This window comes from Malus domestica, chromosome 02 (genome assembly GCF_042453785.1).
Source record: "Malus domestica chromosome 02, GDT2T_hap1".
Lineage (NCBI taxonomy): Eukaryota > Viridiplantae > Streptophyta > Magnoliopsida > Rosales > Rosaceae > Malus > Malus domestica.
The window spans coordinates 34,141,561-34,244,388 of record NC_091662.1 but is presented as its reverse complement, the minus strand read 5'-3'; the positions used below and the strand labels follow the sequence as shown (position 1 = coordinate 34,244,388).

The 102,828-nt window shown below is 38.5% G+C and overlaps 8 protein-coding genes across 15 annotated transcripts; 5 read left to right on the top strand and 3 right to left on the bottom strand.

Annotated features, from left to right (window-relative positions):
* Nucleotides 1-6,573: 6,573 nt before the first annotated feature.
* On the top strand, nucleotides 6,574-7,786 carry LOC139192039 (alcohol dehydrogenase class-3-like). Its single transcript, XM_070813145.1, has 2 exons — nucleotides 6,574-6,717; nucleotides 7,253-7,786. The coding sequence occupies exons 1-2, from the start codon at nucleotides 6,574-6,576 to the stop codon at nucleotides 7,784-7,786; spliced, it is 678 nt and encodes a 225-aa protein (XP_070669246.1).
* Nucleotides 7,787-21,043: 13,257 nt separating this feature from the next.
* Nucleotides 21,044-23,381, top strand: LOC103412049 (cation/H(+) antiporter 15-like). The gene is made up of 2 exons (XM_029099157.1): nucleotides 21,044-22,075; nucleotides 22,170-23,381. Exons 1-2 carry the CDS (start codon nucleotides 21,044-21,046, stop codon nucleotides 23,379-23,381), a joined length of 2,244 nt encoding a protein of 747 aa, XP_028954990.1.
* A 5,172-nt stretch (nucleotides 23,382-28,553) lies between these two features.
* On the bottom strand, nucleotides 28,554-30,322 carry LOC103411247 (NADPH:quinone oxidoreductase-like). The gene is made up of 3 exons (XM_008349896.4): nucleotides 30,156-30,322; nucleotides 29,857-30,048; nucleotides 28,554-28,986 (listed from the first exon to the last, which is right to left on the bottom strand). The coding sequence occupies exons 1-3, from the start codon at nucleotides 30,256-30,258 to the stop codon at nucleotides 28,685-28,687; spliced, it is 597 nt and encodes a 198-aa protein (XP_008348118.2). The 5' UTR covers nucleotides 30,259-30,322; the 3' UTR covers nucleotides 28,554-28,684.
* An 8,356-nt stretch (nucleotides 30,323-38,678) lies between these two features.
* On the bottom strand, nucleotides 38,679-42,959 carry LOC103407421 (hydroxyproline O-arabinosyltransferase RDN2). 5 transcript variants are annotated; one of them, XR_524770.4, is made up of 9 exons: nucleotides 42,815-42,959; nucleotides 41,653-42,243; nucleotides 40,815-40,882; nucleotides 40,526-40,727; nucleotides 40,143-40,240; nucleotides 39,970-39,999; nucleotides 39,767-39,838; nucleotides 39,564-39,677; nucleotides 38,679-38,949 (listed from the first exon to the last, which is right to left on the bottom strand). XR_524770.4 is itself a non-coding variant. In XM_008346358.4 (9 exons), the coding sequence occupies exons 2-9, from the start codon at nucleotides 42,070-42,072 to the stop codon at nucleotides 38,887-38,889; spliced, it is 1,107 nt and encodes a 368-aa protein (XP_008344580.2). In that variant the 5' UTR covers nucleotides 42,073-42,243; nucleotides 42,815-42,959; the 3' UTR covers nucleotides 38,679-38,886. The 5 variants fall into 5 exon arrangements, 3 of the variants coding, with proteins under 3 accessions (XP_008344580.2, XP_070666115.1, XP_028951718.1); XM_008346358.4 differs by having other exon boundaries at nucleotides 39,970-40,039; XM_070810014.1 differs by lacking the exon at nucleotides 42,815-42,959 and adding an exon at nucleotides 42,606-42,729 and having other exon boundaries at nucleotides 39,970-40,039.
* A 2,560-nt stretch (nucleotides 42,960-45,519) lies between these two features.
* LOC103411212 (lon protease homolog, mitochondrial-like) lies at nucleotides 45,520-53,161 on the bottom strand. 4 transcript variants are annotated; one of them, XM_070809981.1, is made up of 20 exons: nucleotides 52,877-53,161; nucleotides 52,676-52,741; nucleotides 52,402-52,593; nucleotides 52,216-52,281; nucleotides 52,091-52,132; nucleotides 51,230-51,352; nucleotides 50,843-50,941; nucleotides 50,585-50,650; nucleotides 50,398-50,484; nucleotides 50,237-50,276; nucleotides 49,870-50,041; nucleotides 49,267-49,391; nucleotides 48,932-49,062; nucleotides 48,734-48,838; nucleotides 48,438-48,551; nucleotides 47,783-47,950; nucleotides 47,590-47,691; nucleotides 47,048-47,368; nucleotides 46,108-46,614; nucleotides 45,520-45,789 (listed from the first exon to the last, which is right to left on the bottom strand). In XM_070809981.1, the coding sequence occupies exons 1-20, from the start codon at nucleotides 53,159-53,161 to the stop codon at nucleotides 45,613-45,615; spliced, it is 2,988 nt and encodes a 995-aa protein (XP_070666082.1). In that variant the 3' UTR covers nucleotides 45,520-45,612. The 4 variants fall into 4 exon arrangements, with proteins under 4 accessions (XP_070666082.1, XP_070666084.1, XP_070666093.1 ...); XM_070809983.1 differs by having other exon boundaries at nucleotides 46,108-46,602; XM_070809992.1 differs by having other exon boundaries at nucleotides 52,842-52,980.
* Nucleotides 53,162-53,276: 115 nt separating this feature from the next.
* Nucleotides 53,277-57,297, top strand: LOC103411224 (protein ENHANCED DISEASE RESISTANCE 2-like). Its single transcript, XM_008349875.4, has 4 exons — nucleotides 53,277-53,446; nucleotides 53,796-56,064; nucleotides 56,663-56,728; nucleotides 56,979-57,297. Exon 2 carries the CDS (start codon nucleotides 53,796-53,798, stop codon nucleotides 56,061-56,063), a length of 2,268 nt encoding a protein of 755 aa, XP_008348097.1. The 5' UTR covers nucleotides 53,277-53,446; the 3' UTR covers nucleotide 56,064; nucleotides 56,663-56,728; nucleotides 56,979-57,297.
* A 24,091-nt stretch (nucleotides 57,298-81,388) lies between these two features.
* Nucleotides 81,389-83,924, top strand: LOC103411200 (aspartyl protease AED3-like). Its single transcript, XM_008349856.4, has 3 exons — nucleotides 81,389-81,907; nucleotides 82,296-82,770; nucleotides 83,191-83,924. Exons 1-3 carry the CDS (start codon nucleotides 81,431-81,433, stop codon nucleotides 83,547-83,549), a joined length of 1,311 nt encoding a protein of 436 aa, XP_008348078.1. The 5' UTR covers nucleotides 81,389-81,430; the 3' UTR covers nucleotides 83,550-83,924.
* Nucleotides 83,925-99,371: 15,447 nt separating this feature from the next.
* On the top strand, nucleotides 99,372-100,638 carry LOC103426974 (U-box domain-containing protein 4-like). Its single transcript, XM_008365054.4, has one exon. The coding sequence runs from the start codon at nucleotides 99,559-99,561 to the stop codon at nucleotides 100,516-100,518; it is 960 nt and encodes a 319-aa protein (XP_008363276.2). The 5' UTR covers nucleotides 99,372-99,558; the 3' UTR covers nucleotides 100,519-100,638.
* Nucleotides 100,639-102,828: the final 2,190 nt, after the last annotated feature.

Here is a 102,828-nt window from a genome sequence, read left to right as displayed (position 1 = left end):
AACATATGGCGCCCATCCTTCGTCTCCCCTACTGGTCCTCTTACCGTTGGGGATTCCGTGATGAAGAATGATATGACCGCTGCGGTGGTGGCCAGGAACCTTCTCACTCCCAAAGATAACAGACTACTTTCCAAACGGTCTGATGAGTTAGCTGTTAAGGATTCGCTGGCTCTCAGTGTTCAGTGTGCAGGTTCTGTGTCTAATATGGCCCAACGCCTATTTGCTCGAACCCGCCAAGTTGAATCATTGGCGGCTGAAGTGATGAGTCTCAAACAGGAGATTAGAGGGCTCAAGCATGAGAATAAACAGTTGCACCGGCTCGCACATGACTATGCTACAAACATGAAGAGGAAGCTTGACCAGATGAAGGAAACTGATGGTCAGGTTTTACTTGATCATCAGAGATTTGTGGGTTTGTTCCAAAGGCATTTATTGCCTTCGTCTTCTGGGGCTGTACCGCGTAATGAAGCTCCAAATGATCAACCTCTGATGCCTCCTCCTTCTAGGGTTCTGTCCAGTACTGAGGCTCCAAATGATCCCCTTCCGGTGCCTTCTCTTTCTGGGGCTCTACCGACTGCTGAGACTTCTCCTAAGCAACCTTTGTGAAGGCTCCCTCTTGTGTGTTTATTTTGACTCATGTATATGTACATATTTGTAGCTTATCAGGGATATCAATAAATAAGCTTTCCTTCATTTCAACGTATTGTGTTAAATACACCAAAGCCTTCTTCGCTAAGTTCTTTGAATTTTCTTTTGTTGAAGCTTGTATGTTGAAGCTTTCTGAGTGGAGCATGTAGGTTGGGGTAGTGTTCCCTTAATTTCCCGAGTGAGGAAAACTTCTCGGTTGGAGACTTGGAAAATCCAAGTCACTGAGTGGGATCGGCTATATGAATCTTAGAACGCCATTGTGCTCGATCCTGTGTCATGTCCTTCGTTAGATCCAAGTACTCTAAGTCTTTTCTTAGAGTCTCTTCCAAAGTTTTCCTAGGTCTTCCTCTACCCCTTCGGCCCTGAACCTCTGTCCCATAGTCGCATATTCTAATCGGAGCGTCAGTAGGCCTTCTTTGCACATGTCCAAACCACCGTAACCGATTTTCTCTCATCTTTCCTTCAATTTCGGCTACTCCTACTTTACCCCGGATATCCTCATTCCTAATCTTATCCTTTCTCGTGTGCCCACACATCCAACGAAGCATCCTCATCTCCGCTACACCCATTTTGTGTACGTGTTGATGTTTCACCGCCCAACATTCTGTGCCATACAGCATCGCCGGCCTTATTGCCGTCCTATAAAATTTTCCCTTGAGCTTCAGTGGCATACGGCGGTCACACAACACGCCGGATGCACTCTTCCACTTCATCCATCCAGCTTGTATTCTATGGTTGAGATCTCCATCTAATTCTCCGTTCTTTTGCAAGATAGATCCTAGGTAACGAAAACGGTCGCTCTTTGGCATTTCTTGATCTCCGATCCTCACCCCTAACTCGTTTTGGCCTCCATTTGCACTGAACTTGCACTCCATATATTCTGTCTTTGATCGGCTTAGGCGAAGACCTTTAGATTCCAACACTTCTCTCCAAAGGTTAAGCTTTGCATTTACCCCTTCCTGAGTTTCATCTATCAACACTATATCGTCTGCGAAAAGCATACACCAAGGAATATCATCTTGAATATGTCCTGTTAACTCATCCATTACCAACGCAAAAAGGTAAGGACTTAAGGATGAGCCTTGATGTAATCCTACAGTTATGGGAAAGCTTTCGGTTTGTCCTTCATGAGTTCTTACGGCAGTCTTTGCTCCTTCATACATATCCTTTATAGCTTGGATATATGCTACTCGTACTCCTTTCTTCTCTAAAATCCTCCAAAGAATGTCTCTTGGGACCCTATCATACGCTTTTTCCAAATCTATAAAGACCATGTGTAAATCCTTTTTCCCATCTCTATATCTTTCCACGGGTGACGCCCTAGCTTTAGCGCGATTTTGTTCTGGATTCATTTTCATAAGGATTCGACGTGATCATGGAGTGCCGGCTGTCGACTACCTGACGCCCTCCCCCTCCTCCTTTATCCGGGCTTGGGACCGGCCATGTAAGACATAGGCGGAGTTGATTGAGAGAACCAAGGTAACAAAAATGTCGGGACAAATATAAAAAATGGTGCAAGCAAGAAAAGACAGGTTAGTTGTATTTGTGGTGATTTTTATGCTTATATTCTTGGTTTTTTTTTTTTTGGTAAAATTTGGATGGTCATTTTGTTTGGTGTGTCCTTTGAATTCTTTTAGGTGCATTCGGAGCCAGAGGCCATAACGATCGGGATGCAAGAGAGCTGGCAACAAGTGGTTAGCCATGCTATGTTATTGTTTAAGCCTTTCCCATTTTATAGTATAAAAGGAATTTCTTTATGTGGGTCCACACTTGTTATCAGGGCACTTGAAGTTACGAATTCCAGCCCTTGATTGTCCTTAATCGAAAGAAAGCATGCAAGGGATGGTACAATATAGTTTAAGCGGCAATCATAATGTTTTGAAAAGCAAAACACTCTTCTTATTCACAATGCCGTGCATGGTTCACAATTTCCTAAAATTTTAGAGTGGCATTTTTATTCTTAGGAAGATCTCACCTCAAGAGCTCCAAACCTCGATGGTTATTGTGGCAAACTCTCCTTTCTCCTAAAATTTTAGAGTGGCATGTTTTGATTGTTCTTAATTACTGTAATGGAAGCCCCATGGAAAACTCTCCTCTCTCCTCGCTCGCTCTCTCTCTCTCTCTCACACACACACACAGAGGAAGACATCCACATTGATCTTTATATGCTTGACAAATACATGAGGTCTCTTTGTGTCTCTCCTTCTAGATTTTGACTAGTATTTTTCATGTCACAATACTCTTCTAGTAAGAAACTCAATCTATGACCTGGTGGTTTGAAATAAAAAAGGAAAGCCTTGAATTATAGCGATCAATTTTTTTTACAGGTCGATCTATGGGCCTTGTGTGATGAGTTCTGATTTCTAAGCTTTATATTTTTCCTTGTTTGTCTCATAGGTGGTTGGTGGTTCTAATTCATGAGGGTTTATAACTCAAATATCAACTACATTTACAGCCACCTGCAAATTTAAAGTGTGATTGGCTTGCAGAAGATGTGTGTCGTCTTGAAGAAACGATTGCAGAGAAGACGAATATCATTGGAGGACCAAGATTGGAACTAGGACTTGAGTTTTGTTTTAGAGTGTGAAGCAAAGTCTCTACATATTTTGGTGATTTGGTATATTTCTTAGTATAACTACTCATTTTGTTGTTAATTTTAGTGTAATATTTGAATATATGAATTTTAATAAAGTTAAATTTGCAATTTTGTATATTTACATATATATATATATATTATTTATTAAATAATTTTTAATTTTTATTTTTACTTTTGGAATTTTTTTTATAACGAGCATTAGCCGTGATCAATTTGTAATCCACAATGGCCGTAGCACGTGGTGTTAGATCCTAATCTACCACGGGCACAATCCGTGGTTACATTGCATTTGACAACGTGCATAGTGCGTGGTAGAAACAAAGACTTTCTATCACATCCAGAATATTAACAAGCACAATGCCCGTGGTAGATTGCAATTTATCAAGGACATCCACCGTGGTAGATGAGCTTTTTTCTTCTAGTGACATAAAAGAACTTAATCGAACCAACGTCTCACTTGTTAAACAATCATTTGGTTAAGAAATCAGATTGTAGCGCAACTTTCACACACACACACACACACATACATACACAATCAAATACAAGCATTGTATGTTGGCGGCCTCCAACAGTTGGCATACTTATTCTCTCTTTCTCTCGAGCCCATCCTGTGACAGAATGCGAATTTAACCAAATCTAGGCTCTGTCAGAGTTTTGACACCTACACCACGCGCTTCTTATATTAACTATGACAGTTCACATTGAATGCTAGGCCTCACTGTCTATGCCATGCCTTACCTTGCTTCCCTATCTTCCTCCCTAGGTTTATAGTGCAAGGCAATTAGTACGTCCGGGTTAGACGTTAGGTTTGTAATGGTCTTTTGGTGGTTCACAATTAATATAGAATGAAAATCAATCAATTATATATATAAAAAAAAAATCTATTTACCATTTTTCAGTTTAATGGTGAGAATCAGAGATCATGAAGTACCAAAAAGTGAACGCTTTTGTTATCTTAGATCTATCTTGCAAAAAAATCTTGGATCTATCTTGCAAAAGAACAAAAAATTGGATGGATATTAACATAGAATACAAGCTGAATGGATGAAATACAAAAGTGCATCGGGTGTGTAGTGTGACCATCCTATGTCACTAAATCTCAACGAAAAAATTTATAAGATGACAATAAGGTCAGCAATATTTTACTGTACGTAATGCAAAGATGGAAATACTTCATTGGATGTGTGGGCACACAAGAAAAGACATGATTAAGAACGAAGATATCGAAGGTAAAGCAAGAGTGACCGTAATCCAAGATAAGATGCGAAAAAATTGGTTAAAGTGGTTCAAACTTGTGAAACGAAGACTTATAGATGCTTCGGTTAGAAAAGGCGATTATGAAATAGAGGCTCAAGGCAAAAAGGGTAGAGAAAGATATAGGAAAACTTGAAAATAGACTTTAAGAAAAGACATGAAATTGTTTGAGCTAACAGAACGATTATGGCAAAATCGAGCACAATGATATTTTAGGATTCATACAACCTAATTTAATAGGATAAGATTTTTTTTTATTGTTTATTATTGTACTTACCTTTTTTCGGTTGGATGCTTTTTGTTTGTACCATACTTGACCTATCCCGAAACTACTAAGCACCAGTCAACGTTATACTGTCAAGGACCCATAAGAGTTTCCCTCCAACCAGGAGGCCAATCACAGTGCGACACGTGTCGACATCAGAAGCTAATCACAGCGCGACACGTGTCAACATCAGAAGTCAATCACAACACGACACGTGTCAATGTCAGAACAAAGCTAGAAACTATTCTATAAAAGGAGATCATTCTCCCACAATATTTCCTAATGTCATTTGTACTAAATCATTCACTAGTACTCACTAAAGGAGAGCTTGAACCTATGTACTTGTGTAAACCCTTCACAATTAATGAGAACTCCTCTACTCCGTGGACGTAGCCAATCTGGGTGAACCACGTACATCTTGTGTTTGCTTCCCTGTCTCTATCCATTTACATACTTATCCACACTAGTGACCGGAGCAATCTAGCGAAGGTTACAAACTTAACACTTTCTGTTGTACCAAAGTCCTCGCTGATTTTGTGCATCAACATTTGGCGCCGTATGTGGGAACGACACTTATTCCCACTATCTTCAGCTTTGTTAAATTGGTTTCCTCCATTTGTGCACTCTCTTTTGACCAGGCATCCCTTTCCAACATGGGGAGCGAAGGAAGCCACAGCACACAGAATGACAACCCTCTTGCACCTGGTGCGAAGCAACGAAAGAAGGAACAAAAGAAGTTTGCTCTTCAGGCTAAAGTCGATGAGTTGGAGGCTCAGAACAACAAGATAGCGATAAAGAATGAGATCCTCCAAGAGCAATATGTGAAGGTCTTCGAGATGCTCCACTAGGCTAGATATACTAAAACACATGAGCTTATCACCCATGTGGAAGTCAACCATTAACTGGGTGCCCCCCAACACGGAAGGTCATTTGCCCTCGACATGGGTATTCCTATTGAGGAGCGAGCTACTCATCGAAATGGTGACCAACATGAGACTTCTCTCAACCCAGCTGTTTCGACCCGAAGGAGTGGAAGAATCGAAAGCCGTCTTTCGTGACTGTCGAGACTTCCTAAAGCAACGTGGAGACAATCCCATCCATGTAAGCTCGAAGATCAATGACCCAAGGGTCTCTGAAAGACTCGATCCCCTCCTATGTCCCAGGCCGGCTACCAATTTGGGGAATGGGCAACAAGTCCTAGAGAAACACGAAGGTATAGGGGACTCAGAGATGTTCCGACAGACATACCTTGAAAGTCAGTACGGCGAGTCCAGGGAAAAATCACATGCTCTTGATCAAACCTTCCTACTTTCAAGAGGAGATGGAGATTTACGAAAGAAAGCTCCAGTGGTACATGACTCCACTCAGGACCCTCTTGTCCTACAGCTCCTTAAGGAAGTAAACAAGTTGAAGGCCGAACGACAAGTTGAGATACCTGATTGGAACCAACTTAGGCCTGACCCTATTACAAGGAGGATCCTCGACACCCCCTCCAAGCAAAGACAAAGCAGAAGCTTGGCTTGCAACTCTATACTGCTATACTGGAAAGGAGGACCCGATTGAACACCTTAACCTCTTTGAGTCCACCATGGCATACCAGATGCATACCGACGAAGAGCGATGTCTTCTCTTCCCCTCCACCCTCTCTGGCAGAGCTCTAAACTGGTATTGCCGTCTTCCACCTGAGACGGTAGACTCATTTGAGGAATTGAGAAAACTGTTTATTTCTCAACACATTTTCCAGACCGATCGCTTGCATTTTGCGGATGACTTGTACACTATTTGCCAGAAGCTAGACGAGTCATTACGTATGTATGCTGGCCGCTTCAGCCATGAGTATTCTCGTTGTGCCGAGGCAGACGACAAGACTGTCCTCAAAGCCTTCAAGGCAGGCCTACGTGATTGTTTCTTTAAGTACATGATCAATGCCAACACTTGGAAGACTTACTCTGAGGTGATGACGCATGCTTATAACCATGCCTCCACCGAGGCAAAGACATACCAAGGGAAACCCCCAACAACCATCCCCTATCAGCAAGTAGGGAGTAGAAGCCAGACCCACATAAATGAGAAGACCTCAACCTTCTAAACGGTAGCGGTGCCTCCCCCTGCCTTACTTAATACATCTTTGTGTTCTTGAGCGTTTGTGTGATTCACGGTCGAATTTACGTTGGTCCAAGATCCTCTAGATTTTATGTATCAACATTTGGCGCCATCTGTGGGAAATTGACACGAAAAGCTATGTCGTTTCTCTTTCATTTTTTTCATCTCACCACCGTGAAACCTTCACAACCTCACCACTGTCCACCGTGGATCTGCAAAACCCAAGAAATCATAAACCCCCACTATCTCTCTCTTTCTCTCTCTCTCTCTCCCTGTTTCGCTTTGTGGTTTCAGTCAAATCCATGGCTACCCAAGGTCAAGTCATCACCTGCAAAGCGGCGGTGGCCTGGGAACCCAATAAGCCGTTGGTGATCGAAGACGTGTAGGTGGCTCCGCCGCAGGCTGAAGAGGTCCGGGTCAAGATTTTGTACACCTCTCTCTGCCACACCGACGCTTATACCTGGGGCGGCAAGGATCCTGAAGGTTTCTTCCCTTGTATTCTTGGTCACGAGGCTGGAGGGATTGTTGAGAGCTTTGGTGAAGGTGTTACTGAAGTTCAGCCAGGAGACCATGTAATCCCTTGTTACCAGGCAGAATGCAGAGAATGCAAGTTATGCGAATCAAGGAAGACAAATCTCTGTGGAAAAGTACATGCTGCCACTAGATTTAGAGTCATGATGAGTGATCGCAAGAGCCGTTTCTCCATAAACGGAAAACCTATCTATCATTTTATGGGAACATCAGTGAAGATCTCGGTTGAGCCACAATCACTGACTTTCAGTCAAGCATACGAGAAGAAAACATATACAGTGACTTTTATTGCTGGTTCTTCGCCATCCGGTACAAGCAGCTTTGCTCGGTTGGTATGGTCCAATGGGAAACGCACAGTAGGCAGTCTAATTGCATTCACCTGGATATAATTTTGAACAGCAGCAGGCGAAGAAGAGCAGGAAAGGGCAAGGTCTCTCCTAAAAGAACCAAGGCTCGGACTAGCTAGTTACAGGCTCATCGTCTGCCTCTGAGTTATCTTCTGTTTGTTCCCCACCTTCTCAAGGCTAGAACGTGCATGAAGCTTTATCAAAAGCTACAGACCACCAAATTCAAAAGAAAGATAAGATGCCTTTGCTTTTGCTTTTGGTGTCAACCACTCTCACAAAGGAAAAAGAAAAAAACTCACAGATAAGAACATTTTCCCAACACTTTTATTATTAGCTTCCACTTTAAATATTTCTGCCACACCTTGTCTGCCGTGCTAATATATATATATATATATATATATAAGTACATCCAGAGAGTGATGGTGTGTGGTGTCACATGACATGCACAGTAACAGACGAATACAATATGTGATGATTATGGCACCTAATGAAACTACCTGCCATTTTATATCCCCATTGTGGCTAATATATATGTATATATATATTCTAATAACCTACATATTTAGGCAATACCTAATATATTATTGATTTATGCAGCATGTCATTTATCAAACAACTGAATAAATCATTTATTCATGACTATATATATATATACACACACATTTAGGCAATACCTAATATATTGTTGATTTATACAACATGTCATTTATCACACAACATAATAAATCATTTATTCACAGAAGGCACATAGTACAATATTTTACTTTGACAAACTTTGTCAATTTGATTTATACAGTCACACTTATGCTGCCATTTATTGTCAAGAATTATTGAGCAACTAGATCCACTGATCAACATTGTTGCTGATTAAAAGAACCCAATATGCGAACCCGACAAGCAGACCCAAATCATGTCGAGAATCAACTCATAATGAGTGCATGTCGACATAAAGTAGATATTGCAATGAGGAATACCACGAGCCGAGCCGCCTCGCAGCGAGCATAGCCTCTAGCTGAGTATTGCTTTATGTTGAGCATTGCCTTGTGTTGAGTACTGGTTCAAGACATCTAGCCACTTCGGCCCGTACATGGATTGGATTTGAAGTCTCCAGCCAAAAGACTCTCTTGATTGAAGACTTGGGGGACTACTGTTGGTACCATATTATATTGGGCCTCGTTACTTGGGCTTCCTGACATTGAGCCTATGATTTATGTAAAAGGGGATGAGCTCTTAGTCTATAAAAGAGCCTTCTTACCCTCACAATCCTCAGGTCTCATCCTCACATACATGAGCGACAAAGCTCACAAACAGAGAATCTCTCTCAAACTCTCTCTTTCTTTGGGGGATTCCCCCACACACTTGTAATACATACATTCATATAGAGAAATACAATTAACATCAGTGTGGACGTAGCCCAAACATTGGGGTGAACCACGATACATCTTTGTGTTCTTAAGCGTTTGTGTGATTCACGGCTGGATTTACGTTGGTCCGAGATCCACCGAATTTTGTGCATCAACAGATGGTAATGTCGAACGGCCTGTCTACTAGGCTAGCAAGGCCTTACAAGATGCGGAGACACGATACTCCAACATTGAGAAATTGTCTCTAGCATTGGTCATGTCTGCTCGAAAACTTCACCCTTACTTTCAAGCACACTCCATCATCGTGCTTACCAATCATCCTCTTCGACAGATACTCCAAAGTCTTGACACTTACGGACGAATGATCAAATGGGCGATAGCATTGGGTGAGTTTGACATCTCCTACCAACCAAAGCCAGCTGAGAAGGGCCAAGCAGTGGTAGACTTCATCGCCGACTTTATATATCCTGTTGACATTGTTTCTACGCCTAAAGAAGTGGTTTCATTACCCTCGGAAGCTCAGAAAACCAACAGCCCCAACATGGAGTCTATATGTTGATGGCTCGTCCAACCAACAGGGTTGTGGAGCAGGACTAGTCCTTACGACCCTTAAAAAAGTGGCGATGAAGTATGCTCTTCATTTCAAATTCAAGGCGTCGAACAATGAGGCCGAATATGAAGCCCTCCTAGCAGGCTTACGTTTGGCCACACACCTTGGGGTTAAACGAATTGATATCTTCAGTGACTCCCAATTGGTGGTTAACCAGGTCACCAACAACTTTGACGCTAAGGATAGCTCCATGGCAGCATATCTGGCACAAACACAATTGTTGCTCAAGCACTTCCACTACCAGATCACCCAAATTCCTCGAGCGGCAAACAGTCATGCAGATGCTTTGGCTCGCCTCGCCTCAGCGGTGGAAGACAAGATTGGGAGAAAAATTCAGGTCGAATTGTTGGCAGCACCAAGCACCATGGCTGCGGAAGTCTGCAACTTACAACATGGGGATAGTTAGATTACCCCGATTTATAAATTCCTTGCTCATGGAACCCTTCCAAATGACAAAGTCTAAGCTAAGCAGATTCGATACAAGGCTACCCGTTACTTGATCATTAATGACCAACTCTACAAGCGGGGTTTTAACCTACCATACCTAAGATGCCTTACGCCCGCAGAGGCAGAAACTGTCCTTCGGGAAATACATGAAGGAGTTTACGGAGATCATGCTGGATCTCGATCCCTAGCACACAAGGCCTTTCACCAAGGATATTACTGGCCAACACTCCACCAAGACGCCATCCGAATATCCCGTTCATGTGATAAGTGTCAACGCTACGCAACTATTCCTTACTCATTTCCCCGAGCCGCTCACTCCTATGATCAGCCCTTGGCCCTTCGCCCAATGGGGACTTGATTTGATCGGCTCAATGCCTGCAGGGAAAGGCAATGTCCGCTATGCAATCGTTATAGTTGACTATTTCACAAAGTGGGCCGAAGTAGAACCTTTGGCAACCATTACTGAGGCAAAAATAGAAGACTTCGTATGGAAGAACATCCTTTGCAGATTCGGCATTCCCAATGCGATAGTCACTGACAACAGGCGATAGTTCGACAACAATAAGTTCAGGATCTTCTGCTCTAAGTTCAACATCAACTTATGTTTTGCCTCCTCAGCTCATCCCCAGTCTAATGGACAAGTTGAAGCTATCAACAAAATGATCAAGCGAACTTTGAAAACCAGCTTGGACAAGGTTAAAGGTTGTTGGCCAGAATTTGTACCCCAAGTTCTTTGGTCATACCGCACTTCGTATCAGACATCAACATGAGAAACCCCATTCTCACTTGCCTTTGGTACAGAGGCAGTTGTCCCAGTTGAGCTTGAGCAAGCAACGTTCCGAGTCCAGAACTACGTGCAAAGCGAAAATGACAAACAACTTACCCTCAACTTAGATCTAGTTGAGGAACACATAAACTAGGCTCACTTGAGGAATGTCGCCTACAAGCAGCGCATCTCTGACTCAAGGGTCAAACCTCGTTCTTTCAAAGTGGGAGACTGGGTATTGAAGAAAAGATTACTCTGCGACAGTGTCCTGAGTGAAGGAACACTTAGTCCAAATTGGGATGGACCGTTTGAAGTTGTTGGCATCAGTCGCATTGGCTCCTACAAGCTTAGAAGCTCCAATGGCAAGACCCTTGGCCATCCATGGAACGATGATCACTTGAAGTACTATTACAAGTAAACTCACATCGTACAAGTGTTAAGCTTCAGTCGTTCGGCATCATATGTAACGAAGACTATTTGGCATCAATTTAATAAAGAGGTGATTTAGATAACTCGGTCCTAATCCACTTACATTCCTAGCAATGAAACACTAGGGTTCAAAGCTTCAACATGAATGCTTCCAACATGAAACAAAGTCTAAGTATATGTCAACAAGACTATGCAAATAAACGAACAACTTCACAGTATATTCGTTCAATCATACATTCCAACACATTCATACATAAACCAACTGTGCTTCGAAAGGGTTCAACATACTTTGTGTCATTTGACACTTGCTACAATGTGCCTCGACACCTTGCCCTTATTCTCACCAACCAGGTGATGAAATGTGAAGAAGGAACTCATCTTCATGCCACCAACCAGGTGATGAAATGTACAACCCGTACTCTCCATCATGCAACCAACCAGGTGATGAAACGTACAACCCGTACTCTCCTTCATGCCACCAACCAGGTGATGAAATGTACAACCCGTACTCTAATATCATTTGGCAACTTGCCACTCATGCCACCAACCAGGTGAAGAAGGAACTCATCTTCATGCCACCAACCAGGTGATGAAATGTACAACCTGTACTCTCTTTCATGCCACCAACCAGGTGATGAAATGTACAACCCGTACTCTAATATCATTTGGCAAATTGCCATTCATGCCACCAACCAGGTGAAGAAGGAACTCATCCTCGTGCCACCAACGAGTTGATGAAATGTGATGAAAGGTGATGAAGGAACTCACCTTCGTACCACCAACCAAGTGATGAAAGCAACTCACCATTCATTCCACCTACCAGAACACAAGTGGTACAACTTGTACATGTGAACTCCTAACATTCATAAATAATCAAAAACCCTCAAGCTTGACAACTCAACTAGGGGAGCACTTATGCCCAACAAGAGTTATAGTCACCAACAAAGTCTTATTGCAAGCCAACAACAACTTCAGTGCATGGCATACAAAGATCAAGCTATTCAGCCCTCTTGCATCTGCTTCAGACATTTCTCTTCTGTAACAATGCAAACACTACAACTCGTAGAAAGCTTCACGCACTCTTGATCAAGATAGTATGAAGCAAAACCAATTTATGGTGCCAACAAGAGCTTCATTAATGGAGGGTAACCACAATTCTCAAAAGCTTCACACACTCTTGATCAAGACAGTGTGAAGCAAAACCAATTTATGGTGCCAACAAGAGCTTCATCAAAAGAGTTCAACCACAATTCTCAAAAGCTTCACACACTCTTGATCAAGACAGTGTGAAGCAAAACCAATGTATGGTGCCAACAAGAGCTTCATCAATGGAGGGCAACCACAATTCTCAAAAGCTTCACACACTCTTGATCAAGACAGTGTGAAGCAAAACCAATTTATGGTGCCAACAAGAGCTTCATCAATGGAGGGCAACCACAATTCTCAAAAGCTTCACACTCTTGATCAAGACAGTGTGAAGCAAAACCAATTTATGGTGCCAACAAGAGCTTCATCAAAAGAGTTCAACCACAATTCTCAAAAGCTTCACACTCTTGATTAAGACAGTGTGAAGCAAAACCAATTTATGGTGCTAACAAAAGCTTCATCAATGAAGGGCAACTACAACCCGTAGAAAGCTTCACACACTCTTGATCAAGACTGTTCGAAGCAAATTCAATTTATATGGTTCATCCAAACCTTCGACTACTACAAGGTGTGGCTTTCATCCAAACTTTCGACTACTAGAAGGTGTGGCTTGCATCACAATCTCTTTCTCAAAAGCTTCACACTATCTTGATCAAGATAGTGTGAAGCAAAATCAATTCATGGTACCTAACAAAGCTTCACCACAAAAGCTTCACCAACAAAAGCTGCATTAATGGAGGACAACTACAAATTCTCAAAAGCTTCACACTATCTTGATCAAGATAATGTGAAGCAAAATCAATTCATGGTACCCAACAAAAGCTTCAACTCCAAAGCTTCACCTACAAAGCTTCAACTCCAAAGCTTTACCTACAAAAGCTTCAACACAAAAGCTTCAACTCCAAAGCTTCACCTACAAAGCTTCAACACAAAAGCTTCACCCATAAAAGCTTCACACACAATAGCTTCACCTACAAAAGCTTCACCACAAAAGCTTTATCAATGGAGGACAACTACAAATTCTCAAAAGCTTCACATTATCTTGATCAAGATAGTGTGAAGCAAAATCAATTCATGGTACCCAACAAAAACTTCAACTCCAAAGCTTCACCTACAAAGCTTCAACTCCAAAGCTTCACCTACAAAAGCTTCAACACAAAAGCTTCACCTACAAAGCTTCAACTCTAAAGCTTCACCTACAAAGCTTCAACACAAAAGCTTTACCCACAAAAGCTTCACCCACAAAAGCTTCACCTAGAAAAGCTTTACCTACAAAGCTTCAACACAAAAGCTTTACCTACAAAAGCTTCACACACTCTTGATCAAGATAGTGTGAAGTAAAATCAATTCATGGTACCCAACAAAGCTTCAACCTCAAAGCTTCACCTACAAAGCTTCAACACCAAAGCTTCACCTACAAAGCTTAAAAAAAAATATATATATATATATATATATTTTTTTTTTTTCCGGAAATTCGAAAATTCGAAAATTTTGAAAATTCAAAAATTCGGAAACTCAAAAATTCAAAAAAAAAAAAAAAAAAAAAAATTGCCTAGGCCTCATCTTCTTTGGGCCTAACAACTTTCATAACAAATACATATGAAGGAGGAGTTTTGGGCTACCACTTAGAAAGGAAATGCCTCATTTGTCAACTCCCTCAACCGGAGACTTGGGGGACTCCTACCATATGCTACTGCACCTTAATACTCAGAAGTCTCACGACCACTCAGTGACTTGGATTTTTCAAGTCTCCAACCGAGAAGTTTTCCTCACTCGGGAAATTAAGGGATTACTACCTCAACATACATGCTTCACTCACAAAGCTTCAACATACAAGCTTCAACAAAAGAAAAAAAATTCAAAGAACTTAGTGAAGAAGGCTTTGGTGTATTTAACACAATACGTTGAAATGAAGTAAAGCTTATTTATTGATATCTCCGATAAGTTACAAATATGTACATATACATGAATCAAAATAAACAAACAAGAGGGAGCCTTCACAAAGGTTGCTCAGGAGAAGTCTCAGCAGTCTGCAGAGCCCCAGAAAGAGAAGCCACCGGAGGGTGATCATTCGGAGCCTCAGTATTGGACAGAACCCCAGAAGGATGAGGCATCAGAGGTTGATCATTTGAAGCTTCATTACGCGGTACGGCCCCAGAAGACGAAGGCAATAAATGCCTTTGGAACAAACCCACAAACCTCTGATGATCAAGTAAAATCTGACCATCAGATTCCTGCATCTGGTCAAGCTTCCTCTTCACGTTTGTAGCATAGTCATGTGCGAGCCTGTGCAACTGTTTATTTTCATGCTTGAGCCCTCTAATCTCTTATTTGAGACTTATCACTTTAGCCGCCAATGATTCAACTTGGCGGGTTCGAGCAAATAGGCGTTGGGCCATTAGACACAGAACCTGCACACTGAACACTGAGAGCCAGAGAATCCTTAATTCCTTGTTTAAAAGAAATCTTTCTTTTTTGTTTGGGTTGGATCCACCCCTTCGATTGATTGTATAGTTTCTTAAAACACACAATATCTAAAAATTTACCTTACCCTTTTTCAATTGATTCTATTAAAAAACAAAATTTTGATTTTTCAGTCACAAAAGCAAAACAAACTGGAACCGTTAACTATTAATTAATGAATGATTCTTGAATTTGAATCAAAAATTGCGTTTCCTTAATGATATAAGAAAAGAAAAATCCTTAACAACCAACTCATCAGACCGTTTGGAAAGTAGTCTGTTATCTTTGGGAGTGAGAAGGTTCCTGGCCACCACCGCAGTGGTCATATCATTCTTCATCACAGAGTCCCCAACGGTAAGAGGACCAGTAAGGGATAAGAAAGATGGGCGCCATATGTTGTCTTGAGGAGGCATGGCTGCCTCTTCACCAAAGTTCAAGTCAAAACGATGGTCGGATGGGCCAGACATTTTCAGAAATGATGAAGGAGAAATGAGGTCCAATAAATCTCTGAAGTATGAAAATAAAGGGAAAATTCCTACAAGCAATAACTCTCTGAACGTACTTCTTGCACATAATTGGTGCCCTTATAAAAGAAAGGGCAGCAGAGCCGTTTGTTCAAAAATCGAAGAGGTACCACTCTCCAGATTTCGAGAAGCAGATTTTCCTGAGTAAAATATGTCGACAATCCCCAAACGCAACATCAGCTCCTCAGGTACCACAGATAACTTTGCCAAAGATCTTTGACAAAGTTTAGACACATAAATTTTGAAGGTCCTGCTACCCTACTATTACCCACAAGGGTAAAGGAACAACACCACTGCTTGATAACTGGAAAGTCCCTATGTGTGTCAACCTCCGTGCTCCGTGGCAAGGCAGACTGGCAAAAATGCCCAACCTTTACTCACATTCGAGAAAACATTCCTAACAAGATTGCTTGCTCAAAAATCGAAGAGGCACCGCTCTCCGAATCTCGAGAGCCAGACTCCCAACAGGATTACTTTCTCAAAAATTGAAGAGGCACCACTCTCCGAATCTCAAGAGCCAAACTCCTAACAGGATTGCTTTCTCAAAAATCGAAAAGGCACCGTTATCTGAATCTCGAGAGCCAGATCCCTGACAGGATTGCTTGTTCGAAAACCGAAGAGGCACCGCTCTCCGAACTTCGAGAGCCATATTTCCTTGGATAAAGCTTGTCTGCAATCTTCACACGCAACATCAACTTTCCAGATACCACAGACCACTTTTTCAAAGTGCTATGACAAAGTTAAAACACGTGAATTTTGCAGCTCCCACTACATTGCTATGACCGAGAAGGGTAAAGGAACAGCGTTACCATTCACTGTTGGGACTATTCCTATATATGTCGACCTTCATCCTCTACAGCCAGGCAGACCTGCAAATAAAAAAAATACTCAACTTTTCTTCACATCCGAGAAGGCACTCTCAGCAAAGTCTCTTGAAATACTCAGCTTCTTTTCCCCCCAATAATACCTCTGCAAACAAGCCACACTAGACCAAGAGTATCTCATATCATCAGGGTTAAAAGCAAAAGTATCCCATATCATGCTTTTTCCCTGTCTTTTCCTTTGGCCTTATTCTTACCTGTAAGACAAGGAGAAAGAAAGCAATCAGTCGAAACCTGAAATCAAACTTTCGATCTGGAACTAATTGCCCGGAACCTTTGCCTGGTTGCTCACCTAGCATTGCTCTCAAGTACTCATCCTCAACTGTTGTCAAGGTCACAAATCCTTTCGGCAAATACTTCAGAACAATTGATACGATATTGGCTATTTACACTGAAGCTGCCAAGCATGGATAAGTCACTGAGAAGTAGTGCTCTGAAGGACCATTCAAATACAAAGGTTGTGAACCACTTCTGCGATGCAAAAGATTGAAGCAGAAGGTTCAACGATGAGCTAGAACAGATCACTATAACACGACGCCCTCCCTGCAGAATCGCATAATCTAGACGGAGGAGTCTAAGTCAAATCTAAGCTCGGCATCGCTGCCCTATCCGAAGAGCTCAAGAAACTTCAACAACCTTTCGCTAGCAACGTCGCCAAAGAGCAAAGCCTTGCCATACCACATCCACTACTTTGTCAACAGCAAAAGTATCTCATATCATCAAGGTCGAACGAACTCTTGATTTGATAGACTTGTTTTGACCCTCAAATTCTTGAGTCGGCCTTATACTCTGGAGGAAACTAGAAAACCCTTCAGCCCAGTTCAAGAATAAGCCTGTGGAAAGTTACTTCTTCAAAAGCAAAAGTATCTCATATCATCTCTTCTCATTTTTCTTCTCTTTATTCTTCATGCTGCCTGCAAGATAGGGAGAATGAGAACAATCAGCCGGAACTCGAAATCAAACTTCTAATCTGGGACTGATTACTTGGAGCTCTGATTGCTTACCTTGTCTGTCACCTCTTTCGATAGATCTCCTAGCTTGGCGACTTGGGGGACTCCTACTACATGGTTTGTATCGCGCTTGACCAAGCCTGAAACTATAAGTAAGCTTCAAGTGAAATTGATACATTACCTTGTGCATCTCCACCGGTTAAAGATACCACCCCTGGATGGAGGAAGAGTACTTCCAGAGAAGATACCACATCTACTTATGAGACAGATAAGGCAAGTGAAGACGATACCACACTTCGATACTTAGAAGTTTCGTGATTACTCAGCGGCTTGGATCTTGCAAGTCCCCAACCGAGGAACTTCCCTCACTCGGGAACTTAGGGGAGCACTGTTTGTACCATACTTGACCAATCCCGAAACTACTAAGCACCAGTCAACGTTATACTGTCAATGACCCAGAAGAGTTTCCCTCCAACCAGGAGGCCAATCATAGTGCGACACGTGTCGACATCAGAAGTCAATCACAGCGCAACACGTGTCAACATCATAAGCCAATCACAATACGACACGTGTCAATGTCAGAACAAAGCTAGAAACTCTTCTATAAAAGGAGATCATTCTCCCACAATATTTCCTAATGTCATTTGTACTAAATCATTCACTAGTACTCACTAAAGGAGAGCTTGAACCTATGTAACCCTTCACAATTAATGAGAACTCCTCTACTCCGTGGACGTAGCCAATCTAGGTGAACCACGTACATCTTATGTTTGCTTCCCTGTCTCTATCCATTTACATACTTATCCACACTAGTGACCGGAGCAATCTAGCGAAGGTCACAAACTTAACACTTTCTGTTGTACCAAAGTCCTCGCTGATTTTGTGCATCAACACTTTTTTATTTTGTTTTTGAGTAAATTGGAGCAATGGTCCCTCAACTTTAAGCAAATTGGAGCAATGGTCCCTCAACTAAAAATCTATTGTCATTGGTCCCTTAACTTATCAAAATGTGTAGCTATAGTCCTTTTCATCAATTTCATCCAAATTTTGTCAAAATAAGTTATGTTGGAATGACTATTTATACAATTAGGGTCCCTCAACTCATCAAAGTGTGTAATTATGGTCATTTTCGTCAACTACGTCAAAATTTTTGTCAAAACGAGTTATGTTGGAAGGACCATTGCTACAATTGGGTTAAAGTTAAGGGACTATTTCTCTAGTTGAATTAAAGTTTAGGGACCAAAGGTAATGGATTTTTAGTTGAGGGACCATAGCTGTACGTTTTGATGAGTTGAGGGACCAATGGTAATGGATTTTTAGTCAAGGGACCATTGCTCCAATTGAGTTAAAATTAAGGGACCATATCTACAATTTATTCTTTGTTTTTCTAGTTAATTAAAACATAGAAAAATATATCGAACCGTTTATGGTTAGTTCGGTTACTTGGGTATATGAAGCCGTTGTACTGAATAAGACCAACGAACACCTCATTACTAATTATAGTTAAATGAAAAAAAAGAAAACAAAGAAAGAAAACTATGGAAGAGAGGAGCCAGGATGACCAATGATGTTTAACTATACTAGAAACGATCCAATAAAAATTAACTATACTAGAAACGACTACAAACTACAAAATAACCGAACAATTTTACGCCGTATATTACACCAAAAGTTTTGTTTTCTTTGGGAGCCTTACCTTTCCTCCATCCCTGCCATTGCGACTTGCAAGAAAGTTTGTATTGTGTACACACACACACACAGACACACACATACATATATAGATATATCACCGTTTCTCTCTGAGATGGGGTTTCTCCTTAGGTAAAGACCAGAAGGATTAGGGAAGTATATTATACATAATGTCTTATTTTAAGTTGACTGGGAGTGTTGGTGGGGAAGATTTTGTGATAACCAGTAACACAAAAGATTTAATTGTTGTATGCTTCAATAAAACGATATCCCCAACAGGACTATGGCGAGCACACAACCCCTTTATGTCAGCTCTTTCAGTTCTTGTTATAAGACTGAGCATCGCCGTCTTCAGCACTCGTATTTTTATGATCGCCTTAAAACCCTTGCATCAACCACGCATTGTTGCGGAGATTCTTGTAAGCAGTACCATCCTTCCTTATTCCTCTCTTGTTATATTTTTCTTACATCTGTCTTATATTACTGAAAATATGATTTTAGCCCTTCTAACTCAATTTTCGTCATATAAAACCCTACATAACTTTTTTACTCAAAGAAAACCCAATTACTAGGATTCACATAAGCAAATTCATTAATCTTTCATATTACTTCACACATTTTACATTTTTCACATGCCTAAAATACCCCTATTACATATTTGATGTAGACAATTAATTGTGAAGAGAGAGTAAATGATTTTGCAACAAGAAAAAAAAAGACATTAATGTTAAAAATTTATTGCATATTAATTTTTTAGAAAGGCTTTGAATTTTCATAAAACTATTCGATTCAGTTTTTTTTCACCCTACTCTTGAATACTTTTGAATTTATCCTTTTTTTATTAATATATTAGAACATTGTATTTCATTATCTACATGCACATTAATTTACCTACAACAATTATACCATGGGTGTAATATAATATCTCTTTTTTACAATGATGCAAAATAATGTTTATACCAACAACAAAACGTACTACTACATGGAAAATAATTTACCTATATTAAGAAGAAATGTAGTTCGATGCATAGTATTATAAATACTATGTTACACCCATGTTTATACAACAGTAAAACGTGCTTAACATATCTGACAATACATGGAAAATAATTTACCTACAAGTTAGATAAATGTTATTTGGTTGGGTGTAGTATAATTTTTTTTAATAATTGGAAAAATTAAATATAACTAGGTGTAGTGTAATTTTTTTATATAATTAGAACAAATTAATTTACCTACCTACTATTTGAAATGTTCATTTCTAATGATGCAAAATGTTCATTACCTAACTACAAATTAATTTCCAATAATTTACCTACAACAATTATACTATGGGTGTAATGTAATATTTTTCTTTACAATGATACAAAATATTGTATGTACCAACAACAAAACGTGCCTAACATAAGTACTTGTACATGGAAAATAATATACCTACAACAAAAGAAATGCAGATTGATGTATAAAATCAACAATATTATGTTCCACTATTGTTTATACAACAACAAAACGTGTCTAACATATATAACAATACATAGAAAATAATTTACCTACAAGTTAGAGGAATGTTATTTGATTCAAAATATATAATACAGGTGTAGTATTTAAAAAAAAAATGGAACAAACTAATTTACCTACCAATTAATATGGGTAAAATTGCTACAAAATATATCACGAAAAAAAAAACCTACTTTTCTAGTTTGGCATGGATACGGTTAATGCAAATATTTTTTACATTTTATTTCACTTTTTCTACTACTTTTAATTTGGCGTAAATTTAGGAATTTATAAAAGGGACCATAAAGTATGAGTGGCATGAGTGTAAATAAATTGTATTAATAGGTCAATAGTGTTCCCATATATTTGCAAATTTTAAATTTAGGCTTAAACTGGATCTTTAAAGATAGATGAGTTTTTATCTAGAAATAATGAGTTGTAAGGGCCAAAATCTAAAGCACCCTTGTTATTATTAAGGAAAATATGTAAGTAGTAAATACACCATTTTACACGTTACAAACTTTCAGGGTGGAATGTCGTCGAGTACGAGTACTTGGGGTAGAGTTGTACCAGCCGTATTTCCTTACAGTACCGTGAAGATTATCGAGACCATCGGAAACTTGGCCCTCGTTTACCACATGTTCCTGGTGGGTTTAGAGCTTGATTTAAAACCAGTGTTACGAGCTGGAAAGAAAGCTCTTAGCATTGCGCTCGCCGGCATTGTCTTTTCCGTCCTTGTTGGTTGGGCCTTATGTCGATATGTGCTCCTCAAAGATTTTGTCGAAGAAACAAAAGGCAAGGATGGACAAAAACTTCCCACTGTGAACGGCCCGTGGTTCTGGGGCGTTGCTCTTGCCACCACCAACTTCCCAGACCTTGCCCGAATCCTCACAGACCTCAAACTTCTCTACTCTGCTGTCGGAGGACTTGCGTTATCTGCCTCTGTTATCTCCGACTTATGCTCCTGGTTTCTTCTTTTGCTCGTAATGGCCATAGTCAACAACTTCCAGACAATTTCGGTGGGACTCACCTTGCTTTTTATAGGGCTATGCATTTTTATCGTACGTCCTCTTCTGTCACGGATTGTTGACCGAATTCGTGACAAAGTACAAGACGATGGCGACTACGGTCAACTTGAATGCTTTGTTCTAGCCGGGGTGGTGCTTTGTGGGTACATTACCGATGCATGTGGGTCTCATTCTATCGTAGGGTCTTTTATCCTTGGAGCTATCATGCCTAGAGGAGAGTTTTCAAACAATCTTAAAAAGAAGGTGGGAAGTTTTGTGCCTGGGATTCTGTTGCCTCTCTACTTCTGTATCAATGGGAGTAGAATCAACTATGTGGATATTCTCAGTTCCGTTTATCCATCGGAGAAAAAAACTGGGACGGACATATATCGTGTAGGGGGGGTTATCATCTTAGCTTTTGCAGCTAAGACACTGAGCACTTTGGTTGCCGGCTTAGTAAACAAAATGTCATTTCGGGATAGTTTGGCTCTTGGAGTGCTCATGAACACCAAAGGCTTATTGACACTTATTATACTCAACACCGGTCGGGAAGTAAAGGTACGTAACATATGACTTTATGCATGCGTAATGCCTTTGAATAATTCATGAAAGAATGACAAATAATATGTCGTATATACATGTATATGTCTAGGCGTTGAACAAACAAACCTTCGGAGTAATGGTGCTGGCAATTTGGGTAATGACATTTGTAGTTGGTCCGCTTCTAGCAATTTTTTACAAGTCTAGTGCTAGGCCTTTCGTGCAATACAAAGAGAGAAATGTAGTAAGCGTAGGATCTAACAACGAGCTTCGAATCCTTGCATGTGCTCACAACTCACGCAATGTGCCAGGCATTATCAACCTCCTCGAGGCTTCTAATCCAACCAATAAATCCCCTCTTCATGTTCTTGCTGTCCACCTTGTGGAACTAACGGGGCATACTTCGGCGATGTTGGTAGTGCACGATGCTTGTAAGACCAATGATGTATATTCTCCCGACAACTCGTCCCCCTCAAATGCTTTTGAAGCATATGCCCAACAAAGAGAATGTGTCACGATGCAAACACTCACGGCGGTGTCTCAATACTCCACGATGCACCAGGATATATGCAACCTGGCTGAGGAGAATCGCGTCGCCATAATAATCATCCCGTTCCACAATAAATCCACCACATTGGTTGGAGGAGTGGCACCAGATGCAAACAACTCACATCTAAAGAGCCTCAACAACAACTTGATCGCAAATGCTCGGTGCTCTGTGGGTGTTTTTGTGGATCGAGGCCTCGGTGCATCCAACGACTCTTACCGTCGATGCTGCTATTCCATGCTCTTCTTTGGAGGGGTAGATGACCGTGAGGCATTAGCGTATGCGGGTCGCATGGCTGGACATCCTAGGACTAGCCTAACAGTCATATCGTTTAACATCATGAGTAAAAATGCATCAAACTTGTGCTCTGAGGATGATCATGGTGATGATGATGACGAAGACGATGACGATGAAGATGGTACTGGTGGAATTCTGAAGGCAATGGCAAGCACTGGGAGGGAAAAAAAACTGGATGAGTTGTACTTGGATGAGTTTAGGCTGATGTCAATGAATGATGCCTCCGTAAAACTTTTAGAGAAATCGGTGACTAGGTGGGAACAAATTCTCTCACTAATAAGCTCAATGGAAGGTGAGTATGATATGTACATAGTAGGAAGAAGGCATGGAAATGTATCAGAGGTCACCACGACGTTACTCGATGGCATCGACTCCAATGACCTTGGATTTCTTGGAGATGCATTGGTATCTTCAAACCTTACAGCAAGTACATCCGTTCTAGTTGTGCAACAAGGTCGCCTTTTGGATTATTATTCTTGATTGAGAGAGAAAATGGGATGTATCTTGGAATAATTTGTGTTGGATAATTAGGTAATAAAAACCGCTAAAGAAAGTAACAGGTGACGTCCACATAGCCTGATGAATTAGGGAAAATAAGGCAGAAGCATGATTATTATTATTATTCAAACTAGCCTCTTGCCGCGCATGGGAGTTTTTATTATTTATTATTTAATTAAAATTTTTTGTTTTAATGAGGCTTAAGAAAACAAAAATTTTGATGAAAAACATTTAATTGTTGTAATATTATGATATTATAGTATATGTGTGGTTGTGTAAATTACTAGTAGATTGTATTTAAAATTGTTGATGCACAAAACCGGAGGGGTCTTGGAACAACGTAAATCCGACCGTGAATCTGCAAGAAAGTAAAGAACACAAGATGTATCGTGGTTCACCCCAATGTTTGGGCTACGTCCACACTGATATTGTATTTCTCTGTTTGTGAGAGGGTTGTGAGGGAGAGAGAGCTTCTGAGGGTGAGAGAGCTCTTTAGGGGATTAGAGGCTTTTTGTTTGTGAGGGTGAGGAGGCCCTTTTATAGAATAAGGGCTCCTCACTTATTACATATTTGCCCCTTCATTTATTACATAATTACATTTGAGTCCCCCGAGTATTTATAAGAGATCTAAATACGGAGGCCCTAAGTATGGTACAAACAGTAGTCCCCCAAGTCTTCAGTCAAGAGAGTCTTTTGGCTGGAGACTTGAAATTCAGTCCATGTGTGGGCCGAAGTAACTAGATGTCGTCTAGAATTGATACTCGATATGAGGCGGTGCCCAATCTGAAATGATGCTCAACTAGAAGTAGCACATGTTGCGAGGCTGCTCTGCTTGTGGCTTATGTTGCCTTGGTTGGCTCGGCTTGTGGCGTTGGAGGTGAGGGAGTCCCTTTTATAGAATAAGGGCTCGCTCCTCAATACATAAATGATGGGCTAGAGTTGATGCTCGCGGCGAGGCGGTTGCTCAGTAGGCGGCGATGCTCTCTAATGATGGTGAGGGAGTCCCTTTTATAAAATAAGGGATCGCTCCTCAATACATAAGTGATGGGTTATGAGTGATACTCGCGGCGAGGCGGTTGCTCAGCTGGCGGCAATGCTCTCTAATGATGGTGAGGGAGTCCCTTTTATAGAATAAGGGCTCGCTCCTTAATACATAAGTGATGGGTTAGGAGTGATACTCGCGACGAGGTGGTTGCTCAGCAGGCGGCGATGCTCTCTAATGTGGTGAGGGAGTCCCTTTTATAAAATAAGGGCTCGCTCCTTAGTACATGAATAATGGGTGTTCTCTAATGAAAGTGAGGGAGTCCCTTTCATAGAATAAGGGCTCGCTCCTCAATACATAAATAATGGGCTAAGTCCCCCAAGTATTTTTCATGAGGCCCAGTTACGGAAGCCCAATATATTGGTACATAGTGCAGTCCCCCAAGTCTTCAGTTAATAGAGGTTGTTGGTTGGAGACTTGAAATTCAATCCATGTATGGGCCGAAGTGGCTGTTGTTTGGAGGCGGTATTTGTATACCCTGCACTGAAGCTTTGTAGGTAAAGCTTTGCAAGTGAAGCTTTGAAGCTGGAGCTTTTGTAAATGAAGCTTTTGAAACTGGAGCTCTTGAAGCCGGAGCTCTGTAAATGAAGCTTTCGAAGCTGATTGACATGAGTGATGCTCATGAATGTTTATGTTGTTTGACATGAGTGATGCTCATGAATGTTGACATGAGTAATGGTCATGAATGTTGACATGAATGATGGTCATGAATGTTTATGTATGATTGACATGAGTGATGCTCATGAATGTTTATGTATGATTGACATGAGTGATGCTCATGTATAGTTTTGGAGTACTGGACGTACTTTTGATCGCCTGGTTGGTGATAATAGCGACAGGCTGCCGAATAATTTTGGAGTACTGGGCGTACTTTTGATCACCTGGTTGGTGATAATAGCGGCAGGGTGCCGAATAAATTTGGAGTACTGGACATACTTTTTTTTTTTTTATGATTACCCTCTGATGGGGTTATACAGATCTTTCCGAAAGATAAGAAAAATAAATTACATCATTCAAAAATAAATCCAACTCTCTGCTCAATGGGTCACACCCATAATTCCCTTTTTTGCATGCCATCACCATCGTAATTATGTCTGCTTCTTTTTATCTTATTTTGCTTTCTGCTTTTGCTTTCCGCTTTTCTTTCTGCTTTTCTGCTTTTGTTTCCCACTCTTCCTCTTTTTCTTTTTCTGAAACATTTTCTCAACAACATCATGATCTTTTTCTTTTTCTATTCTGCTCCTTTATCCAGCAAGCCCACTTGACAGCGGATTGCACGTTACTCTCCAGCTCTTTCTTCTTTCTTTTATTCCACTTTTGCTTTTTGCTTGGCAGGTTTACAGCATGGGTGAGCAGTGACTGTAAATCCACTTGCAAATGCTGACGAATGAGCACAAACAATCCTCCGCGCTATTCCCAGTATCCCCAACTTGTGTGGGGGACCACGAAGCCACCAAGGGGACTCTCCCGTCCGACCCAACCTCATTGACTGTACCTGCCAGATCATCCAACGATTGAACCCTACCCGGCGACCCACCATTCTCCTCCCCTTGAACCGGCGCCGTCGCAAAGAAAGATCTGGGCTTGGATAGTGGATCTACCCCCAACCGCTCAAACTCTCTCTGTTCGATTGAATTCGATGAGAGACAATAGAAACGGTAGCTCGATCGGCTTCGGCAAACAGCGGGTCCGAGGGTCCTTATCTTCCTCCAGAGAGTCCCTGAGAGTCCTGAGATCTGGGAAGTCGTGGGATGGAGTGTTGAGTTGGTGTGGTTTTCTGGGTTTTTGAGATCTGGGACGTCCGACCAACCTCAGCCTTCTTCTTCCCGCGCTCAGCTTTTGGAAGCTTCCAGATTCAAATTAGTTATTTTGAAGCATGAGTGAAGGTGAAATTCCATCGCTGCTATCCTTGTGCGTAGATTGAGCTGACGTTTAAAACCCTGAATTTCAAACCACTTTCCAGAAAGCCCAAGGATTGGATCATCGGGAGCGCGAAAGACGTGAGCGAAGATGGAATTGGCGTGGGCGGAAGCTAGCGAGGCAGAGATGGAGTTGTTGTGAGCATCCACGGCGGATGACGATTGATCTTCTTTGGCAGCGAGGTGTCGTACCAGAGCGCTCAGCCTCCGATCACTACTCGTAGAAACAGAAGAACTGTGGGCGTGGGGTTTGAAGGTGTGTGATGGTTCTTTGGTTTCTGCCTTCTGGGCTCGAGCCACTTCAGCTCGGCATGTATCATGTGCTTCCCTCTGGTATCGGCGGCTAACAAAGACTGCAGCCGTTGGGTTGTCGGGGTCAATGTTTCCGACCCATTTGATTGCATCGTATCACAGAACCCATTAAAGCTTCAAACTTTAGAGCAAATACCCAGTTGCAAAAACCAACATATATCACAAAGAAACAATCTGATCGTCGCAGAAACGCCATTGGAGCGGAAACCCACGACGACCCAGAAATCTTCATGGACCCCACAACCAATTTCTCACCAGAAACACACAAAGGAGCGGATCTAGCAGTGAAAGAGAAAGGGAATGAAATGGGAAAGCAAGAAAGTTTCTTTCTTCTTTGTATGTTTGGTTGTTTGGTTGTTTGGTAGTGGAGGGAGTGAGAGAGAAAGGGAGAGATGAGACTGGTTTCTTGGGTTTTTGTGATTTTGCAGTTTCACGGCGGAGGTGAAAAAATGAAAGAGAACCGACACAACTTTTCGTATCGATTCCCATAGACGGCACCAAATGTTGATGCACAAAATCGAAGGGGTCTTGGAACAACGTAAATCCGACCGTGAATCTGCAAGAAAGTAAATAACACAAGATGTATCGTGGTTCACCCCAATGTTTGGGCTACGTCCACACTGATATTGTATTTCTCTGTTTGTGAGAGGATTGTGAGGGAGAGAGAGCTTCTGAGGGTGAGATAGCTCTTTAGGGGATGAGAGGCTTTTTGTTTGTGAGGGTGAGGATGCCCTTTTATAGAATAAGGGCTCCTCACTTATTACATATTTTCCCCCTTCATTAATTACATAATTACATTTGAGTCCCCCGAGTATTTATACGAGATCTAAATACGGAAGCGCTAAGTATGGTACAAACAAAAATACTAGAATATCTTATTCTTTTATGATTATATTATTTGTAAGATAAGAAATCTTATCCAGTTTACAATACATAAATGCACTAAGCATGAAGAATATCACACACACAATTCTTCAAGCCCTTCTTCATCCCTCCATATCGCACATTCTCTATCCTTCAATAAAATATATTAACCCTCGAATCGTGTAAGCTGCGACTTGAAGTTGCGCCAAGTCGAGCCGCCCTGCACTACCCCAATGTCAATGTGCTCCATGAGCTGAGCCACCAAACCCCTGACACCATTCGATCGAAATGACGTCGTTCTGCGTCGTCCCTAACCTTAGATTCTCACAGCCTTACCGACCTCCGTATTCCTGTGATCTTCTTCGATGAACCGAAATCGTCCTTCGTCTTCCAGGGGAGGTTTCCGTGATAGAAACAAGAGATTCCAGATGAATCTCGAAAGGTTTTAAACTTCGAACACCGACCCGCAGTCGTGAACCCACGATTGGAAGTTTTGAGATTTATTTCATCGTCGTATGTCGTGATTGCAGACCTCAGACGATTAATTAGTCGTCCAATCAGAAGTTATCTTCGTCAAGTTTGACGACTTTGATGAATTTCCAGAAGAAATTGCATTGAGTTTTGGATGATATCATCGCGATTCGAGCTCGTCGGAGTTCGAGCGTCTCGAGGATACTTCCGCAGGTATCCCACTCGTATAGATATCCTTTCATTATGGGTAATGCGAGTGGGGACTGAATTCGTAAAAACAAATTTGTAAAGTAAATAATATGAAAATTAATAATTGAATTATTACCTAAGCGTTGATAAATATGTTCATTTTTGTATTAGTGAAATCATTTGATTTGCAAATTTAATCTACAAATTTAGTCTTCCTAACATTAATTTTTTTCATTATACATAATTTCTAGATACTGAATGGGTCCCTTTGTGTTTTGGGATGTGTAGACCGAACAATCAATCAAACATTTACATGCATGTAACGTGATCAGTTCCCAAGCGAAGATATCCAAAACAAAAGGAAAAACGGAATGAATGTCATTTAAATTTCTCTTCAAATAGTTGAAGGCATCTCACATTATTTTTCATCTCCATTTACTAACAACTTAAATAGTATGAGAAATGAATCTCACAGATGAGCTGATAAACTATCTTCCTTGGAGTCTCAAAGTAAAAGCCTGCAAGGAAAGAAGAACTTTCTTTAAATTCTCCTTGGTCTGTGCATCAATTAAGTTGCTGTTCTCGTCGAACTTTGCAGGGGGCTGAAATGCATTCAGGAAGAACTCTGGCTTGTTGATGAAATGAAGGTCAAGGCAGACTCCAATTTGGCGAAGATGGTATTGGGATCGTGAACCGCCAGAGCCTCCTGAAGCGCTTATAATTGCAGCAGCCTTGTCAGCCCAAACATTTGGGGGTCTTGATGCCCAGTCAAGTGCATTCTTTAGCGGTGCTGCATTGTGCATATATGTGAGGGTAAATTGGTCAATAAACTACAAAAAATAAGATATAAATACATTTAAAATAGCGTTACTACGTTCACAACGTGTTCTATTTTTCCATCTACCTTCTATTAATTTGTCAACCTTTCCTATTTCCCATCATTTATATTTTAGTTATAAAATAAGTGAGAAAATAAGACAAGTGAATAGATACAAGTACAACAACACTCAATACAAACTGTGGATTTCATATACAACATCTCTTTATTTTATCGACGGTTCTACCAATTGATATGTTCCCGCAAATAGTTGAAAACATCTAGCAATATGCAACTTATGATCCTTTAAGCTGCAAGTACATCTAGTTAATCATAAATTCTCTTTTTAAACATGACAAAATACATATGTTTCTTGATATATGGTTACTGTACTGTACTATGCCAACCGAAACAATAATACTAGAACCGCAGGAACTTAGAAATCGATCACTGATCCAATTTGAGTACCTCTACATGATAGACCTCAACAGAAAATTGAAGAGTGATGACAGCAAGTGATTGATTTCAGTAGTTCCTCGTATAAAATTATTGACTCTAGAGATATAGTAATATGGCCAAATTTGTTTATCAAAACTTTACCATACAAATCCTTGTATCAACTAGGTGTTAATATACATGCCAATCCTTACTTATTCGTGACATTAAAATTTGAGTTGAAATTAAATTTAAATCAATTAGACAGTGTCACATCATTGTCCAAATAGTTAATCACCTTCCAGAACCAGAAAATATCATCTAACACAACAATATTAACCTAAAAATTCAAGTATAATTTATATTTTTCCTCCACAAATAGAAAAAACTTAAGAAATAAATATATACCCGAGACGGAGTAATTGTATTCAGGTGAGGCAAAGAGAATGCTATCAGCTTCTCGGATCTTCTGACGAAATGCTTCGACGACAGGTGGAAAAGTTCCCTTTCCCTCCAGATCTGTGTTCAGCAATGGCAGCTTCGATATGTCCACGTTCTCTATTTCCACGCCGCTCATTGACGACTTGCTTATCTCAATCGCTGCAATCGGCAACACACGATCCAAGCTCATTAATTTTCAGTCCCCAAAAAAAATTTTAAATAAAAAAAAATGAAAACCAATAGGAGGGCGCCAGATGGCAACTAACCAGAACGAATGAGTCCGCGGTTGTAGGAACCTTCACGGACGGACCCACAGATAGCCACCACTTTGATCAACGGTTTGGTCGCTGCAACTGCCGCCGCCTCCATTTTTGCTTTTTGTTGAAAGTTTTATAGCTCCTGTCCACGCAACAACAGAAACAGAATAAGCATATTTATAGGGTTTGGAAGTGAGCGTCGTTTAAGTACGATGCTGCAAGAAATTGTGGGGTCTGGATCGGACGGTAGAGCTTGGTCTTGGGGCGATCAATGATTTTGAGGTGGAGATATGGGTTTTTGACCGTTGGATGTGTGGAACGTGTGTGTACAGTGTTTTAGTTTGCGTATGCAGTGACGTGGGTCGTATCTGTCCAATGCGATAGCAGGTCAAAACAATTACGGAAAGACTTTTTAATTGTCGAAGGGTGATAAATTTTTCATTTTGGTTCAGAAACATAAATGTTATATCACGTATTTTAATAGAAGTGGTGAAAATTTTTATTTTTTAAGTTATTAATTTTTTAGCACACATATCCCACAATTTGTATAATAACATGTGATGTATCATCCCGTGTACCGATCACATTGAAAAATTTCTCGTCGAAAGGCTGCTAATTGTAATCCCAATATCTTGGGAACCGTCTGTACTCGTTGACTTTGAAAGAAGAGAAATGCTAACAAGATTTTTTTTTCAAAATCAGACTTTTTATGAATTCTCTACTACCTTATAATTTAACGTCAATACTCATGCTAATGTTATAAAACATTGTACAAAATATAGAGAGTCCCACTTTTTGAAGAGTCTCCTTAGAATTCTCTCTGGAAGAAATTGTAGCATCGGAAATAATTTTGTTATACGCACCATAACCTCTTATTGTTATTATAATAATAATAATAATTTATTTGCTTAAGATAATCTGAAAGAGCTATTCTCAATGCGAGTCTGGCTCTCTTCTTGAATGGGAAGCGGGATCTTATGGAGGAGACCTGCTTGATATGGTGGATTGTGTGGCTGAAGCTTCTTTTGAGAAAGGTGATGGAGTGTACGAACATTTGGGCAGCTGAATCATTCTTTTTATGTTCAGCACTGTTTGATCACATCTGTTAGAGCTTGATTCAAGAAGAGGGACTTCGTCATCAAAGATCGACTGGATATAAGGAGTTCATTTCTGTTAGATCACTTTTCATGGTGCGAAACCGAATTTGGAAAATTTTACACTGGCCTCACATTTGAAGGATTGCATCTGGAAGTTCTTGTTAGCTAGTTAAACATTTTTCAACCACTAATTCGTAGCAGGATACTCAATTGCGCTGCTTGTTTTCCTATTATCGTCGCATTAGTTTCATCACTTGTGTCTTCAAGAACCAAACGTATTTTGAACCTACATTTAAGATTTATGCAATGGTTTAATACTGAGGTATAGCTGTGTTTTAACTTTATAAAACAGTAGGTGGAAGGGATTATGAGTTTTTGTACTACAAAAGAAGATCAGGAGTTTGATTCTTAGGGGGATGGTTTGGACAAACCAGTTGATCACTATGGGGAGTGGTTCTCGGTTATTTGTGGCAAGATGGGCATGCTTTGTAGAAAAGAAAAACATATGCTTTACCGATTTCAGAGATTAGGTAGGATGATGGTCAATATGGCGAAGGTGGTATGTCCCAAGTGTTTTTGTCATCTTCAAGATATCAATTTAATTAATGTGTGTTCGAGAGGTTTAAAGTCAGTTCTAAAGATACAAGCAAATATGGAATTATAACATAAGAACAAGTGTGATTGATGCATAGTGGTTCAATCATCACTCATATAATCAGCTCAAAACTCACAATAATTACATAAAAACACTAAATTCACATATTAATATTTGAATCATGTTTTAGTTTCATATCAAGATGGCTGTGTTCATTTACTTTTTCAAGAATAATCGAACACGTCAAAAACTAGCAAATGAATGAACCAACTCACTCAGTCAGTTCGAGAACATTCAAAATACTCGAGTCTGAGATTGAGATCAATATGCAATCCTATTGTGAACAGAAACAGTAATTATAGAAGGAAAAAAAAAAAAATTTAACAACTAAAATAAAAACAAAAACTTATCACACGCCTACTTTACATGAGCATGCACATGACATGTCAAACGTAAGAGTTTAGAATCCAGACTCCCTGTTTCTTTTCCTACAAAACACGTAAAAAATATTTTTCTTCGTTTGAAAACACATAGGACAAATATGTCCCGTCCTTTCACAAAAATGACACATGTAAACAAACTTTTTAGACTCTAGAGAATTTATATAAAGATGTGATATCCACACACATTTTTTTACATCTTTCACAATTTTTTGGTTTTTGGCCATCGGATCGACTGAATTGTAGAAGATCAACAGACATAAATTAATAAGAGATGCGTGAAAAGTAAAAAAATGGTGTGCGGATAGCACACCCCTTACGATAAGCTAATGATTTGGAAGCCTTAACAAATTTTGTCACAGTTTTAGAAGTAGGAGAACCTTGAATTGAACACAAGACCACTTTTATCACCAATTGAATCCATATGCGTTTTCAGTTTACATACTTTAAAGCACTTGTTTCTTCCTATATTATTGAAAGCCTTTTCTGTCATCTTTCTTAGCCTAATTTTTTTTTATAGATGAAGATTCTCTTCCCTTCTAATCTCTCTCCCATACTAATATTTTTCATATTTCCTCTTCTCCTATTTGAATGGTTATAGTTAAGTCACGTCAACATCTTAAATGCATATTTGATTTTAATTGATATTTCATTGATATTTGGTTTTTATCCAACATTTAATTGATATCTTTCTTAGCCTAACATTTAATTGATATTTGGTTTTTATCTGTTTAGCAATTAAAATTTGATTTGTGATAGCATTTACCAATTTGGCAATGCAATTATTGTTAGTAGCACATACATTAATATTAATTGGGAATCTTTCAGGGTGGCGTGCTATTGGGTCCAACTCCCTTGGCCGAACATCTTTTTTCTTCTTCAATGTATTGCCTTTTCGTAGCATGCGGACTTGAGAGATTCTGGGAAACTTGGCCATCGTTTACCACATGTTCTTGGTAGGTTTAGAGCTCGATTCAAACCAGTAATACGTTCCGGTTGGGTTTTACATCAGTATTTACTCCTCAAAGACTTCACCGAGCCAACCAAAATATACAAGCAAAACAGGAATGGCCCAATCTTTTGGGGCATTGCCCTTGCCACCACCAACTTCCCTCGCGGACCTCAAACTCCTCCGTTCCGAGGTTGGAAGACTCGCTTTGTCATCTGCCGTCATCTCCGACTTGTGTTCCTGGTTTCTTTTTCTGCTCGGAATGGCAGCAGTCAATATGACCAATATGGTAGCGGTTGGGTCCACTTTGGCCTTTATAGCAGTGTGCACATTCCTAATACGTCCGGCTCTCCCGCGGATATTAACCAGCGAGAGAGAGAAAGAAGATACCGACTACAGTCATCATATGTGCTTTGTTCTCGCTGGGGTGATGCTTTGTGGGTTCATAATATTAACTACATTGTAAAAGATGAAGAAATGGTACAGTGGTACAGTGGAAGAGGAAGATGATAGAGAGAAAAAACAGAAAGATTGTATTGATTAAAATGAAGAAAATGTATACAAAAGAACTTAAGGAAATGATAGCTATACAATCCCTTATATAGCCATATAACCTAATTACAATAATACCCTTCTAACTATACTAACCAATCTTATCCTTATGACAACCTACCAACACATTTCAACTAACTATATTCTTCATTACTAAGTAACCATGTCATCACTAATGACTATGGTTAATACTCCCCCCCTCAAACTGAACTTGGTGTAGCCAAGTGAAGGTTGAACGAGCTAGAACACTGAAACTGATCTGGAACTGCAAGACAAAAATGACTGCAGGGGCTGTTGTCGTTCATCAATTCTGCCATGTTGGCTATTTCTCATTTATTGGTGGTGGTTCTGTGATGGCACAAAATGTTCCAAAGTACATGATGGTTGCGGGAGAAAGAGCTGTGCTTCGTGGTCTTGGTCTGAACATACCCAACAAATTTTCGACTGTGAACTGAGAAGCCATAGTTGACACTGCCAAGAAACTAAATCTACCAAGGAGAATGACACTCCCAAGAAACTAAACTACCACAGAGAATGACACTCCAAGAAACTAAATCTACCAAGGAGAATGACACTCCAAGAAACCAAATCAGCCAAGGAGAATGACACTCCAAAGCACAACACAAATCTCACACTTCTACTAAAAATACCAAATAAGGAGACTGACACTCCATGAACACAAATCATATTGCAACTTAGGAGACTGACACTCCATGAACACAAATCATACTGCAACTGAGGAGAATGAAACTCCAAATCATACTGCAACTTAGGAGAATGAAACTCCAAGATTCATAGAAAGAATGACACTTTCTGCTTTAAATTGACAAGAAAAACTAATACTTGCAGAGATCAACACATCAAGACCACAGCTTCACTTCAATTAAACCTTGAAAGTACATCAAAGACCACAGCTTCAAGAAATAAGCGTTGCAGATCACCAAACAATTCCAAATGACTGCTATCAACACTTCGATGATCTATCGCACAACCCATATACCAGAATTCAGTTACCAATTCAGAAAAACACATAACCAAAATCCGAAATCAAATTCGAGAAAAGTATCCAGAGGAAGAAAATATGGGCAATTCATCAAACACTTAGGCTGCACATAGTCTAAACGTTCTGCCATACCAGAAAACAGAGCACGAATCAAAATCACAGAAAATCGAATTCAGAAAACTGCTCTGAAAAACACCACCAAGATGAATGAAGAAGTAGATAATCAACAGTGCAAAGAAAGCAAACTCTGCTGAATCATATATGCCATCACGCTGCAGCCACAGGAACTGTGGTCTCCTCGAGTTCGTCAGTCTTTCCCAGCAAAATCGCTAACTGAAATCGGACGGAAATCGGAATTTTCTGAAGCCGTCGAAGTTCCCCTAAATCCGACGACGTCAGTTTCGTCACCTGCGCCGTTCGATCTTGAGCGTGAAATCCTTGATTGGATTCGGACACTCGACCCCGATATGCTCAATAAGATTAGGAATCTCGACCCTGCCTTCCTCGATGCGATTCGGAACTTCGACCCTGCTTTCTCTTCGGAAATTTCTGAAAGAGTCGACGGTCCTCTAAATCCGCCGTCTGTTTCGTCACCTCCGCCATATGTTATGAACAACTCGGTGACTGAAACGAACTACCACGGACAATATGCACAACAGAAGCAAGCTGAAGAATTTCCAGAACGACAGGGATTTTTCTCAGGGAAATGAACCGATCAAAGTATGTCATGCACAAATATGCTGTTCGAGGATGAAATCCAAGACCCGTTCTTCTCTGGAGAACCCATGTGATGGATTCCAATCGAGCGTCCAAAACCCAGGCGGGAATCACCAAATCTTCGTCTTTCTCAAACCCAAATTCGATCTCTCTGTGGATTCTTCAAACCAGGAAGCTCCGGGAAACCCAGCTGTGGCTGTGCCGTTGGCGGAGGGCGGTGGGGATGAAGATCCACAAAACGGATCTGATACGAATCAGATTCCAGCAAGCGTCCGCCAGAGTGCCACCGCTGGCGTACTCCAGAACCAAGAACCAAGTTGTAGAACTTCTCGCCGTTCTCAACTGAGTGATCGATGCATTAGATTCTCACTCCATTGTTGGACCTTTTGTGTTGGGAGCTATCATGCCGAAGGGTGAGCTCTCACGCCTACTGACACGTAAGGTAGGAAATTTTGTGCCAGGAATTCGATGCCCCTCTTCTACGTAATCATAGGGTTAAGAGTGAGATTGCAAGATATGCTCAAGCATCCAGAAGCAGAATATGAGGCCAGAAGTGGGACGACCATCTATCGTTTAGTGGCGGTTGTCATCGTAGCTTTGAGAGCTAAGATTGTGTCTACTTTCGCTGCCAGCTTAATCAACAAAATGTCACCTCGAGATAGTCTGGCTCTTGGAGTACTCATGAACACCAAAGGCTTATTGACACTCATTGTGCTGAGTTCTGCTCGGGACCTAAAGGTAGAAGTCTTGGGATAATTGATATTATAAAGAAGTCTAAGGGCTGGTTTGGTATTGTTGTGCTTTGAAAAAAAACTGCTGTGAGAATAAGCAGCTGTAAAAAAAATTAGCAGAGTGTTTGGTAAACTTTTTTGTAAAAGTGCTTTTGAAAAAAAAAAGCAGATAGTGGGTCTTTTCATTAAAGGAGCACTGTAGCTCCGTGTGTTTTTAAAAAAAACCAGTTTTCCAAAGCTACAAATAGCAGCTTTAGCTTTTTTCTTTGATTTCAGCTTATTCTTACAGCAGCTTCCAAAATAAGCCATTTTTTTTCAGTTTACCAAACACCTAAAACCCTCACAGCTTTTTTTCATGGGTGCTTTTTTTTAAGCACCTCACTCCCAAACCACCCCTAAATCATGTTGACAAGAGTTAACCCAATCATATTGGTATATGGAGGACTCTTGTGTTTGCCCGTTTATAGGACTCATGCTGATATAAGGAATGCAATCTTGTATTCCTTGTAGGATTTAACAAGGCAATCTATGTTTAGTATAAAAATATAAGCCACTGCTCTCACAAAACATACGTTCAATATTAAACTAAGACCTATTGTTAGTTTGAGTACTTTTGGTTTTGCAAGAGAGGAGAAGGTGCACTGTTTGAAGTTTGATTTGGCTTCTTCTTCTACTGCTTTTATGGGTTAGTTTGTCATTATATTTATCGAATTGTGAATTTAATACTTGTATAAATTTGTGGTTCATGAGCTTAATCTCTTAACTTGTACTTTTGATAAGTTTAATCTTACAATGTTTATAAGTCAAGTACGAGACCTCCCGTGCAATACAAAGAGAGGAACATAGAAAGCGTAGGACCTGAAACCGAGCTTCGGATCCTTGCATGCTTCCACAACTCAGACAAAGTATCAGGCATCATCAACCTCCTTGAGGCTTCTAATCCAACCAAACAATCCCCTATCCATGTCCTCGTCGTCCACCTTGTAGAACTAACCAGGCATGCTTCGGCGATGCTTATTGTGCATGACACTTGCAAGACCCCCACCACCAAGTATAGACAGTTGCCTGATTCATCTAGTACCTCAAATGGCGCCTTTGGAAACTATGCACGAAAAAGAGAAAACATCACGGTGCAAAAACTCACCACAGTGTCTGCCTATGCCACGATGCACGAGGACATATGCAACTTGGCGGAGGAGAATCAAGCCACCCTCATAATTATCCCGTTCCACTACGGTAAGTCTCTCACTGATGGAGCCACAAAGTCCATCTCTCACTTAAGTTCTCTCAACAACAACTTGATCGCAAATGCTCAATGCTCTGTGGGTGTCTTTGTGGATCATGGGTTCGGTAAATCCAACATTATCACCGAGTCCAATTCAGACAGCGACAATGACAGTGGTGATGATAATTCTTTGGGCAGGAACCACTACCACTTTGCCATGGTCTTCATTGGAGGGACAGATGACCGCGAGGCATTAATGTATGCATGGAGGATGGCTGGGCATCCTAACGTTAGATTAACTGTCATACGGATCAACTTTTACAAGAAGGAAGTGCAAACATCCATGGATGACAACAAGGACAGCTATGACGATGGAATTTTAAAGGCAATGGCAAGCACAGGGATGGAGGAAAAACTCGACCACTTATATTTGGATGATTTTAGGCTCAAGTCAATGAATGATCCGATCCCTCCATTAAATTTGAAGAGAAGATGTTGACAGGCTGGGTAGAAACTCTCAAGCTAATAAACTCCATGGAAAGTGAATATGATATGTACATAGTTGGAAGAAGACGTGGCGATATGTCACCTTCGTCGAAGTTATTGTATTTCAGCGACTCCGATGAACTGGGAATTGTCGGCGATGCACTAGTATCTTCGAGCTTTTTGGCGTGCACATCCATTCTTGTAGTGCAACAGGGCCCCTTTTATTTGGAAGAACAAGATGTCGAGGAGTAAATGAGGGATGTTGAGAACAGTTTTAGAATAGGAGGCCGCGGCATCCTTTAAAAACAAAACAAAAAACCATTGCTTTAGCCTTAGTTTGTAAAATGAGTAGTAGCAGGCCTCGAGAATTTCATAAATTGTAGGTGGCAGAACTAAATCCGGCCGGATTTGACTTCCGGGCACGCTGATCAAGAGTTTCACGCCCCAATTTGGTAAAAAAACAAGCATAAACGCAAGGCCGGCCGAGAGCAAGTGGAGGCCTGAGGCAAAAGAAAAGAGTCCAGGAACTCTAATTTGGTTTTAACAGTCTGCAAATAACTACATCAGTCGCACTTCATTTTTGGTTGAAAATGTTCAGTTTTGTTTCAGTTGTTAAATTTCCATCAAATTAATCAACCCATCTAGTTGTTGCATTAAAAAGTAATTAACAAAGACAAAATTCGTTTCAATTCCGAAAAATAAAATAGAATCTCAACAAGATTGAAAGAAGACCTGTGTTACTCCAAAACTGATTCCATATAATCAACTCGATATAATCCATTCGCAACCCAGATATACATACGAGAAGTTGGAACCTTCTTATTTCCATTTACGATTTGAGATTTGTGTATATTACTATTTCTACGAGCCTACCCTTAAACCAGATTGTTCATTCTCTAAACATCAGTTGTATCATAACGTTTTAGTATCTTGAACGCAGCTGACCTATTGTGTGTCCCAATTTGGAATGCTAGCCGTAGCTTCATTCACCATCTTTACAAGGGTGACCTGCACACAATGAGCATGTAAGTCAGAGAGCGAGAGAGAGAAGGGGGGGTTGGGGGTGGCAGGAGAGAAGATATTAAAAATAAATTTATTCACTAAATATGACAAAATAAATGGAAACTTCAATTCTAAACAATCCGAATTTGGAAGTGAAATAGTAAACATAGTTTGTTAGAGGTCACCACGACTATATGCAGTTAGTCGGTCAGGCTGACCATCATCAACACAAGCCATGGCCTGATTTCCTTCTACCTATCAACTTCATTGTTGGCTTTCCGCTCACTATTCACAACTCAGCAGGGCAGAGTACTCTTCATTCTGAGTTAAGTCTATGAATGTCTGATCGGGAATTTCCACCTTTTCAGACTACATCCGTGATTACTTACCGAGATGACAAATATTTAAAACAATCAAGTACAGACAATTAAAGGCAAAAGTAAATGGAGAAATATTTAAATGTAGAAATATTTCAGCCGGTTCCAGTAATTAGACTCCAACAACTAGACAAACTGTAATGAAGAGAACTAGTACAGACAAATAAAAAAAATTAAGGCACACCAAATACCATAAAAAACAGAACATCCAATTACAATAATAACAACAATTCTAAGACATACCACACTCTCAGGAACCCCAGGAGGAGGCAAGGGAAGGTTTCTTGGTGGAGGTCCACGTAGATACGATCTCTTGTCAAATCTCCATTCCCCGATTTTGCCATATGTTAGCTCACCCTAAACAGTTAGAAACCTCAGATCTATAATGGGCAATAGAGGGAAGGGACATAACAGGAATACACATAGAGGGGAACGGCCATACATACCTTTAAGTTGTAGTCACATCCGTAAGTATAATGAATAATAAACTTTTTACTAAGTTCCAAATCCCATGGGGGCTGAAAATTTGAAGACAATAGAAAATTGTTAATCACAACGTGTACACATTCAGTGTTGTTTACTGAACCTAACAGAGAACTCAAAATGGAAATCAATTTTGATATGCATAGCTTCTAGTAAGATTCCAAACCTGCAGCATGAAGTCCTTCCGAAGAACATGCTGCACACCATGCAAAGCAGATGCCACAGCATAAGCATACCTTAGTTCATCAAAGAAAATAAGACACAAAGATACGTCAAAGCCGGCATCTCTTGTTGCTAGAACCCAACTTAGTCGAAAACTGAAGTCACAGTCAAACTTACATTTCTAGCACCCATCCAAAAGCTTTATCCGTCTCTGTGTCTTCTTTCATCCTTAAAGAAACATTCATCCATGTAGGAGCAATCTTTTCCAGCAAATCCTGAATAATTACATTTACTCATTAAAGTTCCAGGAGTCATATATGACAATGGGAAATTATACAAGGAAACATCAACATTTTAAATAGGGTGCTGCTATTAGCACTCGGAAAAAGTCATTCTGCACTCCAAACATATAAACACAAGAGAAAACACACTTGGGAGGAATGCACAATGACTTTTCTGGAGTGACAATAACAGCACTCTTTAAATCTCTTAAACATAAGAAGGACCATCACAAATGCTAGACACAGCGAAGGAAATAACAGTTTACCACAAGCTATTACCTTCTTAATAATTACAGGAGAATTTCCAATTGGATCAATATTCGTGACCGGACCATTCTCCTCAGGATAAAACTTTCTTATGATCTTCTCATTCTGAGAAGGTTTAATGTAGAAAAATGGGTAGGCAGCTGGATATCCTCCATGTGCCAAATTAGGAAGAGGATTTATAAAAATGTGATCGGGCTCCGCCATCAAAATATATCTGCAACAACAGAATTCAAAGAATTTGACCTCAAGTAAAAATAAAAAAATAAGAAAACTCAAGGTCATCAAATATGCAGAAGCTCACTCTTCCTCAATTGTAGCCTTTTCCAGCCATTGCACAAAAGCCCATGGTCTATTTAAGACAATGTATCCCTGTATACAAAATTTGCAATCACGCTAAGGAAACAAAGATAGATAAAAAACATATACTTTAAATTGTCAGAATGACAACAGTTACTCAAACTTCTTTATTGTTCATATAAAGGTTATTGAAAAATAATCTTCAACTACTGCCGTGCAAGGTCTAAGCTTTACACATGAATCAACATAAAAGTTAAACTCAAAAAGTAAGAAAACATCCAAAAAGTTAAAAAAATGACTTTTCTTAAAATATTGCACAAGAGCAACAAAAATATCAGTAACTCTACACAAAGGATCTAATCATTAGATTCAAAACTTGGATTTACAACTATCAGGTGTCATCCAATGAGCAGAAAATCATTGAGAATGGTGATACAGTGGATCAGCATGGACCCTGAAATTCAACAAACTTTATTCTTCACCAAGATGCATTGCTTCTCATCCACTCAAAACCATTCTTAGCTTCAGCACAAAAAAATGGCATCTTCCTTTGCTTTTTCTTTACTTTCTTTTTGTTTATGACTCTTTTTCCTTTATTCTCTTTTATTTTCAGTAAACTTTCGTATAACTCCCAACACATTACTAATATTGCCAAGACCCCTTATTTTGACTTTAGATTAAAACATAAAATGGTGCAAATAGAAACAATCACATCCAATTGGTGTATCGAAGGTACTACTTGAGGCGAAAATAAGAAATCCCAACTAAAAGTTAGTAAAGAAAGGATGAATGAAATACACAAAGATATAATAACAAATAATTGACAGTGCTAGAAGCCTAACCCGATCAAGGCCAGCAGGAAGAGGATCAACCACCAAAGTTGGAATCTCATCCATCAAATTGTCAGGATTTCCTGAATGCAAAATTCGAGTAAATCCTCCCATATCTGATCCAGGCAAGTCCTTCTTCTTCTTATACCAATAGTACATAATGCGACACTGCCATTTGCTATAAGGGGCATCGGTGGCTGTTAAGGCAACATGGAATGGTGCCTTGGTATTCTTGAACTTCTTCACATTCTCCGGCATCTCAACAATCGGGTCAGATAGTAACCCACTATTCGTATTATCACCTACCCTCTTCCCAACCGATCTATGATGAATTATCATAGTTAACAAATTATAAGTAGCAAAGGAAAACCCAAGAGTCAAAAGAACGAGAAGTAATGGTGAAGCTCGTCCCATGTTCTTCCTCCCAATCATTATTTATTACAAGCGAAAAACAATCTCAAACTTCCCAAACGCAGAAATTCTCCTATTCCATCACAGCTTAAATTGAAAAGTTTCAAGTTCAGCTGTGCAGAACACAATGTAACAACAGCATTAAACCCTTCTGTGATTTTATCCAACTTCCACAAAAGTTTTTCGAGATACCTACGATAAGCAATTCCACTTAAATTAGTAAAATATAATGGAATTACCCAGAACTTTTCAATAATATTGACCCAGACAATACTATGAACTGCAACAACTCATAATTTACAACCCCATCATAATTCCTACTGCAAGGTGAGTTTCTATTGAAACCCACCCAAATGCTCTCTACACCCCCACTCAGCCTTTGGGTGGGGGAGGGGGGGGGGGTTGTGTTTAAATGGAATTCCCCCAAAAATTTCACAGATCAGCACACTCAAGCTCCAAACTTCACAAAAAAAATTTCATGTTTAAAAAAACCTTAATCACATTGTAATGAGTAAAAACCAGAACAAAGGAATTCAGACATTCAATGTACATACATAGGATAGGATTGATAAAACCAACTACAAAGTTCATTCCTTTGACAACAAAACAGGAAACCCACAACCCCAACAGAACAAAAAAAAAAACACAAATGAAAGATTGAACAAGTAAACAAATGTAACAGTCGTTTCCAGTAGTTGAAGTATAAAACTCCCACAAAACAGATATATATATATATATATATTTAGAGAGAGGAGGGAGAGACCTTGGCGTGGGCGGAGGTGGAGAAGGAGGAGGAGAGAGATTGGAGTTTTGGATCAGAGGAGAGAGAAAAGTATGGGGATTTTGTCGATTTGACAAACTGGGTATATTGAGGTTCTGGCTCCTTCTTTTCTGTCTTTTTCTGTACAATTGTAAGTGGCCTTTTATATTTGGTTTCTTTACTTAAAATTTTTAGAAAATTATTATTAGGATTTTAAAAAGAAAATTTTAACGAAAAACTCAAGATACTGTTTAATTTAACGAAAAATCATATTTTTAGATGTAAAAAAGTCAATCCTGATACTATTCACTTTACCCTTTATTTTGTCCTTATCGTTAAAACTCAAAGTTTTCAAATCATTTTCATTAGTTTTCCTTTTTAAAAATCTTATTTTATACTCTTTAAAAATTATATTTTCTTTTTATTTATAAAAAATTTTGAAATGTAAAATAAAATTTTTGAAGTATAAATAATAATTTTTTTTTTTATTCTCACACAAATAAATTGTAAATGATATCTAATTATTTATGGTCATTTTATTGGTTTTTGGTCGGCTATCCAATGTAATTGATGAATTCCACTACTTACGTGCCTTTTCACTCCAACAAACCAAAAAAGAAAACCCACCGACCTTTTCACTGTTTTCCTTTTTCTTTTTGTCTTATATGCATTTTCTTTTCTTTTTTTGGAAAACTAGACATATTATTCCAGGACTAAAGGCCAAACAAAATTACAAAGTGGTCCACCAACAACATAAATACAAAACAAAAGATTAGACCTCAAGAGCCCACACAAAAAAGCCCAAAACAAGTGATTGATTGCTTTGGTGAGTAAAACATTTCTGTATAATCGAGTGTGTTGTTTTTTTTGAATGTAACTATATATATTTAAACTAAGAAAGTGAGAGAATTGCGCTAAGCTATATAATTGGTTTGTCGTAATAATTTGGTTAAAACACATCATCAATGAGAATCGAACTTAATATCTTTAAATATAAGTGCACAAAAATATCACAAAATTGTAATACTAAGTTACCACTACATCTCGAGTTTAAACATTCATTTTTTTATTTATTATATCTTAGAATAGTAAATCGCTTGTAATAAGAAAGTATGTATGTTTGAAGCATTAAAAATAACAATTTGATTGAGAATGAAATTGGGGTGTTCAAGATTCAATTGATATCATCTGATGGAATCATGTTTAATAAATATATTATAGAACATGAATATTTTTCTTTATCATTTGGTTTTTATTTATCAAAATATCAAATTTCGCTAGAAAACTCCCAAAGTTCCTACAATACAACTAAGGCAATAAGGCACCAAGTCTAATAAGGCAACAAAAACAATGATCCCAAAAATGACAAAACTCAAACGGAAAAAAAAAAACTTAGCCAAACTAGAAAATCCACGCCATTGCGGGTTTAGGGTTTAGGTACATTGAATTTGATAAGAAATTGATTAGATTGGAAATGTTAAAAATGACCGTTTTCCCGATATAGTACCAATACATTTTTGGGAACTTTAACGAAAAGTATCTGGTACTGTTCACTTTAACGCAAAAACACATTTTTACACTAAAAAGTCAATCCTGGTACTATTCACTTTACCCGTTATTTTGTCTTTATCATTAAAACTTAATGTTTTCAAACTCTTTTCATTAGTTTTCTTTACATTTTTTTAGTGGAATCATCGAGGGTTTAGGATTTAGGTACATTGAATTTGATAAGAAATTGATTAGATTGAAAATGTTAAAAATGACCGTTTTCCAGGTATAGTATCCATACACTTTTTAGTGGAATCATTCTTAACGTAAGTAGTGTTGACAGTCAATTGTACAAAAAATTCTTAGAAATTCATGTTTTGATTCGAAACGTACTCTCATATTTTAAAACTAAAAAATTCTATTTTTTTTTTCCGAGATTTAAATAATCATTTTGTACAACGTCAATTGACCAGCCTCACCTTTACAATCATTACATTTGAACAAGAATTTTATATTACAAATGTGGATTGGCGTGCTAGTTAAAACATTACTATTCAACCCATTGCATCTGATGTTCAAACTCTACCCCCACCCTTTAGAGTATTTTTGAATATAAATATCGTTTGTAATAAAATATATATGTACAACCCATTGTATTCTGAGTTCAAACTCTCCTTCAAAACCGATCTAGTGTTTTTTTTTTTATCTTGACTATACATCAAAATTGACTTCCATTTTGTTTGTGATTACGACGGCATCCAATGACTTGTTCCTCTCAAGTTGCCCTCACTCCCACGCTCTTAGGTTGGATGTCTACACGGATGGAACTACTACACACCCACCAATGCCATTGCCAAGGATATCGATTCCATTTCCACCACAATAAATCTCTTCCTCGAAATATGCAAATTAATTACCGTAATTGGTCGCATCTTAGCAGTATTTCGATGCTTTTGGTATGGCATCCATCTCAATCCCATGCTAGTGGTGACTGGTGACAAAGAAAAAGACTTAAAATCAAGGAGGCATGGAAACAATAGTCGCATAGAACTCCGAATATCCCGGAAATGGAAAGAAAAATCGATTTCAAAATATTGGATTGAAAAATTGGAAACCTTTGTCGTCTGAAAATCAAATAAAGGTTTTTAGGAGATTGGAGACGTATGTATTAGTTTTGAATTTGTGTCAAACAATTGAAGTGAAGGATTTCAATGTAATCGTTGCGAAATTGAACTGGTATTTCTCACCCGTAATGTGCAGTATATTGAAGTTCTACACTAAGAATTAGTGAGGAAGAACGGATTATATTTTTCCTAATTCTGGTCATCACTGAAAGCCAAATTGAATATCTGACTGTAGTCATCTACAAAATGAACATCAAGACCTTCTTTTACATTAGGGGCAAGCTCGTCGAAATCCCTCCTGTTTGCTGCAGGGAATATGATGGTCTTCACTTCGCTCCTCCTTGCTGCTATCGTTTTCTCCTTAACCTAAATTGTTTACAAAAATGAAATTTAGTAACACAAAACACTGAAAAAACGCAAGCATGTTGCTTGAAAATTCACCATGAGGTAACCAAGAGTACACCTCCCTGAAGCATACAGAAAATAAAAAGAAATCCCGTAACTTAAATCATAAGAACTATATAGGTGTGTGAATGTGAGTGGGTGTGTGTGTGAGAGAGAGAGAGAGAGAGAGAGAAAGAGAGCATCGACCAAAATCTGATTTAATGCTTGTTTGTCGAGATTTTTTACAGTTTGTTACTTCTATGTATGTATGAGAGAGAGAGAGAGAGTTGATTAACATACCCCGCCTATTGGAAGGATCCTCCCAGTTAGTGTTACTTCTCCTGTCATTGCTAAATCCCTCCTGATAGGCTTCTTCATGGCAACGGACAGCATGGATGTGATCATGGTGCAACCAGCACTAGGACCATCTTTTGGTGTGGCCCCAGCAGGAACATGGAGATGAAGCTTGGAATTTGCAAAGAAAGTGCTATCAGGCTCTTTATCGAGCAATATAGCTCTGGCAACAGTATGTGCAATTTGGGTACTTTCTTTCATAACATCACCAAGTTGGCCAGTGACATGAAGGGATCCTTTACCCTCTGCTTCCTCAATCTGAGTGGTCTCTATATACAACGTAGAACCACCCATGGCAGTCCAAGCAAGACCCATAACAACTCCAACTGGGGTCTGATCATAGATTCGTTCAGCATGGAAGACAGGTTTGCCAACAAAATGATCCAAGTTTGGTGAGTCAACCAAAACTTTTTCAACTGTTTTCTCTGTTTCTTTTGCATCCTGTAAGTACAGCTATAAAAGATCCTTAGTGGGTGAACGCATAAGTTCATACATCATTATAGATGTCATGAAAACATTGAGCTGAAGGTAACTCGGGAGGAAAAAGATGAGCACCAAAAGGCAGTTTAAAAAGATTTAATTTTATGTGGAGTTTGCACATGATTGATACTCTCTACATGCTATCATTAATATTAAATCATTTTTATTTTCTTTCCAATAATTATAAAATTCTTTTCCTTCACATTTTACATATGTAAAATAAACTAAGAGAATCTTTCCAAACTCTCTCTGCTTCATCATACAGATTGTTAACTAGCTCTAAATAAATAGCCAACTGCCCAAAAAATTTATATCAGAGAAACAAACAGGAATTATATTCAACTGCATTCAAAACATTTCTGGCGCAGAGCATGTCATTAACCAGAATTTATATTTTGCTACATACCTTTGAATCCACAGGTTCATCAGCATCTGCAACCTGAACTTCCGCAACTGTAGATTCGTCTGGGAGATCCGTCTGAATCGTGACTCCTTCTCCAGAGGTTTCAGGACTATGCTTATGACCGTTACCCTCAACTAACTCAGCTGTAGTCTGGTTCTTACTAGCAACCATGTCTTGATCTAACTTATCAATAGCTTCTGCTTGGGTTTCATCAGTGTCCACAAGCTGAACTTCAATAACTACAGGCCCATCTGGGGGAGATTGTATTTGATCAGGAACTACTTGTTCATCTGATGCTCCTTGTCTAACAATTTGGAGAGCTATCTGCCACATCATAAAAGATAGGTTAAAGTATACCATTGGTCAAGGAACTACATGATTGCTCAACAAGGTCATAAATTTGTTCCACTTTTCCGAATAAGCTCCTTGAACCTAAGAGAACCATGGGGAAACTTTTCAAACCCGTGGATAAATGTTTTCAAGGTTCATCATATGATAAGATGCAAGTTTGCAACGATGATCTAGATATAGATACTTATACAAACCTTGCGGTAGATCTTTTCTATGTGCTTTTGAAGGTTCCTAACACCTGCTTCTCGGCAATAATTTTCAATGAGGGCAAGAAGAGCTGCATCTGTCACTTCAACCTGAAAACATAATAATTTTAACATACATAAAAGATGATACAGAGACACTTTACAAACACACATGAACACAGAAAGAGACCGATACCAGTACCTGTTCAGGTTGAATGCCACATGAGTCACGTGTGGTCTTCTCCAAATAGTCTCTAGCAATGTGCATTTTCTCATCAGTGATATATCCAGCAATGGAAATGACCTCCATTCTATCCAAGAGGGGATGTGGTATCATCTCTACAACATTGGCTGTACATACAAACAGAACCTACAGTAAAAATTTCAATATATGATTTCCCAAGTTAGTATTAAAGATTCTAAAGAAGAAAGGAGGACATATCCTTGATTTTACATTTCTTCCATCCCACAGCTTACATGAACAGTTTTCAGATGTATCATGTATAAGACGAATTATGTGAGGAAAGAACAGATCCTCCTATAGTGCCGACCACAAACACAAATATATCACAATAAGAAACTAATGTCCCAAATTGACAACCGATTGCCTCTTCTTTAAGATCAATTTCGGTTACAATGCTTTAAATACTAGAGATATGATGGATAACACATCTCACACTAGGTAGAGAGAGTAAAAGGATTGGAAACCTAAAGCATCCTCTCTCCTTTACAAGTGAAGTTAAGATAATACCAATTTAACAATCCAATACACAGACATTACACGCTTGAAATTGACCATTGTGTTAATGGAAATTGGCATGTTGCTCCGAGTAAGGTATTATTATCTTTTTGCTAACCTTTGATAGGTCGATTGGAACATCAAGATAATGGTCTAGAAAATTAGCATTTTGCTCGGGATCAAGAAGCTCCAACAAAGCACTTGCCGGATCACCGGCATGGCCCGTTCCCAACTGAAACAAAACAACGCAAATTCGAAGATTAAGCCATAAAAGTAGTATGAAACTCAGAATTAAATATAATCTTTGTAAAAATGAACTTTAAATAACTACTCACTCCACAAAAGGAAAGAGACCTACAAATAGGATTTGTCTCAAATACAATATATGAAACAAGTCAAACAATCATTGATTACCTTGTCGATCTCATCAATCAGAACTAAAGGGTTAGCTGTTCCCACATTTTTAAGGCATTGTACCATCTTTCCTGGCATAGCACCAATGTAGGTTCGCCGATGCCCCTGGATGTACATTTCAAAGTTTAATTTCATAAGATTAGTTGCATAATGTACAGCTGTTTATCAATATTTCACATTGAGGAGATTCCCAAATACCTTAATTTCAGCAACATCAGATAACCCTCCCACAGAAAACCGGAAGAAGTTACGGTTCAGGGCACGTGCAATTGAACGACCAATGCTGGTTTTGCCCACTCCAGGTGGGCCAGAGAAACAGATGATTTTTCCTGTGATATATAAGCAAAACATCCGTAATCCTCATGTAATGACTAATGATAAATAATACAGTTTGCAGCATTTATTATAACCATAGAATAATATATGTAAAATAAGAGCCAAGATCAGAGTCTGAGGAACAGGGGAATTCAGTGATGTGTGGCAATGCCAACAAATCAAGATAGACAAACACAAAATTTGAAAACTATACCAACCTTGAGAGGTTCCTCTGAGTTTTCCAACGGCAATAAATTCTAATATCCTTTCCTTTACATCAGTTAATCCATAATGATCTTCATCAAGAATTTTTTGCGCCCGAATAACATCAAAGTTCTCATCACTGCATTAGGAATTGATATAGAGAAATCATTACTTTGAAAATTGCATATAGAGGTAAAATTTCAGAAAGGAGGCACATTCTCCAATAAAATATTTGAGTAACAATACAATAACTCATATGAATTAGTCATTACAGATTGTCTTATTTGCCAATGGGCTTCATAGTTATGCTAGTACTGCGATTCTCAAAAATCCTTTGCTCCACCAGATCAGTTTCTTCCTACCCCTACAATCCTCTCCACCCCCCCCCCCCCCTCTCCAAAAAAAAAAAAAGAAAAGAAAAAGAAAAAAGAGAGCACATAGGCAAGATGAAATCCTAAACATTAAAACACATAAAAATAAAAATCACAAGTGTGGCAACAGTGCTTAATAAATGGTATCTATTCTCAACAAATAATTTAACAGCCAGTCGCAGATAGGTGTTCAATATATTAGAATCCCAAATATTGCCCCAATAAGGTTGTAAGTAGTGCAAAAACCTGTAGTTTCCCCAAGGAATTGAAGTCAACCAATCTAGGTAATTACGTGTCACATTAAATTCACTTGAACTGGCCTCCAACAGCTGCAGTTTTGTAAGCTCTTCCTCTATAACTTGCAAAACATGAGGTGGGCAGTTTTCCCTGTTTGGTTCAAGCCTCTCCCTAAACTTATCTGCACCAAAATATCAGAAAAGTGATGGAACAATTACCTTTGCACACACGAAAAAAATGATTATTTAGAATACGGATTACCTAAAGTTTCCACATAAATTCATGAGTCATACTCAGAGTAGAACTAATGAACAGAAAAAACAGAGAGTGCACTACCATGATGTGTACAGATTGAAAATAAAGATAAGAAACGAACCGTTAAGCGCTGTTTTGTCATCTGTCTCTAAACCCAGTTCCTGCGTTATGTCAAGCAAAATAAATTCCATAAAGGCCCAGGGTTGAAATAAAAAAACTGAGAGAAACAATACTGAAAGTGCATGAAATAGAAAAATATCTCATAAGGGTGGAGAAAAATACCTTTTTGATGGCTTTAAGCTGCTCATTCAACAAGTAGCGGCGCTGTTCACCACTTATCTTCTCTTCAATTGCTTTTGCAATAGACTCCTAAGAATTACCCCGTAAAGGAAAGTTCAAAAGCCAATCAAACTATGATGGAGAATAGAATTCAAGTAAAAAAAAACAATGGAAAATCAGCATTTCATACCTGAATCTTGCTGATTTCTATCTCTTTCTTTACTAGTTCTAAAGTGAGCTTTAAACGCTTATAAACCTGAGCAATAATGGAAGTGTTATACAGCCTTTTGGAATATGAGAAACTTGCATGAAAAGGCTGGATTTGAAGATTTACATTTTCCATAATACTTCATTCTTGAAACGAATTAGTTTTTTTTTATATGTAACATAAAGATTGAGCTCTCTAATTACTATCCGCTGTACCATATGTAAAATTAGCGACACTCACATCTAGCTCTTCAAGCACTTCTTGACTTTGCAATTTGTTTGCACCAGATATTGCGGCTCCAAAATCTGCTAACCTTGGAAAATTAAAGTCACCTATATGCTGCGAAATTCCAATAAAAAATTTAACGTGAACAAATTGTAAATTCGAATGATTGTAATACATCAACACATAAAGATACTTATGTAAACCACTCACTCTATCATTTCCATAAAAAATGAATCACGAATTAGTTACTTTATCAACTCGTTTATGAATAACGGCAAAACCAAGAAGAAGGTACAACAAGTTCGAAGAAGTTACAAGAAAATAAATCGGTGATGAAGAAATAATCAGACAAAAACAAAGATCACAAGATATCCAAACATCATAAAAAGAAACAGAATAAACCTGAGTGTATGTCTGAACATGATCTCTCCAAAGGGAACTAATCTTGAGAACATCTCTTAAGGTTGATATAACCTCAAACGATGTTGCTTTTATGACATCATCATCCTTGTTATATGGTTTATCCTGCAATATAAAGTATTGTTGAATATGTGGCCAAATTGCATCTACTTTCGGCTAATAGTAAAAGGCAGCAATGATGATGTTTGTTAGCAATGATGATGTTTGCTCGGGGAAGGAAAAAAGGAAGGCTAGGATTCCTTTTTTCTTTTGGCTTTTTTCGAAGGCAGATGGAATTGGTTTATTCGGCTTCTTCTTTTGCAACTTGACAAGTGCTTGTACTTTTGGAGAGAGGGCAGAGAGCAGAAAGGTGTGCACCAGAAAAACAGAGAAGAAAAAATAGGGGTGCCGCAGCCCCTCTTTGAAGAGAAGAAAGTGCTCCTCTCTTTGGTTAGTAATCATCCACCAAAGTAGTTGTTATTGTAATAGTTTTGAGCTATGCATAGAGAGGAAATTATTCATTATATTTCCTTCTCTATTTGTTTCTTTGGTGTGTGAGAGCTATTGGGTGTATTGGGTTTTTGGGTGAGCTCCTATTGCTCCCAGGACGTACTCCAATTACACTGACTGTTGAGGAACCTTGCTAAAATCTTGGTGTCTTTTGTATTTTGTTCTTGCATTCCATTTGATATATTTCCCGTGGGTTAGCTTGAGTTGGTTTGGCAAAGGTTTGGTGCTATCCTAGCACAACAAGTATAACCTAGTCAGGAAAAGAGAGAAAGAAAAACGAAACAAAATCTATCATAAATGTGGAACCTCCAACAATTAATATTTGATATATGTGACAAAATAAAATAAACATGCCTTCAGATGGTCAACTTTTACAGTCAGGGGTTCTTCATCAACCTGTAGAGAAATCATAACTTTCCTCAGTTTAACAATCTTTATCTCAAAAAAACGATACTACTTTGTATTAGGAATCCATTCACCATCTCTGTAATTCGAAGTCGCCTATGACCAATAAGGACCACTTGGTCTCCTTGGATGCTTGAAATCTGATATACGAAAATCCAACCAACTACAACATCAAAAACCAAAAGGAAGCTCTAGCCGAAGCATATCAAGTTATTCGACAAAATTAAGGACACACGAAACTCAAACGCATAGTTAAATACCTGCGCAAGTGTGCCAACTTCATGTAGTCGATTAAACAACTCCTTCCCTTTCAATTCATGTATGTTTTTATCTGTCTCGGAACCTGATACCAAACTGGGATCGGTCCCCGGCTTATCCTTGAGAAGGAAAGTGCCGGCATATGGAGCTTGCCGCTTTCGGCTTTCTTGCAATGCTGCTAACAGTTTAGGATCCTACATTAAAATTCAATACATTATTTAGCAAGAGTGCGAACCAAAAAGAAATTCGATCATAGCAATCAATAATCTCATGTACCTTCACATAAATTGGCATGTAAAACCCCGGAAACAGTGGTCTATGCGGCAATGGCAAAGCTATAACCTGCCTCACAGAAAATTGAGGAGAAAAAAAATTAAAACGTTAACAAAAAGTTCAAACATTTTCTCATATATTGCAACATTTTCTCGGAATCCAAACAGACCAGTAAGCAAAACGAAAGTTCCAGAGCCCACAAACCGTAAGATAATCTTCGGGCCGGGGATTCGTGGACACAATGGCGGAGGAAGACTCCGCCTCGGCCTCGGTCCCCGCCACCATGAACTCAACTTCCACCACCTGGTCAGACCCGTCGCCGGAGTCCGAACTATAAAACGCTCGGCAAGCCGAGCTAGGGCGAGTCAATCCGGCGAGCGAGCCGAGAACTCGGAGAGCCGGCGACCCCAGCTCAGCGGGCGGCCAGGAGCGGAGACTGTGGAGTCGTCCCTGAAGGCATGACGAGGAAGACGACAAAAGCTTCAGCATTTGATCGTTGCAGCGATCGGAACTTCAATTCCTCGAAACCGCCATTTCGGTGGAACTTGAAATTCAAAGCCCCACATAAACCCTTGTTTTTCTTCCTTTCAGATCTAAATGCCCCTAGAATATATTTGAATGTTTTGACGGAATTACCCCTAGTATTTAGGGGAATTACACGAAGACAAAACGGTTGTATAAAAAGTGGCAAGTCGGCATGTGTGGTTCCAGTTGTCCCAGTTTCTGTATCGTCAACACCTTTGAGCTGTAGGCAGACGAAGCCACGGAGATCAGGTAGGGATACTACTTTCTGTTTGGTTGCTCAGAAAATTTGGATTTTGTTTTCTCGGTGGGAAAAAGGAAATATGAATTGAACTTTGGTCATGATTGCCGCGTCTAATTATCTCTTGAAACTTGTGTTCTTTGATCGTTTTCATTGTTATTGAACTGCGAATGTTGAAATGTGGGTTCGGTTATGGTAGAGTCGGATTGGATTATGTTTATTTGATTGGAGTTATCGTTTGCAGATGATTGTTTAGCTCCGGATAATCATAATAATCCTGCTTATTTTATCCAATTTTGCTACTTAATTTTTCGGTTTATGATTATTTAGCTGCAAATGAGAACATTTTAACTTCTGCAGATGGACTCATTGCCGTTTAATAAGGTGGGGAGTGAGCGGTCGGATGGATCGGAGCACAGTTCCAGCTCCAGAAGTGGAGCTGGAGGAGGAGGGATGTTTGAGTATTTTGGGTGGGTGTATCATCTGGGTGTGAATACGTTAGGGCATGAGTATTGTCACCTTAGGTTTCTCTTCATTAGGGGAAAGTATGTCGAGATGTATAAGCGTGATCCTCATGAGAACCCCGGTATTAGACCCATTCGGAGGGGTGCTGTTGGGCCTACGCTGATGGTGGAGGAGCTGGGGCGCAGAAAGGTTAATCATGGAGGTAAGGGTGGGGATATCTATGTTCTACGGTTTTACAATCGTTTGGATGAAACCAAAAAGGGAGAAATTGCTTGTGCTACTGCCGGAGAAGCACAGAAATGGATGGAGGCATTTGATCAAGCCAAGCAACAGGCTGAGTATGAGCTTTCAAGAGGGGCTAGTGCCAGAAACAAGCTGAACATGGAAGAGGAGATCGATCTTGAAGGTCATCGACCTAGAGTAAGGCACTATGCACATGGATTGAAAAGGCTTATAAAAATTGGGCAAGGCCCGGAGATGCTCTTGCGTCAATCCTCAAGCTTGGGTGGAGATGTTAACACAGAGGGATACTTTCGAACAGATTTTGGAGATGCAGTTGAGGCGTATGTATGGAAATGTGTACGAACAGTTAATGGTGTTCGAATATTTCAAGATGTTGCTAACACTGAGAGAGGAAAAGGCGTTATCGTCAAGTCTGTTGGCGTTATTGAGGCAAGTGCAGATACTGCTTTTGAAGTGATTTTAAACCTCGACCGACACCAGAGATATGAGTGGGATATGCTGACAGCTAACTTAGAGCTGATAGATTCTTATGATGGATACTTTGATGTTGTCTACGGGACTTTTGATCCTATGTATCTTTCTCGGTGGCGTTCCAAGAAAGATTTTCTCTTCTCTAGGCAATGGTTCCGTGGACAAGATGGAACATACACCATCTTGCAATTTCCAGCTGTCCATAAGAAAAAGCCTCAGAGGTCCGGGTATCATCGTACAAAAATAAATCCATCTAGTTGGGAGATTAGAGATCTGAAAACATCCATGGGTTCAAATACTCCACGATGTCTTGTGACGCAAACGGTGGAGATACATTCTGTGGGCTGGTGGAAATGGAAGAAAAATCAGTACTCGAAGTTCGAAAAGGGTGTACCTTATGCATTGTTGTGCCAAGTGGCAGGTTTGAAGGATTATATTGCGTCAAATCCTGCACTAATATTCAAATCATCCGCTTCAGTTATCCAATCGAAGGCAGCTGAAGCTTCCATTTCCAATGCTGAATATGAGGCTGAGACAGTGCATGATGAGTTTTATGATGCAATTTCAGCAGGCTCTTCATCTTCTGATGAAGAGAGCGACAGTGATGAACATAAGAATAAGGAAGCAAAAGTGAGACTGAAGAATGTTGCATGGGCCATCGCTAGCTTAGCTTTGAAGCGAGCTCAAGCTGCAGATGCTAATAAAGAATTTGATTCCAGAGTGCCTGCAATCATTATTGATCCAAGCCAGTTCCATGGTTCCTTGTCCAAAGGGAAGGATGAGACCGTCACAAACTGTTGGACATCTCCAAGTGGCGAGGGATTTATGATCAGAGGAAAGAACTACCTGGAGGACAATTCTAAGGTAATGGGAGGAGATCCCCTACTCAAGCTCATAGCGGTAGATTGGTTCAAAGTTGATAAAAGCATAGATAGGTTCGCACTGCATCCCAGGTGCCTTGTCCAGTCAGAAGCCGGAAAGAAGCTTCCATTTGTACTAGTCTTTAATCTCCAGGTTCCATCTAAACCAAATTATAGTTTGGTACTTTACTATGCTGCTGACAGACCTCCAAATCCAAATTCTTTGTTTGCTAAGTTTGTGGATGGGAGTGACATGTTTCGCAATGCAAGATTAAAGTTAATTCCAAGTATTGCTGAAGGATATTGGATGGTTAAGCGTGCTGTTGGAACTAAAGCTTGCCTACTGGGGAAAGCTGTATCCTGCAAATATCTCAGACAAGACAATTTCCTAGAGATTGATGTAGATATTGGATCATCATCTGTGGCAAGGAGTATCATTGGACTTGTCCTTGGATATGTCACGAGCATAGTGGTTGACCTTGCAATTTTAATAGAGGCAAGGGAGCACGCAGAGTTACCTGAGTACATTTTGGGGACTGCTCGACTAAATCGTTTGAAGCTTGACTCTGCCGTTCATTTGGAAGTTTAAGGTTGTATCAACATTCTTTAATTAGTATTTCCACCTTTTTCAGAGCTATTGGTCCAACATTACTTTATTTTATTTTTTTAAATTTGTTCAAGATGATTTTTTTTTTCTTCCAGTTTACAGTTTACTGACCATTTTTTCTTCCGCTTCTTTATCCATCATACCGTACCCTCAATGAACTGCATACCACACAAATATAGAACCATGAACTGGTACTTGTTTTGTTTGCTGAAAGAACCTATCTTTATAGTGGAGTTGGTTGTAGCTTTCACGTCGTTCGTCCTATTATAATTAGAAGAAATGAAGTGAGTGGATACTTTAGGGAAGGTTTGGCTTTATAAACCCCTTTCAAAGTGATTTTTTGTAGGGGAGGCTGCTTTGGGGAAGATTTTGAGTGTAGATAGTTCCTGTAGAGATGATTTAACAGCTGATAATTCAATTTATCATTTCTTGTTAGATGGACAAATTTATTTATTTGCTTTACAGTGCTATGCAGAAACATTCTATCATTTTCTGTGCAGCAATACTATGTGCTTGACTATAACGGACTGGGCGAAACAAGAATTTAATTTCTTTCTACCGCCTGTTTCTTTTCTTTGTAGATTTTTGTGCTGTGTGAGCCGTCCCTTTCTTATGAGGCTGCTAATGTCAAGTTGGCGGTTACCTAGGTACGTTTTCTTCCATGTGTTATTTTCCATATATAATCTTCAAAAGAAATCCTGTGAATTTTCCTGGACAAACTATTCTTGTTCATAAATAGATATATTCAAATGAAAATTTGCGAGCAGTCTGACCGGATTTTCACCGGGTTGTGGTGGCTTCGTCTTGTTGGTTTTGGATTGAGAAAATTGAAAACCTATAACTTCTTGTCTTATATTTCTAAACTGTTAATGGTATGTTTGCACTTTGCGAATCCAGGTTTTTTAGTGCTGACACATGGACAGCATAGGCATTCTCTCGCGAACATCTATTGGATCGAAAGACTGAACAAAGGGCCGCTTCACAGGGTTGCGGACATCATTTTCTGTATGTTATAGTAAATTTGTGAAACTGAATGTAGTTAAATAGCGGAATGATTTGTAAATGCCAGTAGGCAATCCTGTATCGTTTATAGATACTGCCCTGTGGAGTATATTTTTTAAGGGAAGTCCCGCTTAAATTTATGGGTTGTGAAAGGAGGTAGAAGAGACATTTTCATTTGTGGTCAATACATATGTACTTTTGCAGTCAACCAAAATCTGTGTTTGAGCATCCAATTTGGATGTTTACGGCGTCGTATCGATGGCAACGAGATCTTGGACTAAGTGTGAAATTTTGGAAGGACTTTTTTCATGGAGATATTGGGATTTAGATGTTTTTGCATCGGATTAGGGCTTATTTAAGAGTAGTTGGCATAGGCTTCATATAGTGTATGAATTGAGATATAAGGACTTGATAGAATTGGGTTTTGTGTTACCCTTGTCACACAAACAACTTTCTAGGGTTCTATTAGGCAATCGCCAGGGGCTTGTTTGGTAGGCTGGATGGGATTGGACCTATGAATATGATTAAATTGACAGCAACTTGTAAGATAGGAATTTAAACTCATGTATGAGGGTAGATTAAGCTATAGGGGTATTAAGCTAATGAGGGCGTACGAAATTGCATGAACTTATTGGAAAATATTAGTATTTTGGTTTATTTGAATGTTTGGTTTTATGGGCTTAGCCAGTTAGAATTAGGTTTTGTTAGAGATTAGGGTTAGTTTATTATAAATAGGGTGCTTTGTTATTCATTAGAGAACAAGTTAGCCACAATGTAGTCTCTTAGGGTTTTGTAGCCGTTTCGGCATTCTCAGTTTGTTTAATAATATTCTTATTATTTGTTAGTTTTGTTCGTTGCGCACTCTGATATTCAACTTGGTATCAGAGCAAGTTCGATTCTTCGGAATTTAATCTGTTCTGGATGGGTATCAATTTGTTCATCCGTTTGTCCGCTGCGTATCAGTTTGTTCGGAAGTTCGCAATTGGCATCGGCATCGGCAGCAGAATTTGAAGGCTTGCATCCACATCTGCTTGTTGGCAAACTCATATCGTGTACCGCCATGAGTTTGACGGGGGTATTGGAAAATATTAGTATTTTGGTTTATTTGAATGTTTGGTTTTATGGGCTTAACCCGTTAAAATTAGGTTTTGTTAGAGATTAGGGTTAGTTTATTATAAATATGGTGCTTTATTATTCATTAGAGAACAAGTTAGCCACAATGTAGTCTCTTAGGGTTTTGTAGTCATTTCGGCATTCTCAGTTTGTTTAATAATATTCTTATTATTTGTTAGTCTTATTCGTTGCGCACTCTGATATTCAACTGAACTATGGTCTTTATAGATTTGGAAAAAAACGTATGATAGGGTCCCAAGAGACATTCTTTGGAGGATTTTAGAGAAGAAAGGAGTACGAGTATCATATATCCAAGTTATAAATGATATATATGATAGAGCAAAGATTGCCGTAAGAACTCATGAAGGACAAACTGAAAGCTTCTCCATAACTGTTGGGTTACATCAAGGCTCATCCTTAAGTCCTTATCATTTTGCATTGGTAATGAATGATTTAACGGAACATATTCAAAATGATATTCTTTGGTGTAAGCTGCCCGTGACAATGTGACATATGCAATATATACGAAAGAAGAAAAAGGAAGGCAGGCCTTCAATTTCTGCACAAGCCGTTGGTAACCTCCTTTTCATTGTGTTTTTACATTTGCACCGCATTTTAACCCCGACAAAAACTGTTTTTCACGTTAGATTCTTTCTTACAACTAATACATGATATTAGTGTTGGTAGATTTTAATCCTTTCTTAGTTGATCGTGTTTAACATAGCCTCTGGTGTTATACAGACTCATAAGGTGATACTGTGCGAATTTATGAATAATAAAGTAACTATGCCACACAAACACAAAGAACTTAGCGACGTTCAATGAACTTTGCCTACTCTTGTGTGATCTCCCTTGAGAAATCACCTGCACAATAAAGAGTAATAGTTCGATTATAAGAACTTAATGAAAATCTTTATGCTAAACCTCAAAATCTTGCTTTCTCTCTACTCTTCGTGTGAATAAACAACCCCCTAAAAGTTTAATATATAGACCGATGGGATTTTTGAATCCTTTTAAAATAGGGAAAACTAACTTATCTCTTAACCTAAACTAATTGGGATTACATAGAAAACCTATTTTCCCAATTCTTATGGGAAAGAACAATGCACATTCATTTTCTCCTGCTTTCTGATTATAGTACATAGACCGATGGTTACATGCCTTATAATGTTCATACGTTGAAGATACATTAATCTTAAGTGAGAGGACATGTAAGTTCTTTTTTAAGGAGGACACAAGCATTATTCTTATTTAAAATAGTTTTAAAATATCACTTGTTAGGACATGTGGTGCCTACTTGCCAAGCAAATAATCAAACTAATGAGGCCCATATGTGCCACATTAACACTTTGGATGGAAAACTTTACGGACTTAACAACATGTGACAAAATGGAACACGAAAATATAATTTAAGGGGTAAGTTGAGTTAAAATAAATTTTAGGGAGTAAAGTGGGATTCGAAAGCACTCATATTTGGCAACAGCAAATTAAGGGCTGGTTTGGTATTGCTGTGTTTTGAAAAAAAACTGCTGTGAGAATAAGTGGTTGTGCTTTGAGAATAAGCGGTTGTGAAATAAATCAGCAGAGTGTTTGGTAAACTTTTTTGTAAAAGTGCTTTTGGAAAAAAAAGCACTCTGATAGTGGGTCTTTTCATTAAGGAACACTGTAGCTCCGTGTGCTTTGAAAAAAAACCAGTTTTCCAAAGCTGCAAATAGCAGCTTCAGTTTTTCCTTTGATTTCAGCTTATTCTCACAGCAGCTTCCAAAATAAGCCATTTTTTCAGTTTACCAAACACCTAAAACCCTCATAACTTTTTTTCATGGGTGTTTTTTTTTTAAGCATCTCACTCCCAAACCATCCCTTAAGCCTTCACACATCTAACTAAGAAAATAAATTTCCGTTTATAGGTGGTTTTGGAGTTTTTTTGGTCGATCAACATTTTGTCCATCATGTTTTGTTTGTGATTTCTCTTCCATTAATCAACAATTTTTCTTTTCTTATAAATAAACAAGCTTTTTCATTCAACACATTTTGAGTAATTATATTGATTCATTCTTCTTTAGTCACGCGTGTAAACTCAGCACCTAAATGAAAATGTTATCTGTAAGTCTAGTCAAATACGTAAACTCGACCACACGTTAATAAAATGAGTCATCACCCATGACTGAAAGGTGGAAAACATTTGGAGAGAAAAAACAGGAAAACAGAAGGATCAAACAAAGCCAAGTAGGGTTTGGATAGGGTTGGAAAAAAGTTGCAATGTCACATGCATGCAGATTACATGAGAGTGTTATGTATTATGCCGATGACAATGGACAAAAATCCATCATTTCTTGGTTGACTGTTATTTTATTCCAGCTGAGCTTAATTTGGAGCTATTTAAATTATTTTTGTTGTTTTTATTAATTATATACCTGGCACTGTCAAGTCAGAGAATTTAACGTGAACGGGGAAACGACGAAAACTCCCGTCACAGACAAACATGCCAGAGAGCGATCTGCAGCTTTCAACATTTCCTTTATATCTGCAACTTTTCTCTATTTTAAAATTTTGAGTATCAGTCTATCAGATCAATTTTAATATTGACAATAAACTATCTAGTACCACCAAACATAATTTTCAGGTGACCGCAAGAATTTGAATTTAAGACATCTTTTGATAGGACTATGAATAGAATATTACTAGATTAAGTACTGCCTTCTTCTTTACGTAACACATCTTATGTATGTTTGTAATGTGATTAATCATTGCTTAGTCAATGAAAGAGTAAATGGTAGAGATTTTGATCATTACGTATAAATTTATGACGGCCGTGACTATTTGGTGGCCTTAATTAGGGCAAAACCAAAATGAATTCCTTGTAATATCGGGAATAAGATCCTCTTCAGATCACCCTATGCGTAAGTATACTCATATACCCATTGGCGGAACTACACTAACGCTACCATGGGCTATAACCCAGGTAACCTTATTGAAAAATAAATAACTTCCAAATATATTGGGTAGTAATATTCACATATACATTTTAACTTTTCATATACTTTCTCAATTTTCGGCCATCAGCTTGAACGAATTGAAGATGATCAACGACAAAAAATTAACAAAAGTGTGTCGAAAGTAAAAATAGATGTGGCAATAGCACAATCCTATATATTCACCCAAAAATAGTAATTCATTCTTCACTAAAATTTGTAGCCAATATTCATCCCAGATTAATTTTTTACTCAATTAAGATACACAATCCCGTAGTAAACACTAGTGTTTTTAACTCTTAACCCCAAACCCTGCATGTTCTCCTCATTTTTCTTTGATTTGTCGTCGAGATTCTTGTTAGTGGCATCATATCACCCTACAAAAATTAGTTAGCCCACTCTTTCGAGTTCCGCACTTGGATTTCTTTAGACAATTAAACAATTTTGGTGTATTGCTTATCTGTTGTTTGAGAGACTGCATAGAGATGCTTTCTGGATCAATTGCAGTCCAAAAGAAAAATGGCATCCCATGTTAAAAAACTAGGTTTGAAATGATCATATGGTCGTGCGAATAAATTTGGTTATCTTAATTGACCTTTGTCACTAGTATTAACTTTACTAAAAATATGACTTTAGCCCCTGAAACTCAATTTTCTCCACATAAAACCCAACGTAAATTTTTTGCTCAAATAAAATCCATTGACTAGACTCCACATAAGCAAATTCATTAATTATGTTTGACTTTACCCATTTAAAAAATTTTGGATGCCTAAAACACCATTATTGAATGTTTAATGTACACAATTAATTCTATGCAAATTGTAAGGGAGAATTAATGATTTTACAAAAATAATATTTTTCATATAAATGTAGGGATTTGTTGGTTAGTTTGGCTCTCGAATTCCAATTTACCATCACAACGTGTCCATATTATATAGAGGTAAATTATTGTACTTTAAAATATATAAAAAAAATTGTTGTCAAAGTAAAAATATATAAATTAAAGGAGATAAAAATTGCAGGTAAATTAATTTTAGGACAAAGAAAAAGAAAAGAACCAACTATATGTAAATTATTTACATATACAGTCTAGATATTTGATTCACATAAAAAATCTAGGTAAATTGTCACAGCCCGTCCCGAATTATTATTATCGATAGTGTGAAATGTCTAAATTGCCCTTGGACATTGAGTATGTTATGTGGTGTTGTGGCTTAAGTTTGGGTTTAAACTAAATTGGTTAGTTCCTAAGTTTTTGGAACTTAAAGTTAGCAATTTTGATTGTGATTAGTGACCCAAAATTGGACCACACACACACACACACAAACCTCCCGTTGACCTTTCTCTCTCCTCCCTCTCTCGGATCTTCTTCCATTTCTGTACAACTTGTATGGACAACCCTCAAACCCTTTCAATCTTCACAGATCGAGGTTGTGATTTCTATTTTCAAACTCCTTGCATGCTCCGGAGTTGTTCTATACCTGTGGTTGGTCGAGAAATCCTCGAAAACCCGAGAAACCATAACCTCCAATTCGAGGTACTATTCATGAACATGTAAATGGGGAGTTTTTGGAAGATTCTAAGGTTATAGGAAGCTTTAGATTGTCTACACAAAGCTCGGAGAAGAAAAATGAAGTGATTTGGACGTCAGGAAGTTGAGTTTCGACAAGTTGTAGGTTTAGCCGGATTATCGAGGGATTTTCCGGCGAGTTCCGTTGGTTTTAGGGCTTTTGAAAGGCATGGTTATGTTCTATTCGTCCTAAGCTTCAATTTGGTTTAAGTTTCATGAAATTTGGTGGAAAATTGAGTGAGAAATGAAGGTTTTATTATTTTCCAGAAACCTGCAACGTAGAGGTCACCGACGTCGGACTTCGGCAAGCTGAGGAAAACGAAGAAGCATATTCCGTCAAATCTGACGAAATATTCTAATGGAAAAAGGTAACGCCGTTAACGTTTATTAAGGTTTTAACGGAATATTTCCCACTGCAGTTAGGATTTCGTCAGGGTTACCCGCGCATGGGGGCGTGTATGGCCGTGCCTTGGCAGGCGCGTGGCGGCATGTGGGGCATCGGAAATTTTTTCTAAAAATATGGGGATGTTTGCGAGGTTGTGTAGATCACGTTGGTATATTTAAACACCCCATTTGAGCAATGTATGAGAAGTTATTAGTTAGTATTGGTTATGTGCTTTAAATAACGTTTATTCAGTTATTTTACACATAGGTGAGACCTATCCTGAGGACGAGCGCAGTCAAGGACGACTCGGGGGCTACAACCCTTCAACATACCAGTGAGTGGGCTTTTGGTTTTAAGCAGTGAAGAAAATATCGATAATATCGGCGAAATATCGCCGATATTATCGTTTTTTTGGGACCCCGATATTTTATTAACTATCCAACTTGTTTTCGGCAGAATATCGCGATATTATCGATAATATCGATAATATCGCTATATTTTCGAAACTATCGCGATATTTGGTATGGACTCATCGGAGAACACAGCCGGAGCAAATAATCCGAACCCCTAAATCCCCAAATTCTAATTCAAAGCAAATGAACTGAATCTACAATACAGGATTCCCTAAAATCGATTTCAGTACAAAAATCAACATGCAGAAAATCTGTACAAAAATTGTAATTTACAAGCCGAGAAGAATGATTTCAGTACAAAAATCAAAGCAAATGAACCGAATCCATAAATCCCCAAATTCGAATTCAAAGCAAATGAACTGAATCCCTAATTCCTAAATCCCTAAAATCGATTTCAGTACAAAAATCAAGCAACATGCAGAAAAATCGCAATCTGTACAAAAATAGAAACCCTAATTCCTAAATCCCTAAAATCAATTTCAGTACAACAAAGGTGCAACATGCAGAAAAATTGAAATCTGTACAAAAATTTAAAGTAAAAGCCGAGAAGAAGAGAAGTAGGAGCCTGGGAACATCGTCTTCCTCACGAATCCAAGACGGCTGGGACAACGTCGTGCTCCTCAGTGGTGTCGACGGCTGGGACTACGATGATTTCCGATCGATCTCCATGGATCAAGGTGGTTTAGAAGGCGGTTATCGAGTGGTGTCGACGGCTGGGTTTAGGGCGGGTGAGATGGGAGGAGCAGAGGGAGACAGGGAGACACGGAGACACGGACGAGGAGGATCGAGATTCGAGAGATGATGTCTCTCTGTGTGTGTGGAAGAACTGGAGAAGGGGGAAGGGAGGGAGAAGACTGAGAAGTTCTCAGTGAGAACGAAGGCTCAGACCTCAGAGAGAGAGAAGAGAGAATAGAGAGATTGAGAGGATTCGAGAATGTGGTAGTGGGAAATGAATGATCGACAGAGAGACTGAGCTCCGTGTGTGGTGTACGTGTGTGGTGTGCGTGTGTGGTGTGGTGTGGGGGGTCTCGAAGTGTGTGTGTGGTAGAGTGTGAGTTCTTCAGTCTTTTTGACTGTCTGAGTGGTGGCGTGTAAGAAAAAAAAAGCATCCAATGCTCCAAATTATTCAAAACCAAATCATTCCAAACCTATGTCTAGCTCTCTGATCCAATGATCCAAAGAACTTTTTGCAATTTCAGAACATGGACAACAAATAATACTGCTTTCATAATGAAATCGTGTGACAGTCAGTAAGAGTCTTTCACATGCAAAACAGTGTCAATGTCTGTTATATACTTACATTCTTTCATCTAGTGGAGTATCAGAGGCATTCACAGAATTTTCGTTTCTTCTTCTTCCCATACCATTTTCAAAACCATTCCAGATCCTTTCCAAAGCCAAGCAACACAAAGGCTTCCATATTTAAGGTAAGTTTACAAACTTAAATTTATATTATTGTAATTTATACAACAACAAATAAATTTGTGTGGACTCGTATGCTAATTTTTTTAAGTAATTAATACTTGCATGTTAATTTTTGTAAGTAATTAAGTAATGTTAACAATTACATGTTAATTTTTTAAGTAATTAAGTAATGTTGTATAATTATTACCTAGGATAATTTTAATATGTTTAATGTTATTTATTATTTTATTTTCCTTACCATTTTCAAAGTCATTCCAGATCCATTCCAAAGCTTGAACACAAAGACTTCCATATTTAAGGTAAGTTTACAAACTTAAATTTATATTATTGTAATTTATACAACAACAAATAAATTTGTGTGGACTCGTATGTTAATCTTTTTAAGTAATTAATACTTGCATGTTAATTTTTGTAAGTAATTAAGTAATGTTAATGTTAATTGTTTTAAGTAATTAAGTAATGTTGTATAATTATTCCCTAGGATAATTTTAATATGTTTAATATTATTTATTATTTTATTTCCCTTACCATCTTCATTATCAAATTGGATTATTATTCATTAATATTAGGTTTTTTTATTATCAAATTGGATTATTATTCTTTAATATTAGATTTTTTTATTATCAAATTGGATTATTATTCATTAATATTAGGTTTTTTTTATTATCAAATTGGATTATTATTCTTTTATATTAGGAAATTTTTTTATCAAATTGGTGGATTATTCATTAAATTGGATTATTATCAAATTGGATTATTATTCATCACCATGTTTTATATTAGGATTATTTTTTTTATCAAATTGGTGGATTATTCATTAAATTGGATTATTATCAAATTGGATTATTATTCATCACCATGTTTTATTTTAGGATTATTTTTTTTATCAAATTGGTGGATTATTCATTAAATTGGTGGATTATTTTTTTTATCTATGTGGTACTAAAGTGTAAAATATTGTACTAATTCTGTCACAGCCCGTCCCGGAATTTTAATTCCGAGGACGTGAAATGACCAATGTGACCTTAAACGGGATTAAGGTGTGTAAATGTATGACATTTGTTTTACTCTAAGATCCTAAACTAGGGTTAGATTTATATTTGTATGTGTTAAATTGTGTTTGGACTTAGGTAGGGCCTCCTACCCTCAAAACACTCCCTAAAACCCGTAATCTTTCTTCTCTCTTCTTCTTTCATTTCTCAGACTCTCTCTCACTCTCTCTCTTACTCTCGAACTCACGGCAAACACCAAGAACAACCACAATTCTACACGAACGTCCAATCTAAGATCACCATCGTGATCTTGGGAACTTCACGAGCACGGGGGTACAAGTTTCAGGTGAGTTCTATATCAAAAACCCTAGTTTCAAATCACCCCGTGGATTTGCACTGTTCACAAACTTTAAGATGGCCGTGTTTTAGGTTAAACAAAGCTCACAGTGAGCTTAAGGAGGTCACGAGGAGGCTCGGAGTGCCTCGTTTGAACAAAATGGACGTCGGGATCGTTGGGTTCGAGTTTGGCCGAATTTGAGGAATTTTGGAAGGTATGATCTTGTTGTTTTTAGACCTTAAAAACCTTCCAACGTGATAGTAGGTGTTAAATGCTTCATTTTGGTATAAATTGCGAAGAAATTGGACGAAAAACGAAGGAGAATAGTGGTTTTGAAAAATTACCCAGTTTCCGGCGCCGGCGACGGTCGCCGGAGCTGAAGGTTGAAGGTGACGGAATATTCCGTCAAGTTTGACGGAATATTCTGACGTCGTTAGTCAGTTTTAACGGAAACCGTTAGTTTTTAACGGAATATACTAGGATTTGACGGAATATTCCCTAACTGCCGTTTACTGTGCCGTCAGTGTGCACGACACGTGGCCGCGCGTGGGGGCGCGTAGGTCCGTGCCACGTCAGGCGCGTGGGGGCGCGTGAGGACTCCAAAAATTATTTTAAAAATATGGGGATGTTCCTGAGGTTGTGTAGGTCACAGTGGTATATTCATATACCCAATTTGAGCAATATTTGAAGAGTTATTAGCTAAGAATTAGGTTATGCGTTAAATAACGTTAATTCGGTTATTTCTCGTATAGGCGAGGCTTGTACGAACGTTGGGCATGACTAAGGGAGGCTCAGGGACCTTCGACACGTCGATGTATTCTGTGAGTGGGCAGTTTTGTTTTCCGTATATATATATACTTGACGTTTTCCCAGAAATTGAATTAGAATGAAATTATGTTTTAAATGAAAGGTATATAGAATTATATGAAAACGTGAATTGAAAGGTCATGCATAGAAGTATATGAAATATATATGGAAATGTAAATCGAATTGCCATGCATGAAATGATATGAATCAAATGAGATGAATTGTTATATGATGCATATGAATGAATGGTGTGGCGGACGCACAGGTGAGTATCAGGTGAGTATTTAATTACTGTTATGATGATGTTGATGTATATTGAGCTCAAATCCTGCACCATGGTTTAGTGCTTATAGTATTCACCGCATCGCACGCTCGCCTTGGATCCAAGTAGATGCTGGTCGCACAGTCCACGCGGAGTGGGTGCGACGGGCCAGTCGAAGAGTGTTAGTGAGATTTCGACTGGTGGGTGACCTTAGATTATGTGCACAGATGATTGATGAGAAAGCACTAGAGCGTAACTTGTGTGCAGAAGGCCGGACAGGTCACAGAGGTGACTCCGGCAGAGTGAGAGTGATAGATTTTGAGCTCTAGGTTCAACCGTACATGGCTATTAGAGGCCTCCGGTTGATTACTTTCTTGCACCTGATATGATTATTGTTGATGCATCCATACTTAACTGTTGAATTAGACATGGCATGGCATGATTGATAAAGAAAAATGTTGAGATAGTAAAAATGAAGTTTGAGAATATATATGTATATTTATATTTTACATTTCTGGGAAAGTATACAGGTTTTACGGAGAGGGGTTACAACGTTTTGAGAAATGTTTGGATTTGGAAAAGAATTGTTTTACTGACCCACTCAATTTTGGTTTTGCGCCCCTCTAGGTTCAGGAATCACAAAGGTGTGGTGACTACGAGGAATTCGACGGTGTTCTGACAGATTGGACAAAATTAGGACTCACCTTCGGGTGTATCAACTTATAAATTGTATCTTAAAGCTTCCGTACTGTGCAAATGGTTACGTCACTCTCACGTGACGGCCAGCATGCCCTCCTTCGGGACGGGGTGTGTCAAATTCATTATAAATAAATGATTATGGTGTGTTTAGACTTCTTTCATTAATTACTACATATTTTCTACACTCATAATGTTTGTCAGATCCCTATATAATCAACTTGATAATGTTAAATCCATCATGCAATGCATTTCCTTCCATTTTTTTGTGATAAACTAATAGATAATTGACTAAATAAACATCCTACAAAGTTTCAATAAAAATTTCCAAGTTTTTCTTACAATTTCCGTGGTTTCCATGTAATTTTTATCGATATCGATATTTTACCGATATTTCCATCGATATTTCCGTGTTTTCGGACTACCGATATTTCCGATATCACCGATATTTTCTTCCTTGGTTTTAAGTATATATGTATATGCTTGGTATCTTTCCCAGAAAATGCATTTAAATGAGTTATGACTTAAATTGTCATGCCAAATGTTTTACATTTAGAATATGCATACGATGTTTGCATATATATATATATATATATATATATGTGGTGTTGTGGACGCTCAGGTAAGTTCTAGGTGAGTTTAAGAATTGTGAATGTGAATAACAGTTGTGATTAATTGAGAAACATTGAGCTCATAAACCTGCACCCCGGTGTTAGTGATTTAGCCAGAGATATGGTACATGCCTGTTTATGATGTCACATCTCGCACCATATGCTCACATTAGATCCAATTTAGGTGCACAGTCTTGTCGTACAGACCATCATAGGTGGTTCCGACTCGTAGGTGACTAGCGATTTATTGCACAACTATCATGAGAGTGTAGCATTGAGCATAACTATATTACACCTAGTCTTGGTCATACAGACCTTTGCAGTGGCTCTGACTCATGTGCAGTGTGGTGCCGTATAGGTCACTGCGGTGACTCCAGCTAGATTGACTAATGAGCTATGAATTCAGCCGTACAGACCTTTGTAGGGGTTTCGGATAATATGTTATTTTCCATGAATTTATTTTCACTTGAGTTACTGTTTGGGCCAAAAAAATACTGTTTTAGGCTGAGTTAGATCTTTTTCGGCCCAGTGTGGGATAGGCTAAGTTTAGATTCATCTTCGGCCCAGAAGTGGTAAACAGGTGTCATTAGAAGATATTCAGCCCATGGGCCACGTGGTTGAAGTGGGCTATATCCTATTGGAAAGTGGAATGTGGACGAATCTTGTTATGAGAGGGAGTCTCGACAGGATCAAGATGCTGAGATTGAATACGGTTTGATAATGAGTTGTGTTCAAAGTCTTAGTAGGAATAGGATTGGTCGAGATAAAGTTGGATCATGAGAAAAAGTTCTAATCCGGGAGTGAATAAGATTCAATATAGGTTGGCTGCTATAAATAGGGAGGGAATACATCGAAACATGCCCCTCCAATTCAACACATAACTGCCCTGCCCTGCGTAAATTCTTTCAACAACCTTGAGATTTTTTCTTTTTTCTTTTCATCGACACACCTTCAGTTTGGATAAACAGCACAGTGAAGGCAACCGGTGATATCTTCAGTTGGCATAAATAGCACTGTCACCGTAGAATCAGCCGGTCTCGTAGCATCTTCAGACGGCATAGACAGCACTGCGTCGAGGGCGATTGGTCATCTATCCAAGTCTCGGTCTAGAAAGATTTTCGAATCCTTATTGGTCGAGGTCATTTCATCAGCCTTCTCGGCGAAGTGATGTGTTATAGTTTATTGGGCTCGACACATTGCACGCCGAGTTATTTTATGATTGGATACTCTCAAATAGGATTTAGAGTTCGACACTTCGACAGCCGAACCACGTTTACTGTTAAGACTTATATCCGCTTTGAGTATTTGTGCCCTTACACTTTGGTGTCTATTCAACGTGAGTTTACTCTGACGAATACCATCACTGTGACCGAATCCAACGACGACGATTTGTGAACTTCGTAAGAATAGTAGCCTTGTCTTCAGGTTCGAGAACCTAAGAGGCCAAGACATGTTCTTTCCTCGATCGCAATCGTAAGACATATAAGTGAGCCGCGCACCCAACGCAACATCAACACATTTTACTTCTCGGTCGAACTCGGCCGACGAGTTGGCACACCCCACATTCAACCGAAAAACGTAGTTAGCTCATAGATTACTCGGCATGCGCACCACGTAGGCTTGGTAGTTTTTAGGGTCAACATTTTGGCACGCCCAGTAGGACCCAGTGCTAAAACTACAAAGTTCATGCCAATTGAGACATGATCGGTTAAAAATAAAACAACTATGGGAAAATCAACAACCGATTTGCCAATTCAGAACATAGGACAAAATGTATCACAGGCACAAAATCCCCTTAGCGCCGTGACACCTGAGTCCACAAGTGCGACTCGTCGAGAAAAGGAAGTTGGTCTCGGCGGTCAACTTCGCAGTCTAAAAATCCTTAACAAAACACCTACGTTCTCAATGAAGGGATAATGGAAGACTATGATGAGGATGGTGGTAAAGGCTCTGATCCACCAACAAGATCGTTTCTTCGAAGACGACTTGACGAACAATCTCGGACGATTGAACAGACATTTAGTCGAGGAATCGATAAATTGCACGACGTGATACGCAGTACCAGTGAGACATAAACCAAATTGCTTGAAATACTGGTTAGTAAGGTCTGCGACGACAGGTCCTTCAATTTTTCCCGGCAATTGCCACCAAGAAATAATCTGTTACCAATAGTACAGGTTGAGCCAATCCCTGCTCGGTTTAAGCCAATTGACTTAGAAAAAAGAGAAGGGTCGAATAGCAGGTCAGATGGATCAGACCAGAGAATGGAAGCAACATCCGTCGATATGACCGAGGTCTAGCAGATGATTGATTCAGCCATGAAAAAGGGGCCGAAGTTCCTTAAATTCATCCATCCATATCTAGCTTATATGGAAAGGTTCGAATCCTAAAGGTTTCAAAATTCCATATTTTAGCCTTTTCGCTGGAGAATCGTCTTTATTCTCGTTAGAACATGTGGCTCATTTCACCTCTCAATGTGGAGATGTTAATAGTGATTTTCAAAAGTTGTGGCTGTTCAATTTTTCATTGACAAGCTCAGCATTTGCCTGGTATATCAACCTCCCACATAATTCCATCCAAAGCTGGGAGGAGTTGGTCGAGAAATTTCACAAGCAATTTTATCGCCCAGGGATGGAAATGTCAGTTTCGTTATTGGCGAGGATGGCTTAAGCATATGATGAGTCACTAATGGATTATCTTACCAGATTTAAATCGGCTAGGAATTGGTGCCGAGTACCTCTCGATGAAGTCGAGTTTGTTAGACTTGCTTTGAACGGACTCGATGTAGAATACAAGAAGAAATTCTTGGGGGCAAACTTTCGGGATATGTATGAATTAGCCCAGCATGTCGAGCAATATGATTATTTGCTCCGAGAAGAGAAGATATCGAAATCCCCATCCCAATGGACAATTTACAAAAATCCCACGGTCAGTTATGCATCGATCGAAGGCGAGGAGTCTCAATACGTCAGCGTGGGCGCGGCTGAGATAGTAATAGATAAACCATACATTTGCAAGGCATTGACTGAAATTAATTCCAAGGAGGTCAAAACCCGCTCAACCACTGAAGAAACAGCGAAGATATCAAGAGTTTATACCTTTGATATCATAAAGGCCGAAGTAATTTTTGATCAATTGCTATCAGCAAAGATCATCAAACTTCCGCCAGGGCATAACATTCCCAAGGCCAAAGAGCTTAAAGGAAAGACATATTGCAAATATCATAACTCGACCAAGCATGCCACAAACAATTGTGTCATATTTCGTGATGATATCCGGAGCTGGATTGACAAAGGCAAGTTAAAGTTTCCTAACAAACTCATAACGGTTAATACGGATCTATTCCCTTCGGTAACAGTTGGCATGGTAGACGCTCGTTTGCCCAAGAGCAAAGGGAAAGAGAAGGTCGAGTTTGCCCCAGTACAACACATCCTAAAGCAAAACTCCCAGCCTTGACTCAAGATCGACCTATTTTCCAACGCGCCACCTACCGAGCTCTCAGGACCGGCCATAGTCGAGTCCATGTTAGACTCCAGGAAAGAAGAAAATGGCAGGCCGATAGTTTTGTGTAGCAATTGTAAGGCACGCATTGTATTAACCGAGCCCAAGAAGAAACTGCCTCAAATGCAGATGCCGATGTCACGACACCAATCGGCAATTACGGCGGAACCTTCAAAGGAACCTGGTGAAGGCCAGCGCCAGAAAGTATTCAACAAGCTCGGCCCAAGGAAACAGACAGAAGGTCCTATATCGGTCAGACGACGCCTTTATTTCGACACACGTTTTTATAACGAGGATTATTATTCACGTAATTCCAGTAGCTCGAGCTCATCAGCAAATAAAAAAACCTTCCGACCACCTGAACCACGTGACCAACGTTGGTACAGCTACAATTCTCCCATCGGCATGTATACCGCACTTTCCAAATCTCAGAAACATCGACGTCAGCGTATAGATTGCTTGGCTCAATAGCAAGCGGCCCAGCTTGTTTCAGCCACTAAATGGCAGTCGAAAGAGACAGCAAGAAGCGGAGATGATTGGCTAACCCCAACAATTATGGCTGAATTACAAGGGCAGAAGGAAACCAATCGCGACTTCGAAACTACCATTGAAGAGTCCGAGAAGCGCATCAAACTCATTCTTCAGCCCAGGGAGATGAAAGCTTGTTTCGAGCAATTTAAGAAAGTGGCCGAAAGCTAACTGCCGCTGTTACCTTTGAAAGAACTGCTAATCAGAGTTCGACGGAATCTGCACCCTCTATTATTCGATGAATCATTGGAATATATGAAAGAATTTCACAAGAAATATTCTGCCAACGATTTGTATGGTTTGCCCAAGGCATGCCAAGAAGCTCTTAACCTGGCATTAACTTGCCCCAATGCTGAGCAAATCATCCAAAAAACCATTGATCTAGCAATGAAAGCCAGATTCCAGCACATTCGAGAGGCTAGGGTTCTCGGCTTTGAGGTCGACCCATACACGTACATTGACATAGCTGAACTCCCTTTTTCTCTTGAAGACCTTCAACACCTTCGATATTACTTCCAAGTTTTTTCAGCCGTATCCTTGTTCGGTTTAACGACCGATGGGAAAGTTCGGGTGGCACGTCTGGACACCTACCTGGATACAAGGAATGCTCAGATCGCTTATGAGGAACGAGCTCGTAAAATGCGGCAGGAGCAAAGTCCGATACCAGATGCATGCAAGCCCAACGACGATAGTCAAAAGGACACAGAGTCGGATTATGTGGCACAAGCGCACGAATATGTTGAGACACATAGAAATCAGGTCGAGAATGCTCTAACACACGATGCTATAGTCCTCACCAACCCGGAAGATGACGACCAAGATCCAATGGGCCCTTTAGTCCTTAAAAGTATAAAATCAGCATGGTCCATGTTCTACCTGCCGAATTTCAGCTGATTACACACTAACCAGGTTCCTTGGACGGTGATGTGGTCGTCGAGGAAGCAACACAAGTTGATTTCGTCACTACTACTGAATATGAGTCAACAATCGGCGACGATAAACTTAAAACAGCCTTAGACATTTCGTTTCCCCGTTCTTCCTCGACTAATCTTCAGCATTTAAAATAGTTGTATGTCACGGCCTATATTGAAGGCTACCCAATCTCTAAAATTTTTGTCGATTGCGGAGCAACGGTCAATATCATGTCTGTATCCGTCATGAAATCATTACGACAATCCAACGACAAACTCATTCCTTCAGGAATAACCATGAGTAGCTTTGTCGATGACAAGTCTCAAACCAAAGGAGTACTCCCTTTAGAGGTCAGCATTGCAGGTCGCAATCACATGACTGTATTTTTTATCGTCGACTCCAAGACCGAATATAATGCTCTGCTTGGTAGGGATTGGATTCATCAAACGAATTGCATTCATTCTTCTTTATATCAAGTTCTCATTTTTTGGGATGGTAAATCAGTCGTGGTCCACCCGGTTAATACTCAGCCGTTTGAAACCAACATGATTCAGGCCCGTTATTATGATAATCATGTCGGCTATATTACCCTACAGGGTTTTAATGAAGATGGACGACCGACTCAGATCTCAGTCTTAAAAGCCATCGAGGTAGGCGCCGAGACTGTCCACCAGGATTCGGCGAGACTTGATTTGGCCAATTTACTCTCCATCACTGATGATTGACATTAAAAGTGAGAGGCGTCGGGCTGTGGTTTCATCCACAATAGAACGCCTGCTGGCCCATTGGTATGCTATTTCCAAGCACCCACATTCGGGCATCAACTTAATCGAATTTTTTGTCGAAGATGATAACAGCTCGATACTATCGTTCGATAAAGTTCAGGCTGCACTGGCTGAGCTCAACGACAGCGGACCCCAAGTTAAAGATCCTCTAGAGGAAATAAATGTTGGAACAGCCAATGATCCTCGGCCGTTATTTATTAGTGCATTATTACCCCATGCCATGAAAGTTGAACTCCATCAATTACTTCACGAGTTTAAAGATTGTTTTGCTTAGAGTTATCATAAGATGTCGGGTCTCGATCGGACCCTTGTTGAACATGAATTACGTATAAAACCTGGTTGCAAGCCTTTTCAACACCTCCTCGACGATTCTCGATCGAAGTACAGCTCGGCATAAAAGATGAAATTGTTCGACTGTTAAATGCCGGGTTTATCCGAACTACTCGATACGTCGAATGGTTGGCGAATATTGTACCGGTGCTAAAGAAAAATGGGGCCCTACACATTTGCATTGATTTTTGAAATTTGAATCTGGCAACACCCAATGATGCTTATCCCATGCCAATTTCAGATTTGCTAATCGATGCTGCGGCTAATCATGACATGTTGTCATTCATGGATGAGCATACCGGTTATAACCAGATATTTATTGCCGATGCCGATGTTCATAAAACTGCTTTCCGCTGCCCGAAGGCACTCGGAACCTACGAGTGGGTCGTCATGCCATTCGGTCTCAAAAACGCTGGTGCCACATATCAACACGTAATGAACACCATTTTTCATGACCTAATCGGCACAACCATAGAAGTGTATATTGATGACGTCGTGGTCAAATCAAAAAGTTGCCGAACACATATTGATGATCTTCGGCAAGCTTTCCTTTGCATGCGTCGACATAACCTTAAGATGAACCTGGCCAAATGCGCATTTGGTGTGTCGGCCGGTAATTTCTTAGGTTTTCTTATCCACCATCGCAACATCGAGGTAGATGCGAACTAAGCTCATGCGATTATTGACGCCCCACCCCGACGACCAAAAAACAACTTCAGTCCTTGCTCAGGAAAATAATTTTTTTGGTCGCTTCATAGCTAATTCCGCTGGAAAAATGACGGCATTCTCTACACTTTTGAAGCTTAAGGACTCAGATAAGTTTGAGTGGCGTGAAGAACATCAAGCGGCTTTCACGTAAATCAAGGTTGCTCTTGCAACTCCACCCGTCCTCGTACCGCCTTGACGTGATAAGCCCCTTAAGCTTTACATTTCAGCGGTCGAAGAATCCATCGGTTGCCTCTTCGCACAAGATACTGATGCTAGGCGAGAACAAGCTATTTTCTATCTCAGTCGAAACCTCAATACTCCAGAGATCAATTATTCACCCGTCGAGAAGCTTTGCTCGGCTTTGTTCTTTGCCGCATTAAAACTCCGACATTATATGCTTACATCCGTTACTTAGGTCATCGCCTAGACAGATGTCATTCGATATATGTTTACTTGGCCAATAGTCAAAGGTCGAATCGGGAAATGGACACTGACACTATCTGAGTTTAGTTTGCAGTACGTCCCACAAAAAGCCATCAAAGGACAAGCGTTTACTGATTTCTTAGCCTACCACCCCTTTCCATATGGGTTCGGGGGCAACAACATTGAAATCGAAATGATGGGAGCACGTGACAATTATTGGATAATGTATTTCGATGGTTCTAGTACGTCGACATCGGCCAACGTGGGGATCATACTCTAGTCTCCACACCAACACCATTGGTTCTTTTCCCTCAAGTTGGATTTCGATTGTACCAACAATTAGGCCAAATACGAAGCCCTTGTTATCGGCCTTAGCGTACTTCATGATTTGCACACTGCTCGTGTCCTCATTTTCGGTGATTCGGAGCTTGTGATTAACTAACTCAATGGAACTTTTCGGTGCATGAGTTGCACTCTGACGCCCTATCACATGGTTACCAGTTACTTGGCCGAGTCATTCGACGGTATCACGTTCAATCATATCTCCCGTGTTCAGAACACCGTTGCAGACGAAGTCGCTCAAATAGCCTCCGGAGCATAACTCCTGAGGGGCAAGTTTGGCCGAATGATACCTGTTTTATGGCAATCGTATCCGGCTTTGGTTAATCAACAAGTCCTCCAGCGCGACTAAGTCATCCGTACATGAGTAATGTCCTTACCTTCGTTATTGGAACGGGTGGATCCTGTAGATGTTTGCGTGGTCGAGACGCTACCAAACGACCGGAGAAGGCCAATTATGCAATACCTTGATAATCCTAGAGGCAAACACGACCGAAAGATAAGGGTCCATGCCATAAACTACATCTCGTACCATAATGAGTTGTATCGAAAAGGCGAGGATGATTTATTACTGTTATGTCGCGGTCCGCAAGAAGTCGCCCAAGCAATCACAGAGGTACACGAAGGAATTTATGGAGCCCATCAATCAGGACGCAAGATGCGTTGGCTACTTCGCCGGCACGGTTACTTCTGGCCAAGCATATTGAAAGATTGTATTGAGTATGCACGAGGATGCGTCCAGTGTCAAATTCATTGACCCATCCAAAGAGCCCCGGCCGAATTACTTCATTCAGTCACCAAACCTTGGCTGTTCAAAGGATGGGCAATGGATGTGATCGGTAAAATTACGCCATTTTTTGGAGCAGCGAAACATGTATGGATACTCGTGGCAACTGATTATTTCACTAAATGAGTCGAAGCAAAATCATACGCCGAATTAACATTTAAAGAGGTTTGCGATTTTGTGGAGGAGCATATTGTGACCAGATTCGGCGTACCAAGAATGATCATAACTGATAATGGCACAATCTTCACAGCCGAAAGGTTCAAAGAGTATACGGCGAGCTTAAAAAATCAGCTTGAGCAGTCCACACCATATTATCCACAAGCGAATGGACAAGCCGAAACAAGTAATAAGGTTTTGATCGGCATTCTCGAAAAAATGATAAAAAAAAGACCTGGCATGTGGCATTTAAAATTGAATGAAGCCTTATGGGCATACCGGACTTTACCCCACTCGACAATGGGGACCACCCTATATTTAACCTATGAACATGACACGATGTTACCGGTCGAGCTAAGTGTAAATTCTTTACGCATGATCAAGCAGAGTAGTTTGTCCAACGCCGAATACAACTAAGCCATGTTACAAGAGTTAGAAGATTTGGAAGAAGATCGGCTTGATGTTTACAATCTTCTCGTGGCACAAAAGAAAATTACGGAGCGAGCTTATAATCAAAGAGTTAAACAAAAAACGTTCGGCAATAGGGAGTTAGTTTGGCAAACTATGCTACCCGTGGGAATTAAAGACCCCAGGTTCGGCAAATGGTCGTCGAATTGGGAAGGACCGTTCATTGTCCATAAGGTCCTTGGCAAGGGGGCATATCATCTTAAAGATCGAACCGGTATTATTTATAAGTTGCCAATCAATGGAAAGTTCTTAAAAAAATACTACCCAGTCACATGGGAGATGCAAGAATAAAAGCTTGATTCATTTCATTGATAAGTCGGTTTACAGTCAAATAATTCTAAGGTGATAAAGGAAGAAGAGTTCCAAGAAGGGCCTTCAGCTCCAACCACCTCACCTCGCCCATTATGACCTCGGCTTGACCATTTTTCTTGTCCATCTTCAGCTGCTCGACTCTTTTCGCGTTTGCCGCGTATTTGGTTAAATAAGATTTACCGCCCGACTCAAAGTCCCTAGCAAGATTAGAAGTAATGGCCGACCTTCGTTTTGCCAGTTCGGCCATTTGACGGTCGAGGTCGGCCAGGGCTTCCTTTTTCGCCTTTAAAGTGTCGATCTTCGGACGAAGAGCTTTTTGAACGGCTATTGCAACTTTCAAGTCATTGTTAGCCCGAAGAGCGTTCTCGAAAGTACTGAAGGATTCCCGAACTCACTCCAAGGCGGACGACGCCTGAACGATAACTTCAGCGCTCAATTGACCATCACTTCTGAGGTCATTTAGGCATGCACCCAACAAATCAAGACCTTTACGCTCGAGGACTTGTGAAGCTGAGAGAGACAAAACTTCTTGCAACCGAACAAGAACAACTGATTCGGCAGGTTCAGTCGTAGCTGCCGAAAGACCAGCCGCTCCATAAGTGCTTGAAAGAAGAGCATCGAACTCGACTTCCCATGAAGGCTGCACATGAAAACAGTTCAATCAACGTGTTTGTAGGTTCATTGGTTAAGATTTTGTTCTACAATGGAGGGTGAGAGTAGCTTTGAGAGTTGAAGAAAATAAATAATCTTGAGATATAGTGATATACATGTTAAAAATGATTTGGGGTGTATTTAGAATCTTTTTTTTTTTTTTTTAAAGTCTTATGAGGTCGAAATTGTCATTGCATATTAGTCATTTAATATTAAATTTCTATGTGAGGTGTATTCAACATTATATGGGGTGCTAATAAAAAAAAATCATATTTAATATTAGGTAATATACAAGTAACCTTTTAAAGCTCAATATTGTGTTTTTGTTCTTTCTATGGATTCAACTTTAGTATGGTGTAGGTGCTCAAACGAAATATATATTGTTCAAAAAAAAAAAACTTAATTATATCTTGTGCCTCTTTCTTTTCCTTTCTCTCCTTTGATCAATCTCCCTTAAAAGTATTTCTCAAGTTCCTACAACGCAGGTTTAGCTCTTTCAAAATACAAGAAAAAGGCAATTTGATTGAGGTTGTTGAACAATTACTTTAGGTCAACCATGACACATGAAAGGCTAAATGAATACTCTCCTCTTAGAAAGTGGTAGCTCAAACTATCATATCTCTATTCCTACTCTAGACTGCGAAAACCTAATCATGATACATGGCCAAATAGTAACTCAAATTTTAGTTTCACCTTTCCCACTTCAGAGTGCCAAACTCAGATCACGATGTATAGCTTTAGTACTCAAGAGTGGAAAATATCACATGTAACCCAAACTATCATAGAAAGTTATAACTCAAACTATATATCATATCTCCCTTCTCACTTCCGATGGACTGCTATAACCAAATCAAGATACATTGCTTTAGCACTCATGGAGTGGAGAATATCACCTGTAAAGGTAGTGTGGGCTGTCTCATACATTAGTTCAGAGTTTATGGTTTGTGGACTCCTTTATATTCCTATATTGCTTACTATAAATGGGTATATATAGTCCGGGCACCATACCACATGGGGGTTATAGTGAAACCACACTAAAGACCTCATGAGAGACTCTGTGGCGTGCACCAAAATGTAACGTGGGTGGGACCATTACGAACCAAAACAAGATATATTGTGGGCATGCCAGAAAAGAAAAATATAAAGGAAGCAGTATGGTCCAATGTATTGAAAAAGAAAGCATCAAAAGACAATCAATAGTGGTGTTCCTTGAAAGTGAACACAAAGTGTGTGTATTCTCCTTTTTATTGTTAACTGCGTGTTCATCATCTTGCAATGCATGCGGCTCAGCTCCACGAGTTTCGTCTTCCCCCCACCTTTACAATGTGCAAATATGTTATCAATTGGCATTGCTTCGGGTGTGTGTGTGTGTGTAATTTTTATTTTTTCAATTGTTACAGCATATTTACACACTAGAAAGTGATATGAGAATAAACAAAGTAATCCATTATGCCAAATAACGTCTAGGGTATTACTATCTAAAGATTATCAATCATTATAGTTTTTTTTTTTTTTTGTCAAGATTTTATCAATCGGATCAACAACATATTACTAGTTACACTGATATTCGTCCTCAACTTAACTACATCCGCAACTTGATTGGCATGTATTATATCATTATTAGTCATAATGTGAAAATCATTTTGCTCTCTATAGTTATGAATTTCTTCAAAGTGTTTTTTTTTTTTTTGTAATAGAACCGTAGCAGTACGTAGGAGGGAATTTGATGACATGGAAAAGAGCTTTTGATAGTGCAACCAAGCGACAAGCTCCAAACCATATCCGTATAAGATTCATGCTAACGAGAAAAAAGGAAGCCAAATGCATTCTCTTCTATATGACGCATTGCAAAATCAGGTACCAAATCCTACCACATAATTCGCAAAGACATCCGCCAAATAATTTCCTTCCCTAAAAGTATGCGAAAAACGCAAGTACAAGAGAGCTACATACCATAAACAGTTTATCCAATAACCTTTAAGAAACCATAGGATATCCATAGAGCCAGCTGCTAGAAGATGAACAGACATACATAGACTTTTTCTGTGTACAAGTAAGATATTTCCCTCAAATCTATGAATTAACTGAGATAAGAGCCACCTCTTTTAAGAACCTCAAAGTATTGTCAAACTTATCAGCTATGCTCGAATGGTAACATTTTTTTTCAAGCTTAACAAAGCATGTCATTAATCATAAAATTTTAGTCTCTCCAGTCTCTAGATCTCTATATAATTAAGCAAGTGGTCGTAAAATTAGTGCAAATCAGCAGAGCAAAAGATTGAATATCGCCAAAGGCATAAGAGGGTCAGCCTACAAAACAAAATGGATTACAGTCTGTCATACCAAAACTACATATATTGCATGCCATCCACTAGGCATACCATGACGGATCTCCCATTTATCCCATGGAACAGGATCCCTCTGGATCCAATAAAACTAAGCCTACTGAGTAGGTGATCCGGACTGTTGAAATTTGATTAAACGGCTACAAACAGGGGGATCCTCTAAAAGTTATAATAATTGTAGCCGTTTAATCAAATTTTAACGGTCCGGATAACCTGCTCAGCAGACTTAGTATATATGGATCCCGAGGGGATCCGGTTCCCTACCCCATCCTACCATCTCTCTCTCTCTCTCTCTCAAAATATCTTACCAATAAATAATGTAAACATTTAACTATATTTCGCACCTTTCAGGTTCAGGTTTGTAGGGTGTAAAATTTAGTTAACAGTAATAAAATAAAATAAAATTTTAAAATAGAAAAAAAATAGAAAAGCAAAAGACCACATAAATTTGACTGCCAAGCTATATATATACACACTCCCCTTCACACTTAATCATCATACATTTATACTCTCAGAGCCATGGCCACCCTCTCTCATGTCTTGTCACTATCCCTCCTCCTTTTCTCCTTAGCCCATGGCCTCAACAACAACAACCCTCAATGCAGTGAGACCAAAGAGCAAGGCTCAACCCTCCAAATCTTCCATGTCTACAGCCCATGCTCTCCCTTCAGACCCTCTAAACCAATGTCATGGGAGGAGAGTGTCCTCCAAATGCAGGCCAAGGACCAGGCCAGGCTCCAGTTCCTGTCCAGCCTCGTCGCCACAAAACCGGTTGTTCCGATCGCTTCCGGCCGGCAGATCATTCAGAGCCCCACTTACATTGTGAAGGCTAAGATCGGCACACCACCTCAGACTTTGCTCATGGCTGTTGACACTAGCAGCGATGCTGCTTGGATTCCATGCAATGGCTGCGTTGGCTGCTCCTCCAATGTGTTTAACTCTGTCAAATCCACAACCTACAAGAACCTTGGTTGCCAAGCTGCGCAGTGCAAGCAGGTAGTCATAATTAATTTCATGCAATAACTTTCAGAAAGAAAAAAACATGAAATTGTTAACCTTTGTACATCTTTTCTCTGTATTTAAACCAATTTTGCATGTTATGTTGTCTAACAAATTGTAAATCTGGATCATTGATTAGGTGAAAATTTGTTTAAAAAGCAACTAAGTGACCGTTTGACAATATAACATGTCGTATAAGTGTCATTGTCTAGCTAAGCATATCTAGTATCCATTTTAATTATGCTAGAAAACTCCCTAACATGGTTTAATAATGAAATTGATCTCTTACTTTTACGCACTTTTTATTTTAATGGGCTAATAATGTGTGCTTTACTAAAATGGGACAAAATGATACACTAACATTATGCATGCGATAAATCTACAGGTCCCCAACCCCACTTGCTTAGGCAGCTCCTGCAGTTTCAACATGACTTATGGTGGCTCCAGCATAGCAGCTAACCTCTCACAAGAAACCTTCACCTTAGCCACCGACTCCATTCCCGGCTACACCTTCGGTTGCATCCAGAAGACCAGCGGCAGCTCCGTGCCGCCACAGGGTCTTCTGGGGCTTGGCCGGGGACCATTGTCACTTCTATCCCAGACCCAAAACCTCTACCAATCCACATTCTCATACTGCCTCCCCAGTTTCAAGTCCCCAAACTTTTCTGGGTCATTGAGACTTGGCCCTGCTGTGCAGCCCAAGAGGATCAAGTACACCCCACTGCTCAAGAACCCTAGAAGATCATCACTCTATTACGTGAACTTAAATGCAATTAGGGTTGGCAGGAGAACTGTTGATATCCCTCCAGCTGCTTTGGCATTCAATCCCATCACTGGATCGGGGACCATCTTTGATTCAGGTAACATTTTCAAACATTATTTCTTTTAATTAAATAAATAATTATTATCTTAATTAAAAGAATTTTGGGCTTGATCAATGGTATTTAGGATCCTTGCTGACTTAAGGTCAGGTCACAGAACATATGTTAAATGTATATTTTTTGTGATCATGTGACTGGCCCTCATGTCATGATTCGACTAGAGGACCCCTCCTGAACTTAAAGTTGGTTTGGGATTTATCTTCGGGGTATTCTAAACATCAGGCTTTTATTCTTGGTTTAGAATCTAATGATAAGATTTAATGCCCAAAAACCTCGATGTACAGAATACAACGTTGCATAGTAAAATTTTCACAATTATTTATGACCTTATGGTGATGCTCATAAGCATAATGTCTCAAAATCATTACAAATAACATTTTCGTGTTTTGCATTAATCAGGAACCGTGTTCACTCGTCTTGTGCAACCAGTCTACCTCGCTGTCCGAAACGAGTTCCGAAGGCGAGTTGGCCCGAAAATACCAGTGACAACCCTAGGCGGGTTCGACACATGCTACTCGGTCCCCTTCGTGGTGCCAAGGATAACGTTCATGTTCTCGGGCCTGAACATGACACTGCCAGAAGACAACATTGTAATCCACAGCACAGCTGGTAGCATCACATGTCTAGCCATGGCAGCGGCACCAGACAACGTGAACTCAGTGCTAAATGTCATTGCCAATATGCAGCAACAGAACCACAGAGTGCTCATTGATGTGCCCAACTCAAGGCTTGGCGTGGCCCGTGAGGCCTGCACTTAGTCAAATTTTCGTTGCCTTTCCCCAACTCCCACTACTGTCTGTGCTCAATTAGTGTAAAACTAGTACTGTTTTTAATTTGGTTTTTTAATTTTTTATTTTTGGGGTGTTTTGGCCTATGTATGTTGACAGTAAAGACACAAAAGTGGGATATTGATGGGAAAGGTCCAAAATATGGTGTGTTTTTGTAGGTTTGTACCGACAAATATCACGAGAAGGGGATCCAATCCGAATCTCAATCTGTAGCTTTGTGTCTTGTTCTCCGGTTGTTCACGGGGTTTTTTTTTTTTTTTTTTTTTGCAAAAGGCTTGCAGCAAGAACCCTGTTCATCTCCAAGGTTTTTAAATCAATAAAATTTAGGGTACTTTATTGAAAAAATTTCGGTACTGTTCATTGTTCATTTTAACGAAAAATCACATTTTTATACTAAAAAATCAATTCTGATACTATTTACTTTACCTTTTATTTTGTCTTTATCGTTAAGACTCAAAGTTTTCAAACTCTTTTTATTAGTTTTCCTTAAAATTTACTGTTAATTAATTTTTATCTTTGTGTGAGATTTGATTGATTAATTGAATATTTAGCTCAGATTTTGAATACAGGAGTGTTTTGCATCTTTTGACCCTGTATATAGACATGCAAAACATAAGACATTTATGTTACATATGTGTGGGTGTTTAAACAAAATATTGTTTTTCAAATAAAAATAGATAAATGAAAAAGCCGAATTTGAACTTTTAAATACTTTGCAAAATCTGTGAGTTGCTCTCGTTCTTGAATTTGGTTCAAGGCAAAGTTTTGTTTCATAAAAGTTAGAGATTTTTATGTTATAATTAAAATAATTACTTAATACTACAATTTGGTAATATTTTCCTTCATTTATATTTATGTTCTTATTTTTATTTCGAACCACCGTGTTCTTTTCCCTAGGCCTGGCTCACGAGCTCATTTGTTGGTTGGCAAAAACCACTTGAGAAACTGTGTTCAACAAACGTAGAAAAACGAAAAGAGGCTCCAAATGGTCCGAAACTTTCTCGGCCCCACTTTAGTCCACACCTAATCCTTTCAAGATGTTGACCCACTTAACCAAGGGCTGCTATTTTTTTCAAAAAGATAAAAAAAACAGAAAGAGAAGAAGAGAGACAATAAGATAAACAAATTTCATAATGTCAATGGGCGAACAAATCATACCTTTGTGATCATTTCCTTTTGGTATTACCATTAAGTCAACAATGTTTTATATTTTCAACATTGTTTTTCTTAGTAGAGCAATAAGTGGGTGGATTTAAATAGTTAGTCGTTAGAAGAGAAAAATTGGTGGGAACCGAACCCGTACTATAATGCATAAACATAATTGTTTTCTATCATTACGGTAAAAAGTCATATGCTGCAATATTAGTCTTGGGTAAAAAATGAAGTTGTAAGAACTACTACATGTATTAATGACATATATAAAATTGATGTTGTTAAGAGCACGTCTACCTGTTTTGTCATTGTCATGGTAAGGGAAGCCTAATTACACTTACTATTCACTCTAAAAAGTAATTGTCTTTGTGTAGTAACATCCGTTTTGCCATTGCCATTGCGATTCTATTTACAAATATATCTACAATGGATAATTAAAAGAAATGCGATTATAAAAGTTGTTTAACTACTTAGTACTACGGTCTAATGATATTCATCTTCACTTGTAAGTGATAGGCCTTAGGTTCAATTCTCGCCAAAACAAATTTTGAACCACATTATTACTAGTTCATTATGAGGCTAAGCCACCCCTTCAATAGGAAACAAAATTTAATGTGCCGGGAACACGACTCGGTACACCAAGTGGTTGGAAACTAGAAAAAAACAATCTACAACCACTTGTACTATGACACTTGGTGTACTGGTTCGTGTTCCCGGCACACTGAAAAATCTCTCATTCAATAATTTGTTAAAAAAAAAAATGTAATCTTTGCATACATTATACACCACCATTCACACCAAAATGTGAAACGTGAAATAGCAAAGCATTTATTTTTCGTATTTTTACAAATATGTTTTCGAATTTTTTTTAGGAACTTTTATTGATTGTCCTAATTTTTTTTTAAAAAAATTGAATTTGAAAAAACAAAATTCATGTCCAGTTTAATATGAGCCATTGGATCATTTTAGCGTTTGAAATTCAATGGCTTCTAAGACGCCACATGTATAGTCATTGAGGGATTGGAATTTTTTTACAGAAAATGATCCTCGCCGGATCCTTTTCCTGGGGATCCTAGGGATCCTGTGGTTGCAACCTTTCATCATACATCATGACCGCATGATGTACGATGGATGGTCCTGATCACGGAATCCCTAAGATCCACAGGAAAAGGATCCAACGATGATCTTTTTCCTTTTTTAACAGCACAAGGGCCTGACGACATCAAACTTTGTTGGCTTAGTCTCATCCATCGCATATGTGTTACACGTGGCAAACACAAAAAAAAATTGAGTGTGTGGCTGACGTTAGCCAAGCCAACAGCAGACCAAGAGGTTGACAAATTTTGACCGGGCTTTGGGTCGAGCTTTATGTGGCCCACCATTTGCCCTCCTCATTCTGGGCCAATGGAGTAGTTTTATTGGATTTTGGGTAATTCAATTTCCTTGCCCTTCACCAGTAGACATGCTCTAATGTTCGTTTACTAATCTGTAATTAGAACAAGTGTAATTGAATTGAGGAGGAGTCAGAATGAGTTAGAGTCAGAATCAGATTCAAGTTGAAACCATTTACTAAAGTTTCGGAATTGAAGTAAGAAATGTATTGATCCATATAAGTTATTAAAAGACATGAATCGAAATGAAACCAATGTGATTACTATAATGTCCCTATTCCTTTCAAACTTAGCAATGGGCTTTGAATCTTGAAGTGGAAGTTGTTAGCATGGCATGAATAGTTATGCGAATGGTTTGGGTCGTCAGGGTTTCATTCCTGGAGGTGCAAGTTTGGGTTTTGATCTTTTGGATGGTGTTGTTGGGAGGGTTTAGAGGTGGGGCTATCGGGGGTTGTGAAGATGGGATTTTGGGGTAGGTTGGTGATAGGATACTGAGACTTAGTGATGACTCAACATGTTGAGTTGATGATGTGGCAGTATTGTTAAGATAATATTGTTGAGTCAGCAACTGTTAAGTGGTTAGACAATTAGGAGTCAGTGGCTTAGAGGTTAAGCTACCTAGTGCTATATTAGGGAAGATTGTAGAAGGAAGTTGTTGTTGTTGATTTGTTAATGAAATAAGAAATACTCTGTTACTGCATATTGAGGAAGACGCAGAGCTTGGGTTGTATCATTAGTATCAGCCAATGCTTTCAATCCTACTTGATCATTCCTCGTGTATGACTCGCCTTGCTTCTAGAAAAACCATGGATACTCGTGTATCGAAGCTCAAATCCTTGTTCGCTGATTTCCAGAACTAATTCAAGGAATCCATAAATGAATTCAAAGAATCCAGAGAAGAATATCACATAACCCATGAGTTGATTCTTCAACAGTTGCAGTTTTTATCCATAAAGGGTAGTGGATCTCTCGATGAAATGTCAGACGACACCTATTCCGATCTGATTCTTCAAGAAATGATGAATCCTAATTTGGGTCCTACTTTTTTTTTTTTTGCTCTGACTCAGTGCCCAACTCTTCGAATCCAAGACCTTTGTTTCTTAAGATGGATTTTCCTCTATTCGGCAACGGCGATGAACCATTGGATTGGATCTTTAAAGCAGAGCACTACTTTGATTTTTTGAATATCGAAGACTCCAAGAAAGTAAAGATAGTCTTTTTCCATTTTGATGGTGAACCCCTTCAGTGGTTTCAATTGGTGAACTGTTTGGTGAATTTTCCCAGATGGGAGGACTTCACAAGGGCTTTTTGTCAAGAATTTGGGCCATCGGAGTATGAGGATTTAGTTGAAAGTTTGGTGAAATTACAACAAACGGATTTGTTGAGCGATTATATTTTGGAATTCAGAAGATTGGCTAATCGAACATTGGATATCAATCCTTCCCTTCTAAAATCTTGCTTCATTGGGGGTCTCAAATCGGAATTGTGGCACTATGTGAAGATTTTGAAGCCATAAAATGTTCTTAAGGCTACAGCTTATGCATAACAGCTCGATGCAAAGTTGTTAGATTTAAAGATCAAGCCTTTCTCACGTTCTTCTGGTAATTCATCATCTCGTACTCCTTTTCAGAATGTTGCTAATGTGACTATAGGTGATAACAAACCAAGAATTGAAAATCTTAGAAGATTAATGCCAGAGGAAGTAGAATATTGGAAAACATGGCTTATGGTTTCACTGTAAAGAAAAGTATGTTAGGGGACATTCTTGTGAGAAGAAACAACTCTTGCTTATTGATGTGCAACCATCTGGTGATGATGAAAACTATGAGAATGACAATCTGGAACCTGAAATCACATCATGTGCACTTTTTTGTACTCCAGCTCCTAAATATATTAAAACCATGAAGGTGGTAAGGAACATTAAGAGTTGCTCTATGGTTATTCTCATTGATTCGGGTAGTTCGCATAATTTCATTGATTTATCTCTCGTTAAGAAGATTAGGGGTCAATTGGATACTTCTCATTCATTTAGTGTGAAAATTGATGATGGTGGAAAAGTGAATAATGTGGGATCCTTAGGAGCTGCATCTTTGAAGATATAAGATTATCAGTGTGTTACTGATTTATATGTTATGCCACTTGGGGGATGTGATATTGTTTTGGGGGTACAGTGGTTGAGAACACTCGGCCTCGTTCTTTGGGATTTCGACAAACTGAATATGCAGTTTCGAAAAGGAAATACAACTTATTGCTTTTCTAGTCCTGAAACACCTACTAAGTTTATCAGGATGTCTCCATCTTTCAAATCGAGAAGTTATTGCAGCAAGAGTCTTCGGTAGGAGCCTTTCTTTTTTAGTGACAGTCGGAGGGAATTGTTCAACAATCGAATGTCTTAATTGATGTACAATCGATAGAGTTACAGAATATATTACAAGATTATGACAGTGTCTTTTGCACCCCTAGTTGCTTGCCTCCTCATCGATCTTATGATCATAGGATTTAGTTAATGGAAGGTAGTAAACAACCCAGCATGAGACCTTACAGATATGGTCCTCTCTACAAAACAGAAATTGAGAAGTGTGTGTAAGATCTATTGGATGCTGGTTTCATTAAAGTAAGTAACAACCCATACTCTTCACTAGTTATATTAGTAAAAAAAAAAAGGATGAAACGTGGAGGATGTGTTTGGATTACAGGGCTTTAAATTTGATAACTATCAATGACAAATACCCTATTCTGTTGATTGATGAGTTGCTTGATGAACTATTTGGGGCTCAATTTTTCTCTAAGTTGGATTTGAGATTCGGATATCATCAAATTAGGATGCATCCTAGTGATATAGAGAAAACTGCATTTCGGACCCATGATGGGAATTACGAGTTTTTGGTTATGCCTTTTGGCTTAACAAATGCTCCGGCCACATTACAGTGCCTTATGAATGAAATTTTTCGACCATATCTCAGGAAATTCATTCTCGTTTTTTTTAATGATATATTGGTTTACAGCCAATCTTGGGAATAACATTTGGATCATCTCAAAACTGTCTTCCAATTACTGCAAGCTAATACATTGTTTGTTAAGAAGTCTAAGTGTGCATTTGATCAAACTACCGTGGAATATTTGGGACATATTGTGTCTCAGGATGGTGTAGTAGTTAACCCCTTTAAATTGAAGGCCATTGCTAATTGGCCAGTTCCCACTTCCATTAAATCACTTCGAGGTTTCCTTGGTCTCACTAGTTACTATCGCAAGTTCATTCCATGCTTTGGGAGAATAATAGGTCCATTGACAATGTTTATAAAGAAAGACAAATTCCATTGGTCTGAGGCTGCTACCACTGCATTCCAGGAACTCAAACAAGTTATGTTGACTCCTCAGGTTTTAGCCTTTCCTAATTTTTCCTAACCATTCATCATTGAAATTGATGCATCAGGTTTTGGGATTGGCGTTATCTTGCAACAATCGAGTCGAAAGGGATTAATCTTTGTCAGCATACGAAAGGGAAATAATGGCGATTCTTCATGCCATCAAGAAATGGCAGTCATATTTAGTGGGTAGGCACTTTATCATCAAAACAGATCATCATAGCCTTAAGTACTTCCTCTAAAATAGAGCAAATACCCCATTTCAGCAAAGATGGGTCTCCAAATTGTTGGGGTTAATTATGAAATTCAATATAAATAGGGTTTTGATAACCAAGTGGCTGATGCATTGTCCAGAATTCCCATTGATGAACACTCTCAGAGTTCTAGTATGTTTTTGTCTGCTATTTCTTATCCTTATTTGAGTTGCTTAGATGATCTAAGACAAGATAAAGAACAAGATCTTTGGATAAAAAACAAGATTCAAGAAGTTTTATATCCCTCCGATTCTACAGTGTTTAGTACTTTGAGGTATAAGGTGGAAAATGGGTTCTTAAGATATAAAGATCGAATTGTGTTAAGTCTTGCAAGTTCTTAGAAATGGAAGGTTTTCGAGGAGTATCATTGCAGCCCTATTGCAGGTCATGTGGAGTTTCTAAAAACCTATAAGAGTATATCTCGAACTTTTCATTAGAATGGAATAACAAATTGTCAAGTTTGTCAACAGCAAAAATATGTGACTCTTGCTCCAGCAGGCTTATTGCAACCATTACCCATTCCTACAAGGATCTAGACTAATATTTCTATGGACTTCATCATTGGGCTACCACCAAGCAAAGGGAAAACAGTTATTTGGGTGGTGGTGGATAGGCTTTCAAAGTATGTTCACTTCCTTTCCATTTTCTCATCCATATACTCCTATTTCTGTGGCACAATTATTTATAGAAAACATATTCAAACTCCATGGAATGCCAGCTTCAATTGTGTGTGATAGGGACCCGGTTTTCATGAGTAAGTTTTGGAAGGCATTCTTTGCTTCACAGGGGTTTTCTATGTTTTAGTTCGAGCTATCATCCACAAACCGATGGTCAAACCAAAGTGGTTAATCGCTGCTTAGAAACATATCTTAGGTGTTTTTGCAGTCTACAACCTAAGAAATGGGCAACTTGGTTGCCATTGGCAAAATGGTGTTACAACATTGCCCATCATTCAGCAACAAAAATGAGTCCTTATGAAGCAGTTTATGGGCAATCACCTCCTGAGGTTCTAGTATATGAAGCTGGTACTACAAAATTGGAGATGGTTGACAGGAGCTTGCTTGAGAAAAACAGAATACTTTTTCTTTTAAAAGCTAATATGGCAGATGCTCATAATAGAATGTATGTCCAAGCCAGTAAACACAGAACTGAAAGAGTTTTTCAGGTGGGAGATTTGGTTTACCTCAGACTAGTCCCTTATCAACATTTGTCCTTAGCTGGCCACCCATTTCATAAGCTATAACCTAAATTCTATGGCCATTTTGAAGTGCTAGCCAAAGTTGGTACTATGGCATACAAGCTTAAGCTGCCTGAGACATCTAAATTGCATCCAGTATTTCATGTTTCTTGCCTTAAGAAACATTTGGGACCTACTGTGCAGCTTACTATTCACTTACCCTTACTCACTGATGATAGGATACTCCAAGATATGCTGGTAAGGATTTTGAACGGAAGTTAGTCAATGAGGGTAATTCAGCGACAACCGAGGTGCTATTTCAATGGCAAAATCATCCTCCAGAAGATGCAACTTGGGAGAATTATGCAGACTTAAAATCCAAGTTTCCAATGGTGGTTCATCTATAATCTTGTTTCTGTTGTGTTTGTAATGTTTCTTATGAAATGGTTGTGTAATTTTTGTGTTTTTGTTGTAAAAGTCTTGTGATACAAGCCTTGCTTTGAGAGGGGGGTATTGATAGGATACTGAGACTTAGTGATGACTCAGCATGTTGAGTTAATGATGTGGCAGTATTGTTACGATAATATTGTTGGGTCAACAATTTGTTAAGTGGTTAGACAGTTAGGAGTCGGTGGCTTAGAGGTTAAGTTACCTAGTGTTATATTACGGAAGATTGTAGAAGGAAGTAGTTGTTGATTTGTTAATGAAATCAGAAATACTATGTTACTGTATATTGGGGAAGACGCAGAGCTTGGGTTGTATCAGTTGGTGGTGGATCTTAGGAGGATGAGATTTGGGTGCGGCAATCTTGGTTGGATTGGGGTTGGAGGTTGGTGTGCCTTGGGTAGTTGGATGTGGGAGGGGAAGACATGCAAGCAGATGAAAGGGGAGCTAAATGTGGAAGGGTATATTTTAACGTACACGGATAATTTGGTGAAATGTCTGATTCTCGATAGAGCCTTTCTTTCGAAGTCCAATTACTGCATCTATCTCAATAATTGAATTCATGGTAAATCAGAAATATGATTATTACTTTATTAAATTGTTAAATGTTTTAAGCCTTTGGATTTAATTTAATATTATCTTATAGCTAATATGCATTTGATCTTCGCATGTCCTCAAAATGAGAACCTTACAAGGGCAGGACTCTATATATATATATATGAGAGGTTTTTATTTTTATTTTTATTTTCTAAAATTAGATGCGGTCCACTTATTGAACAGAGTTTATGGTTGGTCCACGACCCCTGGATGCCAAAGGCATTCTTAGGTGACCTCGTAGTTCCTACAGGGTGGTGATGATGCGGTTGGTTCATGAAATTTTTTTTTCTTTGAAAAAAAAAATTAAACCACATGTCACTGAGGGAATAAAAAAAAGGAAGCTTTAATGAAAAGGGCTTTGACTAACTTTAATTTAACCAAAAACCACATAATAACTTTATTTAATAAAAAGGACATGAATTTTAATGAAAAAGGACACAAACTATAAGAAACATAAACCTAACTAAAGAGCCCACGAGTTGGAAGCAACCCCAGCGTGCAAAACAATTTTTTTTTCCAATCCTTACCCCTGACGGAACACCACTTCCGTTAGCTAAACCGTTTAGAATTTTGAATGTGGTTATCATTTGCTTAATTTGTCTTATTGTCTTGCAATTGCATGTAACTTGTCTTATTGTCCTGCAATTGGGCATTTATCATTATTTCATACATCAAATTATATTTCTTATGTTATTATTGCTACTGTCGTCCTACTCACTTTCTTAATTGTTTTTTTCTACTAAATTATTCAACCATCCACTATAGGATAGTTTTTCGATTAATTTTTATCTTTTTATAGACAACTAGTTATGTAAACTGCCATCAAATTAAAATTGCATAACAGTAATATCCCATTAAATTATGATATACAATAGCGAATTAATTGTCTTGGATTGCAGCTTTACAAAGTAGCCTTGTTATGTCCTAGCAACAACCTGAAACAAATGAACCAAAAATGCATCAAAATTACTAAAAATTTGATATTTCGCGATTCTTCGAGTAAAAAAAAAAGAGCTTTAATAAAAAAGGATTGGACTAACTTTAATTTAACCAAAAAGCACCTTAAACTATTCTTTAACCAAAAGGGCCTAAAATTTAACCATAAGGACACAGGCTGAATAAAAGACATAGGTTGAATTAAAACCCAACACGCTTTTGCACTACTTCTCTTTAAAAGCCCAACACACTTTTACACTAGTTTTTTTAGATAAAAAAATAGTTCAAGTCTAGAAATAATGTACTTTGCACTCTTTCTCTTAAAAAAAATAATAAAATAAAATAGTTAACATAAATAGTGTGAGTTATTTTGGTTCAGTTTCATAAATAATGTGTAATTTTGCTCTTCTCCGCCCAACATCAACATATCAATCGGGAAAAAGAAATTCCAAATATCAATTCAAATTTTTTTTGTACATGTCATATGGGGATTTTGGTTAGTTTTGGTAGAAGTTGAAGCATCATAAAACCCACAAGTACTATCACTGTTTACAAAGGGTGGGCTAGGTTCCGTTTAAGAAATAGTCAGTACTATCACTGTTTTGCAAGAAATAGTCAGTGTTTAGTTTACGAAACAGTGATAGTACTAGTGTTCGTTTGATAAATAGTCAGTCTTTAGTTTTCGAAATAGTGACAGTACTTGTGTTCAGTTTATGAAATAGTGATAGTACTAATGTTCGGTTTAAGATATAGTCGGTGTTTAATTTAAGAAATAGTGTTCATTTTAAGAAGTAGTCAATGTTTAGTTAAGAAATAGTGATAGTACTAGTGTTCCGTTTGAGAAATATCAGTGTTTAGTTTACGAAACAATGATAGTACTAGTGTTCCGTTTAATAAATAGTCAGTGTTTAGTTTACGAAACAGTGATAGTACTAGTGTTCCGTTTCAGAAATAATCAGTGTTTAGTTTACGAAACTGTGATAGTACTAGTGTTCGTTTGATAAATAGTCAATATTTAGTTTACCAAACAATGATAGTACTAGTGTTCCGTTTAAGAAATAGTCAGTGTTTAGTTTACGAAACAGTGATAGTACTTATGTTCGTTTGATAAATAGTCAATGTTTAGTTTACGAAACAGTGATAGTACTAATGTTCCGTTTAAGAAATAGTCAGTGTTTAGTTTACGAAATAATGATAGTACTAGTGTTCGTTTAAGAAAATAATAGAATAATAATAATAATTAAGCATCTTGATCTTAATCAACAAGCATATGATAATAATTGATTATATTGTAAGTAGGGTCAACATAATCAAGAAATGACTTTACAGGGACCCTCGTTCCATTCAGCTCTACCTTCACTGTCATTCCAAGGCATTGTTTCGCACTGAGCTGATTTCAATCCGACTGAAAGTACTCTAGATGTTGCTGGATTCGTAACTACATCATAGTGGGTTGTATCACCTCTAATCTACTGACACAATTGATAAATTAACTTTCATGGAGACAATGTATTATTTTATGAGGATAAATAAAATGCATGAAAGTACCACATGATAAAAAATGAGCACTGAATATTTCTAGAATTGAACACAGACTATTTATAGAATTGAACATTGACTATTTCTTAAACTGAATACTGGCACTATCACTATTTTGTAAATTGATCACATACTATTTCTAGAACTAAATACAATACTATTACTATTTCTTAAAGTGAGCACTGAATATTTCTTAAACTGAACACTGGTATTATCACTATTTCGTAAATTGAACACTGGTACTATCACTATTTTTTAAACTGAACACATAATATTTCTAGAATTGAACATTGACTATTTTTTTTTAAAAAAAAGTAAAATACTCATTGAAGGAAAGAGTAAAAAACTCAAAAAAAAAAAAAAAAAAAAAGAAAAAGGTTGTGGAACCTTCACGGTTCCACCAGAGGTCCAGAACCCTCTATACTCTACCCTCTGCATTCTCAACTTGTTTTTTACTCTTTAGAGTACACGCACAGCTTTAGAGCCTGCATCAATTTTATTTCCCTGCAAAATTTTCAACGGTATACGATTAACCCTATATGATTTAGTCGGTCAGCTACTCTCAAACACGAAATAAGAACACACAATGGTTTAGTGAACCTCTCAAAGCACCCGACGAAATAAGAAACAAGTTCATCAATGCATCAATACACATGCTATATAGAAAAGAGGAAGATATGAGAAGTCTCCCAAAGTCTCCAATTCCAGCTGACAAGAATAAGCATAAAACACCCCAGAGAAGAGAGCCACTAGCGCTATTGAGATATGGTGCACGTTAGCACCTTCCTCAGTGCAGCCAATGCTACCCACCTCTTCTTCTGCATCTGGGTATCTGAAGCTCCTCACTTAGTCAGAGCCATAGCCTAAAAAATTTGAATGTGAATAAAGATTGTCTTTCGGTTGTGTGGCTTTGTGGGTTTTGTGGGCTGAGCTGAGGGCGGCGGTGCGACTGGAGTTGACTGACTGTTTTTGGGGTTTGGGTTTTATGCTATTTTGACAGTGCGTTTATATGGGTTGTTTCCGATTGCTTGCGTGGGTACTTTGCTCTGTTTATTTCCCAAATAAACTAACAAAAAAATAACAAACGGAAAAATTAAACACTGTCAGAGTAAAAGTCAGGGGTAGAATTGGACACACGTTAAGTTATTTCAGTTGGGCCATGGTGATTGAACTAATTAAATGTTGGGCTTTGTCCTAATCATTAAATAAACTTTCTATATAGTTTTTGGTTAAAATTCAAAGTTTTGGAGCCCTTATCATTAGTTTTCTTTAAAAAAAAAGCAAAATTATTTTTATGAAAAATTACTTTAGTGCTGATTATAATAAATTTTTTTTGCACATAAAAGTATAACAATATTTTTTTATACCTTTAATCGATAAAAAAATATTATATTAATAACTAAATAATTAAGGGAACTTTAACGAAAATCCACATTTTTATACTAAAAAGTCAATCTTGTTACTATTCATTTTATCATTTATTTTGTTATTTTCGTTAAAACTAAAAGTTTTCAAGCTCTTTTCATTAGTTTTCCTAATAATTAATGGAGGGTAATGTTGTTTCTTTGTCCTTCATATCTCATCAGGAATATTTCCATCTTATCTAAATCTGGTAGGGCAGCATGTGAACGTAACGTTCAAATATGTTGCATTACATAAAAAAATCATATAATAAAATAAATAGCAATTAGCAAAGATTGATGTAAGACTCATGTCACAACTACTGACAGGTCTTATATTTCCTCCGATCATGAGAACATCTTATATGAAATGTATATTAGGTGACGTCTCGTTTTTAATAATATGATATAATGTACTAAAAAAATGACACATATTATTTTTTATTAAAATAAAATATCTTCGTGACAGTTAACCTCGATTCATAAGAGTCATTATCCTCTTTTATATAATATAAGAAAAACTAATGAAAATTATTTGAAAATTTTGAATTTTAATGATAAGTACAAAATAAAGGGTAAAGTGAATAATACCAGAATTGACTTTTTAGTGTAAAAATATGGTTTTTCGTTAAAGTAAACAATACCAAGAGCGTTTCGTTAAAATTCTTTATAATATATCCTTGAGATAGCATTAACTCTTGGTGCCACACCTTCAAGCTTCCTTCTTTCCATGGTCTAAAATATCCATAATATCCCGATATTTCCATTGAAATTTCCGTGTTTTTGGACTACCGATATTTCCGATATCATCGATATTTTAGACCTTGCTAAGTCACTCATGTATCTTACCATACAATGTATAAAGTGTAAAATATTGTACTAATTCATTATACATAAATGATTATGGTGTGTTTAAATTTCTTTCATTAATTATTACATATTTTCTACACTTACAATGTTTGCTAGCTCGCTATATAATCAACTTAAATCAGTTATATCTATCATGCAATGTATTTCCTTCCAATTTTTTGTGATAAACTAATAGATAATTGACTAAATAAACATCTTGCAAAGTTTCAATAAAAATTTCCAAGTTTTCCTTACAATTTCCGTGGTTTTTATTTAATTTTTATCAATATCGATAATATCCCAATATTTCCATCGAAATTTTCGTGTTTTTGGACTACCGATATTTCCGATATCATCGATATTTAATATCTTGCTTCTTTCTATATATATTATTATATGTTTGATTCGATTCAATCAAGAGCCAACCTACACCGAATACTTGGTTAAATAATAATATATTTCTTTCTCTCTTAATTTATATTTCTCTCTTTCTTAATTTGTTTTCAGTAATTACACATATTCTCAGAATTCATTTATAGACCACAGATCGTCGGATGGTTGATATCTAGTTATCTACCAAACCAACAGCTTTCCAGGTAATTGGCCAGCCGTTGACATTTCAATCGATAAGTCAGGACATTACAACAACAATAAAATTGATTCATATAAGTCGTTCTCCTTTTACAAAAATTATGAAGTTAATGCGTGTGAACTCGAACAACCATCCCCATTCCCTTTCCCCACCACAATTAAATTTATTTTCTTCATTTCATGAATCATATCATGCAGTTAGGTAGTCATCCTTTTGGAAAATAAAGTAACAAAGTAAATTCTCCAATTTCTGTAGACTATATACAAAATATAGGTATACATCCACCATTATTTTGTCAAACTATCAATTTAATCCATAAATGAAATGAATTCATATTTTATATGTGTTACTGAATACTACAGGACCAACTCTTGTCAACCATTTTTATTAAGTGACACTTCTGCCCTAATTTTACTATTATTAAAAGATAAGAGGGTTTGAAACTATTACCTCAAGTAAGGAACATAACATGTTATATGTAATATAAGTACAACTGATGAACAAAAAAAGAGAGATTGCATTCACACACCTCAAATTACTTATTCCACACCTTTTTAACTTTTTAATATTTTCTACACACCACTAACACTTGATAGAAAAATATTAAAAAATTAAAAAGGTATGGGAGAAGTAATTTGGGGTGTTTGAATATAATCTCCTCAAAAAAATTGTTGGGTAGAGATGGAGGTTTTAATCCAAATAATCCCAGAAAAAAATGATTATAATAAAAATTTGGCTTAATTGTAATAACGAGCCCTTAATTTCTACATGAGTTACAGTTTTAATTGGTCCACCAACTTAGGGTTCGTTTAGATGTGCTTTTAAAATGACTGAAAGTGCTTTTAGAGAAAATATTTTTTGGTTCCAAAAGCACTTAAAGTGCTTTCTGCAAGAAGCACTAGTTATGTGTTTTTTCTAGGTAGCACTTTAAGTGATTTTCCAGAATTTATTTGCATTTTTACTAATGATTGGTTCCAAAAACATTTTCACCAAAAGCGTTTTTAGTCATTTTAAAAGTACATCCAAACAAGCTCTTAAATTCTTCAACTGTCGACCAAGTTAAGGTCTTCTTCCAAACAATCGACCAAATTAAATTATCATCGTCATAAAAAAAAATGAACATATATTTTTAAAGGATCTAGAAAATATAGGTTGGCCTGATCCTTCCTAAACTTACAATTTGTGACCATGTCTCTCTCTCGCAATTAATCCTATTAATTATAGGAAAACTAATGAAAAGAGTTTGAAAATTTTGAGTTTAATGATAAGGACAAAATAAAAAGTAAAGTAAATAGTACCAGGTTTGACTTTTTAGTGTAAAAATGTGGTTTTTCCGTTAAAGTGAACAGTATCATGGGCTTTTCGTTAAAACTTCCATTAATTATTTGCGTCAAAATAAGAGTTATTATTGTACAGTAAAAACCCTATTAATCATTTACTCTTTTTATTAATTTCTTGTTTTATTTTATTTTTTTAGTTATTTATTTATTGTAAGCAATATCTACACTAATTTACTATGTATATTGAGAAGGAGTGGAGAGCTTGAACTGCATGATTAGAAAGAGAAAGTTGGGGCAATCCGCGGCTTCGTTATTTGTTGTTAGAAATACTTGGCTACTCAAAGATAAGTAGGTACTTCTACTCAAAAAAATTCAAAATAGTTTGTTGTCAATTTATAGAACCTCCTATTTTATAATCAGAACTGTTCATACTATAAATCACCCTATAAAGATCGCTTTTGTAAAAAGTCAATTAAAACTAAGGTCGTTTAATTATCAAACCGTTTAAAAACAAATGAACAGTATTGGTAAAATCATTATATACACCTTCTATGTATTTGCTATAATAGATTGACTAAACGACCTTAGTTCTTTTTTTTTTTTTTTTTGCAGAGATGATATTTATAATGTGATTCATAGTATAAACGGTTCTGAGTCAAGCACAAAGCTCCGTGATTAAAATACTAAAAGCTTTAAGTATGAGTTCCTACTATTTTTTAGTAGTCAAGTATTGTTCTCGTTGTTAATTGACATGCAAATTTGGCGGGGATAGTGAAGAAGATTAGTATATATGCACAAAAGAGTTGATCATTTCCGACTTTGTAACTTTTCAACTCGCTGGCACTTCCTTTTCAAACACAACTAACCCACCACCACCGGCACCAATACCATTAATACTCCTTTCTCCTATTAAAATCGTATCCCTTTCCTCTTGCGATCATCCCAACAAACCCAAAACCGGAAATTCCAACTCCAAACACAATCAGACACAGACATCGCAAACATGGAAGTGAAGCTCGATACGGTTCCGTCCCTGGTCTCCAAGCTCAGCTCTGTCTCCTCCCAAACCCGAGCCGACGCCCTCAAAGAGCTTCGCCTCATCACCAAGCTCGAACCGGACAGCCGTCCCTTCGTTGCCGAATCTGGCGCCATCCCTTACTTGTCCGAAACCCTCTTCGACTCCTCCCCTTACCTCCAAGACGACGCCGCCGCCACCCTCCTAAACCTCTCCATCTCCTGCCGCGACTCCCTCATCTCCACACAAGGCCTCCTCGATTCTCTCTCCCACTCTCTCCGCCAACACGGCTCCCCTTCCTCCTCCCCCTCCGCTGTCCAGTCTTCCGCCGCCACCCTTCACAGCCTCCTCGTCGTTGACGACTACCGCCCCATCATCGGCTCCAAGCGCGACATCGTCTACTCCCTCATCGACATCGTCAAGTGCCCTAACTCGCCGCCGCGGTCTGTGAAGGACTCGCTGAAGGCGCTGTTCGGGATCGCTCTCTACGCGCCCAACCGCATCGCCTTGGTGGAGCTCGGGGCGGTTCCCGCGCTTTTTACATTGGTAGTGAAGGACGGGCGGGTGGGGATCGTGGAGGACGCCACGGCGGTGATCTCGCAGGTGGCGGGGTGCGAGGAGAGCGAGGAGGCGTTTCAGAGGGTTTCCGGGATAAGGGTTTTGGCGGATTTGCTGGATCTCTCGACCGGATCGAGCTTGAGGAGCAAGGAGAACGCGGTGGGGGCGCTGCTCAATTTGGCCACGTGCGGCGGAGATTGGGGGCTGAGGGAGGTGAGGGAGGAGGGGATGGGAGTGGTGGATGGGGTTGCTGACGTAGCGGAGAATGGCGGCATAAAAGCGAAGAGCAAGGCAGTTGCGCTGCTGAAGGTGATTGATGGCGGGAGCGGATGCATTGCTAGCGTTTTTAGAGATCCACGGTTTGATTCTTTACTAAACCAAACTTTGTAAAATTTGGTTTTTTCAAAGATTTTTTTTTTATTTTTTTTATTTTTAAATTTTTATGATGAGTGATGTAGATATTGTAGACTCTTACGAGTTCAATGATAATTGTTAGGAATGATTGATTTACATCTTGAGATAGTGATGTTGAATTCATTTATAGATTTTGTATGAATATTATTAGATGCCAATAGTTTAAATCTAACGCATGCATGTGATCCAATATCTTAATGAAAATAAATAGGGTGTTAAATTTCTATATTTGAAACTCCCATCCCTTAAATATTGTAATAGTTTCGAGCACTTTTCCATTCCTAAATAATAATAATTTAAAAAAAAAACTGTTTAGACCAACCCAATTTATGGTTCTTGTTTTAGAAAAAATAAAGCATTGTTGATCTCGATCGTTTAGATTTGTGATCGAATTATAGTTATTGACACTAAGTTTGATCAAACTTAGTAAGCTTGTAGCCTTGCCAAATGCATTTTTCTTCTTGTAATTGGGTTTAGGGTTTTCGTAATCTTCGATCATGCAATTAAATTGGTTCGTGATTTATGTGATTAATTAAGGGCATGAATTACGGTGCATATTAGCGGAAGCCCTAACACTATGTTTGGATGAAGCAATTTAAGATTACTATGAAATTTTAAAATGGCGGAAATTGAAATGACGGGATTTTATTTTCTAGAATTTGTGAATTTTCTTGTTTGGTTAACCTAAAAGAATAATGGAATTGAATTCGGAATTTGTTATTTTTAAACTCTCAATCATAGAAATTGGGAAATGACACCTATTTACATGGAATTTAAACTTGGGAATTGGAGGTCCCAAATTCCAAGTTGTTTTTCCACGCGGAAATTCTAAATTTCTATGTTTATGAATCCAAACAAGGGAATTGGTGCATGTCAATTATAAATTCTGATTTTAATTCAAATTCGAAGTTTATTTCCATCATCCAAACGTAATGTAAAGTGTTTTGGAGCTTTATTTATCCTTTATTTATGCATAATTTCAAGGGCTCAAATTAAATAATTGGAAGGATTTTGTGGAAGAGATTCGAAGAGGATCTCTTTCCAGAGGAGAGGCTTCCTTTGGATAAATTTGCACACAATTTGTTTTACGGTTTATCTTTCTGGCTTAGTGTTAATTAATCTATCACCAAGAAGTTAAGCCCCTTTTGTTGACCACCAAAATGGATGAAATCTTTACAAGATGAATTTTATCTACAAAAATGTTATTAGAGAGATGGTACAAGTGATAGTACAACTAGATTGTAAGTGTAGGACTACTCTTTTACTTAAGGTGTTGAGTATATTTTTTTTTCTAAACAAATAATAGTATCTACACTAAGGGGGTGAAGGAGTTGAACCATAATAATGTGGTTCAACTTTGCCTTTTGCGAAAATTGAACCTAAGACCTCTTACTTACAAGTGAAGAAAAATACTACTAGACCATATTGTCACGCTCCGATCCCGACATACGTCCCGAATCGACACGCAATGTCACCAAATACTCGTATATTTAACATACCCCGCCTTCGGGATATGAATAAAGCACCACTCAAGGTCCAAATTGCGTAGTAATTTTCGTATACTTTATGGCTGCATCTAACCTCCTTCTTAGACTGCCTACGTACCCTCAACAGGGATTAAGCCATTCATAGTTCTTCCTTCGCTACAACTCGACATATATCACAATCCGTTCAGGCCGAAAGGCATAACATTCCTCAATTAAACATATGGACTTCACAAGCATGAATTATTCAATTCAAGCTACATAATGAATCCACATAACAATCAAGGTTTCTATTTCTTCCATGATATAAACCATTATGTTTCAGCGTAAAATTGCAATTCATAGCATGTAACATATCAAAGAATCAACAAAGCACAATAGTATTCTCTAATCGCATGATCACTGATCTAATCGTATTAATAACAATCATATTCAACATCATTCCACAAACACCTCAAGTAACCCATTCCACGAATCAAAGAGACACGATATTAACATTTAATTACGTTAATCAGTCAACTAGATCACATATCAGTGCACGAAATTTAATAAAGGAATTCTACATAATTCCCTGCCTGGATTCCAAGTAATAACTCGATAATTCAAATTTACATTCAAAGGTCTATTGTGGGTAATTCTCATTCACTCGATCTAGGGTTATAGTCTAACTTAGGGAAATGAGCAAGAGTAGGGATTTCGGACCACTCAACGGAATCCAACCCAAGATATGATTTACGGCCACTCAACAGAATCTAAACTAAATTATGATCGCCTATCGAAATGTACTAAGTACAACTAATCA

Coding starts and splice junctions, on each gene's coding strand:
- LOC139192039 (XM_070813145.1), top strand. CDS start 6,574: ATGTATGCTGGCCGCTTCAGCCATGAGTATTCTCGTTGTGCCGAGGCA. Junction 6,718..7,252: donor CTTGGAAGACTTACTCTGAG/GTGATGACGCAT, acceptor GAAGACGTGTAG/GTGGCTCCGCCGCAGGCTGA.
- LOC103412049 (XM_029099157.1), top strand. CDS start 21,044: ATGTCGTCGAGTACGAGTACTTGGGGTAGAGTTGTACCAGCCGTATTT. Junction 22,076..22,169: donor ACACCGGTCGGGAAGTAAAG/GTACGTAACATA, acceptor GTATATGTCTAG/GCGTTGAACAAACAAACCTT.
- LOC103411247 (XM_008349896.4), bottom strand. CDS start 30,258: ATGGAGGCGGCGGCAGTTGCAGCGACCAAACCGTTGATCAAAGTGGTG. Junction 30,049..30,155: donor CCGCGGACTCATTCGTTCTG/GTTAGTTGCCAT, acceptor TGCCGATTGCAG/CGATTGAGATAAGCAAGTCG. Junction 28,987..29,856: donor ATACAATTACTCCGTCTCGG/GTATATATTTAT, acceptor TGCACAATGCAG/CACCGCTAAAGAATGCACTT.
- LOC103407421 (XM_008346358.4), bottom strand. CDS start 42,072: ATGATTGGGAGGAAGAACATGGGACGAGCTTCACCATTACTTCTCGTT. Junction 40,728..40,814: donor AAGGCTACAATTGAGGAAGA/GTGAGCTTCTGC, acceptor CTGTTGTTGCAG/ATATATTTTGATGGCGGAGC. Junction 39,839..39,969: donor GGAAGGACTTCATGCTGCAG/GTTTGGAATCTT, acceptor TCAAATTTTCAG/CCCCCATGGGATTTGGAACT.
- LOC103411212 (XM_070809981.1), bottom strand. CDS start 53,161: ATGCTGAAGCTTTTGTCGTCTTCCTCGTCATGCCTTCAGGGACGACTC. Junction 52,594..52,675: donor ACATGCCAATTTATGTGAAG/GTACATGAGATT, acceptor ATTTTAATGTAG/GATCCTAAACTGTTAGCAGC. Junction 51,353..52,090: donor TAAAAGTTGACCATCTGAAG/GCATGTTTATTT, acceptor TTTATATTGCAG/GATAAACCATATAACAAGGA.
- LOC103411224 (XM_008349875.4), top strand. CDS start 53,796: ATGGACTCATTGCCGTTTAATAAGGTGGGGAGTGAGCGGTCGGATGGA.
- LOC103411200 (XM_008349856.4), top strand. CDS start 81,431: ATGGCCACCCTCTCTCATGTCTTGTCACTATCCCTCCTCCTTTTCTCC. Junction 81,908..82,295: donor AAGCTGCGCAGTGCAAGCAG/GTAGTCATAATT, acceptor ATAAATCTACAG/GTCCCCAACCCCACTTGCTT. Junction 82,771..83,190: donor GGGGACCATCTTTGATTCAG/GTAACATTTTCA, acceptor TGCATTAATCAG/GAACCGTGTTCACTCGTCTT.
- LOC103426974 (XM_008365054.4), top strand. CDS start 99,559: ATGGAAGTGAAGCTCGATACGGTTCCGTCCCTGGTCTCCAAGCTCAGC.